Raw genomic sequence first — 144,179 nt, 5'->3', positions numbered from 1 at the left:
CTTATCCGGAGAAAAAACTGAGTATGGGTCGAACCACTGAATCGGAACAGATTTTCGATCTTGATGACCTCCATACAATATTTTAAGATCCTACAAAAGAATCGTATCCATAATTATGCCCTATAGCCACCCTGCGGGCCGTTCGAAATTTTGCCAGTATTGCCATACGGGTATGTTCGCTGATCCGGAGAAAAAACTGAGTATGGGACGAACCACGGAATCGGATCAGAAATTCGGTCCTGGTGACCTCTATACAATATTTTATGATCCTACGAAAGAATCGGATCCACAATTATGCCCTATAGCCACCCCGCGGCCCGTTCGAAACTTTGCCAGTATTGCCAAAAGGGTATGTTCACTGATCCGGAGAAAAAACTGAGTATGGGTCGAACCACTGAATCGGATCAGAAATTCGGTCTTGGTGACCTCTATGCAATATTTTATGATCTTACGAAAGAATCGGATCCACAATTATGCCCTGTAGCCACCCCGCGGCCCTTTCAAAATTTTGACAGTATTGCCATAGGGGTATGTTCACTGATCCGGAGAAAAAACTGAGTATGGGTAGAACCACGGAATCGGATCAGAAATTCGGTCTTGGTGACCTCTATACATTATTTTATAATCCTACGAAAGAATCGGATCCACAATTATGCCCTATAGCCACCCCGCGGCCCGTTCGAAATTTTGCCAGTATTGCCAAAGGGGTATGTTCACTGATCCGGAGAAAAAACTGAGTATGGGTCGAACCACTGAATCGGAACAGATTTTCGATCTTGATGACCTCCATACAATATTTTATGATCCTACAAAAGAATCGTATCCATAATTATGCCCTATAGCCACCCTGCGGGCCGTTCGAAATTTTGCCAGTATTGCCTTACGGGTATGTTCGCTGATCCGGAGAAAAAACTGAGTATGGGTCGAACCACGGAATCGGATCAGAAATTCGGTCTTGGTGACCTCTATACAATATTTTATGATCCTACGAAAGAATCGGATCCACAATTATGCCATGTAGCCACCCCGCGGCCCTTTCAAAATTTTGCCAGTATTGCCATAGGGGTATGTTCACTGATCCGGAGAAAAAACTGAGTATGGGTAGAGCCACTGAATCGGATCAGATTTTCGATGTTAATGACTTCTATACAATATTTTATGATCCTACAAAAGAATCGTATCCATAATTATGCTTTATAGCCACCCTGCGGGCCGTTCGAAATTTTGCCAGTATTGCCAAATGGGTATGTTCGCTGATCCGGAGAAAAAACTGAGTATGGGTCGAACCACGGAATCGGATCAGAAATTCGGTCTTGGTGACCTCTATACAATATTTTATGATCCTACGAAAGAATCGGATCCACAATTATGCCCTATAGCCACCTCGCGGCCCGTTCGAAATTTTGCCAGTATTGCCAAAGGGGTATGTTCGCTGATCCGGAGAAAAAACTGAGTATGGGTCGAACCACGGAATCGGATCAGAAATTCGGTCTTGGTGACCTCAATACAATATTTTATGATCCTACGAAAGAATCGGATCCACAATTATGCCCTATAGCCACCCCGCGGCCCGATCAAAATTTTGCCAGTATTGCCATAGGGGTATGTTCACTGATCCGGAGAAAAAACTGAGTATGGGTCGAACCACGGAATCGGATCAGAAATTCGGTCTTGGTGACCTCTATACATTATTTTATGATCCTACGAAAGAATCGGATCCACAATTATGCCCAATAGCAACCCCGCGGCCCGTTCGAAATTTTGCCAGTATTGCCGAAGGGGTATGTTCACTGATCTGGAGAAAAAACTGAGTATGGATCGAACCACTGAATCGGATCAGATTTTCGATCTTGATGACCTCCATAAAATATTTTATGATCTTACGAAAGAATCGTATCCATAATTATGCCCTATAGCCACCCTGCGGGCCGTTCGAAATTTTGCCAGTATTGCCAAAGGGGTATGTTCGCTGATCCGGAGAAAAAACTGAGTATGGGTCGAACCACTCAATCGGATCAGATTTTCGATATTGATGACCTCCATACAATATTTTATGATCCTACAAAAGAATCGTATCCATAATTATGTCCTATAGCCACCATGCGGGCCGTTCGAAATTTTGCCATGTATTGCCAAAGGGGTATGTTCGCTGATCCGGAGAAAAAACTGAGTATGGGTCGAACCACGGAATCGGATCAGAAATTCGGTCTTGGTGTCCTCTATACAATATTTTATGATCTTACGAAAGAATCGGATCCACAATTATGCCCAATAGCCACCCCGCGGACCGTTCGAAATTTTTCCAGTATTGCCAAAGGGGTATGTTCACTGATCCGGAGAAAAAACTGAGTATGGGTCGAACCACTGAATCGGAACAGAAATTCGGTCTTGGTGACCTCAATACAATATTTTATGATCCTACGAAAGAATCGGATCCACAATTATGCTCTATAGCCACCCCGCGGCCCGATCAAAATTTTGCCAGTATTGCCATAGGGGTATGTTCACTGATCCGGAGAAAAAACTGAGTATGGGTCGAACCACGGAATCGGATCAGAAATTCGGTCTTGGTGACCTCTATACATTATTTTATGATCCTACGAAAGAATCGGATCCACAATTATGCCCAATAGCAACCCCGCGGCCCGTTCGAAATTTTGCCAGTATTGCCGAAGGGGTATGTTCACTGATCTGGAGAAAAAACTGAGTATGGATCGAACCACTGAATCGGATCAGATTTTCGATCTTGATGACCTCCATAAAATATTTTATGATCTTACGAAAGAATCGTATCCATAATTATGCCCTATAGCCACCCTGCGGGCCGTTCGAAATTTTGCCAGTATTGCCAAAGGGGTATGTTCACTGATCCGGAGAAAAAACTGAGTATGGGTCGAACCACGGAATCGGATCAGAAATTCGGTCTTGGTGACCTCTATACAATATTTTATGATCCTACGAAAGAATCGGATCCACAATTATGCCATGTAGCCACCCCGCGGCCCTTTCAAAATTTTGCCAGTATTGCCATAGGGGTATGTTCACTGATCCGGAGAAAAAACTGAGTATGGGTAGAGCCACTGAATCGGATCATATTTTCGATATTGATGACTTCTATACAATATTTTATGATCCTAAAAAAGAATCGTATCCATAATTATGCTTTATAGCCACCCTGCGGGCCGTTCGAAATTTTGCCAGTATTGCCAAATGGGTATGTTCGCTGATCCGGAGAAAAAACTGAGTATGGGTCGAACCACGGAATCGGATCAGAAATTCGGTCTTGGTGACCTCTATATAATATTTTATGATCCTACGAAAGAATCGGATCCACAATTATGCCCTATAGCCACCTCGCGGCCCGTTCGAAATTTTGCCAGTATTGCCAAAGGGGTATGTTCGCTGATCCGGAGAAAAAACTGAGTATGGGTCGAACCACGGAATCGGATCAGAAATTCGGTCTTGGTGACCTCAATACAATATTTTATGATCCTACGAAAGAATCGGATCCACAATTATGCCCTATAGCCACCCCGCGGCCCGATCAAAATTTTGCCAGTATTGCCATAGGGGTATGTTCACTGATCCGGAGAAAAAACTGAGTATGGGTCGAACCACGGAATCGGATCAGAAATTCGGTCTTGGTGACCTCTATACAATATTTTATGATCCTACGAAAGAATCGGATCCACAATTATGCCATGTAGCCACCCCGCGGCCCTTTCAAAATTTTGCAAGTATTGCCATAGGGGTATGTTCACTGATCCGGAGAAAAAACTGAGTATGGGTAGAGCCACTGAATCGGATCAGATTTTCGATATTGATGACTTCTATACAATATTTTATGATCCTACAAAAGAATCGTATCCATAATTATGCTTTATAGCCACCCTGCGGGCCGTTCGAAATTTTGCCAGTATTGCCAAATGGGTATGTTCGCTGATCCGGAGAAAAAACTGAGTATGGGTCGAACCACGGAATCGGATCAGAAATTCGGTCTTGGTGACCTCTATACAATATTTTATGATCCTACGAAAGAATCGGATCCACAATTATGCCCTATAGCCACCTCGCGGCCCGTTCGAAATTTTGCAAGTATTGCCAAAGGGGTATGTTCGCTGATCCGGAGAAAAAACTGAGTATGGGTCGAACCACGGAATCGGATCAGAAATTCGGTCTTGGTGACCTCAATACAATATTTTATGATCCTACGAAAGAATCGGATCCACAATTATGCCCTATAGCCACCCCGCGGCCCGATCAAAATTTTGCCTGTATTGCCATAGGGTTATGTTCACTGATCCGGAGAAAAAACTGAGTATTGGTCGAACCACGGAATCGGATCAGAAATTCGGTCTTGGTGACCTCTATACATTATTTTATGATCCTACGAAAGAATCGGATCCACAATTATGCCCTATAGCCACCCCGCGGCCCATTCAAAATTTTGCCAGTATTGCCAAAGGGGTATGTTCACTGATCCGGAGAAAAAACTGAGTATGGATCGAACCACTGAATCGGATCAGATTTTCGATCTTGATGACCTCCATAAAATATTTTATGATCTTACGAAAGAATCGTATCCATAATTATGCCCTATAGCCACCCTGCGGGCCGTTCGAAATTTTGCCAGTATTGCCAAAGGGGTATGTTCACTGATCCGGAGAAAAAACTGAGTATGGGTCGAACCACGGAATCGGATCAGAAATTCGGTCTTGGTGACCTCTATACAATATTTTATGATCCTACGAAAGAATCGGATCCACAATTATGCCATGTAGCCACCCCGCGGCCCTTTCAAAATTTTGCCAGTATTGCCATAGGGGTATGTTCACTGATCCGGAGAAAAAACTGAGTATGGGTAGAGCCACTGAATCGGATCAGATTTTCGATATTGATGACTTCTATACAATATTTTATGATCCTAAAAAAGAATCGTATCCATAATTATGCTTTATAGCCACCCTGCGGGCCGTTCGAAATTTTGCCAGTATTGCCAAATGGGTATGTTCGCTGATCCGGAGAAAAAACTGAGTATGGGTCGAACCACGGAATCGGATCAGAAATTCGGTCTTGGTGACCTCTATATAATATTTTATGATCCTACGAAAGAATCGGATCCACAATTATGCCCTATAGCCACCTCGCGGCCCGTTCGAAATTTTGCCAGTATTGCCAAAGGGGTATGTTCGCTGATCCGGAGAAAAAACTGAGTATGGGTCGAACCACGGAATCGGATCAGAAATTCGGTCTTGGTGACCTCAATACAATATTTTATGATCCTACGAAAGAATCGGATCCACAATTATGCCCTATAGCCACCCCGCGGCCCGATCAAAATTTTGCCAGTATTGCCATAGGGGTATGTTCACTGATCCGGAGAAAAAACTGAGTATGGGTCGAACCACGGAATCGGATCAGAAATTCGGTCTTGGTGACCTCTATACAATATTTTATGATCCTACGAAAGAATCGGATCCACAATTATGCCATGTAGCCACCCCGCGGCCCTTTCAAAATTTTGCAAGTATTGCCATAGGGGTATGTTCACTGATCCGGAGAAAAAACTGAGTATGGGTAGAGCCACTGAATCGGATCAGATTTTCGATATTGATGACTTCTATACAATATTTTATGATCCTACAAAAGAATCGTATCCATAATTATGCTTTATAGCCACCCTGCGGGCCGTTCGAAATTTTGCCAGTATTGCCAAATGGGTATGTTCGCTGATCCGGAGAAAAAACTGAGTATGGGTCGAACCACGGAATCGGATCAGAAATTCGGTCTTGGTGACCTCTATACAATATTTTATGATCCTACGAAAGAATCGGATCCACAATTATGCCCTATAGCCACCTCGCGGCCCGTTCGAAATTTTGCAAGTATTGCCAAAGGGGTATGTTCGCTGATCCGGAGAAAAAACTGAGTATGGGTCGAACCACGGAATCGGATCAGAAATTCGGTCTTGGTGACCTCAATACAATATTTTATGATCCTACGAAAGAATCGGATCCACAATTATGCCCTATAGCCACCCCGCGGCCCGATCAAAATTTTGCCTGTATTGCCATAGGGTTATGTTCACTGATCCGGAGAAAAAACTGAGTATTGGTCGAACCACGGAATCGGATCAGAAATTCGGTCTTGGTGACCTCTATACATTATTTTATGATCCTACGAAAGAATCGGATCCACAATTATGCCCTATAGCCACCCCGCGGCCCATTCAAAATTTTGCCAGTATTGCCAAAGGGGTATGTTCACTGATCCGGAGAAAAAACTGAGTATGGGTCGAACCACTGAATCGGATCAGATTTTCGATATTGATGACTTCTATACAATATTTTATGATCCTACAAAAGAATCGTATCCATAATTATGCTTTATAGCCACCCTGCGGGCCGTTCGAAATTTTGCCAGTATTGCCAAAGGGGTATGTTCGCTGATCCGGAGAAAAAACTGAGTATGGGTCGAACCACTGAATCGGATCAGATTTTCGATATTGATGACCTCCATACAATATTTTATGATCCTACAAAAGAATCGGATCCACAATTATGCCCAATAGCCACCCCGCGGCCCGTTCGAAATTTTTCCAGTATTGCCAAAGGGGTATGTTCACTGATCCGGAGAAAAAACTGAGTATGGGTCGAACCACTGAATCGGAACAGAAATTCGGTCTTGGTGACCTCAATACAATATTTTATGATCCTACGAAAGAATCGGATCCACAATTATGCCCTATAGCCACCCCGCGGCCCGATCAAAATTTTGCCAGTATTGCCATAGGGGTATGTTCACTGATCCGGAGAAAAAACTGAGTATGGGTCGAACCACGGAATCGGATCAGAAATTCGGTCTTGGTGACCTCTATACATTATTTTATGATCCTACGAAAGAATCGGATCCACAATTATGCCCAATAGCAACCCCGCGGCCCGTTCGAAATTTAGCCAGTATTGCCGAAGGGGTATGTTCACTGATCTGGAGAAAAAACTGAGTATGGATCGAACCACTGAATCGGATCAGATTTTCGATCTTGATGACCTCCATAAAATATTTTATGATCTTACGAAAGAATCGTATCCATAATTATGCCCTATAGCCACCCTGCGGGCCGTTCGAAATTTTGCCAGTATTGCCAAAGGGGTATGTTCACTGATCCGGAGAAAAAACTGAGTATGGGTCGAACCACGGAATCGGATCAGAAATTCGGTCTTGGTGACCTCTATACAATATTTCATGATCCTACGAAAGAATCGGATCCACAATTATGCCATGTAGCCACCCCGCGGCCCTTTCAAAATTTTGCCAGTATTGCCATAGGGGTATGTTCACTGATCCGGAGAAAAAACTGAGTATGGGTAGAGCCACTGAATCGGATCAGATTTTCGATGTTAATGACTTCTATACTATATTTTATGATCCTACAAAAGAATCGTATCCATAATTATGCTTTATAGCCACCCTGCGGGCCGTTCGAAATTTTGCCAGTATTGCCAAATGGGTATGTTCGCTGATCCGGAGAAAAAACTGAGTATGGGTCGAACCACGGAATCGGATCAGAAATTCGGTCTTGGTGACCTCTATACAATATTTTATGATCCTACGAAAGAATCGGATCCACAATTATGCCCAATAGCCACCCCGCGGCCCGTTCGAAATTTTTCCAGTATTGCCAAAGGGGTATGTTCACTGATCCGGAGAAAAAACTGAGTATGGGTCGAACCACTGAATCGGAACAGAAATTCGGTCTTGGTGACCTCAATACAATATTTTATGATCCTACGAAAGAATCGGATCCACAATTATGCCCTATAGCCACCCCGCGGCCCGATCAAAATTTTGCCAGTATTGCCATAGGGGTATGTTCACTGATCCGGAGAAAAAACTGAGTATGGGTCGAACCACGGAATCGGATCAGAAATTCGGTCTTGGTGACCTCTATACATTATTTTATGATCCTACGAAAGAATCGGATCCACAATTATGCCCAATAGCAACCCCGCGGCCCGTTCGAAATTTTGCCAGTATTGCCGAAGGGGTATGTTCACTGATCTGGAGAAAAAACTGAGTATGGATAGAACCACTGAATCGGATCAGATTTTCGATCTTGATGACCTCCATAAAATATTTTATGATCCTACGAAAGAATCGTATCCATAATTATGCCCTATAGCCACCCTGCGGGCCGTTCGAAATTTTGCCAATATTGCCAAAGGGGTATGTTCACTGATCCGGAGAAAAAACTGAGTATGGGTCGAACCACGGAATCGGATCAGAAATTCGGTCTTGGTGACCTCCATACAATATTTTATGATCCTACGAAAGAATCGGATCCACAATTATGCCCTATGGCCACCCTGCGGGCCGTTCGAAATTTTGCCAGTATTGCCAAAGGGGTATGTTCACTGATCCGGAGAAAAAACTGAGTATGGATCGAACCACTGAATCGGATCAGATTTTCGATCTTGATGACCTCCATAAAATATTTTATGATCTTACGAAAGAATCGTATCCATAATTATGCCCTATAGCCACCCTGCGGGCCGTTCGAAATTTTGTCAGTATTGCCAAAGGGGTATGTTCACTGATCCGGAGAAAAAACTAAGTATGGGTCGAACCACGGAATCGGATCAGAAATTTGGTCTTGGTGACCTCCGTACAATATTTTATGATCCTACGAAAGAATCGGATCCACAATTATGCCCTATGGCCACCCTGCGGGCCGTTCGAAATTTTGCCTGTATTGCCAAAGGGGTATGTTCACTGATCCGGAGAAAAAACTGAGTATGGGTCGAACCACTGAATCGGATCATATTTTCGATATTGATGACCTCCATACAATATTTTATGATCCTACGAAAGAATCGTATCCATAATTATGCCCTATAGCCACCCTGCGGGCCGTTCGAAATTTTTCCAGTATTGCCAAAGGGGTCTGTTCACTGATCCGGAGAAAAAAATGAGTATGGGTCGAACCACTGAATCGGAACAGATTTTCGATCTTGATGACCTCCATACAATATTTTATGATCCTACAAAAGAATCGTATCCATAATTATGCCCTATAAACACCCTGCGGGCCGTTCGAAATTTGGCCAGTATTGCCAAAGGGGTATGTTCACTGATCCGGAGAAAAAACTGAGTATGGGTCGAACCACGGAATCGGATCAGAAATTCGGTCTTGGTGACCTTTACACATTATTTTATGATCCTACGAAAGAATCGGATCCACAATTATGCCCTATAGCCACCCCGCGGCCTGTTCGAAATTTTGCCAGTATTGCCGAAGGGGTATGTTCACTCATCTGGAGTAAAAACTGAGTATGGGTCGAACCACTGAATTGGATCAGATTTTCGATATTGATGACCTCCATACAATATTTTATGATCCTACGAAATAATCGTATCCATAATTATGCCCTATAGCCACCCTGCGGGCCGTTCGAAATTTTGCCAGTATTGCCAAAGGGGTATGTTCGCTGATCCGGAGAAAAAACTGAGTATGGGTCGAACCACTGAATCGGATCATAAATTCGGTCTTGGTGACCTCTATGCAATATTTTATGATCCTACGAAAGAATTGGATCCACAATTATGCCCTATAGCCACCCCGCGGCCTGTTCGAAATTTTGCCAGTATTGCCAAAGGGGTCTGTTCACTGATCCGGAGAAAAAAATGAGTATGGGTCGAACCACTGAATCGGAACAGATTTTCGATCTTGATGACCTCCATACAATATTTTATGATCCTACAAAAGAATCGTATCCATAATTATGCCCTATAGCCACCCTGCGGGCCGTTCGAAATTTTGCCAGTATTGCCTTACGGGTATGTTCGCTGATCCGGAGAAAAAACTGAGTATGGGTCGAACCACGGAATCGGATCAGAAATTCGGTCTTGGTGACCTCTATACAATATTTTATGATCCTACGAAAGAATCGGATCCACAATTATGCCCAATAGCCACCCCGCGGCCCGTTCGAAATTTTTCCAGTATTGCCAAAGGGGTATGTTCACTGATCCGGAGAAAAAACTGAGTATGGGTCGAACCACTGAATCGGAACAGAAATTCGGTCTTGGTGACCTCAATACAATATTTTATGATCCTACGAAAGAATCGGATCCACAATTATGCCCTATAGCCACCCCGCGGCCCGATCAAAATTTTGCCAGTATTGCCATAGGGGTATGTTCACTGATCCGGAGAAAAAACTGAGTATGGGTCGAACCACGGAATCGGATCAGAAATTCGGTCTTGGTGACCTCTATACATTATTTTATGATCCTACGAAAGAATCGGATCCACAATTATGCCCAATAGCAACCCCGCGGCCCGTTCGAAATTTTGCCAGTATTGCCGAAGGGGTATGTTCACTGATCTGGAGAAAAAACTGAGTATGGATCGAACCACTGAATCGGATCAGATTTTCGATCTTGATGACCTCCATAAAATATTTTATGATCTTACGAAAGAATCGTATCCATAATTATGCCCTATAGCCACCCTGCGGGCCGTTCGAAATTTTGCCAGTATTACCAAAGGGGTATGTTCACTGATCCGGAGAAAAAACTGAGTATGGGTCGATCCACGGAATCGGATCAGAAATTCGGTCTTGGTGACCTCTATACATTATTTTATGATCCTACGAAAGAATCGGATCCACAATTATGACCAATAGCAACCCCGCGGCCCGTTCGAAATTTTGCCAGTATTGCCGAAGGGGTATGTTCACTAATCTGGAGAAAAAACTGAGTATGGATCGAACCACTGAATCGGATCAGATTTTCGATCTTGATGACCTCCATAAAATATTTTATGATCTTACGAAAGAATCGTATCCATAATTATGCCCTATAGCCACCCTGCGGGCCGTTCGAAATTTTGCCAGTATTGCCAAAGGGGTATGTTCACTGATCCGGAGAAAAAACTAAGTATGGGTCGAACCACGGAATCGGATCAGAAATTCGGTCTTGGTGACCTCCATACAATATTTTATGATCCTACGAAAGAATCGGATCCACAATTATGCCCTATGGCCACCCTGCGGGCCGTTCGAAATTTTGCCAGTATTGCCAAAGGGGTATGTTCACTGATCCGGAGAAAAAACTGAGTATGGGTCGAACCACTGAATCGGATCATATTTTCGATATTGATGACCTCCATACAATATTTTATGATCCTACGAAAGAATCGTATCCATAATTATGCCCTATAGCCACCCTGCGGGCCGTTCGAAATTTTTCCAGTATTGCCAAAGGGGTATGTTCACTGATCCGGAGAAAAAACTGAGTATGGGTCGAACCACGGAATCGGATCAGAAATTCGGTCTTGGTGACCTTTACACATTATTTTATGATCCTACGAAAGAATCGGATCCACAATTATGCCCTATAGCCACCCCGCGGCCTGTTCGAAATTTTGCCAGTATTGCCGAAGGGGTATGTTCACTCATCTGGAGTAAAAACTGAGTATGGGTCGAACCACTGAATCGGATCAGATTTTCGATATTGATGACCTCCATACAATATTTTATGATCCTACGAAATAATCGTATCCATAATTATGCCCTATAGCCACCCTGCGGGCCGTTCGAAATTTTGCCAGTATTGCCAAAGGGGTATGTTCGCTGATCCGGAGAAAAAACTGAGTATGGGTCGAACCACTGAATCGGATCAGAAATACGGTCTTGGTGACCTCTATGCAATATTTTATGATCCTACGAAAGAATCGGATCCACAATTATGCCCTATAGCCACCCCGCGGCCCGTTCGAAATTTTGCCAGTATTGCCAAAGGGGTATGTTCACTGATCCGGAAAGAAAACTGAGTATGGGTCGAACCACGGAATCGGATCAGAAATTCGGTCTTGGTGACCTCCATACAATATTTTATGATCCTACGAAAGAATCGGATCCACAATTATGCCCTATGGCCACCCTGCGGGCCGTTCGAAATTTTGCCAGTATTGCCAAAGGAGTATATTCACTGATCCGGAGAAAAAACTGAGTATGGGTCGAACCACTGAATCGGATCATATTTTCGATATTGATGACCTCCATACAATATTTTATGATCCTACGAAAGAATCGTATCCATAATTATGCCCTATAGCCACCCTGCGGGCCGTTCGAAATTTTTCCAATATTGCCAAAGGGGACTGTTCACTGATCCGGAGAAAAAAATGAGTATGGGTCGAACCACTGAATCGGAACAGATTTTCGATCTTGATAACCTCCATACAATATTTTATGATCCTACAAAAGAATCGTATCCATAATTATGCCCTATAAACACCCTGCGGGCCGTTCGAAATTTTGCCAGTATTGCCAAAGGGGTATGTTCACTGATCCGGAGAAAAAACTGAGTATGGGTCGAACCACTGAATCGGATCAGATTATTGATCTTGATGACCTCCATAAAATATTTTATGATCCTACGAAAGAATCGGATCCACAATTATGCCCTATAGACACCCCGCGGCCCGTTCGAAATTTTGCCAGTATTGCCAAAGGGGTATGTTCACTGATCCGGAGAAAAAACTGAGTATGGGTCGAACCACTGAATCGGAACAGATTTTCGATCTTGATGACCTCCATACAATATTTTATGATCCTACAAAAGAATCGTATCCATAATTATGCCCTATAGCCACCCTGCGGGCCGTTCGAAATTTTGCCAGTATTGCCATACGGGTATGTCCGCTGATCCGGAGAAAAAACTGAGTATGGGTCGAACCACGGAATCGGATCAGAAATTCGGTCTTGGTGACCTCTATACAATATTTTATGATCCTACAAAAGAATCGGATCCACAATTATGCCATGTAGCCACCCCGCGGCCCTTTCAAAATTTTGCCAGTATTGCCATAGGGGTATGTTCACTGATCCGGAGAAAAAACTGAGTATGGGTAGAACCACTGAATCGGATCAGATTTTCGATATTGATGACTTCTATACAATATTTTATGATCCTACAAAAGAATCGTATCCATAATTATGCTTTATAGCCACCCTGCGGGCCGTTCGAAATTTTGCCAGTATTGCCAAATGGGTATGTTCGCTGATCCGGAGAAAAAACTGAGTATGGGTCGAACCACGGAATCGGATCAGAAATTCGGTCTTGGTGACCTCTATACAATATTTTATAATCCTACGAAAGAATCGGATCCACAATTATGCCCTATAGCCACCTCGCGGCCCGTTCGAAATTTTGCCAGTATTGCCAAAGGGGTATGTTCGCTGATCCGGAGAAAAAACTGAGTATGGGTCGAACCACGGAATCGGATCAGAAATTCGGTCTTGGTGACCTCAATACAATATTTTATGATCCTACGAAAGAATCGGATCCACAATTATGCCCTATAGCCACCCCGTGGCTCGATCAAAATTTTGCCAGTATTGCCATAGGGTTATGTTCACTGATCCGGAGAAAAAACTGAGTATGGGTCGAACCACGGAATCGGATCAGAAATTCGGTCTTGGTGACCTCTATACATTATTTTATGATCCTACGAAAGAATCGGATCCACAATTATGCCCTATAGCCACCCCGCGGCCCATTCAAAATTTTGCCATTATTGCCAAAGGGGTATGTTCACTGATCCGGAGAAAAAACTGAGTATGGGTCGAACCACTGAATCGGATCAGATTTTCGATATTGATGACTTCTATACAATATTTTATGATCCTACAAAAGAATCGTATCCATAATTATGCTTTATAGCCACCCTGCGGGCCGTTCGAAATTTTGCCAGTATTGCCAAAGGGGTATGTTCGCTGATCCGGAGAAAAAACTGAGTATGGGTCGAACCATTGAATCGGATCAGATTTTCGATATTGATGACCTCCATACAATATTTTATGATCCTACAAAAGAATCGTATCCATAATTATGTCCTATAGCCACCCTGCGGGCCGTTCGAAATTTTGCCAGTATTGCCAAAGGGGTATGTTCGCTGATCCGGAGAAAAAACTGAGTATGGGTCGAACCACGGAATCGGATCAGAAATTCGGTCTTGGTGACCTCTATACAATATTTTATGATCCTACGAAAGAATCGGATCCACAATTATGCCCAATAGCCACCCCGCGGCCCGTTCGAAATTTTTCCAGTATTGCCAAAGGGGTATGTTCACTGATCCGGAGAAAAAACTGAGTATGGGTCGAACCACTGAATCGGAACAGAAATTCGGTCTTAGTGACCTCAATACAATATTTTATGATCCTACGAAAGAATCGGATCCACAATTATGCCCTATAGCCACCCCGCGGCCCGATCAAAATTTTGCCAGTATTGCCATAGGGGTATGTTCACTGATCCGGAGAAAAAACTGAGTATGGGTCGAACCACGGAATCGGATCAGAAATTCGGTCTTGGTGACCTCTATACATTATTTTATGATCCTACGAAAGAATCGGATCCACAATTATGCCCAATAGCAACCCCGCGGCCCGTTCGAAATTTTGCCTGTATTGCCGAAGGGGTATGTTCACTGATCTGGAGAAAAAACTGAGTATGGATCGAACCACTGAATCGGATCAGATTTTCGATCTTGATGACCTCCATAAAATATTTTATGATCCTACGAAAGAATCGTATCCATAATTATGCCCTTTAGCCACCCTGCGGGCCGTTCGAAATTTTGCCAATATTGCCAAAGGGGTATGTTCACTGATCCGGAGAAAAAACTGAGTATGGGTCGAACCACGGAATCGGATCAGAAATTCGGTCTTGGTGACCTCCATACAATATTTTATGATCCTACGAAAGAATCGGATCCACAAATATGCCCTATGGCCACCCTGCGGGCCGTTCGAAATTTTGCCTGTATTGCCAAAGGGGTATGTTCACTGATCCGGAGAAAAAACTGAGTATGGGTCGAACCACTGAATCGGATCATATTTTCGATATTGATGACCTCCATACAATATTTTATGATCCTACGAAAGAATCGTATCCATAATTATGCCCTATAGCCACCCTGCGGGCCGTTCGAAATTTTTCCAGTATTGCCAAAGGGGTCTGTTCACTGATCCGGAGAAAAAAATGAGTATGGGTCGAACCACTGAATCGGAACAGATTTTCGATCTTGATGACCTCAATACAATATTTTATGATCCTACAAAAGAATCGTATCCAAAATTATACCCTATAAACACCCTGCGGGCCGTTCGAAATTTTGCCAGTATTGCCAAAGGGGTATGTTCACTGATCCGGAGAAAAAACTGAGTATGGGTCGAACCACGGAATCGGATCAGAAATTCGGTCTTGGTGACCTTTACACATTATTTTATGATCCTACGAAAGAATCGGATCCACAATTATGCCCTATAGCCACCCCGCGGCCCGTTCGAAATTTTGCCAGTATTGCCGAAGGGGTATGTTCACTCATCTGGAGTAAAAACTGAGTATGGGTCGAACCACTGAATCGGATCAGATTTTCGATATTGATGACCTCCATACAATATTTTATGATCCTACGAAAGAATCGTATCCATAATTATGCCCTATAGCCACCCTGCGGGCCGTTCGAAATTTTGCCAGTATTGCCAAAGGGGTATGTTCGCTGATCCGGAGAAAAAACTGAGTATGGGTCGAACCACTGAATCGGATCAGAAATTCGGTCTTGGTGACATCTATGCAATATTTTATGATCCTACGAAAGAATCGGATCCACAATTATGCCCTATAACCACCCCGCGGCCCGTTCGAAATTTTGCCAGTATTGCCAAAGGGGTATGTTCACTGATCCGGAAAGAAAACTGAATATGGGTCGAACCACGGAATCGGATCAGAAATTCGGTCTTGGTGACCTCCATACAATATTTTATGATCCTACGAAAGAATCGGATCCACAATTATGCCCTATGGCCACCCTGCGGGCCGTTCGAAATTTTGCAAGTATTGCCAAAGGGGTATGTTCACTGATCCGGAGAAAAAACTGAGTATGGGTCGAACCACTGAATCGGATCATATTTTCGATATTGATGACCTCCATACAATATTTTATGATCCTACGAAAGAATCGTATCCATAATTATGCCCTATAGCCACCCTGCGGGCCTTTCGAAATTTTTCCAGTATTGCCAAAGGGGTCTGTTCACTGATCCGGAGAAAAAAATGAGTATGGGTCGAACCACTGAATCGGAACAGATTTTCGATCTTGATGACCTCCATACAATATTTTATGATCCTACAAAAGAGTCGTATCCATAATTATGCCCTATAAACACCCTGCGGGCCGTTCGAAATTTTGCCAGTATTGCCAAAGGGGTATGTTCACTGATCCGGAGAAAAAACTGAGTATGGGTCGAACCACGGAATCGGATCAGAAATTCGGTCTTGGTGACCTTTACACATTATTTTATGATCCTACGAAAGAATCGGATCCACAATTATGCCCTATAGCCACCCCGCGGCCCGTTCGAAATTTTGCCAGTATTGCCGAAGGGGTATGTTCACTCATCTGGAGTAAAAACTGAGTATGGGTCGAACCACTGAATCGGATCAGATTTTCGATATTGATGACCTCCATACAATATTTTATGATCCTACGAAAGAATCGTATCCATAATTATGCCCTATAGCCACCCTGCGGGCCGTTCGAAATTTTGCCAGTATTGCCAAAGGGCTATGTTCGCTGATCCGGAGAAAAAACTGAGTATGGGTCGAACCACTGAATCGGATCAGAAATTCGGTCTTGGTGACCTCTATGCAATATTTTATGATCCTACGAAAGAATCGGATCCACAATTATGCCCTATAGCCACCCCGCGGCCCGTTCGAAATTTTGCCAGTATTGCCAAAGGGGTATGTTCACTGATCCGGAAAGAAAACTGAGTATGGGTCGAACCACGGAATCGGATCAGAAATTCGGTCTTGGTGACCTCAATACAATATTTTATGATCCTACGAAAGAATCGGATCCACAATTATGCCCTATAGCCACCTCGCGGCCCGTTCGAAATTTTGCCAGTATTGCCAAAGGGGTATGTTCACTGATCCGGAGAAAAAACTGAGTATGGGTCGAACCACTGAATCGGATCATATTTTCGATATTGATGACCTCCATACAATATTTTATGATCCTACGAAAGAATCGTATCCATAATTATGCCCTATAGCCACCCTGCGGGCCGTTCGAAATTTTTCCAGTATTGCCAAAGGGGTCTGTTCACTGATCCGGAGAAAAAAATGAGTATGGGTCGAACCACTGAATCGGAACAGATTTTCGATCTTGATGACCTCCATACAATATTTTATGATCCTACAAAAGAGTCGTATCCATAATTATGCCCTATAAACACCCTGCGGGCCGTTCGAAATTTTGCCAGTATTGCCAAAGGGGTATGTTCACTGATCCGGAGAAAAAACTGAGTATGGGTCGAACCACGGAATCGGATCAGAAATTCGGTCTTGGTGACCTTTACACATTATTTTATGATCCTACGAAAGAATCGGATCCACAGTTATGCCCTATAGCCACCCCGCGGCCCGTTCGAAATTTTGCCAGTATTGCCGAAGGGGTATGTTCACTCATCTGGAGTAAAAACTGAGTATGGGTCGAACCACTGAATCGGATCAGATTTTCGATATTGATGACCTCCATACAATATTTTATGATCCTACGAAAGAATCGTATCCATAATTATGCCCTATAGCCACCCTGCGGGCCGTTCGAAATTTTGCCAGTATTGCCAAAGGGGTATGTTCGCTGATCCGGAGAAAAAACTGAGTATGGGTCGAACCACTGAATCGGATCAGAAATTCGGTCTTGGTGACCTCTATGCAATATTTTATGATCCTACGAAAGAATCGGATCCACAATTATGCCCTATAGCCACCCCGCGGCCCGTTCGAAATTTTGCCAGTATTGCCAAAGGGGTATGTTCACTGATCCGGAAAGAAAACTGAGTATGGGTCGAACCACGGAATCGGATCAGAAATTCGGTCTTGGTGACCTCAATACAATATTTTATGATCCTACGAAAGAATCGGATCCACAATTATGCCCTATAGCCACCTCGCGGCCCGTTCTAAATTTTGCCAGTATTGCCAAAGGGGTATGTTCACTGATCCGGAGAAAAAACTGAGGATGGGTCGAACCACTGAATCGGATCAGAAATTCGGTCTTGGTGACCTCCATACAATATTTTATGATCCTACGAAAGAATCGGATCCACAATTATACCCAATAGCAACCCCGCGGCCCGTTCGAAATTTTGCCAGTATTGCCGAAGGGGTATGTTCACTGATCTGGAGAAAAAACTGAGTATGGGTCGAACCACTGAATCGGATCAGATTTTCGATCTTGATGACCTCCATAAAATATTTTATGATCCTACGAAAGAATCGTATCCATAATTATGCCCTATAGCCACCCTGCGGGCCGTTCGAAATTTTGCCTGTATTGCCAAAGGGGTCTGTTCACTGATCCGGAGAAAAAACTGAGTATGGGTCGAACCACTGAATCGGAACAGATTTTCGATCTTGATGACCTCCATACAATATTTTATGATCCTACAAAAGAATCGTATCCATAATTATGCCCTATAGCCACCCTGCGGGCCGTTCGAAATTTTGCCAGTATTGCCATACGGGTATGTTCGCTGATCCGGAGAAAAAACTGAGTATGGGTCGAACCACGGAATCGGATCAGAAATTCGGTCTTGGTGATCTCTATACAATATTTTATGATCCTACGAAAGAATCGGATCCACAATTATGCCCTATAGCCACCCCGCGGCCCGTTCGAAACTTTGCCAGTATTGCCAAAAGGGTATGTTCACTGATCCGGAGAAAAAACTGAGTATGGGTCGAACCACTGAATCGGATCAGAAATTCGGTCTTGGTGACCTCTATGCAATATTTTATGATCCTACGAAAGAATCGGATCCACAATTATGCCCTGTAGCCACCCCGCGGCCCTTTCAAAATTTTGCCAGTATTGCCATAGGGGTATGTTCACTGATCCGGAGAAAAAACTGAGTACGGGTAGAACCACGGAATCGGATCAGAAATTCGGTCTTGGTGACCTCTATACATTTTTTTATGATCCTACGAAAGAATCGGATCCACAATTATGCCCTATAGCCACCCCGCGGCCCGTTCGAAATTTTGCCAGTATTGCCAAAGGGGTATGTTCACTGATCCGGAGAAAAAACTGAGTATGGGTCGAACCACTGAATCGGAACAAATTTTCGATCTTGATGACCTCCATACAATATTTTATGATCCTACAAAAGAAACGTATCCATAATTATGCCCTATAGCCACCCTGCGGGTTGTTCGAAATTTTGCCAGTATTGCCATACGGGTATGTTCGCTGATCCGGAGAAAAAACTGAGTATGGGTCGAACCACGGAATCGGATCAGAAATTCGGTCTTGGTGACCTCTATACAATATTTTATGATCCTACGAAAGAATCGGATCCACAATTATGCCATGTAGCCACCCCGCGGCCCTTTCAAAATTTTGCCAGTATTGCCATAGGGGTATGTTCACTGATCCGGAGAAAAAACTGAGTATGGGTCGAACCACTGAATCGGATCAGATTTTCGATCTTGATGACCTCTATACAATATTTTATGGTCCTACGAAAGAATTGGATCCATAATTATGCCCTATAGCAACCCCCCGGGCCATTCGAATTTTTGCCAGTATTGCCAAAGGGGTGGGTATGTTCGCTGATCCGGAGAAAAAACTGAGTATGGGTCGAACCACGGAATCGGATCAGAAATTCGGTCTTGGTGACCTTTACACATTATTTTATGATCCTACGAAAGAATCGGATCCACAATTATGCCCTATAGCCACCCCGCGGCCCGTTCGAAATTTTGCCAGTATTGCCGAAGGGGTATGTTCACTCATCTGGAGTAAAAACTGAGTATGGGTCGAACCACTGAATCGGATCAGATTTTCGATATTGATGACCTCCATACAATATTTTATGATCCTACGAAAGAATCGTATCCATAATTATGCCCTATAGCCACCCTGCGGGCCGTTCGAAATTTTGCCAGTATTGCCAAAGGGCTATGTTCGCTGATCCGGAGAAAAAACTGAGTATGGGTCGAACCACTGAATCGGATCAGAAATTCGGTCTTGGTGACCTCTATGCAATATTTTATGATCCTACGAAAGAATCGGATCCACAATTATGCCCTATAGCCACCCCGCGGCCCGTTCGAAATTTTGCCAGTATTGCCAAAGGGGTATGTTCACTGATCCGGAAAGAAAACTGAGTATGGGTCGAACCACGGAATCGGATCAGAAATTCGGTCTTGGTGACCTCAATACAATATTTTATGATCCTACGAAAGAATCGGATCCACAATTATGCCCTATAGCCACCTCGCGGCCCGTTCGAAATTTTGCCAGTATTGCCAAAGGGGTATGTTCACTGATCCGGAGAAAAAACTGAGTATGGGTCGAACCACTGAATCGGATCATATTTTCGATATTGATGACCTCCATACAATATTTTATGATCCTACGAAAGAATCGTATCCATAATTATGCCCTATAGCCACCCTGCGGGCCGTTCGAAATTTTTCCAGTATTGCCAAAGGGGTCTGTTCACTGATCCGGAGAAAAAAATGAGTATGGGTCGAACCACTGAATCGGAACAGATTTTCGATCTTGATGACCTCCATACAATATTTTATGATCCTACAAAAGAGTCGTATCCATAATTATGCCCTATAAACACCCTGCGGGCCGTTCGAAATTTTGCCAGTTTTGCCAAAGGGGTATGTTCACTGATCCGGAGAAAAAACTGAGTATGGGTCGAACCACGGAATCGGATCAGAAATTCGGTCTTGGTGACCTTTACACATTATTTTATGATCCTACGAAAGAATCGGATCCACAGTTATGCCCTATAGCCACCCCGCGGCCCGTTCGAAATTTTGCCAGTATTGCCGAAGGGGTATGTTCACTCATCTGGAGTAAAAACTGAGTATGGGTCGAACCACTGAATCGGATCAGATTTTCGATATTGATGACCTCCATACAATATTTTATGATCCTACGAAAGAATCGTATCCATAATTATGCCCTATAGCCACCCTGCGGGCCGTTCGAAATTTTGCCAGTATTGCCAAAGGGGTATGTTCGCTGATCCGGAGAAAAAACTGAGTATGGGTCGAACCACTGAATCGGATCAGAAATTCGGTCTTGGTGACCTCTATGCAATATTTTATGATCCTACGAAAGAATCGGATCCACAATTATGCCCTATAGCCACCCCGCGGCCCGTTCGAAATTTTGCCAGTATTGCCAAAGGGGTATGTTCACTGATCCGGAAAGAAAACTGAGTATGGGTCGAACCACGGAATCGGATCAGAAATTCGGTCTTGGTGACCTCAATACAATATTTTATGATCCTACGAAAGAATCGGATCCACAATTATGCCCTATAGCCACCTCGCGGCCCGTTCTAAATTTTGCCAGTATTGCCAAAGGGGTATGTTCACTGATCCGGAGAAAAAACTGAGGATGGGTCGAACCACTGAATCGGATCAGAAATTCGGTCTTGGTGACCTCCATACAATATTTTATGATCCTACGAAAGAATCGGATCCACAATTATACCCAATAGCAACCCCGCGGCCCGTTCGAAATTTTGCCAGTATTGCCGAAGGGGTATGTTCACTGATCTGGAGAAAAAACTGAGTATGGGTCGAACCACTGAATCGGATCAGATTTTCGATCTTGATGACCTCCATAAAATATTTTATGATCCTACGAAAGAATCGTATCCATAATTATGCCCTATAGCCACCCTGCGGGCCGTTCGAAATTTTGCCTGTATTGCCAAAGGGGTCTGTTCACTGATCCGGAGAAAAAACTGAGTATGGGTCGAACCACTGAATCGGAACAGATTTTCGATCTTGATGACCTCCATACAATATTTTATGATCCTACAAAAGAATCGTATCCATAATTATGCCCTATAGCCACCCTGCGGGCCGTTCGAAATTTTGCCAGTATTGCCATACGGGTATGTTCGCTGATCCGGAGAAAAAACTGAGTATGGGTCGAACCACGGAATCGGATCAGAAATTCGGTCTTGGTGATCTCTATACAATATTTTATGATCCTACGAAAGAATCGGATCCACAATTATGCCCTATAGCCACCCCGCGGCCCGTTCGAAACTTTGCCAGTATTGCCAAAAGGGTATGTTCACTGATCCGGAGAATAAACTGAGTATGGGTCGAACCACTGAATCGGATCAGAAATTCGGTCTTGGTGACCTCTATGCAATATTTTATGATCCTACGAAAGAATCGGATCCACAATTATGCCCTGTAGCCACCCCGCGGCCCTTTCAAAATTTTGCCAGTATTGCCATAGGGGTATGTTCACTGATCCGGAGAAAAAACTGAGTACGGGTAGAACCACGGAATCGGATCAGAAATTCGGTCTTGGTGACCTCTATACATTTTTTTATGATCCTACGAAAGAATCGGATCCACAATTATGCCCTATAGCCACCCCGCGGCCCGTTCGAAATTTTGCCAGTATTGCCAAAGGGGTATGTTCACTGATCCGGAGAAAAAACTGAGTATGGGTCGAACCACTGAATCGGAACAAATTTTCGATCTTGATGACCTCCATACAATATTTTATGATCCTACAAAAGAAACGTATCCATAATTATGCCCTATAGCCACCCTGCGGGTTGTTCGAAATTTTGCCAGTATTGCCATACGGGTATGTTCGCTGATCCGGAGAAAAAACTGAGTATGGGTCGAACCACGGAATCGGATCAGAAATTCGGTCTTGGTGACCTCTATACAATATTTTATGATCCTACGAAAGAATCGGATCCACAATTATGCCATGTAGCCACCCCGCGGCCCTTTCAAAATTTTGCCAGTATTGCCATAGGGGTATGTTCACTGATCCGGAGAAAAAACTGAGTATGGGTCGAACCACTGAATCGGATCAGATTTTCGATCTTGATGACCTCTATACAATATTTTATGGTCCTACGAAAGAATTGGATCCATAATTATGCCCTATAGCAACCCCCCGGGCCATTCGAATTTTTGCCAGTATTGCCAAAGGGGTGGGTATGTTCGCTGATCCGGAGAAAAAACTGAGTATGGGTCGAACCACGGAATCGGAACAGAAATTCGGTCTTGGTGACCTCTATACAATATTTTATGATCCTACGAAAGAATCGGATCCACAATTATGCCCGATTGCCACCCCGCGGCCCGTTCGAAATTTTGCCAGTATCGCCAAAGGGTATGTTCACTGATCCGGAAAAAAAACTGTGTATGGGTCGAACCAAGGGTTTAGGGTTTAGGGTTTAGGGTTTAGGGTTTAGGGTTTAGGGTTTAAGGTCTTGGTGACCTCTATACAATATTTTATGATCCTACGAAAGAATCGGATCCACAATTATGCCCGATTGCCACCCCGCGGCCCGTTCGAAATTTTGCCAGTATCGCCAAAGGGGTATGTTCACTGATCCGGAAAAAAAACTGAGTATGGGTCGAACCACGGAATCGGATCAGAAATTCGGTCTTGGTGAACTCTATACAATATTTTATGATCCTACGAAAGAATCGGATCCACAATTATGCCATGTAGCCACCCCGCGGCCCTTTCAAAATTTTGCCAGTATTGCCATAGGGGTATGTTCACTGATCCGGAGAAAAAACTGAGTATGGGTCGAACCACTGAATCGGATCAGATTTTCGATCTTGATGACCTCTATACAATATTTTATGGTCCTACGAAAGAATTGGATCCATAATTATGCCCTATAGCAACCCCCCGGGCCGTTCGAATTTTTGCCAGTATTGCCAAAGGGGTGGGTATGTTCGCTGATCCGGAGAAAAAACTGAGTATGGGTCGAACCACGGAATCGGAACAGAAATTCGGTCTTGGTGACCTCTATACAATATTTTATGATCCTACGAAAGAATCGGATCCACAATTATGCCCGAGTGCCACCCCGCGGCCCGTTCGAAATTTTGCCAGTATCGCCAAAGGGGTATGTTCACTGATTCCGAAAAAAAACTGAGTATGGGTCGAACCAAGGGTTTAGGGTTTAGGGTTTAGGGTTTAGGGTTTAGGGTTTAAGGTCTTGGTGACCTCTATACAATATTTTATGATCCTACGAAAGAATCGGATCCACAATTATGCCCGATTGCCACCCCGCGGCCCGTTCGAAATTTTGCCAGTATCGCCAAAGGGGTATGTTCACTGATCCAGAAAAAAAACTGAGTATGGGTCGAACCACTGAATCGGATCAGAAATTCGGTCTTGGTGACCTCAATACAATATTTTATGATCCTACGAAAGAATCGGATCCACAATTATGCCCTATAGCCACCTCGCGGCCCGTTCGAAATTTTGCCAGTATTGCCAAAGGGGTATGTTCACTGATCCGGAGAAAAAACTGAGTATGGGTCGAACCACTGAATCGGATCAGATTTTCGATCTTGATGACCTCCATAAAATATTTTATGATCCTACGAAAGAATCGTATCCATAATTATGCCCTATAGCCACCCTGCGGGCCGTTCGAAATTTTGCCTTTATTGCCAAAGGGGTCTGTTCACTGATCCGGAGAAAAAACTGAGTATGGGTCGAACCACTGAATCGGATCAGATTTTCGATCTTGATGACCTCCATACTATATTTATGATCCTACGAAAGAATCGTATCCATAATTATGCCCTATAGCAACCCTGCGGGCCGTTCGAAATTTTGCCAGTATTGCCAAAGGGGTATGTTCAATGATCCGGTGAAAAAACTGAGTATGGGTCGAACCACTGAATCAGATCAGAAATTCGGTCTTGATGACCTCCATACAATATTTTATGATCCTACGAAATAATCGTATCCATAATTATGCCCTATGGCCACCCCGCGGCCCGTTCGAAACTTTGCCAGTATTGCCAAAAGGGTATGTTCACTGATCCGGAGAAAAAACTGAGTATGGGTCGAACCACTGAATCGGATCAGAAATTCGGTCTTGGTGACCTCTATGCAATATTTTATGATCCTACGAAAGAATCGGATCCACAATTATGCCCTGTAGCCACCCCGCGGCCCTTTCAAAATTTTGCCAGTATTGCCATAGGGGTATGTTCACTGATCCGGAGAAAAAACTGAGTATGGGTAGAACCACGGAATCGGATCAGAAATTCGGTCTTGGTGACCTCTATACATTATTTTATGATCCTACGAAAGAATCGGATCCACAATTATGCCCTATAGCCACCCCGCGGCCCGTTCGAAATTTTGCCAGTATTGCCAAAGGGGTATGTTCACTGATCCGGAGAAAAAACTGAGTATGGGTCGAACCACTGAATCGGAACAGATTTTCGATCTTGATGACCTCCATACAATATTTTATGATCCTACAAAAGAATCGTATCCATAATTATGCCCTATAGCCACCCTGCGGGCCGTTCGAAATTTTGCCAGTATTGCCATACGGGTATGTTCGCTGATCCGGAGAAAAAACTGAGTATGGGTCGAACCACGGAATCGGATCAGAAATTCGGTCTTGGTGACCTCTATACAATATTTTATGATCCTACGAAAGAATCGGATCCACAATTATGCTATGTAGCCACCCCGCGGCCCTTTCAAAATTTTGCCAGTATTGCCATTGGGGAATGTTCACTGATCCGGAGAAAAAACTGAGTATGTGTCGAACCACTGAATCGGATCAGATTTTCGATCTTGATGACCTCTATACAATATTTTATGGTCCTACGAAAGAATTGGATCCATAATTATGCCCTATAGCAACCCCCCTGGCCGTTCGAATTTTTGCCAGTATTGCCAAAGGGGTATGTTCACTGATCCGGTGAAAAAACTGAGTATGGGTCGAACCACTGAATCAGATCAGAAATACGATCTTGATGACCTCCATACAAAATTTTATGATCCTACGAAAGAATCGTATCTATAATTATGCCCTATAGCCACCCTGCGGGCCGTTCGAAAATTTGCCAGTATTGCCAAAGGGGTATGTTCACTGATCCGGAGAAAAAACTGAGTATGGGTCGAACCACTGAATCGGAACAGATTTTCGATCTTGATGACCTCCATACAATATTTTATGATCCTACCAAAGAATCGTATCCATAATTATGCCCTATAGCCACCCCGCGGGCCGTTCGAAATTTTGCACGTATTGCCAAAGGGGTATAATCTCTGATCCGAAGAAAAAACTGAGTATGGGTCGAACACTGAATCGGATCAGAAATTCGGTCTTGGTGACCTCTATACAATATTTTATGATCCTACAAAAGAATCGGATCCACAATTATGCCCTATAGCCACCCCGCGGCCCGTTCGAAATTTTGCCAGTATTGCCAAAGGGGTATGTTCACTGATCCGGAGAAAAAACTGAGTATGTGTCGAACCACTGAATCGGAACAGATTTTCGATCTTGATGACCTCCATACAATATTTTATGGTCCTACGAAACAATCGTATCCATAATTATGCCCTATAGCCACCCTGCGGGCCGTTCGAAATTTTGCCAGTATTGCCAAAGTGGTATGTTCACTGATCCGGAGAAAAAACTGAGTATGGGTCGAACCACTGAATCGGATCAGATTTTCGATCTTGATGACTTCCATACTATATTTATGATCCTACGATAGAATCGTATCCATAATTATGCCCTATAGCCACCCTGCGGGCCGTTCGAATTTTTTCCAGTATTGCCAAAGGGGTATGTTCACTGATCCGGTGAAAAAACTGAGTATGGGTCGAACCACTGAATTAGATCAGAAATTCGGTCTTGATGACCTCCATACAATATTTTATGATCCTACGAAATAATCGTATCCATAATTATGCCCTATGGCCACCCTGCGGGCCGTTCGAAATTTTGCCAGTGTTGCCAAAGGGGTATGTTCACTGATCCGGAGAAAAAACTGAGTATGGGTCGAACCACTGAATCGGATCAGATTTTCGATCTTGATGACCTCTATACAATATTTTATGATCCTACGAAAGAATTGGATCCATAATTATGCCATATAGCAACCCCCCGGGCCGTTCGAATTTTTGCCAGTATTGCCAAAGGGGTATGTTCACTGATCCGGTGAAAAAACTGAGTATGGGTCGAACCACTGAATCAGATCAGAAATTAGGTCTTAATGACCTCCATACAATATTTTATGATCCTACGAAATAATCGTATCCATAATTATGCCCTATGGCCACCCTGCGGGCCGTTCGAAATTTTGCCAGTGTTGCCAAAGGGGTATGTTCACTGATCCGGAGACAAAACTGAGTATGGGTCGAACCACTGAATCGGATCAGATTTTCGATCTTGATGACCTCTATACAATATTTTATGATCCTACGAAAGAATTGGATCCATAATTATGCCCTATAGCAACCCCCCGGGCCGTTCGAAATTTTGCCAGTATTGCCAAAGGGGTATGTTCACTGATCCGGAGAAAAAACTGAGTATGGGTCGAACCATTGAATCGGATCAGATTTTCGATCTAGATGACCTCCATACTATATTTATGATCCTACGATAGAATCGTATCCATAATTATGCCCAATAGCCACCCTGCGGGCCGTTCGAAATTTTGCCAGTATTGCCAAAGGGGTATGTTCAATGATCCGGAGAAAAAAACTGATTATGGGTCGAACCACTGAATCGGATCAGAAATTCGGTCTTGGTGACCTCCATACAATATTTTATGATCCTACGAAATAATCGTATCCATAATTATGCCCTATGGCCACCCTGCGGGCCGTTCGAAATTTTGCCTGTGTTGCCAAAGGGGTATGTTCACTGATCCGGAGAAAAAACTGAGTATGGGTCGAACCACTGAATCGGATCAGATTTTCGATCTTGATGACCTCTATACAATATTTTATGGTCCTACGAAAGAATTGGATCCATAATTATGCCCTATAGCAACCCCCCGGGCCGTTCGAATTTTTGCCAGTATTGCCAAAGGGGTATGTTCACTGATCCGGTGAAAAAACTGAGTATGGGTCGAACCACTGAATCAGATCAGAAATACGATCTTGATGACCTCCATACAATATTTTATGATCCTACGAAAGAATCGTATCTATAATTATGCCCTATAGCCACCCTGCGGGCCGTTCGAAAATTTGCCTGTATTGCCAAAGGTGTATGTTCACTGATCCGGAGAAAAAACTGAGTATGGGTCGAACCACTGAATCGGAACAGTTTTTCGATCTTGATGACCTCCATACAATATTTTATGATCCTACCAAAGAATCGTATCCATAATTATGCCCTATAGCCACCCCGCGGGCCGTTCGAAATTTTTCACGTATTGCCAAAGGGGTATAATCTCTGATCCGAAGAAAAAACTGAGTATGGGTCGAACACTGAATCGGATCAGAAATTCGGTCTTGGTGACCTCTATACAATATTTTATGATCCTACGAAAGAATCGGATCCACAATTATGCCCTATAGCCACCCCGCGGCCCGTTCGAAATTTTGCCAGTATTGCCAAAGGGGTATGTTCACTGATCCGGAGAAAAAACTGAGTATGTGTCGAACCACTGAATCGGAACAGATTTTCGATCTTGATAACCTCCATACAATATTTTATGGTCCTACGAAACAATCGTATCCATAATTATGCCCTATAGCCACCCTGCGGGCCGTTCGAAATTTTGCCAGTATTGCCAAAGTGGTATGTTCACTGATCCGGAGAAAAAACTGAGTATGGGTCGAACCACTGAATCGGATCAGATTTTCGATCTTGATGACCTCCATACAATATTTATGATCCTACGATAGAATCGTATCCATAATTATGCCCTATAGCCACCATGCGGGCCGTTCGAATTTTTTCCAGTATTGCCAAAGGGGTATGTTCACTGATCCGGTGAAAAAACTGAGTATGGGTCGAACCACTGAATCAGATCAGAAATTCGGTCTTGATGACCTCCATAAAATATTTTATGATCCTACGAAATAATCGTATCCATAATTATGCCCTATGGCCACCCTGCGGGCCGTTCGAAATTTTGCCAGTGTTGCCAAAGAGGTATGTTCACTGATCCGGAGAAAAAACTGAGTATGGGTCGATCCACTGAATCGGATCAGATTTTCGATCTTGATGACCTCTATACAATATTTTATGATCCTACGAAAGAATTGGATCCATAATTATGCCATATAGCAACCCCCCGGGCCGTTCGAATTTTTGCCAGTATTGCCAAAGGGGTATGTTCACTGATCCGGTGAAAAAACTGAGTATGGGTCGAACCACTGAATCAGATCAGAAATACGATCTTGATGACCTCCATACAATATTTTATGATCATACGAAAGAATCGTATCTATAATTATGCCCAATAGCCACCCTGCGGGCCGTTCGAAATTTTGCCAGTATTGCCAAAGGGGTATGTTCACTGATCCGGAGAAAAAACTGATTATGGGTCGAACCACTGAATCGGATCAGAAATTCGGTCTTGGTGACCTCTATACAATATTTTATGATCCTACGAAAGAATCTGATCCACAATTATGCCCTATAGCCACCCCGCGGACCGTTCGAAATTTTGCCAGTATTGCCAAAGGGGTATGTTCACTGATCCGGAGAAAAAACTGAGTATGGGTCGAACCACTGAATCGGAACAGATTTTTTATCTTGATGACCTCCATACAATATTTTATGGTCCTACGAAAGAATCGTATCCATAATTATGCCATATAGCCACCTCGCGGGCCGTTCGAAATTTTGCCTGTATTGCCAAAGGGGTATGTTCACTGATCCGGAGAAAAAACTGAGTATGGGTCGAACCACTGAATCGGATCAGATTTTCGATCTTGATGACCTCCATGCAATATTTTATGATCCTACGAAAGAATCGTATCTGTAATTATGCCCTATAGCCACACTGGGGGCCGTTCGAAATTTTGCCAGTATTGCCAAAGGGGTATGTTCACTGATCCGGTGAAAAAACTGAGTATGGGTCGAACAACTGAATCGGATCAGATATTCGGTCTTGGTGACCTCTATACAATATTTTATGATCCTACGAAAGAATCGGATCCATAATTATGCCCTATAGCCACCCCGCGGGCCGTTCGAAATTTTTCACGTATTGCCAAAGGGGTATAATCTCTGATCCGAAGAAAAAACTGAGTATGGGTCGAACACTGAATCGGATCAGAAATTCGGTCTTGGTGACCTCTATACAATATTTTATGATCCTACGAAAGAATCGGATCCACAATTATGCCCTATAGCCACCCCGCGGCCCGTTCGAAATTTTGCCAGTATTGCCAAAGGGGTATGTTCACTGATCCGGAGAAAAAACTGAGTATGTGTCGAACCACTGAATCGGAACAGATTTTCGATCTTGATGACCTCCATACAATATTTTATGGTCCTACGAAACAATCGTATCCATAATTATGCCCTATAGCCACCCTGCGGGCCGTTCGAAATTTTGCCAGTATTGCCAAAGTGGTATGTTCACTGATCCGGAGAAAAAACTGAGTATGGGTCGAACCACTGAATCGGATCAGATTTTCGATCTTGATGACCTCCATACTATATTTATGATCCTACGATAGAATCGTATCCATAATTATGCCCTATAGCCACCATGCGGGCCGTTCGAATTTTTTCCAGTATTGCCAAAGGGGTATGTTCACTGATCCGGTGAAAAAACTGAGTATGTGTCGAACCACTGAATCAGATCAGAAATTCGGTCTTGATGACCTCCATACAATATTTTATGATCCTACGAAATAATCGTATCCATAATTATGCCCTATGGCCACCCTGCGGGCCGTTCGAAATTTTGCCAGTGTTGCCAAAGGGGTATGTTCACTGATCCGGAGAAAAAACTGAGTATGGGTCGAACCACTGAATCGGATCAGATTTTCGATCTTGATGACCTCTATACAATATTTTATGATCCTACGAAAGAATTGGATCCATAATTATGCCATATAGCAACCCCCCGGGCCGTTCGAATTTTTGCCAGTATTGCCAAAGGGGTATGTTCACTGATCCGGTGAAAAAACTGAGTATGGGTCGAACCACTGAATAAGATCAGAAATACGATCTTGATGACCTCCATACAATATTTTATGATCATACGAAAGAATCGTATCTATAATTATGCCCAATAGCCACCCTGCGGGCCGTTCGAAATTTTGCCAGTATTGCCAAAGGGGTATGTTCACTGATCCGGAGAAAAAACTGATTATGGGTCGAACCACTGAATCGGATCAGAAATTCGGTCTTGGTGACCTCTATACAATATTTTATGATCCTACGAAAGAATCTGATCCACAATTATGCCCTATAGCCACCCCGCGGACCGTTCGAAATTTTGCCAGTATTGCCAAAGGGGTATGTTCACTGATCCGGAGAAAAAACTGAGTATGGGTCGAACCACTGAATCGGAACAGATTTTCGATCTTGATGACCTCTATACCATATTTTATGATCCTACGAAAGAATTGGATCCATAATTATGCCATATAGCAACCCCCCGGGCCGTTCGAATTTTTGCCAGTATTGCCAAAGGGGTATGTTCACTGATCCGGTGAAAAAATTGAGTATGGGTCGAACCACTGAATCGGATCAGATTTTCGATCTTGATGACCTCCATGCAATATTTTATGATCCTACGAAAGAATCGTATCTGTAATTATGCCCTATAGCCACACTGGGGGCCGTTCGAAATTTTGCCAGTATTGCCAAAGGGGTATGTTCACTGATCCGGTGAAAAAACTGAGTATGGGTCGAACAACTGAATCGGATCAGATATTCGGTCTTGGTGACCGCTATACAATATTTTATGATCCTACGAAAGAATCGGATCCATAATTATGCCCTATAGCCACCCCGCGGGCCGTTCGAAATTTTTCACGTATTGCCAAAGGGGTATAATCTCTGATCCGAAGAAAAAACTGAGTATGGGTCGAACACTGAATCGGATCAGAAATTCGGTCTTGGTGACCTCTATACAATATTTTATGATCCTACGAAAGAATCGGATCCACAATTATGCCCTATAGCCACCCCGCGGCCCGTTCGAAATTTTGCCAGTATTGCCAAAGGGGTATGTTCACTGATCCGGAGAAAAAACTGAGTATGTGTCGAACCACTGAATCGGAACAGATTTTCGATCTTGATGACCTCCATACAATATTTTATGGTCCTACGAAACAATCGTATCCATAATTATGCCCTATAGCCACCCTGCGGGCCGTTCGAAATTTTGCCAGTATTGCCAAAGTGGTATGTTCACTGATCCGGAGAAAAAACTGAGTATGGGTCGAACCACTGAATCGGATCAGATTTTCGATCTTGATGACCTCCATACTATATTTATGATCCTACGATAGAATCGTATCTATAATTATGCCCTATAGCCACCCTGCGGGCCGTTCGAATTTTTTCCAGTATTGCCAAAGGGGTATGTTCACTGATCCGGTGAAAAAACTGAGTATGGGTCGAACCACTGAATCAGATCAGAAATTCGGTCTTGATGACCTCCATACAATATTTTATGATCCTACGAAATAATCGTGTCCATAATTATGCCCTATGGCCACCCTGCGGGCCGTTCGAAATTTTGCCAGTGTTGCCAAAGGGGTATGTTCACTGATCCGGAGAAAAAACTGAGTATGGGTCGAACCACTGAATCGGATCAGATTTTCGATCTTGATGACCTCTATACAATATTTTATGATCCTACGAAAGAATTGGATCCATAATTATGCCATATAGCAACCCCCCGGGCCGTTCGAATTTTTGCCAGTATTGCCAAAGGGGTATGTTCACTGATCCGGTGAAAAAACTGAGTATGGGTCGAACCACTGAATCAGATCAGAAATTCGGTCTTGATGACCTCCATACAATATTTTATGATCCTACGAAATAATCGTATCCATAATTATGCCCTATGGCCACCCTGCGGGCCGTTCGAAATTTTGCTTGTATTGCCAAAGGGGTATGTTCACTGATCCGGAGAAAAAACTGAATATGGGTCGAACCACTGAATCGGATCAGATTTTCGATCTTGATGACCTCTATACAATATTTTATGATCTTACGAAAGAATTGGATCCATAATTATGCCCTATAGCAACCCCCCGGGCCGTTCGAAATTTTGCCAGTATTGCCAAAGGGGTATGTTCACTGATCCGGAGAAAAAACTGAGTATGGGTCGAACCATTAAATCGGATCAGATTTTCGATCTTGATGACCTCCATACTATATTTATGATCCTACGATAGTATCGTATCCATAATTATGCCCAATAGCCACCCTGCGGGCCGTTCGAAATTTTGCCAGTATTGCCAAAGGGGTATGTTCACTGATCCGGAGAAAAAAACTGATTATGGGTCGAACCACTGAATCGGATCAGAAATTCGGTCTTGGTGACCTCCATACAATATTTTATGATCCTACGAAATAATCGTATCCATAATTATGCCCTATGGCCACCCTGCGGGCCGTTCGAAATTTTGCCAGTGTTGCCAAAGGGGTATGTTCACTGATCCGGAGAAAAAACTGAGTATGGGTCGAACCACTGAATCGGATCAGATTTTCGATCTTGATGACCTCTATACAATATTTTATGGTCCTACGAAAGAATTGGATCCATAATTATGCCCTATAGCAACCCCCCGGGCCGTTCGAATTTTTGCCAGTATTGCCAAAGGGGTATGTTCACTGATCCGGTGAAAAAACTGAGTATGGGTCGAACCACTGAATCAGATCAGAAATACGATCTTGATGACCTCCATACAATATTTTATGATCCTACGAAAGAATCGTATCTATAATTATGCCCTATAGCCACCCTGCGGGCCGTTCGAAAATTTGCCAGTATTGCCAAAGGGGTATGTTCACTGATCCGGAGAAAAAACTGAGTATGGGTCGAACCACTGAATCGGAACAGATTTTCGATCTTGATGACCTCCATACAATATTTTATGATCCAACCAAAGAATCGTATCCATAATTTTTTCCCTATAGCCACCCCGCGGGCCGTTCGAAATTTTACACGTATTGCCAAAGGGGTATAATCTCTGATCCGAAGAAAAAACTGAGTATGGGTCGAACACTGAATCGGATCAGAAATTCGGTCTTGGTGACATCTATACAATATTTTATGATCCTACGAAAGAATCGGATCCACAATTATGCCCTATAGCCACCCCGCGGCCCGTTCGAAATTTTGCCAGTATTGCCAAAGGGGTATGTTCACTGATCCGGAGAAAAAACTGAGTATGTGTCGAACCACTGAATCGGAACAGATTTTCGATCTTGATGACCTCCATACAATATTTTATGGTCCTACGAAACAATCGTATCCATAATTATGCCCTATAGCCACCCTGCGGGCCGTTCGAAATTTTGCCAGTATTGCCAAAGTGGTATGTTCACTGATCCGGAGAAAAAACTGAGTATGGGTCGAACCACTGAATCGGATCAGATTTTCGATCTTGTGACCTCCATACTATATTTATGATCCTACGATGGAATCGTATCCATAATTATGCCCTATAGCCACCATGCGGGCCGTTCGAATTTTTTCCTGTATTGCCAAAGGGGTATGTTCACTGATCCGGTGAAAAAACTGAGTATGGGTCGAACCACTTAATCAGATCAGAAATTCGGTCTTGATGACCTCCATACAATATTTTATGATCCTACGAAATAATCGTATCCATAATTATGCCCTATGGCCACCCTGCGGGCCGTTCGAAATTTTGCCAGTGTTGCCAAAGGGGTATGTTCGCTGATCCGGAGAAAAAACTGAGTATGGGTCGAACCACTGAATCAGATCAGAAATACGATCTTGATGACCTCCATACAATATTTTATGATCATACGAAAGAATCGTATCTATAATTATGCCCAATAGCCACCCTGCGGGCCGTTCGAAATTTTGCCTGTATTGCCAAAGGGGTATGTTCACTGATCCGGAGAAAAAACTGATTATGGGTCGAACCACTGAATCGGATCAGAAATTCGGTCTTGGTGACCTCTATACAATATTTTATGATCCTACGAAAGAATCTGATCCACAATTATGCCCTATAGCCACCCCGCGGACCGTTCGAAATTTTGCCAGTATTGCCAAAGGGGTATGTTCACTGATCCGGAGAAAAAACTGAGTATGGGTCGAACCACTGAATCGGAACAGATTTTTTATCTTGATGACCTCCATACAATATTTTATGGTCCTACGAAAGAATCGTATCCATAATTATGCCATATAGCCACCTCGCGGGCCGTTCGAAATTTTGCCAGTATTGCCAAAGGGGTATGTTGACTGATCAGGAAAAAAAACTGAGTATGGATCGAACCACTGAATAGGATCAGAAATTCGGTCTTGATGACCTCCATGCAATATTTTATGATCCTACGAAAGAATCGTATCTGTAATTATGCCCTATAGCCACACTGGGGGCCGTTCGAAATTTTGCCTGTATTGCCAAAGGGGTATGTTCACTGATCCGGTGAAAAAACTGAGTATGGGTCGAACAACTGAATCGGATCAGATATTCGGTCTTGGTGACCTCTATACAATATTTTATGATCCTACGAAAGAATCGGATCCATAATTATGCCCTATAGCCACCCCGCGGGCCGTTCGAAATTTTTCACGTATTGCCAAAGGGGTATAATCTCTGATCCGAAGAAAAAACTGAGTATGGGTCAAACACTGAATCGGATCAGAAATTCGGTCTTGGTGACCTCTATACAATATTTTATGATCCTACGAAAGAATCGGATCCACAATTATGCCCTATAGCCACCCCGCGGCCTGTTCGAAATTTTGCCAGTGTTGCCAAAGGGGTATGTTCACTGATCCGGAGAAAAAACTGAGTATGTGTCGAACCACTGAATCGGAACAGATTTTCGATCTTGATGACCTCCATACAATATTTTATGGTCCTACGAAACAATCGTATCCATAATTATGCCCTATAGCCACCCTGCGGGCCGTTCGAAATTTTGCCAGTATTGCCAAAGTGGTATGTTCACTGATCCGGAGAAAAAACTGAGTATGGGTCGAACCACTGAATCGGATCAGATTTTCGATCTTGATGACCTCCATACTATATTTATGATCCTACGATAGAATCGTATCCATAATTATGCCCTATAGCCACCATGCGGGCCGTTCGAATTTTTTCCAGTATTGCCAAAGGGTTATGTTCACTGATCCGGTGAAAAAACTGAGTATGGGTCGAACCACTGAATCAGATCAGAAATTCGGTCTTGATGACCTCCATACAATATTTTATGATCCTACGAAATAATCGTATCCATAATTATGCCCTATGGCCACCCTGCGGGCCGTTCGAAATTTTGCCAGTGTTGCCAAAGGGGTATGTTCACTGATCCGGAGAAAAAACTGAGTATGGGTCGAACCACTGAATCGGATCTGATTTTCGATCTTGATGACCTCTATACAATATATTATGATCCTACGAAAGAATTGGATCCATAATTATGCCATATAGCAACCCCCCGGGCCGTTTGAATTTTTGCCAGTATTGCCAAAGGGGTATGTTCACCGATCCGGTGAAAAAACTGAGTATGGGTCGAACCACTGAATCAGATCAGAAATACGATCTTGATGACCTCCATACAATATTTTATGATCATACGAAAGAATCGTATCTATAATTATGCCCAATAGCCACCCTGCGGGCCGTTCGAAATTTTGCCAGTATTGCCAAAGGGGTATGTTCACTGATCCGGAGAAAAAACTGATTATGGGTCGAACCACTGAATCTGATCAGAAATTCGGTCATGGTGACCTCTATACAATATTTTATGATCCTACGAAAGAATCTGATCCACAATTATGCCCTATAGCCACCCCGCGGACCGTTCGAAATTTTGCCGGTATTGCCAAAGGGGTATGTTCACTGATCCGGAGAAAAAACTTAGTATGGGTCGAACCACTGAATCGGAACAGATTTTTTATCTTGATGACCTCCATACAATATTTTATGGTCCTACGAAAGAATCGTATCCATAATTATGCCATATAGCCACCTCGCGGGCCGTTCGAAATTTTGCCCGTATTGCCAAAGGGGTATGTTCACTGATCCGGTGAAAAAACTGAGTATGGATCGAACACTGAATCGGATCAGAAATTCGGTCTTGGTGACCTCTATACAATATTTTATGATCCTACGAAAGAATCGGATCCACAATTATGCCCTATAGCCACCCCGCGGCCCGTTCGAAATTTTGCCAGTATTGCCAAAGGGGTATGTTCACTGATCCGGAGAAAAAACTGAGTATGTGTCGAACCACTGAATCGGAACAGATTTTCGATCTTGATGACCTCCATACAATATTTTATGGTCCTACGAAACAATCGTATCCATAATTATGCCCTATACCCACCCTGCGGGCCGTTCGAAATTTTGCCAGTATTGCCAAAGTGGTATGTTCACTGATCCGGAGAAAAAACTGAGTATGGGTCGAACCACTGAATCGGATCAGATTTTCGATCTTGATGACCTCCATACTATATTTATGATCCTACGATAGAATCGTATCCATAATTATGCCCTATAGCCACCATGCGGGCCGTTCGACTTTTTTCCAGTATTGCCAAAGGGGTATGTTCACTGATCCGGTGAAAAAACTGAGTATGGGTCGAACCACTGAATCAGATCAGAAATTCGGTCTTGATGACCTCCATACAATATTTTATGATCCTACGAAATAATCGTATCCATAATTATGCCATATGGCCACCCTGCGGGCCGTTCGAAATTTTGCCAGTGTTGCCAAAGGGGTATGTTCACTGATCCGTAGAAAAAACTGAGTATGGGTCGAACCACTGAATCGGATCAGATTTTCGATCTTGATGACCTCTATACAATATTTTATGATCCTACGAAAGAATTGGATCCATAATTATGCCATATAGCAACCCCCCGGGCCGTTCGAATTTTTGCCAGTATTGCCAAATGGGTATGTTCACTGATCCGGTGAAAAAACTGAGTATGGGTCGAACCACTGAATCAGATCAGAAATACGATCTTGATGACCTCCATACAATATTTTATGATCATACGAAAGAATCGTATCTATAATTATGCCCAATAACCGCCCTGCGGGCCGTTCGAAATTTTGCCAGTATTGCCAAAGGGGTATGTTCACTGATCCGGAGAAAAAACTGATTATGGGTCGAACCACTGAATCGGATCAGAAATTCGGTCTTGGTGACCTCTATACAAAATTTTATGATCCTACGAAAGAATCTGATCCACAATTATGCCCTATAGCCACCCCGCGGACCGTTCGAAATTTTGCCAGTATTGCCAAAGGGGTATGTTCACTGATCCGGAGAAAAAACTGAGTATGGGTCGAACCACTGAATCGGAACAGATTTTTTATCTTGATGACATCCATACAATATTTTATGGTCCTACGAAAGAATCGTATCCATAATTATGCCATATAGCCACCTCGCGGGCCGTTCGAAATTTTGCCAGTATTGCCAAAGGGGTATGTTCACTGATCCGGAGAAAAAACTGAGTATGGGTCGAACCACTGAATCGGATCAGATTTTCGATCTTGATGACCTCCATACAATATTTTTTGATCCTACGAAAGAATCGTATCTGTAATTATGCCCTATAGCCACCCTGGGGGCCGTTCGAAATTTTGCCAGTATTGCCAAAGGGGTATGTTCACTGATCCGGTGAAAAAACTGAGTATGGGTCGAACCACTGAATCGGATCAGATATTCGGTCTTGGTGACCTCTATACAATATTTTATGATCCTACGAAAGAATCGGATCCACAATTATGCCCTATAGCCACCGCGCGGCCCGTTCGAAATTTTGCCAGTATTGCCAAAGGAGTATGTTCACTGATCCGGAGAAAAAACTGAGTATGGGTCGAACCACTGAATCGGATCAGATTTTCGATCTTGATGACCTCCATACTATATTTATGATCCTACGAAAGAATCGTATCCATAATTATGCCCTATAGCCACCCTGCGGGCCGTTCGAAATTTTGCCAGTATTGCCAAAGGGGTATGTTCACTGATCCGGAGAAAAAACTGAGTATGGGTCGAACCACTGAATCGGATCAGAAATTCGGTCTTGGTGACCTCCATACTATATTTATGATCCTACGAAAGAATCGTATCCTTAATTATGCCCTATAGCCAACCTGCGGGCCGTTCGAAATTTTGCCAATATTGCCAAAGGGGTATGTTCACTAATCCGGAGAAAAAATTGAGTATAGGTCGAACCACTGAATCGGATCAGAAATTCGGTCTTGGTGACCTCTATACAATATTTTATGATCCGACGAAAGAATCGTATCCATAATTATGTCCTATATCCAACCTGCGGGCCGTTCGAAATTTTGCCAGTATTGCCAAAGGGGTATGTTAACTGATCCGGAGAAAAAACTGAGTATGGGTCGAACCACTGAATCGGAACAGATTTTGGATCTTGATGACCTCCATACAATATTTTATGGTCCTACGAAAGAATCGTATCCATAATTATGCCCTATAGCCACCCCGCGGGCCGTTCGAAATTTTGCCCGTATTGCCAACGGGATATGTTCACTGATCCGGAGAAAAAACTGAGTATGGGTCGAACCACTGAATCGGATCAGAAATTCGGTCTTGGTGACCTCTTTACAATATTTTATAATCCTACGAAAGAATCGTATCCATAATTATGCCCTATAGCCAACCTGCGGGCCGCTCGAAATTTTGCCAGTATTGCCAAAGGGGTACGTTCACTGATCCGGAGAAAAAACTGAGTATGGGTCGAACCACTGAATCGGATCAGATTATTGATCTTGATGACCTCCATAAAATATTTTATGATCCTACGAAAGAATTGGATCCATAATTATGCCCTATAGCCAACCTGCGGGCCGTTCGAAATTTTGCCAGTATTGCCAAAGGGGTATGTTCACTGATCCGGTGAAAAAACTGAGTATGGGTCGAACCACTGAATCGGATCAGATATTCGGTCTTGGTGACCTCTATACAATATTTTATGATCCTACGAAAGAATCGGATCAACAATTATGCCCTATAGCCACCGCGCGGCCCGTTCGAAATTTTGCCACTATTGCCAAAGGGGTATGTTCACTGATCCGGAGAAAAAACTGAGTATGAGTCGAACCACTGAATCGGATCAGATTTTCGATCTTGATGACCTCCATACTATATTTATGATCCTACGAAAGAATCGTATCCATAATTATGCCCTATAGCCACCCTGCGGGCCGTTCGAAATTTTGCCAGTATTGCCTAAGGGGTATGTTCACTGATCCGGAGAAAAAACTGAGTATGGGACGAACCACTGAATTGGATCAGAAATTCGGTCTTGGTGACCTCCATACTATATTTATGATCCTACGAAAGAATCGTATCCTTAATTATGCCCTATAGCCAACCTGCGGGCCGTTCGAAATTTTGCCAGTATTGCCAAAGGGGTATGTTCACTGATCCGGAAAAAAACTGAGTATAGGTCGAACCACTGAATCGGATCAGAAATTCGGTCTTGGTGACCTCTATACAATATTTTATGACCGACGAAAGAATCGTATCCATAATTATGTCCTATATCCAACCTGCGGGCCGTTCGAAATTTTGCCAGTATTGCCAAAGGGGTATGTTAACTGATCCGGAGAAAAAACTGAGTATGGGTCGAACCACTGAATCGGAACAGATTTTTGATCTTGATGACCTCCATACAATATTTTATGGTCCTACGAAAGAATCGTATCCATAATTATGCCCTATAGCCACCCCGCGGGCCGTTCGAAATTTTGCCCGTATTGCCAATGGGATATGTTCACTGATCCGGAGAAAAAACTGAGTATGGGTCGAAGCACTGAATCGGATCAGAAATTCGGTCTTGGTGACCTCCATACTATATTTTATGATCCTACGAAAGAATCGTATCCATAATTATGCCCTATAGCCAACCTGCGGGTCCGCTCGAAATTTTGCCTGTATTGCCAAAGGGGTATGTTCACTGATCCGGAGAAAAAACTGAGTATGGGTCGAACCACTGAATCGGATCAGATTTTTGACCTTGATGACCTCCATACAATATTTTATGATCCTACGAAAGAATTGGATCCATAATTATGCCCTATAGCCACCCTGCGGGCCGTTCGAAATTTTGCCAGTATTGCGAAATGGGTATGTTCACTGATCCGGAGAAAAAACTGAGTATGGGTCGAACCACTGAATCTTATCAGAAATTCGGTCTTGATGACCTCTGTACAATATTTTATGATTCGACGAAAGAATCGTATCCATAATTATGCCCTATAGCCAACCTGCGGGCCGTTCGAAATTTTGCCAGTATTGCCAAAGGGGTATGTTCATTGATCCGAAGAAAAAACTGAGTATGGGTCGAACCACTGAATCGGATCAGAAATTCGGTCTTGGTGACCTCCATACTATATTTTATGATCCTACGAAAGAATCGTATCCATAATTATGCCCTATAGCCACCCTGCGGGCCGTTCGAAATTTTGCCAGTGTTGCCAAAGGGGTATGTTCACTGATCCGGAGAAAAAACTGAGTATGGGTCGAACCACTGAATCGGATCAGATTTTCGATCTTGATGACCTCCATACAATATTTTATGATCCTACGATAGAATCGTATCCGTAATTATGCCCTATAGCCACCCTGCGGGCCGTTCGAAATTTTGCCAGTATTGCCAAAGGGGTATGTTCACTGATCAGGTGAAAAAACTGAGTATGGGTCGAACCACTGAATCGGATCAGATATTCGGTCTTGGTGACCTCTATACAATATTTTATGATCCTACGAAAGAATCAGATCCACAATTATGCCCTATAGCCACCGCGCGGCCCGTTCGAAATTTTGCCAGTATTGCCAAAGAGGTATGTTCACTGATCCGGAGAAAAAACTGAGTATGGGTCGAACCACTGAATCGGATCAGATTTTCGATCTTGATGACCTCCATACTATATTTATGATCCTATGAAAGAATCGTATCCATAATTATGCCCTAAAGCCACCCTGCGGGCCGTTCGAAATTTTGCCAGTATTGCCAAAGAGGTATGTTCACTGATCCGGAGAAAAAACTGAGTATGGGTCGAACCACTGAATCGGAACAGATTTTCGATCTTGATGACCTCCATACAATATTTTATGATCCTACGAAAGAATCGTATCCATAATTATGCTCTATAGCCACCCCGCGGGCCGTTCGAAATTTTGGCACGTATTGCCAAAGGGGTATGTTCACTGATCCGAAGAAAAAACTGAGTATGGGTCGAACCACTGAATCGGATCAGAAATTCGGTCTTGGTGACCTCTATACAATATTTTATGTTCCTACGAAAGAATCGGATCCACAATTATGCCCTATAGCCACCCCGCGGCCTCGTTCGAAATTTTGCCAGTATTGCCAAAGGGGTATGTTCACTGATCCGGAGAAAAAACTGAGTATGGGTCGAACCACTGAATCGGATCAGAAATTCGGTCTTGGTGACCTCTATACAATATTTTATGATCCTACGAAAGAATCGTATCCATAATTATGCAAATGGTGCTATAACATCAACTAAATCATTTGCTGGCAGAGAGAAATATGGAACCTGTGTTTTACTTCAGTTTAACAGTTTCATGACAACAAAATGTTAATGGCACTAATAAATGAAATAGAAGCAGCATATATATGGTAATAGTAATAGGGTTGATGGAGGGTCGGTGGTACCTTTGAACACAAACAACAGCTTCAACCATGCCTGATTTTAACATTTCAATAGCAATAGTTGTGACTATCCCAGTCCACTGAGCTCCTAAACAAGTTGAACAGCATCATGATGATGATAACATAATGAGAAATTGAAAGTTAGTTAGTTGGTACCTTGAAGAGGGTTAATCTTGCGAGCATAGAGAAGGTCCTCGTGGACCCCGAAGTATGTTTCATCTAAGGAATCAAGGTTTCGGGCTCTACCATGAACCACTTGCTCTAGACCCTAAGAACAAAACAGAAACAGAATTGTTAAATAATAATAAGAATAATAAGGTTTAAATAAAGTGAGTGAGTGAGTGACTTGAATCCTGGACATTCCATCTCCTAGGAAAGCACAGGCATTGTTGACATGAGCAATGTAGTAAGTATCACACAGCCCACACTTGCTGCAAAACAAACACACACACACACTAATAAACAAACAAACCCTAATAATAAAAAGTAGGAGGTGCCTGCCTGCAGTGGTCTTTGGCTGGATAGGTGCCTCCGGGAGGTATGGGTTTAGAGCGCTGCCTCCAGTCTCTCTTAATTGCTTCTTCACAACATTTGCATCTATTAATTAATAATAAGAATGAATGAACTAATTAGGTTAGGTTAAACACCAACAACAAAGAACAGAAGAAGCTTTAACTTTAGATGATGATGAAGAAGAAGAAGAAGAAGAGGAAGAAGAAACAGCACTAAGAATGGATAGTGTTGGTTGGAACAAGGCACCCATAGCCATTGACACAAACAATTATTAATTCATTCATTTTCCGCCACATATGTATATATTCTACCAAATACCCTATTAGCAATAGACTAGTCAACTACTAATACTTCCTTACTCAGCAGTAAGTAGTGGTATGGTATAGATACGATTCCATATTCACAACGCAAGTATTGATATGTGTCTAATATGAGATTATTATTATTATTATTATGTCTTTGTTGCCCAACTCAAAACATGCCCTCCTTTACTTATGTCCAACTCAAACTTGACCCTGGTTCCAGTTATCCATCTGTCGAGTAATCTTGAATTTCATGATTACCCCATGTTATCTATCTAGATTGATTGATTGATTAAAGCCCATTAAGAATTAGATGAAAAGTAGATTGTTCATTAAGATGGAGATGAGATATTTGCCATATGTACGTGTCTCCTGTCCCATCAGCACTTGCAAATGGATTTTGGATGTGTGGTGTTAAAACCAAGTGGGAATGAAAAGGTAACAAACACCATGTTGTATTATATATGATGATATGATTTCAAGATCAAAAAAGGAATTAGGTGATCATATCTATATCTATCTAATTAAATAGTTTATCGATATGTTGGCCAACTTGGTAAAGTGCTTCGCATTTACAATTATATATTCCCACTCCAACCTTTTTTTCTTTTTAAGTGTGTTGTAATTATTATATCATATCATGCTTTACAAACTTATTAATTACTTTCATTTCATGTTAATACGAGACATGCATGTCCTCCTAAATTTAAAATATAGCATGCATACACTAAATTAATAAAACAAATGTGTATGAAAGCCTTCACCGTTCTTATCAAAAGTTATGCATATATATATATATATATATATATATATATATATATATTATATTATATATATATATATAATTAGAACAAACATGCACCCATACTAATTTCCATTGTTAAAAATAAAACAATCTATGTAACGTGGGATCGATGTTAGAAAATATTTACTTATATTTCTATTTTATGGAAAAGGTTGGTTGATTATGATTAGTTTGTTTAGTTAGTATAAAAAAAACTTTATGAATATGATTTTTGGTTTATTTAAAGTGTTTGATCATTTTTAATTTAATATATTTAATGTTAGTTAGTACAAAAGAATCATTCCTCACCGATCCTTCTTGTTATAGCTAATATTATATTAATGATATGATAAAAAATCTCATTTTTAACATCTTTTTTCTAACCCACTTGATATTTTAAATTCTCTTGTTTGCTAGTATCAAAAGGTGAAGATATTAATCATTCAAAAGGGTGTACAAAGGAGACTTAGTGCTGAAATCCACCAAATGATAATAAGTTTTCTTGTTTCTTTGGCACATTTTATTATTATTATTATGGGTTCAAGTAAATTTAAATTAAAAAGGAGATTAAGGGTTTATTTAACATGTGATAATGGAAGTTAAATTGGAAATAAATAATCTCAACTTTTGTGTATTGGTTTATTATAATCTCAGCTTTAAAAATCATTTTCAGCGCTTCCAACTTTTAACTATTTTTGTCTCAATCGACCTCTTTTAAAAAAAAAATTAACATCATTATGTTTTTTTCCAAATTTCAAACCGATGTTTTGGAGCTTTGATCGAAAGAACGATACGAGTCGACCGATGTAAAACCTATCTCGAAACGGCAATCCAAGAGACGTAACAATGTTTCAATTAGGGTGTTTGAATTTCCAAAACAAAAATAAAGTCATTTGAATACCGTTTCGAAATAAGTTTTAATGTCTGTTTTTTTTTTGTTCGGTTTAATGGTTATATTCCTTCTTTAGGTTATAATTAGTGTAAAAATGTGTGAAAAATATTCTATGGCTCTACTCTGTAGCACATGAAGAAACGTACACCATCTAACATTCACTATCAACAACCTGGCTAGCTTGCTTTTTATCATGAGCACTCACACCAGACAATGACATTCATTCTTTCTTTCTTTCTTTCAGGATTAGTACTATTTCATCAACAGTTGTAATAACTTAAATTATATCAAATCACTCGCTCGATCAGGATACTTAGTACCACACTTTTATTATAACGTACGGACTGGTTTAACTCTAAACATACCATACCATACCATACTATATATTACCCGCAAAAATAATACGAAACCTTATGAGCAACTTAACTACACCCATAGCAAAATCTTGTTTTCTTGGCCATGAAAAATCCTTAACCCAGTTAAACTCGTCGTTGCTGAAATAGAACCCGTCTTCCTTAACCAACCATGAGCATTTCTAAGACTTCCACACCTTGGTCTATCAAAAGCTTCAAACTTTTTCTAGTTCCGGCCCACTTCATGGTGCACGAGTAGGCCGGGTTGGGCCTCCAGATACTCAGGCTGGTGTCCCAAGCGTAGTCCTCACCTTCTTGAAGAGCTCGACCGCCTATATCACACCGTCTTGTGAGGCACACCAGATGACAAGAGGGAGAGACGAATTGTTGCTGAAACCGTTCACAACACGAATTTGGTATGTGATACCATGGATGGATAAGTATTCCGGGTGGTGCATCAAAGCTATGTATGAAACCAACAAGAGAAGCAGAAATATTTGCCATTTTTTCATTTGGAATATTGATTTTTTAATCTAAGGAGATTACATATGAATAATGAGGAGAGTTGTAGTTATGAAAGGAGGTGGAATTTGGCATGGGCTATATATAGGAATATATAGCATGTCAAAGCGATAACATAATAGTTAAAATTATATATAAAAAGGCAATCACCACTTTGGTTCAAATCCCAGGGAGGGGTCCTAAGGTTCAAATCCCGGATTATGTGTGTGCTTTAAATAAAATATGGGTAGCACCATTGTATGGGAGATTCGAAATTGGGCAACAGGGAACTGGGAAGGCCTAATTTTTTTTTACTAATTATATTACGGGTATACTATGTACTAGGGGGTCCACTTGTTTTTATTCGCATAGGACCACGCATTCTCATTAACGCTCCTAATTATGTGTGATATGGGTGATCAGTGAAGCTACATGTAAGGGAATTGATGATGGAGTTGGCTGGAATCTCTAGAGGGGTGATGGTCAATACTCAATATGGAAGGAGAGGCTAAGGGAGGGATTTCTATATTTTTATAAATTTTTGCTGGCATCAACAACTTTACAAATTAAACTAAGTTTGCAACTATCACAACTTGCGTTCAGTTATTATGGGTTAGTTTGTTATGATACCGACACTGAATTGAAAAATTAATTCGTCAAGGTAAAAGAGGTAGCGACACCCATATAGCTTATAATAAAACAAATTTATCCAATCTGTAAAATACGGAAACGAGTCGACACAAATTGAGTTGGTTTCGGATACGTTCGTTACGGTGACGAAACTAAAACAAAAAAAAGAAAATTTTACAAAATCAAAACAAAAATTGGATGGCAGGACACAAGCCGCCATGTGGACCAACAAGTGTCTTATAGCACCAACCCATTGATTTTTATGTTATATATAATGTGATGTGTAACATAAAATTTTCATGTGCTATCAAATCATGAGAAAGGATTAAGATTAGGATAGTAATAGTAAGTAACGTTTTACTCATGAAAATTTCTTGTCCTATCATCTTAGAGTTGAGTTGATAAAATATGATAGTGGGTGACTGGCCTAGGTGGGTTAAATAACGAAAAAGAAAGAAATATCCAAGTTATCTTTATTTATTTTGATAATAATAAATAGAAAATAGAAAAGAAAGCAATATTTGTAAAGAAAGAAAGATAAGCATACCCTCAGAGAATATTCTGTTTTAGTTAAGCTCAGCCATGAGTTATGTCATCTTTTAATCCGTACGCCAACCAACTCTATAACTCTATGTTTTGTCATTTGTCATCTGTGACTTGTGTCAAAACTACACAATACTAAATAGTGAATATTTGACCACATCAAATCTACTTTTTTTGTTATAATATATATCTAGTCTAGTTATATTTTTAAATGTATATAAGAACGATTAATGTAGATACATACAATAATAATATAGCAATCTAAGATGTTCATGAATTTGAATGCACAACCTGTTTGAGCCGTTTGTCAAGTACCCATTAGACCCAAATAAACAAACTCTCTCTCGATTTACCTTTGTTTCAGTGGCGTCTGTGATATATTTTTTGGGTTCTATTTAAGTAAATGAGAAAGATATAAAAAGACAAGTACTGATCGTCTAATACTATACAAGATTTGATTACTAGAGAAGCAAGTCATTCATTCATTATAAGATGGATAGAAACTTACTCAATGCTTGCAGCCATGTGTACAACAGCCTCTTCAAGCTGGGAAAACTGAGTTAAAAAGTCACCGTTAATATCTGAATAATCTAATCGATTTTGCTTCCATAAAGTAATCCCATTAGCAATTACCCTCAACCCATTCTGCACCAACGAAACGCCTCACTTATTCCATCTGGAAACTTTCTTTTCTTATTAACCCGTGTTACTTCATCTACCTCCATGCCATCATTATCATTGTTTATCATCTTTACCACAATGTCTTTTAAAATCAAACCTTCTTTCACAAGAAACGCAGCTCGTTTTCACAACAGGGCTAGATTTCACATTAGCCGCTTCCTTGTCAAGAAAACCCTTAAACTCGGACATAAACCTTTCCTCATTTGCATCTTTACCAGACTCTAGATCAAACGACAGTGCTGCATCTTCTGGAACGAATCTCCATAGTTCGTTACAACTAGTACGCGCAGAAAAATACCCAAATGCTGTAATTGCTAAATGGGCTAAAGCCCAGTGGCGTTCTTGTAATAACATGTGAAATAACTCCCACGCAGCTGAAACCTTTGAATTATTATCACTTTCACCAAATTCCATGTCACCAAGTCCTGCCACAAAAGCAGCTAGATTTGGTTTGCATTTTGTCAACTCCGTACCAGAATTTGAGATAAAAAGATTCTGAAGGTCTAACATAAGTTTTCCCATTTCATCACATGAATATAAATGCTTCATGCTAGATATAATCCCTAAAATTTCACTCAGAAGCTTAAGATACTTGTCCTTTGAATTGTCACTAGTAATGCTGTATCTATTGATTGTGGCGGTTGATAGCTTTATTGTTTTCATTCCTGTGTCTGAAATGTTCACTTGCCTATACACCACAAGAGAAAAGAAAAAGAAATATAATATTAAAAGGTAATCAAGAGTAACAGATATCATAAATAAGAATAGCATTGCTATGATACTATTGTTAAAAAGAGCTCATTGCATTAAAGGGTAACCAACCTTCAATATTTTTGCCTATTTGGGTTGGTGAGAGTTGACAAAAATGATCATTTCCAAATGCCACATGGAAAATATAGATATGTGAAGGGAAAAAAAAAACTATTTACATGTTGCAAAACATGATCTCATTTTCTAAGTTAGATTTAAAAATAATCATTAATGTCACATCAGATGCCACATGGCATATACATAAACTAAAATGCCATATAAGCTGTCACATCAGTACTTTAAGCTATGAAAATGTGCCAAAATTTAGTGATACTTACAGAGATTGAAGAGCAGCAGATAATGCAAAAACTGGTGCACCAAACATGCCATTTCCGCCTTTCCTTGATGGTTCATCATCAAACGCATCCAAGAAGCAAAAATAATCAGTCACTAATCTTTGTTTGGCAACACTTCTGACCTTATCGGAAAGAAAATTTAAAGGGAATCCTTCCATGAGCAATGCTATGTACATAGCAGATGATAACTTTGATAAATCATTGCTGATGATGAAGTTAAAAACCACATCTGCCATTGACTGTGAACCATTTTTAAGAATCACGCAGATTGATTTAGCAAGTTTACGAAGAACACTATCAGGATATAAAATTGAATCCGAAGAAGCTGTAGCTTTAAATACTGTGCAGAGTTTAAAGATGATGTCATTCCCCATGTCAGACTCAGCATGTCGAATTAAAAAGCACCAAAGTTCCATAATAATCTCCAACAAAGATGATGTGGATGGAAGAGATTTTCAACCAAAAACGACTCGATTTCTCCCCAAATTGAAGTTGACGAGACTACAAGCATAAAAGTCTTTAATGCATGAATAACAGAAGAAAACATACTCTCGTGACCAGATTTATGCAATAAAGGCACTGGAAAAGCAAGAATAGATGAATAAACATTTTCCTCAATTAAAATATTCAATAACCAATTCAGTTTTTTAGCAATCTCAAGCCTCACATCATCTTCCAGATCAGGACCACTTCTCAGAAGATTAACATATAAAGAAAGTTGACCAAGTAGCAACGTTTTTGACCCACATGACGAAGAAAAGATCTCACTAGCTGATTTTTCATCTAAATTTGAAATGGAGATATCACTAAATAGCCAATCAAGCATTTGGCATTTATGATTGTGTTCCAGTTGAGCTGAACTTAACAAGGAATTGAGAAGATGGATTGATGTTGGTTCTAAAAGTTCCGCCAAAGTGTCACTTGCCGATGTAAGATACTTTTGCTGACCCAAAAAGATTCGAAATGTTAAGACTATAAGAATGCAAAGTGTAATATCTTCAAAAACTGAAAATGCTTGAGATGGGTAGTGTGAGATTATTCTGGCAGCATTTATCAAGTAAAATTTAACAGGAACGAATATCCTTCTCGCTTCATCCATAGAGACTGATTCTGTCAATGTTGGCCATGTTTGTCCTGAACAACTCAAAGATCCTTTGGCCAATGAAATAAGAGACAGAATAATCTCCGATATATTCATTTTTACTGCTAGGCTCCCTTTGTATTGTTGAAGCAAAGTAACGACTCCTTTCCATGATAAATTCAGCACACCGACTAGATCTCCCCCAGCATTAGCAGCGATGATTCCCACATTAACCAAATTTTCAACTGCACATTTTGCTATATTGATAATGTGATTCACATCATCTTTTTCAGTTGTAGCATCATAATCCGCATCCACATTGTTGCAATATGCATTGCATAGACTTATGACAGCTTCAAGAGCCATTTGTGACGCCTTTAATACTTCTGAGCCAAATGTAAGAATTTTCTGTCATAAATAACAGACAGTTTCAGCTCCATATAATTATCACTAAACTTTACGAGGCAAATTTTGTTGCAGGGATATGAGTATGAGGATAAGAATGTGATAAGAACCGAGAATCTGAGATAGTAAAATTAAAATAGTAGGCATGATTTGAGATACGTGGATCTCCGATTATAAAAGTAACAAGACCTAATTTGATAAATAAAACACTGACATCCCTAACCTTAAGCTCTATGATACTTAAAAACAAACAAGGTAAAACCGTTCGATGATTAGCTCCTCCAATTCTGGTAACAGACTAGGGCAGCATACGTAACTGCCCTATTTGAGTCAGATGGGTTGACCAAAGTTCACCAGATCTGTGGGTACGTATCAGAATGTGGTATAAGTAGCAGGTTTGTATAACTCTAACAAGTTCAGTGACTTTAATATGTCAACGTTCGATTGAGAGACTTATTTAAGCAAAATGAAAAACGTATTGGTGTATTATGGTATTAACCCTACAACTATACGGTAAAACATCACCTATATAACCCTTTTGACTTTGTTTAGAGTGTTCATAATAATAGTCAACACTGGAAAAAAAAGTAACGAGGTGTCATCTTGGTTTTCCTCTTTTTACATCTTACTGACCGTATCCCCAGTCCCATACCCTTGGTCAAAACATCAATACATAGAAGATAGAAGCACCCGTACTTTGTAATACAGAATATTCCCAATAATACACACACAGCATGCATGTATTATAACATAACTATGACTTACACAAGTGAATAAGTAAAAATGGGAAAGTAGTCACCTTACTCTCTAATATTGAGTCTTTTGTCAGATTTAAGAGCTCCATAATGAATGTTTCGATTAAGGACATTAGATCCTTTCCTGTTGAAACTGGAAGTTTTGCCAAAGCTTTTAAAACAGCAACTGAACGGCTTAACATGTCCAAAAGAACCTGAAAACATACATCGATTTCTTTAAATAACTTTTACAGCATTAAGGTCATAGAAAGGTATAAAAATTAACTAGAACTTGGTCAAGAACAAATTGACCTGGAAAAAGAGGCTGTAATGTTCTTCTTCTTGAGAATCATCGTTTGACATGAGTGTCATCTTCATATGTTTCCTACACCATATGGTTGCCTTGTATACAGTTAAAAATGCAAATTATTAGTATACAAAATAAACTGACAAATTGGTATATAAAATAACTAGATGAATGAAAAGAAAAAAAAGGTAAAGTGTACCTTGGTTCCTAAAGCAAGCAATTGAGTAAGGCTTATGGATATATCTGATTCTAGGTATGTAGCAGCCACTTGCAATATGGTTTTGTTAAGCATGCACTGAGATACATCCAAACAGGTGAAGTCTTCCCATAATGTCTAGCATAAAGTTAAGATAACGATTTAGAAAAACAGAGAAATAAAATATATAACTATTAAAGTTTAACACTAGTTGTTATGAATAATAGAATACAATAAGCAGCTTGCTACATATCTATGGTAAAGGCTTGAGGAATTTGTATAACTATGAGTATGATTATGATTATAAAGGAAGGATATAATAATAAATACCGTTAAAGATTGGAGAAGAGAAAGGGTTTGATTAAGATCATGAGTAAGATCTAAGTCTCCAAGCTGAGAAATGAGTTGAGCACGGGTCTCGACCACCTGTAAGCAGCAGCCCAATTGAAGAAAGAGTAAGAGTAGAAAACAGTGCAGTTAAAGCACCTCTAACAGTATTAATTAATTAATTAGAGAAAAATGTAGTCCTAGGGCAAACTCACAGTCACAGGAAGAGTAGAATTGAATTGAATTTGTTTATACGTACATATTCAAACAAGCAGGAGAATGAAATGAATCAGTCACATCCTAATTAATTAATTCAGGATTATAATAGTGATACATACATGTATTTGAACAAACTAGCTGCAATTAATCGAAGAAAATGAAACCCTAGCCTAGCTCAAATTATGCAGAATAAATTAGTTAAGAGGAAGAAATAGAAATGAAAGAAAGCATACATACATACATACATCTGAAAGTTTAATGGAGTGGAGCAAGCTCACGACTTCGTTTTCCGAAGCCTTTCTCTTCATTCTCGTCTCCTCAATTTCACTCACTCGCTTTCCCGCCTCCCTCCAATAGTTATTTCTTTACAGTTTAATGGAAGTGAGATTAGTTTCAAACTAAGTCTATTCGTTAAACCCAGCAGCGTGTTCTTCACGTAGGAGCCAGTTTTGTCTTTTTTCCCAAAATACACCCCAGCCCCTCGCGTGAAAGACTGAGGTTTATTTGGGAAGAAAAAGAACAAAATTGCCCCTCACGTGAAAACACACTGATGGGTTTGACGACCAGACTTAACGGGATTAGTGAATTCGGATTTAATTGCAAGTGAAATAAATCACATGAACGAAAATCGTAAAATTGAAACTATTGGACTAAAACCGCATATTTGAACAAACAACATGGACAAAAACCGCATAACTCTTATATTTGTAGTTTACAGCTTTTGCACATTTGATCCTCATGGTTCAATAATTACTAAGTTAATCCCAATGGTTGGAAAAACGTTCACAAATCCATGTTCCTTAACAGTTAACTTCTTTAAATTTTCCAGTTAAGTTCAAATAAAATTATTAAACTACCATTCCAATTAAAAAAATTCCATAAACTTAAATATTAAAAGAATAGTGGCTCCCATCCTTTCTCTGTCTCACAAAACAAACCCACCACCGCCATCATGAAATCGTACTACTTCTATCACTACCTTTAAAACCAATCACACTAGCATTCAACCATTCACAACTAGAATTACAATTCGAAATAAAAGTTAACCAAAGTCTACAAAAAAACCACACGTGAAATCAGAAACTTGACGATCGAACTTAAATAGGCATACATTCACCTTTAACTATTTCCTTATATGTGACGTACAACAGTATCATCAACGGTGTTGTAGTTGAGCAGTGACAGATTAGGGTTTCAACGTTAGATACTAAGGACCATCGATGTTATGAAACGTAACTCTCAAGCCCATTTGTGGGCATTTTTCAACCAACTGTGTAATTAACAAATCATAAGGACCAAAAGTGTAAAACCGTAAATCACATAGACCAAGCATGCGGTTACCTCTTTATTTTGTGTATGTATGTAGTTTGGAAGTTTGATTTTCTGTCCAACTTTTTTGCTAGTAAATTGCGTTCAACCCTTTTAAATTTTACTTTAAGCTTTATTAACCTCCATTTTCATCCGTAACAATCAAAATCTCATAGTGACAGTAGTTATTATAATGAAAATTTAATCAAGTAATTATATCATTAAAATATGATAATATAATAGTTATAATAAACATTAGCTGATACATTCTCGACAAGCAACATTTTTTTTACAAAATGGGTGTTTAGATAATATATAAGATAATAAAACCATCGTAATTTATAAGGTGGTGTCTGCTATTAATAAACTGGATTCAACAAAAATAATTACAAAGACGTACAATCTAATCAAGAGTTAGATTTTAATGTTATAACACTATAGTTAAAGTATAAACATTTTAGGTTAAGAATAAAAGAAAACAATAGCAATTATCTAAAAGCAAAATTATTATTTCATGCATTTATCCATGGTTAAAAGAAAAACATATGCGTGTGACATACAAGCAACGTGCATTTTAACGAAACAAATGGTAATGAAAAGATACAAGCAAAGTGAGCCCCAGAAATAAACGGTTACAAAAATATCTAAAATGAAATATATCGATTCATGACCGACCGTTTAAGTGTATACTGCCTAGATATGGTTGGTTCAAAAATGAAAGAGTGTCAAATAGATCCGTCGGATGTCAGTTCTAATTTGTTGGACCCGACAGTTTATAAAGTGGTCATTTTGAGTATTTTTGGTTTGAGAGGGTTGGTCAAGAAATGTTGTTGATAATAAAAGAGTTATTTTGGTCATTATCCCTTAAATAAAACATGTAATTAACCATTAGACCTTCCGTTTTGGGAGACATAGGGGGTGGCGTGTGGACGGTATAGGCGGCAAACACTGCCGAGGGGTGGTATAGGGGTTGGTCGGTATGGAGGGGAAAGTGGTGGGGCCATGTGTTTTTCACTCTATCCCTCTCTCACAAACGCATGCATGCATGCATACATACATACATACACACACATACATACACACACACACATAGACATACATACATACATACATACATGGTAAAGAGACTTTAAACCACAATATGACGTTATAGAGAGGGGTTTCAAAGCCTCGTTTCCTACGTAACGATGACGAAGCCCCTCCACAGTGAAGAGTGTTATAGAAACATATGTTCCTCTTTAATGCAAGGCCGATAAGAGAATGTAGGGATAATGCTCCCAACTTAATAACATACAGCAGTATGAAAGAAAACAAATACAATGTGAAAGAAAATTACTATGTACTATATATGAAATAAGGAAACTGTGAAGAAATTGTACAAGCAGAGATTATGAGGTCGCATCTTATGCACAACTTCCCTAAATCAGATTATTTGTCTCTGTAGGTCTCGAAACCGGATCCGACAACGAACGGCTTTGTTCTTGATAAGTGCTCGAGACGGGTGCGGTAAATCAAACGACAGAACAAGAAATATAAAGATAATATGAAGTGTATGAACGATCTCGTTATCGGTTAAAAGGTTAATAGATTAAACGAACCGACCCCATCCAAGGTGAGCTCCCCTTGAGTGGGTGATTTCACCTTACAAACACACACATAAATGACAAACAAGGACATATTTATAGCAAAACAAAAGGCATTCTAGAAGCTTTCTTCTTAAACTTGAACGCGTGTCGAAGCTCTCGTCTCGTGTCCGGATTTCTCGCCAACATTAATTATTAACTTGACCGTAAATATATATATAACGGGTTTCGTACTTTGATATCGCAAGTCACATTTTTGGCCTTACCCCCTTGACTTGTGATCTCAAAATATCATCTAACTGTGTCTCGCATCTTCACATATCACCCGATAAACCGAACCTTATTCGTTTCAATTCACCCCCTCAAGGTATGGCCCACCTAATTCATTCATGAAGAAGTTCCCGCTTCTTTATCTATCTCGGATTTTAAGCAATATAGGTTGAGAAGAGCTCGAATATCCACAAATCGATTTCGGATTCAACGATCAAATGAACAAAACTTATTATTTCGTTTGAAGTTCACCTTTCGGATCCAACTTCTCGAACGCCTTAGAAATAACTAGCTTTGAACACGGTCCAATAATGACGAAAACCCGAACAAATTTGACTTTTTTTAGTTGGTCAACCCCGAAAAATAATACTTTCTCGACCTAAAAACATGAATCTTGTACACACTTTCCAATAATTTCAGCAGCTCGCAACATCTTAAAACAATCTGGCCCATGTCAATGATCTTGTTCTAATATGCAGCCCAATGTAAATTATAAACAAGCCCAAGAACATAATCTGCCCAAATCTAAAATGAACCCAACAGCCCAGAAAATGCTGGCCCATAGCAGATTTATCCAGCTCATAAACAACTAACCAAAAAAATAATTCATGATAGCTTAAAAAAAAACTCACAAACCCTAGAGCAGATAGCCGCCAACCCCAACAACATTAATCTGCCGGAAAATTCCTTTCACCGGAAAAACCGCCGGCGATATCACTGCTGCCAGCCACAACACCGGAACATCCATCTTCCAAAACCAGTCCTTGGTCACCGTTCAACACGTCACCAGTGTACCCACCGGAAAATCGTAACCGGCCAGTTACTCTCCAACCACCACCGGAAAAGTGTATCAACGGTGAGTGCCCACCGCCTCTACATGTACTCTCTCCGTCTTCCGCCATTTGCCGCTGCCACCTTCATAACCACCGTAAACACGGGAACCCAATTTCCGGCCACCAAAATCACCTCCCCGATCCCCGGTCGTCGGATTCTTCCGCCGTCAACCGTTACCGTGTACCCCAAAGCTGGAAAACCGAATTCCGGCCACCGTTCGCTACTGGCTTCTGGTGAACCCGTTGTAAACACCTGTAACCGCCGCCACACATACCACCTGTAACCGTTCGCTACTGGCTCAGTTTTTTTAATCACCGAAATACCCACCTCCTTTGAACAAACAGAGATAAACGACACTCGTGTCGGAGTTTGATGTACATCTTCAATCTCTACAATCTTCGCCGGGAAGGACCGTAGGGTCGCCGGATTTTCGGCGTATGACGGAACGATTCCTGAAACGCCCGGATATGGCACTTGTAGATCCCGAACATCCGGAAGAAGCATCAAACACGCTTATTTCCCACTTTATTTCCAGATCTAGAAACTTTATTTTCAAATTTCACCGGGTCTTTAACGTCTCGGTTCGGGTAATCGCGGAAATAGAATCCGAATATCAAGAACAAAGTTGAATCATAAGATTCGACCCGCTCTGATACCAATTGTAGGTCCCGAAACCGGATCCGACAACGAACGGCTTTGTTCTTGATAAGTGCTCGAGACGGGTGCGGTAAATCAAACGACATAACAAGAAATATAAAGTATATGAACGATCTTGTTATCGGTTAATAGATTAAACAAACCGACCCCATCCAAGGTGAGCCCCCCCTTGGGTGGGTGATTTCACCTTACAAACACACACATAAATGACAAACAAGGACATATTTATAGCAAAACAAAAGGCATTCTAGAAGCTTTCTTCTTAAACTTGAACGCGTGTCGAAGCTCTCGTCTCTTGTTCGGATTTCTCGCCAACATTAATTATTAACTTGACCCTAAATATATATATAACGGGTTTCGTACTTTGATATCGCAAGTCACATTTTTGGCCTTATAGTCTTCACTAAAAATATGTTTGTTCCACATGCAATCGTTCTATCGATCATGACCATCGAGTCTGATTCGCACCTAACAAGAGCATGTATTTTTTTGTCGGATATTGTAACGTGTTTTTTTTATCACGATTCAATGATTTCGAGACATACAAAGTTTAAAAAACTTGTTTGAGCTATCACATGAGTTTAATTCTCAACCTAAAACAATATATCCTTAGGAATTTAACTAATAACACATATGAGTTAAATTGTATCAAACGTCTTTAATGATAAATTAATCAGTTTAATGACAATTAAATTGGTTGCAATTTATTAATGACACTGCTACCCATCGGTAGTAACCATGAGAAACCAAGTTGTTATTCTAAATATCAACCAATTTATTAATGACACTGCTACCCATCGGTAGTAACTATGAGAAACCAAGTTGTTATTCTAAATATCAAATCATAAAACAATAGTACAAAATTTCAAATAAAAATCAATCATATGCCAATTAAGTCATTTCATCAATAACATTTTAATGGATGCATTTTGGATTCTAAACATCAAACCACATAGCACGTGCTACTATCTTGAACACTATAATCATAAAATATATATAAATCATCCTAGAGACTTAGCGATGCAACCCTCTCTAAACGATTTCAGCAACAACAAACACGAGTGGTTTCACACGATTAAAATTCCTCTACTGTTTCTCCTAGGGCAAGTGAATTCAAGTATCTATCTATCAGTCACATATTATCATTCGAGATATAAAGAGAAAGTGAAAACATTTGTTTGTAACATGGTATTAGGATTTCAAGATTGTACTTTAATCTTATAAAAATTGTTTTTGAGAGGGGCCATTGACCAAGAGTCTTGAATTATGAAAAGTTGACACCATTTTATATATGACTATGGGTGAGTATTTGGTGTTGGTTACCCTCAATATAGGTCTTTTCTTTCCACAATTTAATGCCCATTCATGAAGGAGAGATCTCAAAACCATCTAGGAGGAAGATGGTTCACGTGGTTATCCTTATGGTTTGTTGGCACAAGTATATGCTAATCCTTAATCTGATACAAGACCTGATGGAGCTAGAACATTTTTAACTCGATCGTCCATGTTTTGAAATACCGAGAGGGTGTTGACTGGTCAATTCGTTTAAAACTCGTTAAAGGGCAAAACAGTCAATAAGTTTGTCTAATCGTTTTCTCATATTTCTGGTCGGATTCAACGTTCGGTCCAGAAGACTTTTATTCTCGTAACAAAATTTTAAGGCTACTGACCAAAACTCAATTTCCGAATCGTTGTTCGGATTCTGGTCAGTACCGACTCGTTTAAATCTTAAATTTAACATAACTGGAGTTCTAAACATCCGTTTAGATTGATTTCAGCGGAAGCGAGTTCGTTTTTACTTATATTATCATATATCAAAGTTTCAAGTTCTGATTGTTTATCTCGTTTGACGCATTAGTGGATGACTCACTTAATCTTTAACTCGTTTATTGTAATTGTATTCACTTGCCTTTAGTCTAAGGTGAGCTTGATCATTCCCCTCTATTTTACTGTTTTAAAACGTTTTTGGGACATATACGTACTTATTCATATTTTATATCATATATTATACACAAACTCACAAACATAATCATTGTGTGTATATCAATTAAATGTTATATGCTAATTGCTACTTGTTTAATTGTTTACTTTATCGCATTCGGAGAGGTCCAACATATTCTCATTATAATATGATCACACGACCGTCATAGTAGCCTGAGCCCGATTCGCTTGGCGAAGGTAAACCGACAATCTCAGTCATTGTAACCAATGCCCGATTCGCTTGGCAACGATTTAATGGCACAATAGCATGTCTATGGTTTGTATGGTTCGATTGATTACAACCCACATATATTTGTTTGCGCATTTAACATTTATCATATATTATATACATATTATTGTTAGTGTTGAAATTGGTGATCATCTCACTCAACATGTGTTGTTGACAAACTCTGTTATTTTCTACACATATGCAGGTTGCTTTGAATTGAAGTTTGACGTGAAAAGAACACCTAGACAAGACCTTAGGATTTAATGAAGACAATCATTATTTAAGTTTATCTCGGATTATATTTACTTATTTGAATTGTTTGTCATATTTGTAAAATTGTGTGTACTCTTTGAAATAAAATAATTAAATAGATGTCATTTATATTCATGATGGTATCTTCGAGTTGTGAACAATCATGCTCACGCCCCGGCATTTCCGTCTTAGGTTTGGGTATGATAACTGGTAACACAAAAAGTAATTTACTTTTTATGTTTTCTAGGATGCACTCGATAAACCATCCATATAAGTGAAAAAAAGGGTTCTTATTAAAAACATTTTGGTCGAGCATCCGTGCGACGACCTACATAAACCCTTTGGAGTAACAACGCTCGTACAAAAATGGAAAACTAATATTCATCCGTCCAAAAATTGCTTAACAATCTTCATGCTAGGCAACACCACCTGTTTCTCCCAAATATCTTCCACCTTTGCTCTATCACTATTCTCCGCGATAGCCGCTCTGAACGCTTCTGTTGCATCGATTCTCTTTACATCCCACCCGAACTCCCTAAGTCGTAGGATCTTAGTCACTTGTTTTTTCGAAAGCTGATGCGTGTTTTTCTTAATCCTTCCCACGGCCTCATTGTACGCTTCCTTCTGCCCCTCGGAACCAATGCAGTCACTTGAAAACTTCTTAAAATAGGCCTCGAACTCAGGTACTCCGATTGACTGGCCTAAACCAGACCCTTTCACGTTCTTATGTTCCCCCGAGCTAAAGAACTCTCGTAACTCCTCGAACATACCCGACTCCAGCATTTCTTCTACCCGCTTTGATAGATACTTGTTCAAAACAGGTAAGTGTACGTCGATCCATATGAAACAACAAGCGTAACGTAACTCCAAAGTACTCGGATCCATTCCATGCACGTTGAAGAAGACATCCGAATTCGGGTCGTAGTGATTTGCAACAAGTGAGTAAATCAACGAACTTGACCCTCCGACAACAACAGGTAATCCATGACGGGATTTGATTTCAGAGATGATTTCGGATGCAACTTTTCGGAAATCCGAAGCAGTGAACACGAACTTCGTTGGGTCAATACCTCCAAGAAGGTGATGTGGAACACCGAATTGGTCTTGCATTGTGACTTTGTTGGTGGTAATATCAAGTCCGTTGTATACTTGCATCTTATCACAGTTGATAATCTCAGAGTTGTCAAAAAATCGACTGGCTAGATCGATTGAGAGACGCGATTTTCCAGTGCCGGTTGACCCCATAATTACGACAATTTTTTGCTTATTTTGACGTTCCATCTTCAACGTGACTGTGATATTGATCACGAAGAGAAGAGAACGTTGGGTGTTGGTTTTATGGTTTATTGTTGAAGGTGTGCTTTTATAGCACTTAAAATACAAACGTTTTGTATATGAAATCTTTAGCATTAAATGCTAGTTAATTATGTTCCTCATTTAACGTTACAAATATAAATGATTTTTTTATAAAAGTTCCTTTAAAATCAAATACAATTATCTTAGTTAGTTAAGTTAATTACATTGATATCATTTAATTGTTATTTAATGTCAGAAAAATAGTTAATATTTGAAATGCATATCATACACTTTTTTAACTAAAAGTTAATATCATATATGATAAATTGTCTTAGATAATTATGTTTTTGTATTCATTTAAGTTGATTATATTCCTCATTTGTTATTTAATGTTTAAGTATTAATGAATTTTATAGAGTTTCATTAAAATCAAATATAGTTATTTATCTTGGTTAGTTAAGCTTTTGTGTGTTTGATATTTAATGTTTGAATAATAATTAGTTTTTGTTGTAAAATAAACAACAATCATATTCCCGCAAACTCTCATCCATAACAAAGCTATTTATAGAGTTTTAGGATGGTGAGACATAGGCTAGTATAACTTTTGAAAAATGATATCATATATTTGTTAACTAGAAATATAATATCATATATAATAAATTGTCTTAAGTAATTTTGTTTAATATGTGTGATTTTTTATATATACATATTTAGGAGATGGTTTATGCAAGAAATAATATTATTATGAGAAATGCGATAAGTAGATCTTAGCAATTGATTATTGTAATCAATTATCCGAAATAGAAATGGCAAACTTATAATTAACAAGAATATTATTGACCATTATTTTAATGTAAATGATAGTTGTGCCTTATATGTTTTTTAAAGTCAAAATGGAATCATTAGCGTTTAATTAATATTTATTACCAATTAACTCAAAGTTAGAAAATCAATTTGTTCAGATTTTATTTTCATTAATTTATTTTTAATAAAAAGTATTATAAATTAAATACAATAATATTTTCTTTATAATTCATCAAATGATTTGTGTATCTAGTCTACATAGATTCATGTATTGCCTACACAAATTCATATACTGTGTTAGTGGCATTACGAATTATGTGCATATGGAAATGTTACAAATGTAGGTTATTGATATTTTTGCCATGTATAATATTTAGTTTTATGTGCAAAATAAAAAAAATAGTTCTTTTGTTATGTGTATGTTTATATACATGTAATGTGTAGATGGTATTACAAATTGCCTATGCAGATTGTTAATTCTGTGTAGGTGTGTAAATTTCCTATATATATTGTTAGTTTCTTTCATTTTCATCAGCTCGTAACTAAAACTAACATATAACTCATATTCGCATGCACAAATTGTTAGTTCATTTTGTTTCCACTTACACATAACTCATATTTGCTTAAACATAAAATATTATTAAAAAAATTAAAATAATAATAAAAAAAGATTTGTAACTTTTCAATAAAAGATAGATTAAAAAATAATCAGATAAAATACAAAATATGATTTGGATAAATATCGATTTAGATAATAAAAAAAAGTGTGACTTGGATTAAAAAAAACATGATCAATAAAATAACGACAATTTGGATATATACCGAATAGAAGAAAATTACATAATTATGCTATGATGTAATTACATAATTACTCTACTTGATTCTCACGTTTAGCACGTTAATTTAATTTGTATGTTAACTTTCCCTATATATATATATATATATATATATATATATATATATATATATACTAGCTTTAGAACCCGTATGATACATATGATACCTAAAAAAATGCAATTAGGTTATAGAAATTAAAGATTTAAATATAAAAAATAACCTATATTTTATAAAATTAAATTATTTTATAAATTCAAATTATATTTTTAAATGGAATATTCATAAGATTACATGGTGTATTCTCTTGCAATTTCTTTATAATCACGAAAAAGATACATCTGGTGATTTTATAAGTTGAAATTATACTTTTTAATAGAGTATCAAATTCTAATAAAAGATAATAAGATATTTCATTACGATTGATGTAAAAAAGAATATCATATATAAAATTAACATAATAAAAATGCTTTTATATTACAATTTCAAAAGAGATTAATGAAAACTTCATGGTTTCAAGAAGATTGAATGAATATATGATAATATAATTGCTCTTCATTCATAATTTATTCGTGTCTTTATATATCTTAAACTTATAAATATTTTTCATTGAATTTTACAACATTCATCTCATACACTCAAAAGTGCATATAAATTGATTTAATAAAAAAAATATAATTTTGATTTCATCAAAGATATGAGTATTTTTATTTTATTAACATAATTATTAGTATATTTTTAATTCCTATAATTTAGATAATTAGTTATTTGGTTAAATAATGAATTGATATGGTTTGATTAAATGACATAAATATGTTTTCACTAATCATAGAAGAATAATTTAAACGAAAAAGTTAGACTAGGAATGAATCTTCAAGTGGCACGTGCTCCAAGTTATTTTTTTTATTAGAATATATATATATATATATATATATATATATATATATAGGTAGAGTATCAAGAGAAAACTCATCTTTAGAGATAAAACTTAAAAACTCTTATAAAATTATTTTAATTAAAAATAAAAAATATTTTCAAAATTCTGTTTTTGCCATTATTCTTATAATTTCTTACCCTTTGCTCGAAAAATATAAAAAAAATAAAAAAATAGAAAAAACCGCTGTAATGCACATACGTATTACTGTGCGATACCGTTGTATTACACATGTGTATTACTGTATATTTTTAAGTTTAATAGTATTTAATGGCATATATTCAATTTTTGTGTATTGTATATGTGTAGTAGTGTTGTATTATATGGGAAAAATATAATAATAAAATAAAAGTCGATGTAGTGCACATATGCGTTAATGTTGTATTACACATACGTACTAATGTGTATTTGATGTGCGTATTAGTCTTACATTACATATATACAACAGTGTGTATCAAATATGTGCAATAGTGTTGTATTCTATGCAATACAACACCTTTGCATATATGTAATGTACACTATTACACATGCGCACTACACCGACGAGATTACTGACAAGGTTTTTTTTTTTTGGAACTAATAACAACATATAAGAATAATGGAAAAAAAAGAAACTTAAAAATTTTTTTTAAAAGAAAGTTAAAAATAGTTTTTTAGGAGTTTTTAAGTTTTCTCTATAAGATGAGTTTTCACTTGATCTTACCCCTATATTTATATATATATATATATATATTAATGTTTATAAAATTTTCTAAACAATTAAAATATGGGTAAAGTTAAAATACAAAAGGGTAAAAAAATGAGAAGTGTGAGAAGGATTTGTGGCCATAAAAAATCCCTAAAAAATTCAAAAAAAAATAATAAAAAATATAACTCAAAATATAAATAAAAAACAAAAAAAAAATTAAAAACCAAAATGTTTTCTCCGTCGTTCTCGTTCAAAAAAAATGAAAAGACATAATGCCAAGAAAAAAGACACAGTGATGAAAATTAACAAAATACACAATTATAAATAATAAAAGACACAATAAATCACAAAATATAACACAATAAATTACAAAATATAACACAATATTGAGTAATATAACACAATATCAAGGAAAAATAAGACATAATCAATGACGAAAATAAACAAAAAACACATTTATAAATAAAAGACATAATAATCATTTTTTCTCAAAATTGTGTCTTTTTTTAGCACGAGAAAGACGGGAGAAACATTATTGTTTTTTTTACTTTTTTATTATTTTTTAAATTTTGAGTTATGATATTATATTTTATTTTTTATTATTTTTTAAGGATTTTTTTTGTGGCCACAAATCCTTCTCATTTTTTGTTTCCCTTTGTAGGATCACCCGACCCTTAAAGTATAATTAATTATCCAGATTGACTTATTTGTGATTTTGTTTATTTGTTTTTTTAAGGTTAATTGAAGTTTTGGCCCATGTGTTGATCATTTTCTTACAATCAAAAGTCCCAAAGTTAGTGTTTATGTTGTTTATGTGAAAAAACCATGATATACTTGCAATTTTCGATCTTATGGTTATTAAATATAAGCAAATTAAACCCTCGTTCTGTTAAAAGATTTCCCTTCAAATAAAATAATTAATAAAACCGTGCCCCGTGGGTTTTGAACCCGGGTCTAACCATATCAAGTACAACAAACGCAACCAACTGGAATAAAATGATTATTGATCAACGTTTAATTCTATTTGTTCAAATACATATAAGGCTCCTAATCCACCATCTCCCAAAATCAAAAGTCGGGTGGTCGTGAAGGGGTTCTGGTGGTTGTGAAGGTGGCGTCATGGATTTGCAACTCCTTTCTCCGTTCATACAATCCCCATCTTCAAGCTCTAAGTCACCAAGCCATCTGGTAATGGCAGTGCTAATATCAATATCTATTTCTCCGGTGACCAAACCGATCATGTGATTCCTCATGAACCAAATTATCTTCCAGCGTACGTAGTGGGGTCAAAACTGCAATGAACTCTTCTATTTGTATCACTTTTCTTACCAACATTTTATTTTACACTAATCATTTCTTTTACACATGAAATCCGCTTACCTTTGCATTTGCAAGGACTAGATGGGCGTCTGAACGATGCGACGGGTAATCATGTAACATGTGCTTTAAAAAAACTATAGCAATACCATGCTCAAATCAAAGAGAATATAAGCTCACTTTTATGGTGACATCTCTAGGTCGCTTGGCAAATCTCACTCTTTTTCTAAGAAATTTATTGAATTCTTTAACCGTCATAGCATATTCATTTTCATAGCATATTCTTTAACAAAGATAAACTCTATATCAAGATAGAGTTCCCAACTTAATACAATAATAGAATAGTGATAGAGAATGAAGCGTAAATTTAAACTAAAATTGTTTTGTTTTGTTCTCACACATAAATTTATGATGGGCTAATTTCCAAGGACGAACAAAATTTACTGGTCACTAAACTTTAACATTGTTATAGTACATATGAAGATATCTCAATTTCACATGAATCTTTTTCATAAGACATGTGTAACTATCTATGCATCACACTAGTGACTAAACTCTATGTAATTAAGTTACACATTAGTATTTAATAAACAAGTTATAGCAAGACCAAAATTCATAATACTAGGCAATGCATGGAGTTAGAAGAAATAGTTTCTACGATTTTTGTCAGGAACATCAACAACAGCATAGCACGTATATGTGTTTATAGAATTTTGACCATCAAATCTTTTGCAGCATTATTATTATTATTATTATTATTATTATTATTATTATTATTATTATTATTATTATTATTATTATTTTGTCTTTTTGAATGTGAAGCCATTGACATTAGTTGTAGCTTGTTTGTTATCTCTGTGAATGTGGGCCTGTCTGCTGGATCATGTGACCAGCATTCCTCCATTAAACCTTTCCATCTCTCGTCGCATTGCTCCGGGATAGTAGGCCGCAACATATTGCTCACAATCCCCCCTTAAAACACACACATATATATATGCATTTCATTCATATTCTATTTTAAAAAAATACACTCTTTAAGGAAACTATTATTACCTATGATGGCACCATAATGCAAATCTGCATAAGGCTCTTCTTCAGTCAAAATTTCCCACATTGCAATCCCAAATGAGAATACATCTACCTGCCACAAACCACAAATTAAATAACTAAAACCAATAGCAGCAGCTAGCTTCTATTTATAATTACAATTTTGTCCTTACTTTTTCAGAAACCCGAGTACTGCTACCATTTAGAAGCTCTGGAGCCATCCATGGAAGTGTTCCCCTTACACCACCGGAAACAAATGTGTTTCGTTTAATTCTTGATAAACCAAAATCACCAACCTAACAATCCAAGTCCCAGTCAGTATATGGTAACAATCCTTTTTTGTTTTATAGTCTTTGAGAAAAACAATATATATAATAACATAAATCTTTACCTTGCATATAGGTCTATGAGGATCTCCAAGACTCACAAGCAAGTTTTCACATTTCAGATCAAAATGAATAATTTTCTTCAAATGCAGGTACTCCATGCCAATTGCAGCATCTTGTGCAATAATCAGCTTCTTCCGCCAATCAAGCGCTCTACAACAACAACATATATATATATATATATATATATATATTCTTTATATAAGTTTAATTATATATTTCAATCAAAAAGCAACGGTCACCTGTTGTTTTTTAACAGAACATGCTTAAGTGACCCGTTAGTCATGTACTCGGTAACAGTAGATAATGTACCCCCGGGCCCATCTGGCACCACACCATATAATGCCACCACATTTGGGTGATGAAGATTTGACAGCATTTGGGCTTCCCTCCAAAAGTCTTTGGTCTGTCAAAGAAAAAAATCATGTGTAAGTCTTCTTATACTATTCTCACAAATAGAAACAATTAATTACCAAGCGTTCTTGTTCCGATGATTTCCCTGCAAAACAGCTTTTTCTTATCCTCTTGATAGCAACATCCGTTCCCCTCCATTTCCCGTGATAAACAGTTCCAAACGTACCCGATCCTAGCTCACGAAGTTCTTCAAGGTCACCATTTTTTATTATCTGCACAGTTTATCTTGGTCATATTAACAAATTGTAGTTGTAACAATAATAATAATAATAATAATAATAATAATTACCCGCAGACCATGTATCCCTGCTTCCACTTCAGCTATTACCTTACTACTAACAAGCTCAACATTCAGTCTATTCTCATGCACAACATCCTAAAAAAGGCGAAACAAAATTAATTTTAGGAAACAAATATTAACTGATAAACACGAGCATTCATAACTAAATTACCGCATTGGCAAACTGGGAAGTGACTGCAGAATTCGGTTCTTCTAGTATGCATGGCACCACTTTCGTTGATGAAGGGATGCCAGGTGGCAGATTATTAGTTACATCTTCAACCAAAACAGAAAATCTGGCAAATCACAGTTTGAGTTATGTGATAGGCTTTTGCCACCAAGACTAACTTCGAAGCTCTCAATACGAGAAACATCGCTACTAACTGGAGAGAAAATGTTATAATTTAGAATTTCTAAGTCATTGCTACAATGATTTCTCCCATTCAAGTTTGAGCTTAGCATGTCATTGTCCTGAGATGTAATATGCTGCAATCTTGAAGACATATCAGACATTAAATCACTGCTTGGTGTCCTACTAATAGAATGATTAATATTATCTAAAATAGTAGCTTGTGATTTGGCATATTGAGTTTCTAGTGCCCCCCTTGAATCAGAGCCAAAGTTTAAATTCTGCGGCTCGGTCCACGTTATCATGTCCTCTTCCCATGCAATGTACTGCTTGCTAAAATCCGAATGATCTCCACATCCAAATTGTCCTGAATACCTGCCTAATTGTTGTCCATTTTCATACGTGGGTTGGTTCACTTGCTCTACCATTCGAGTTGGCGCTGACTGTACATTCGGCGTCATTCTACCTCCTTCAAGGTTGTCTTTACTAGAACTCTTACTAAGGCTTGGCCTTGTCATGCCATTTACCGAAATTACATACTCGTAGTCACTCTCGCTTTGCGCAACGGATCTTGAATCATAAGAAGAGGGGCCCTCGGGCTCGTTTAAAGACGCGAGAAATATTCTTAACCTTTGAGAAGACTTCTCCAGCTCATCGTATTCCTCAATCATATGCTGCAAATCCTCATTGGAACACACGGATATAAGCAGTGACGGATTTAGAATTTTTTTTTATCTGGTTCGCTATTTTAAGATGCTCTAAATATATAAGAACGCGTATAAAAAAATTGGGTCGGGTTGACGATTCGGATTGGTTTAACGGTTCGGGTCAAGAAAGATTAATCATATAATAAAAAACGATATAATAACTAAAAAACATCATCATTAGAAACTAAAAAAACACGGGACTTAAAAACGATAATCTTTCGAAATAAAAAAAAAACTAACCTTATAGTTGTTCTTTACGAGTTTTCATCTTTTGAAAGCGTTGCATTACATCTTCGATCGAAACTTGTAGTAAAAACTCTCTTTCAATGTAGCAAATGCAAGAATCATTCATGTACCCGTCACCCATCCTATTACGTAGTTCCGTCTTCACATGCTTCATTGAAGAAAAACTTCTTTCAACACTAGCCGTTGCAACCGGTAGAACTAGTGACAATTTTATTAAACGATAAACCAACGGATAATCAATGTGTTTTCTTGTTTCCACCATCATTTTTGCAAGATCACTTACCCCTTTAAGATTGTCAAACCTCGAATCTTCTTTCACATTAGCAATGTAGTGGCCAAGTTAGCAAAATCTCGTTGCGGGAAATTATGCCCAATATGTTGACATGGCCCTCTTAGCAAATATGTTCTTCTAATTTCATCTTTTTGATTAGGATGATATGATGAAATCGGCTTTCGATCTGAAGGATCCCATGGAAGATCATCCAATTCGACTCTTGCCAGATTATTACTACTAGATGGTGAAGGGTCTCGTGGCCTTCTCGATAAAAAACGGTCCATAATCTATCAAATTTAAGTTCTGTAAAAGCAAAAATAAAATTCAAAGCCCTAAAAAACTAACATCTTTTTTGAACACTCAATCATCAAAAGTCTCATTCTAACGAACTACAAAAGGGGCGGGATTCGGGAACGCACCTGAACGCGGAGGCCGGACTGCCGGAGGGTATCGGACTATCGGTGAGACGGCGACGGCGAGTTTCTGGTGTGACTGTGTGACTGTGAGTGTCGGAGTCGTCACCGTCGGCGAACGCGGAGGCCGGAGGATGTGTATTGTGGATTTAGGGTTTTTAATTTGTGGGAGCTACAGATGGAATTGGAGATTTGGAGGTGGTCGGCGTCTGTCTGTGTGACTGTGAGGTGGTCGGCGTCTCGGCGAGTTTCTTTCTCTACGGTAGAGGTGGACAGACAGACAGTGAGGGAAATTGGGGGTGTTTAGGGTTTTTAAGAAAGGTTTACAAGGGTAATAGAGCACAAAAGAAAAAGGCAAAAAAAAATAAGGTTGTGTCTTGTGTGAGACTCGAACCCGGGTCTGCACTCAAACACAATGCACGCCTTGCCACTAAGCCAGTATATGTTTTATGTATATATTTGAAACGAATTATATATATGGTTCAGCCCAGAAACACATGGTTCGCTAAAAAAGTCGCTATTAAATGCTCCACTACGGTTCGAAAAACACCTGGTTCGCTTGACCCGGTACTCACATGAATAAATCCGTCCCTGGATATAAGCGCATCAAGATCTTCGTCGGGAAGCTGGTACTTGATTATATGAGGTTGGTTCCATATGGAAAATGTTTCTTTATGAGTTGTTGATAACTAAGGTTTTTGTTAATAGATATAATCCTGGTCTCACCTCCCACATACCTAAGCTTCCCATCACTTGGCCTTGGCAATATCTTCCCACCAAAACTGCATAAAAATTTTAATTTCCCCGAAAAAGAGTTATTTCTATTATAACACGGGTATGGTTGATGATGGCCATGATCATTATATGTGTTTTTCTCCACCTCTGTTGGAACATATTCTGAAGCACTAGCATTCTCATACGCATGATATTGCTGATTCTGGTCTGTTCTTGCGGTTGTGTCGTGAAATGATTCGTCGGTGGTTTGGCGCTCTAATCGTTCACGGAGAAATTCAGGGGAAAACTCTTCACCTGTCTGAACGGAAACATTGCGTATGCAAGAGTATACATCTATGACGTTATTCGCATGAGAACTACCTGGTGTCATAATTATTATTGTCTCAATGCAGCATATAAACAGAATGTTTGGTTCATGAGCCAGGGTGGTTTAATTATTAATTAATTATTGAAGCCATAATTTGCAGATTCATCTCTATGCAAATCCTGCATTAAATGATGAAGATCATTTGGGCCTAGCAACAAAAATACCTGCCAAATATTCATAAAGGAGGAGGGGCAGCCAATGCCATTGTTGATGTTTAGAGGCTGGCTACAATCAAGAGACAACAAAAATCTAATCCAGATTTTATGTTTAGGAAGTCAATTGGTGTCGTTTTCTATTTTATTTTTGACCATCAAATAAATGTACCTACACTTTTTTATACTTTCATTTTAAACCATGAACCAGATATCCATCCACCAATTGTTTATCAACTATTTTTAAATTAATAGCTCATCCTTCCATGTGACCCAGGCACGATTTCTACCCCCAGCATTTAGTTTCGGTCGCACCGGGTGATGAGGCAAAACATGCATCTGCAAATCTAACAGAGGTTTTCGCTTGGGTGGGCTTTGGGAGCTGTGGTTTCACGGTCGGGCAGGTTGCTCTAAAAGCTGCTTCATGCAAAGTGACTAAACTTGGGAAAGTTTGTATTGACAACCAACATGTATCTATACCTTTTGCATTTGACACTTTTGGTTTCCTCGCACCCAAAGTTATGGAGCTACTTAGCCAAGTCCCACGGGTCATGCATAGTTGAAAATGTGATTTCCTCGCACACAATTTGTTGCCCATTTTCCTTCTGTCTTGATATAAACACTATATTTTATCCTAATATGATTAGTTGAAAATGTGATTTTTTTTAATTAACATTAAACATTTATAAGCGTTCGTCTTGATGAGACCTTCGCAACAAGTTACAATATGTCCAAAACTGAGTTTGGGAAGATGAAATATTGATGCTCAAAATAGCGAGTTTGATATCGGATATTAAAGAAATAAATTGATAAAGAAAATCCCACATCGGCGAGTGAACAAAAATTAAAGTGGTATATAAGAATCTCATTAACGTCACGCTAGTCTCTCCTCTTCTAGTGGTGTTAGCTTCCAAACATGCGACTTCCAAACCACATGCAGTTAATCTTTGAAAAACTAAACTAAACTAATATTGCTAGAAAAAGAGACTTTTTAGTTTTCAAAACATGTTCAAAAATTTTGGAAATACATTTACCATATGTTATGTTTAACCTTGCAATTGTAATAGTTTAAACCCATAATATCATTTTTGGATGGATAACAGGGTAACCACTAGGTCATAGGTAATCACTATATGACTAAAAAAAAGAGGATTGCATTTCAAGGTTTTCTAAAATAAGGAATAATTTAAAATACATATGTTTTTATTAGTAGATATAGTATTTTCTTTAAAAAGTTATTAATTATTAAAAATAGAGGTGTATTTAATAGGACAGAGAGACAGGAAAATAATGATAAGATATAAGGAGGAGACACTTGCAATGAGAAATTTTATTATGCTATATTAGATTTTTAAAGTTTTACAAATTTTAATATATACATTCTAGCATTTCATGCATTCAATTTAAGTAATAGTTTTTTTTTTCAATAGGAAAAAATATCTTTGTAACACTAATTAGTATACATTATTTATTAATTAATGCATATCTAATGCATATCTATATTTTTTTTTACAGCAAATTTTATTTCCACCTAAAATCCTTCCAAATCTTGCACTTGCAAGGATTTCAACCCACCACCTCCATTTTTAAGGGTGGACATCATAACACTAGACCATTTAGATCATGGGTAACAATTCATATTTAATAACAATAATAATGTCCAAATATAATTAGTGTTTAAGGTACCAACAAGCTTTAGCTCAACTAGTATCACAGGGGAAGTGAAGATTTGGGCTGAAGAGTGGAGACTGCAGGTCTCAAGTTGGAATCCGATCCGGGTTTCACATTAGTGGCCTTCGAGTTTGAGTTTTCCCCGAAACAAAAGATATGATCACAGGCGTATGAGGTTATCTTTTGCCATTCGGTCGTTGCCCGTTCAAAAAAAAATGTTTTTAAGGCAAGCTGAGCTAGATTTAACTCTTATGAACCCGCCGTAAAGCGCGGGTCACCCACTAGTTTGATGTGTGTATAGACAGACTGCTTTTTTAACAAGTAAAATAAAAACGAAGTTGAGCTTTGCATAACAAGTTTCTGAACACAAGTCAGAACAAACATACAAGAATAGCAAAAGATATAAAAGAAAAGAGTACAGCTTCTCAAATGCACAAACACAGATTCCTGCATTACCACCAAATATTATTACACCAAGATTAGCTTCCAGTAATAGTAATGGTCATCATCCCCTTTCTTGGTTATTTATACTGCCAACAACAAAACCCATTGACCATCAGTTCAAGCACGGGCCAATGCAACCTGCATATAATACTTTCATTAACAAGTATTGTAGCAATATCACATTGATTAAGTAAACCACGTTACCTCATGTATTAATATCCTTACTGCACTTTAAATTTGTTCACCTAAGAGTCTGTTTGAATCCTAAACAATCCGAGAAAGTTCATACTTTTGCAATTAAGGTTGCATATAAGTTCAACGTAATCATTACAACTATTAGCAACTACATATGTCCATGTAACATTATAACTATTCAACCACACCCTTGAATAAAATGCAAATTTGTATTCCTCTCATTTTGTCAAGTTAGAAGCACATTAAATGGCCCAATTGCATGTTAACATTGCAAGAACTTGAGTCTATTCAGAAGTCAAAACATGTAATCTGCATGCAAACTTCTAACAGTAAACGGGACTTCCAGGTAAGAAAAAAGTAGACAGCATCCAAATAACTACAGCTAAGACAAAAGTGAAAGAAGAGCAAAGTTCACCTATCTCCAAGGTCTGTTGGGGGCATCGGGTGAAACCAAACTCTCAACAACGGTACATGCTTCGAGACATTCATCAACGTTCTGAATCACCGAGGATGAACTATTCTTGGAATCATACACAATCAACTTCGACCCGAACAGCAACAACATCTTCCCATCTTTTGAAATAACAAAAGGCACAGAAAACTGATCCCTCCCAGGATCCGTCAAGTACGGGATGGACACCAACTTAGTCCAAGAGTCTCTCACCCCATAAACCTTCATCACCCACAACTCCGCTCGACTACCACGATAATTACAAAGCACACACAAACTTTCCCCTAACGCCCCCAACGTCAAATCCTTATCACCTTCACCATACACAGGCTGCAATACTTCACCATACGTCTCGCTCGCTAGATCCAAAGAAACAACCATCCACGAATACGTCGACCCGAAGTCCTTACTAGCCGCCCAATGCAACGCCCCATTCGCAAATTTACCAGAATCATCCAACGGAATCCCATGTGGAAAGGCACCAATCTTCTTCCAATTCCCACGCTTCAGCGAGTACACCCTAACCGTAGTACAATACTTGGCCCTGTCTTTAAACACGCACGAAATCTCAACCACCTTATAATCACCACCCGCCTCTTCATACCCAAACCCGTACAACACATAACACCCCGGCTGCGCCTTCCGTCCACAATACAGCAACCGACTCGACCTCCTAGTGCTCGGGTTCCATATAAACAAAGCATCTTCCTCAATAGCTACACAGACCAGCCCGTTACACGAACCGACAACCCAAACAGACTTCCTAGGGTGCTTCATCGGATAATCAAGCTCGACGGAATTAACGGAACCAACAGGATACAAGAGATGATAAAGGTTACAGCTTTTGAGGTTAATTTTCGGCACGGTGCTGTAAATGAGCCGATGGTGTGCATAAAGGCTGTTGCTTTTTGATAAATTGAGATGGGATTTGACGAAATGAGGATCGGAGATTAAGGAGTACCATGATTTGCAAACGGAGGTGCAACGCAAGAGCGATTCGACCGGGAGTCTTGAGAGGATTTCGACCACGATCTCCTGCAGAAGCGTAGGATCGTCAGTCGTCTTTTGTTGCTTCTGATTGCTGCTGCTGCTGCTGCTGCTGCTGCTTTCAATTGACATCACCATGATTTCTAGGGTTCTGATTTCATTTCATTTGGGGGAAAATATATATATGATCAGTAGTTACTTGCTATATATTTCTTTCTTCTTCTGTAGATTTACAATTAACCCCTTGTATTTCTCTACTTTTCATCAAACTTAACTTGAATCTCTTTCATGTTAAAAGGTTATGGGGTTAATGATGTAATTGAATGAAAGTTGAGGGGTTACTATATGTAAACATGTGTGTGGGTTAATTATAGAATTTAAGGATTATCATATGCAAAGATCTTGTGGTTAATTCTTTAACTAAATGAAACTTAAGGGGTACACTGTGTAAATAGTTTAGGCCGAATTCCAAAACAACACTTATAATATGCACTAGAATATAAGGCCATGTGTAGTGGGGTGATGGCCAACACAAGTGGTACCCCACTAACGCCTAAACACCACTATGGATGTTGCCCACAAAAGTCTTTTTGCCTCTGAACGTTTTATCCACGACGGCGATTAACGCGCAAAGAAGGTAAGCCCCACCATTTATTCAACCAACCTCAATCACCCACATCACCACATCATATGGGCTGATTCAGCCATTCTTCACAATCCGGCTTGAATACTAAACACCTCATGATTTACTACAATGAGTTGATTACGAAAATTGTCACTATGATTTAATAAAAGTAACATACTTGAGATCAAACTTTAAAAGTTCCATATTTTTAGATATATGATTTTAATTTTATAAGATGCTTGAGTTGTAACACTAACTCCCATAAAGAAAGTGGTTAAGATTGCATAAAGTAACTATTTTACTCTTTTAACAGACTACATGAACACCAGTTATGTAATTTGTCAAAAAATTTCGCTAACCCATTTGACACGTGATAATTGTGTATGGGCTACACATGTTGAAGCATGTCCGGGCTAGAGTCCAAACTTTTGGACACGATTAACTAATTGGCCAAATTTGGGTTGGGTCCGTATTCAGGTCAGCCTGAAACCTGACATGAGCTACCACCCCACCCCTAGCAACCTATGAAACCTTAACACGCCAACCTTTACAGAATCAAAAACCATCAAGGTTAATTCATTTGTTACAAATTAAGTAGCAACTAGTCTTGGGCAGATCAATTTTAATTTTATAAAATGATATGGAACATACATCATTTGTCGATGCTGCTATCGGATTGGATTTCGATACGCATTCTTTGTGTGAAAATTTCTTCAATTGCATCCACAAATGTAGAAAGGTTCTGGCATACTTGTACGTCTAAGGAATTCACCCTTTCCTGAAAGAACAAAGATTATTAGCCAGCTAAAGTTTATATTCTGTTATAAAAGTTTTAACTTTGAAACCAAGATATGATACTTCAAATATGTTAAAGCAAAACACACCCAGCATCACAATGATGGCATTTTAACACTTCTGTCCTGTTTAGGTTTATAAATACCTACTAACTAATGCACTATTACTCCGTTAGAGAGAGTTTATAACCCGTTTTTAGATGAGTAGGCTGAAATTACCATCTCGACTATCAGATAATTCCTAATAAACATGACGAGATATGCATAGCTAACCTCAACTTTGCAAAGAAAGCTGAAAGTAACCTCCTTTGAAGATTGACTTGAAGCCTTTAAGGATAGTAGCTTTAAGGGAGAACTGGTAATTGGCCACCCTGGTGATGCTTTTATACAAGCTTCAACTCCATCCACCAGATGAGCTATTATTATCTCATCTTTGTCAACATACTCAATGAAGTGTCTATATTCAAACCAACACATTTAAGTGGCCAACTTTACCGAAAAAAATATAAATAAAGTAATAAACTAGTAAAACAAGTATATAACAAATAAAGACCAATGATCAGCAAAAAAACTGTGGAGCTTTATTGAGTTTGCACATAAATCTCTGGACTTTATTTTTGAATAATAAAGTTCGTAGACTTTTAAATCTTGACCAGAGCCCTAACAATCTTTAGACTTAATCGTGCAAAAAACACCTTTTGTTTCAAGTCTTAAAAAGTTTCAAGAATTTAGTTACGCAAAAGTACAAACTTTATGTCCATAAAACAAGGCAGGGAAGTTTTAAAAGTCGAGAAATGTAAAACTAAATTCTAGGGCCTTATTTGAGAATTCAACAAAAGTCCACAGGATTGTTTCAACAATTTTCCTAAAACGAACAACGAGTTTCCCCAGAAAGCTCACCTTGACTTGCTTGCAGCTTTAACCAAAGATTTCCTCAAGGTTCTTAAAACAATTTTCTCTTGAACTCTTTGTACAAACCATTCTAATGAGGTCTTCTCAGGCATTGGAAGAAGAGAAATGCGGTGCCTGTAACCGTAAGAATAAAATATCATATGTAGAGTGTAGAAATGGCAAAAAAGCTGCATCATATGTAGAGTGTAGAAATGGCAAAAAGGAGATGAAGACTGAAGGTGTGATTGGGTAACAGGTAAAATGGAATTGGGTCAAAACAGGTCATCTCTCTATGTGGGCCAAGCTACCAATGGTGTTTTGTCCTCTCTATAATTTATGTATGAAGTTAGTGTCCTAGATTAGATTACAAAACCATGCCAGTAAAAAAGTACAACTTCTGTTAAGTAAACCCATTTAAAACAGTGTCAGGATGGCGAGTTTTAGCACAATTAACCAATTCCATTCTCAGTTAAAAGCATGCACCAATATACTACATTACTAGCCGAATTGACGCATTCCTGTCCATATAGGTTGACACTGCCAGGCTGCCAGCTTGAATCAAAACAGGTATCTTTTATGTGGGGGTCATGTCATGCCAACCCACCAACACTTTTCCGTCCTTACGTTTTATGTTACGCAAGTTAATGTATTATATATGATCAAAAACTACAATACTGGATATCTAAAATAACACTATGTTTTCTGTTACATAAAAACGATTGGGACATAGTAAGCATTTGAACAAACATTACACAACAATTAGCCCGTCTTTGCTATTAGCTAAGAATATTGAATTTTACTTGTTACCCATAAATGCCATCCGAATTATACAAATGGTTCTCACCTCTGGCATAAGTATGATAACATTTAAAGCAAAGTGCTGCTATGGCTGCTAAAAGAAAGTATTTCCTTATGTGGCAATGTTTGTTAGACGAGCATCTATTTTTAGTATTTTCAACATGATTAAGATCCACATAAGCAGTGTGTCTAATACATATGATACGATCATCATCATAACTTGACATGCAAACTAAAATCAAAAGTAAAAGTTGAAGTAACTTACGCAATTGACTGCGCAGCATCAGTAATTTCAGCAATATACACATCATTTGGAAAAATCTAAACAATGTAGTGTCATAAGTTAGAACCATAAAATGGTATATAAGAATTAACATTAGCAATTTTGAAAAAGTCTGTAAAGCACCATTTCACTTATTAATACACAAACAATAATACCTCAGCATTCTTTAGTTCCAATGTGCCATCCAAAAGTTCTACAGCCAACTCATGATTCTGCTCAGCCATTTCTACTTCAGGAACATATGTTTTTATACACAAACTGATTCGGTTTCCATCATATTCAATGACTTCAAGTCCGGTCAACGCGTACTCCATCTTTACAAACCTTTCAAATCTGCGTGTTTTAGGTAAAGAATATAATTAATAGCAGTCAAAGAACAGTCAAACCACTTGCAACTCCAAGTATCCTCGCAGTACCTTTTTCTAGTGTAGTCAAGGTTTTCCAAAGATGCTAGAATTCCTTTTCCCTTCTCAATCTGGCCATTGAGCTCTAAAATCTTTAGAGAGAAAAAGAAAAGAAACCATTGAATAAACCGATCAGTAATTATATAGAAAAAAGCATAAGCAATACAAGCTACATAAAACATATCTTATCATGGCTATTGCATGCCAAAAGGTCACATTGTCAAACCTTAAACTTGGAAGCGTCATGTGCACCCTCAGATTCTAGTTGATATTCTTCATCGTTTGTAAGGCCCTTGAACATAAGATTTCACACAAAGAATAGCGTCAGGTTATTGATCTGTTCTGTAAGGGAAATGAAGTCAGATAGTAAAGAGATGAGTTGGTGACAACTTACTTGTGACTGAATGAACTCTAGTGAAGCCTTTTGTTCCTCAATTTTGCTCTGTAATCGAATAAAATCTGCAATCCAAATGCATTATTATAAAGTCAAAACTACATTCAATGCATCCTTAATATACTTTCTCACCTTCAAAGTAACCTGCGGTAAGATTTCCAACTTCATCAGAAAGCTTGGCATTTTCGGCCTCTAGAGAGGAAAGCTCCCCTTTCAGATTCTCCAAATACGTGTCTACGTAAACAAATGTCAAATGATTCAATTGATAATAAACTTACGTTATTTAACCATAGCGAACGCGATTGGTTAAATAGTACCACATATTCCTTGTGAGGATTCAAATAACACACACTCTAGCCTGAGCTAAAGAAAAGATAATTAAAATCAAGCTGATCCTTTTTTATTTCATTTTCAATGATTGTATCAGTTGGTAGGGGAAGTTTGTTTATGTTTGTTCATTTAATAAAGAACAAACACGAACACTAGCACGCCATGTTCGTTCAATTGTGTACGTGAACGTTAATGTTTGTCTGTTGATGTTTGTCCATTAAAGATTTCTGATATATTTGAATGACTTTTGTAATCTCATCATATAGGTTTAAGCAAAAGAGTTAACTATAAAGCATTAAAATATATGAGTATTATTATTATGTGACCAATCTATATGTAAATTAAAATATGAATATGAGGTTAAAAAACAGCAACAAAAACTTGGTAGCCATACCGAGCTGGCCATTCTGGGTAAGCCAAATCAAGTAAAACATTGTTTGTGTAATGAGCAACCACAAGCAAGAATTTATCGTTCGGTTAGGCATTGGTGAAGCGTTAGGTTGTGGGATAAAAGGCTAGCTCCTTGTTGGGTAAAGAAAAGAGAGATAATACCATACCTTTATCCTGGGGTTGTAAGGAAGAGACATCCGAGTATTCTCCAATAATCTGACTAAATTGACCCTAAATAAAATTAAGGTAAATGATAATGATAATAAATAGGTTGAAGCAGCAATTAGGCGGCAAGTGACCTGAAGCTGTAATACGCAGTCTCTGAGCAGATCCGAAGCTATCAAATTCGGAGCACAACAACTACTACTGCTTCCAATTTCAGTAAGTTGTTCGATTAGACTGCAAATGAATAATAAGAAATGAGTGTGGTAGGGTTTGGTCTGTGAAATACATACATACCTCTGAATCCGCAACGGTGGTGGTGGTGGTGGATCTCCCATTGTTTGTTGTCAATTTTCTTTTCGCATTGATTTCATTTGATATTTGAGGTCTAAAAATCTCCCGCCTTGTGGTTTAGTTTCGGAGCTCTAAATTCTAATTGGTATTTCAATCCACTCACACATCAACACATGATGATGATAATAATAATAATAATAATAATAATAATAATTTATAAAGAAAGGAACAAAGTTTTTAGTTTTTGGTACATATGTCTTTGAATTTTGCATAAAATATAAGTAATGAATCGAATATTTCGCTACCAATACCAATACCAAATATTATGAATTTACGGGATCGGTACCGGTATCATCTCGAGGTCATCCCTTTTTATAACCATCAAAGAACAAACAAATATATTAAAAATTAAAATAAAAAAAAAGTTATCATCAACAAAATAATATATGGTCGTTTATACTGTGGTGTAGTGATAGATAACTTGGAGGCGCTCAACAGCTCTGTACGTCTGAGTTGGACCAGCTGGCAGTGGTCTTTTGTCATTGAGTGAGTGCATGTACAATTTTTTGTTTGTTGATCAATCGTAACAAAAAAAATTTGTTATCAACAAAACTAAATATGAAACTTTAAATTATGATTGTAATATTGTTTTAAGGTTGTTAATTTTTTTAACGTGTTGAAAAGGTTGCTTCTTGTTGCCCACTAAATAATGCTGTCAAACAATGATCGGAAATATACTTATAACGCATTAGATATACGTACATATGCACTAGATCATCATCATCATCATCGTACTCAGTACATATGCACTAGATGTGTGTATATATAGTGTCGTAACAAAAACAAAGATAATAAACCACGAGAAAGCATCCACAATCTTCCTAAGAAAACATACAGTCTAAATAAACAATCCATTTTATCGAATGCACACCATTCAAGTCATCATTTGTCCTTCACTACTTACTCCCTCATGATTGTAAGTAACCAATCAAAGTTGATGCTTGACATATATCACCAGGCTCTTGTTGAATTCCTTGAAACTTGAGGTACACCTACACCACCAAGAAGATGATCCGTGACATGAAGCTTTCTAAATCACCATTCTTTCTAGTAGCTTTTGCATAATCCATTTTGTTAGTTGGAAAACGTTGATACAAAATCCGAAGACATGATAGCAGGAAGCAACATGTAAATACAGTTTACCAAATAGATTTGATATAGGCATGTCTTATGAAATTTGTATGACATATATATCATTTTGCAACAAGTGTGTGACGTTTACAGAAAGCCATTTGCAAGACTATATCAAAAGAGTGCTTCGCTTCCATACACGAATCCTTGATCAAAGGCTAGAACTATTATTGTGGTGGATGATCATGTTAGCTTCAGTATAAGATGTATTTTCATTTTCAAGCTGACATTATAGCATGTGAAGTTTTACTCGCACAAAGTTATATCAACTCATGCATTTTTTCTTTGTTGTGGATGCGAGCAATGTAATGTTCATTTGAATTGATACGTATTCAACACGTGATTGAAGAGTCCAGACATATGGTTTACCACAAAATAAATAAATAACTCCTCTTTCAGTGACACACACCAATATTAATGACATTTAGCTTATGTGCTTTAATGGTAGTATTCTAGGGACAACTTTTGTATGTTTGATGTTTTATTTTTGGTATTATAATGCATGAAATCATTTGTTGTTCTTCATGATAGTGAAAATGAGGGTTAGATTGATTGTATAATATCGTTTGGATAGATGGTTGGATTTAGATCAAGGAAGGACTAAAGCTACAGTTATGTGAATGATCTTTCAATCATCGATTCCTCCATCTTGAAGCAACATGTGATTGTTTGCATGCGAATGGCAAGATATTTTATGGCAAGACAATAGCTTGACAGATGACCATTAGTCTTACATATTCATCTAGAGGGTTGATGGAATTGGTGTTGAATTGCGAAAATATGAGGTTAAATGATGCTTACCTATTGATATGCACCAATACCATCTCAATACTTTTCAAGCATAGTGCTTCATCTTTGTGACTTTGATGAGTATTTGTTTGAAACATGGAAAAGAGAATTAAACGTAAAGTGAAAAAATAGATATAATTTTCATTAAAAAATGTAATGGTTTAATATATGTATATATATATATATATATATATATTCTAAACAATGACTTTCTATTTGTGTTTAAGCCACAACACTCTTCAATATGAAGAGCCACATTGCTCCACTTCTGACATAATGTCGCATACGTTGGCTTTAAAGTTTGGTTTGGACTCCTCTTTAGGAAACAATACCGTCGGCTGCGCGTACCGCTCACGTGAAAACACATTTACAATTTACTTTAGTTTAAAAAAATAAAGTGAAACGAAAGAATGAATTTGATCGGTTGAATGAGTGATGGTTTTGGTGATACTGATGTGGTAACTAGCGATAAGAACTGGTCAACCTTATTGACTTTGGTAGTGACGACTATTAATCGGCAACCGATAGATCATCAATCAATCGGTCACAGACTAGACCAGACCAGACCAGACCAATCTCCTCCTGTACAGCTACTAACATAGCATAACATGCGACCTCTTCTTCTTCTTGTTTTGCTGCTGCTGGTTACGGCGTTGACTACTGTAACCGGCGAGTATTTTAAGCCGTTCAATGTCAGCTACGATCACAGAGCCCTAATAATCGACGGACAACGGAGAATGCTTGTTTCCGCCGGAATTCACTATCCCAGGGCCACACCACACGTATCTATCTATCATTTTTATTTTACAATTCACAACTATTAATTGCTTCCTGTTATTATTATTATTGGAATATAAACAAATAATTGATTTCTAGTTATCATCTACTAGATTGTGCAGTGTAAAATTCATACATACGAGTCCAAATAACTTAAAAAATACACAAGCCTCGGCTCGGTTCAGGCTTTTTATCGATCCAAGCTCAAGTAGGTCACCTGGCTCGGCTCGTTTGCACTCCAATAGACACAAACTATATTGATACCATAAACACTTTTAACATGGAAACAATAATTTGCATCTGAGCATTACCAAGCTCAAGTAGGTCACCTGGCTCGGCTCGTTTGCACTCCAATAGACACAAACTATATTGATACCATAAACACTTTTAACATGGAAACAATAATTTGCATCTGAGCATTACGACCACTTTTTACCAAGCATGTATTGGAATAATGGATGCTGTTCATAAGATGATAGTATTTTCCATGTGTGCCTTATCAATTTTAGATGTGGCCTGATTTGATTGCCAAGAGCAAAGAAGGTGGAGCTGATGTCATTCAAACTTATGTATTTTGGAGTGGCCATGAGCCAGTTAGAGGACAGGTTTGCAACTTACTTTATTTAACTGTATTTGCCATTTCTGTTCATGTATTCTCTTATTATTTCTTTTATCACTCTGCTGCTGCTGCTGCTTTCAGTATAATTTCGAGGGCAGATATGATCTCGTGAAGTTTGTAAAATTGGTGGGAGCCAGTGGGCTTTATCTTCATCTCCGAATCGGTCCATATGTTTGCGCAGAGTGGAACTTTGGGTCTCAACTTTTCTCCTTTTCTATTTAGATGTGAATGCCATTTGTTTTTGTAACTTTAGGAGGAAAACTGTTGATATACTTGGCGAATAAGCATTAATTAAAATACATTATAATATTAAATTCATGACAATGCAGTGGTTTCCCTGTGTGGCTTCGTGATATTCCTGGAATTGTATTCCGTACAGACAATGAACCGTTCAAGGTACAACTGGACCAGATAATTCTGTTTCTTCTGTGAAATACAGTTTTTTTAACTATATGTTTCTTTTATATAGCTTTTTTCCTTAATTCAATCTGCATTATAAAGTGGTATCTCAAAGAAGGTGTGCTGTTTGTTGTGTTACATTCATAATGATATTGTCTCTAAAAACAACCATAATTGGAAGAACAGCACCATTTGAGATAATGGACTGCCTTTGTGAGGGCTATTATTATATTTTTGTGCTATGGATTGCCACTGATAATGACTATACACCGTTTTATTGCAGGAAGAGATGAAACGTTTTGTTAAAAAGATAGTAGATGTGATGCGAGAGGAATCTCTCTTTTCTTGGCAAGGTGGCCCAATCATCATGCTACAGGTTGTTTTAAGTTTAGGGATAATCTATTATATGCCACCTAAATATTAAAAAGGACACTCAAATTTCAGAACAACGTAACATGCCACGCCACCTAAATATCAGTTTGGTTTGTTTTCACCAACTCTAGCTAAAAACATTGCAAAAAATAGTTTTGAATTTTGTGTACTTTCTAGAGTTGTAGACTGACAGAACTCTCCTAAATTCTCCTTGATTGTTTTTTCTAATCTGTGTAGATTTGAGTAAATTTTGTTACATTTTTGTCATCATACAACTCTAAATATAGCTGAAGTTTTAAAGCTAGGGGCAGTTTTGTCATTATACAATTTCAACATGTTTTTTGCTGGATTTGGAACAAACAAGAAAAAGTTGATGCTTAGTGCCCTATAAAACCTTTTGATACTTGTGTGGCCTTAGTGAAATCCTTTGAATACTTGGTAGTTGGGTGGCCTTTTATCATTACATTAGCTAGATGGTATAAGTTGTCTTAGAATGGTATGTGTTTTTTTTCTTTTTTTTTTTGTAGTTGTTTGTCATTGGGTTTTCATGACTTGAGTTTTTGTATCAGATTGAAAATGAGTATGGAGATGTCGAAGGCTCTTATGGCCAAAAAGGAAAGGACTACGTAAAATGGGCTGCAAAAATGGCTGTTGGACTTGGAGCTGGTGTCCCATGGGTTATGTGCAAGCAAACTGATGCTCCAGAATACATTGTACCTTTCTCCTCTGTTGACTTTACTTTCACAGAACGCCGTTCAGAGTTAGAAGTGGCAGCATCGACCCGTTCACATATGAATGGGTTGTTTTCTTTTTATGTCTAACAGGTCAAATGGGTAAATAAAGATGCAGCTTAATAAATAAAATGGGAAGGTTCAAACTAGACGAAGTGTCCTAAAGTATATATTTAATGGATAATATATCCAAGAAAATTAGATTTTTCATTGAAATGTGTTACTTTTGGAATCATAATTTATACACTAGTTATTTATAAGAGATCTTAGTTTTTGACAAAACGTGTATTGGGTCAAACTAAAATGATCCGTTTCAACCCCATAAAATTACCCCCTTTTGCTGCCTCTACTCAGACAGAATCTAAGTTGACAACCTGATTTTGTTTAGAGTTTAGACATGGGTTTTTAGTTATTGCAAATGGATATTGTTAACTCATTTATTTGGTTTGGGTTTCTAAATGTCTCCCCACTCTCTCCTGCAGATAGATGCCTGCAACGGATACTATTGCGATGGTTTTAAACCTAACTCCAACAAAAAGCCAGTACTTTGGACAGAAAATTGGGACGGATGGTATGCAAATCTCAACATATTTTTATATGCTTTCTCAAAATTCGAACATTTGAAAATTTTAAGCTTTAGGCATATGAATAAATAATCATTTTTGAAACAATTCGTTTATGCATCTTTTTCGTCATTTATTTGCAAGGTACACAACTTGGGGAGGAAGACTTCCACATAGGCCTGTGGAGGACCTTGCATTTGCAGTTGCCCGGTTTTATCAACGGGGAGGAAGCTTTCAGAATTATTATATGGTAACCTAAGCTACACTAAGTTGACATTCTACCAAAATAAATAATAAATAGCTTATCAAAGTTTTCAGTTTTACCATATCTTCTTACTACTGGAATGCTTAATTTCTGTGATTGGTGAAATAAAATTCATTTATTTACATCATTACATGCATCATTTCAATATAAATAGTATCTATATATCTTCTTATAACTATTTATCTGTAATAAAACTAACTAGTTCTTGAAGAGTTGTAATGTGTTTCATGAGTCAGTTTTTTGGCGGGACAAATTTTGGACGCACTTCTGGAGGGCCTAATTATGTGACTAGTTATGATTATGATGCTCCAATTGATGAATATGGTATGATCAATGCCTGTGTGTGTGCGAACGTATTGAACTTTTTACTGCTCATTGCATGGGTGTTGTTGGGTATTTTTGGCTATAAACTGAGAACCTTGATAATGAATACAATCTGATTAGGTCTTCTGAGCCAGCCTAAATGGGGGCATTTAAAGGAACTGCATGCTGCTATAAAGCTTTGTGAGCCTGCGCTAGTTGCTGCTGAGTCAGCTCAGTATATAAAATTAGGATCTATGCAGGAGGTTTGTGCAAGCCCTCAGCATTTACATTAATAAGCATGTATTGGTTAAACTACAGGTGGCAATTTCGACCCATTTGGTGGGCCAGTTCAGGTTATGTTTTATCTTAAATGGGTCAAGGACAAAATCGAAACAGTTAGCTTATATGAAACACATCCTTAGGTAGTTGGGTTCAAAAGTCATTCAAACTTCATTTTTAATGCATAAACCTTCCTAAATCATTTTGTTAAAAAAGTTGATTGCTATTGAAATACCACAATGTATTTAATCATATTTAACACTCCAATTATAATATAAATTTAATTAGTTCTGGACAAAATGTTTTCTTAAACCAACCTATTATGACTGATACCAAAGTTACTTGGTCTGACCTGTATCCAGTCTGCCCGTTTTACCACCTTTAGGTACTACCGAGTCACATGGTACCTCATTTAATTGATTGAAATGCATCTTGCAAAAATAGGCATACACAACCAATATTATCATTTTATTTTGGCACAGGCACATGTGTACCGTGGTGGTAATACAAGTATTTGCTCAGCTTTCCTTGCAAATATTGATGAACATAAATCAAGCACTGTACAATTTCTTGGTCAATCATACACTTTGCCACCATGGTCTGTGAGTGTATTACCAGACTGCAAGAACACCGTATTCAACACTGCAAAGGTTTGATTTCTGTAATTATGCACAAGCTTTGTTTCAATCTTCGATTTCTTTCTATTTTCCTTTGGTAGCTAATAGTGTGGGGTGCTTCGATTTGAGGGTATGGGCTTGATTGTGTTTAAGCCACCTTATATTTGCTGACTTGTATCATAAATCCTCATTGCCATGTCAGCATGTCTTTTAAAAAATGTATTTTTTTAATGGAACAGGTTAGGACACAAACGTCCATTAAAGTTGTAGATTTTGAGGCTACATCATCTGCAAAAAGTTCTGGTCCTGAGCACTTAATGATTCAGAAGCAAGTACCCCTCGTCTCTGAATCGTGGATGACACTTAAGGAGCCCATTGGTGTATGGGGTAATGATAATTTCACTGTTCAAGGCGTCTTGGAGCATCTAAATGTAACAAAAGACCAAACAGATTATTTATGGTATATCACCAGGTACACCATGTCATAATTATATTGTCATGGTTCCCTTATGTTTTGATAAATGATAAATTCTCCTAAAAATGCGCCTACAAGTGGAAATAGGAGGATTTGCAGGCACATTTTTTTGGAGGATGTATCATTTCACCTATGTTTTTATGTTCAAGAAATTATAAAATTCAAATAGAGCCTTGTTTGTATCTTCATTTGGGATGTTACAATGGATGTGTAACAAAATGCAGAGTATATGTTTCTGATGAGGACATTGCACACTGGAAAGAAAACAAAATTTCTCCTTTACTCAAAATTGATAGCATGCGTGATGTTGTTCTTATCTTCATCAATGAACAGCTTATAGGTAGTTTGCCATATTTCTTTTAATTTGTAGATCATATAATTACTAATTTATAAATTTAGTGCTAATGTGTTACATGTGTATTGAAATTAAGGAAGTGCAAAGGGTGACTGGGTTGAGGTTGTTCAACAAGTTCAACTAAAGCAAGGATACAATGACTTGATGTTAATTTCAGAGACAGTTGGTTTGCAGGTAAGTAAAACTTGCACCATATGCATTTATAAGCACCTCTACCATTAGTGTTCTAAGCTGAGAAAGACTCGTTTCTTTTATTGAGTGTTGATTTCTATTGCTTGTTTGTAGTATAGACTATAGACTATGAAACCAGGTTATTTGATTTCTAATGGAGGTGTTATAATTTCCTCAGAACTATGGTGCATTTATTGAGAAAGATGGAGCGGGATTTAAGGGTAATATTACTCTAACGGGATTCAAGAATGGGGATGTTAATCTCACATATTCACCATGGACTTATCAGGTACTTTTCTGATCTAATGCTTCTCAGCATTTTATTTTCATTATTGTTTGTTATTGAGGATTTGATGATCTGTAGTCTAAACATGAATCTTGTGATGGTCAGAGTTCGAAAATTTATCTACTAAAGTGCAAAATTTTCAACCTTCATTTCAAGTTTTTAATAACTACAGTGCACCGTGGCACCCTGTATAGTAAACTAAAGCAGTCTATCAAAAACTAAGATGCTATGTTTTTGTGATCTGTGGTGATCAAAGATTATTCTTCATAACCAAATTGCTATCTTTTATTTTACCATAGGTTGGGCTTAAAGGTGAATTCCAGAAATTATATGCTGCTGACAATGATGAAAGTTCGGATTGGACTAATTTGACACATGAGGAAGTTCCATCAATTCTTTCATGGTACAAGGTACAAGAGTTCTATTGAATTTATTTTCAAGATGTCAAATATTTTCTTTTGCTCATCAAGGTTGTGCCTGCTAAATAATTTTACAAGCTATGATAAATTTACTTCACACACCACCAAGTCACTATACCTTAAAGAAATCAAGTTAAATTTTATCCGGCTTTGGCATGGTTGATGGCAGACATATTTTGATTCCCCGGGTGGGAAAGATCCAGTGGTTCTTGATATGAGCAGTATGGGTAAAGGTCAAGCTTGGGTCAACGGACACCATATAGGAAGATACTGGACTCTCGTTGCCCCAGAAGATGGATGCCAAGAAACTTGTGATTATCAGGGAGCTTATAATTCAGATAAATGCCAAACAAATTGTGGAAAACCTACTCAGATCTGGTAGTTTCAAAACCGGAAATCATTGTAAAACTGACTGCGGATCTGACATAGCGGTTTTGATGAAACAGGTACCATGTACCAAGATCATGGTTGAATCCATCGGACAATCTGCTTGTTCTATTTGAGGAGACAGGAGGGAACCCATTTGAAATTTCTGTCAAGACGGTATCTGTTGGAGCCGTCTGTGCGCGCGTGTCTGAGGATTATTATCCACCTGTCGAAACATGGTCCCACTTAAAAGGAGAGACAGAACCAATAATGGAATTGCAGTGTGAAGACGGTTGTATAATTGCATCCATAGAGTTTGCCAGCTATGGAACCCCCCAAGGTACCTGCCAAGCATTTTCAGTAGGCAACTGCCATGCACCAACTTCATCTTCTGTCTTATCCAAGGTAAGATAAGACGCGCACGCACACATACTGTACATATAATAATATACATACATACATTCATGCATGGAGTAATTAAATTATGAATTGTTGACAGGCGTGTGAAGGAAAAAATAGCTGCAAAATAGAAGTGTCTAATTCTGTATTTGGAGACCCGTGTCCCTGGACTGTGAAAACGTTGGCTGTTGAGGCAAGATGTGAACCATTATCGTCATCATGGTACGCTGGATTATCAGAAATGTGAGTGCACGAAACAAGAAACATCAAAGCGCGCTCGGTCTTCAATGGTACTAAATTTCTACTAATTCTTGTACAATGTCATTTATTCAGTACATTCATTTAATCAAGTGTTGGGTTTTGTACATATGTATAATTATTATAAAAACTTTTGACTGTTACATCTTGTTTGCTCTTTGGAAGAGGTTTGTCTAGAACTTATTATTGTCATAAAATAATACCAAATTGAAAGAATGGAAAGTGGCTTGGTATAATTTGGAATCATGTGTATAGTTATATTATATTTAATATGTTTATATATTTTATCATCTTGCCATCTATTTAATCATCAGCCATTGAAATAAGTATGGCGCCTAAACCTATTATGGAGCTAACCTGTTTCAACCTGCACACATTAAATCCGTTTTTTTTTAGTTTGGTTTAACCCCAAACCCATTTTAACCCGTTGGACAACAGAAATAGCACATTTGGCAACTCATAGTTAGGACTGTTTGATGGTCATAACTAAAAAATAAAACCTGATTTTCCATGCAAACTTCTCGCACACAATCTCATGTGAAATAAAAAGATGCTACATTACTCGTCCATATATTCACACTATGATCCCTTAATTTCCCAAAAATACCGCTAAAACAAGGGACCGAGAGTTAAAACGCAAGATAGAAAAAAACAAGGTCTTACATCTGTTGATAGAACAAGATGTAGGCCTCACATCTTAACACTTCCTCCAAAGAAACCTCGCGAACATAAGCATCACTGGCATTATACCATAACTTACCTCCTTCGCCTCCTCCTCGTACATATGCTACGTAATGGCCGCCCCTCATTGTCCCCATATGCTCCACCACCCCTATTAATCTGTACTTGTATCTCCCTTCATCTTTGCACCTGCAAAGTCATCCAACAAACAATCATATAGCTAGCAATGTAGAGGTATCAACTAAAAACTATTTATACCTAGGATCCATGTAAGCCTCAAGATCAATGATCTCTTGGAAATCAACATGTCCGTTTAATTTCCTCAAACGCCCACGAGCATCTTGACTTGACCTTTTCAAGTGAATTGTTAAAATTGGCGGGGCACTATTAATAAGTATCCTCTTGGATGCATCTCTTGCCACCTTAACGCTGTTAGGTACCACATCATTATCATCCTCAACCACCTTGTAACCATTGTTCCTAACTCCTCCATCTTCAGATATCTCACCGAGCCCGTTTACAAGACAAGCATCCGTATCTTGTATAGTACAACTCTCTTACCATTTACCATACTACCATTTTCTTCTAGATTGCAATCACTTTTGCCATCATGCAACTCATTAGAGACGGAACACTCAACGCTGGAATCAGATGAGATACTTAAAGTTCCATTTTTGGGCCCGTTGGTAACTGATTCTTGAAGTGTTTCCTTCGGTTTCATCCTGTGTTCTACCGAAGCTTTTGAACATTGCTCACAATGCCATGCATGTTCAGTTCTGGTGAGAATTTCTGACGACGTGAAGTGAGCTAAACATTTATCCACAGAAACCGGAGAATCAGAATTGTCCACCTCTTCAGAATCAGAATAAAAATCATAACCATTGTTATGTGTGAACATAGTTCCATCTCCTGTAACACGAGTTGAAATCAGGTCCAAAGTGGGCCCATAAACAACATCAGGTTCATCAAATATGCTCCGAAACACATCAAAACCATTAAAGGTTGAGCTGATTTTTTCATCAGGAAGCAATAAAACTTCTGATTCTTGAACTAACCGCGGCTCGTCATCCCAAGAAACATCATTATCAATACCAAGATTTTGAACTACTGATAGGTTTTCATTTTGTGATGTTGTGTTGTGATCATTTGTTACAGAAATTGGTTCAAGACCGTACAACCACGAATCGTTTGCCTGCTCAGCAACGTCAGTGGCCACATCATTACCAATACCAGAATTTTGAGTTACAGGTGGCTTTTCATTGTGTGATGTTGTGTTGTGATCACTTGATGAAGAAACTGGTTCAAGATCGTTTTCCAGCTTAGCGTAGTCAGCGACCACATCATTATCATTATCATCCCATACACATGTGTCATAATCACTCGTTGGCTTCACAAAATCCAGCAATGAAGAAAAATCAAATGAATTCACAATATTGCCACTGCTATTCAACATAGTGTTTGGTTCAACATAATTCACTAGTGCCAAATTCTCGTCTGATTCCTTAAGTTTAACCTCGGATAACTTGTCATTTCCATTATAAATCTTCAGCCCAAAATTCATGTGTCTTTTAAAGGGGTGCCTTAGTTTCTTTGATGGCGTACGTTTAGATGCAGATTTCTTGGTCGGTAATGGTAATGAGAGATCTAGATACGGTTCATATACTACAGAAGTGTGCCCACACTCCAAACAACAAACACTGCTAGAAGTTTGTCCACCAAACATAGTATCTATAATACCAGAATTTTCATTACACAATCCATCAAGCAAAAACCGAAGCAACTCGTGACTATCCTGCTGCTGATACCCCTGAAACTGAGGAGCCACAGCACAAACAGAGTTAAAAAGGGCTCGAAGGTTGACCACATTTCTGAAGCCCGTTGACCAACTAGTCAAGAAAAAGTTCCTTTAAAGAAGCTGAAAGCGTTTCCTGGATTCATCCGACCTCAAATAATGATCGCGCAACGTATCCATTGCTAGAAGATTTTGCAATATTGGATTGAAGAAACAAGTGTTACCTAAATTAAGCAAACCCTTAACCATATATCCACCACCACCACCACCACCACCACCATTTTCTGAAGATTTGACATCCTCATATGTTAGAGTAAGACTGCCACTTCCAGATTTTTGTTTTTTGAATAGTTTAATAACATCTAACAAAATATCTTTCTGTTCTAAAGCATGAAGTGGAATGAGTGTATTACAAGTGAAGCACCAGCAAAGACCAGGGTTAGCTAACTGGAGGGCCAATGGATGACGGTTGTGTCTGGCATGGCGAGGGGCGTGAGAATGCGGTGTTGTAGGAAAGCTGATCCCACCACATGTACACTGCCCACATGCCAGACACACCCAAATTAATTTTTTCTTCTTGACTTTGAGTTTGAGCTTACCACCCCTTGTATCAAGCACTAGTTTCCTACAATCATCACATTGAAGCGACTCGCTTGACGACGACACTATCTTTGAATACAACTCTTCGAAACGAATGCCGTCGTTAAGATGAGAACATAGTACTGTTGCTGCTGCCTCTTTCCCCATTAATATATGTATATAAGTCAATCCCTACCTGCAAGCAAAGTAAGTCATCATCCAGTTGAAAGATTAACTACTTAAAAACTAATAATAATAATAATAATAATAATAATAATAATAATAATAATAATAATAATCAACAAAGTATAATAATAAGTAAGCAACACAGACATACAAAGAGTAAAACCAATACATGAATTTAAGCGGGAGCCTTGTATGGGAAGCACGTGTAATGAGTCTTTTGGACTTGTATACACACACACACACGTGCGCTACACAGCCGAGCTGTTGCCTAAGCTTTTGGTTGTTTAAGGTACTAACTACACGAGCTTGAGCGGCTTATTTAAAGTTTTTTGTAAAAACACATATATATGTATGTATGTTAATTAACAAATGAAAACAACTCATGGTAAGTAAAAACACCCACCCGTAAGTTGATGACATGAAGTAAGTACTATATATTGTAATTATTATTTATATTAAGTGTACGTGATGATCCATATATATATATATATATATATATATATATATAATCCGAACTTTAAAAAAAACACATTACATTAATGTTTATTATATATTTATTTTAGATTATATCTATCAGTCGTAAGAAGAAGAAGAAGAAGAAGACACATAACAAATAATATTGTAGGTCACTTATGTTGTTTACAGCAATTAACCAGTAGATAATTAGATATGCATACAAATTATAAAATAAGCTTCTACTTACGATCGACTTGACTTCCAGACGAGAGCCTTCTCTTTTCTTTCTTTCTTTTTTCTTTGAGGCGGTATTTCATATATCTATTACATGAGCTTGACCCCAACTACACTAGGCTTGGGCCTGAGACGTTTCTTTTTATTTTTTTTTTTAAGATTTAGTTTCGCTTGTTTATTATTTATTTCTTAAACTCATTTATATATAATTTTTTTATTTTTTTATATATTTTAAGAAAAACCTAGCTTATGTCAGGCTGCGAATTCATGTGGTAACTTAAACATACAAGTCTAAGAAAGGTAAACCGTAATAATATATAAGGCTCAGGCTCGAACTCAATAACTAAACAAGCTTTATTTTACTTGTAATATTATATATTGCATATTTCTAATTTTTTTTAGAACTACGACTTTCTTGTGTTTTTTTTTTTTGCACACCGCGCTTCCCAAATTGGACAGCCCCGTTGTATATTACACATTTTCAACTAACCTAAGATTTTTAACCGAAAACTTTCAAGATCTTTTAACTTAGAAAATATTAATAAATAAATCTATACATGATGCATATGAAAATAAAATGAAAAACATAAAAAATATATATATACAATTTTTATTAATTGCTTTGGTTATTAATTCTAACTAAATGTAATACCTTATTAGGGTTATAACTACCTCAATGTAGCTAGCTTTTAGTTTAATCTGTTGTAACGTAAAGCTATCATTAGTTATGTGACTCGACCCGACCTAAATAAAAAAATTTGAACACCAATTTAAGAGGCATTTTGCATTAAAAAAAATGGTTAGCTGAGATGGAATTCCTATACATGTTGAATTATGTTATGTGAGCTTGGTTGGCTAGGATTTCAATGAATAACATAGGACTTTATTATAAGTAGGATGTGTAGAGCGGAGGACTGTAGTAGGTAACAAAATAAGCTCACAGCTTATCCTTAGGTCGCTGGTTCGAATCCGGCAGGTCGGATTTTTTTTCATTTAATTTCTTAAAACTCATTTGTAAAATAAATGACATCTAATTTCAGGTTATAACCATACATTGTTTTAAATTGCCAAAATCATGCAAATCTTGTTGTTGGTCTCTTAAGTAACTACATTTAAATGTAAAACAGTGTTACCGGCTCCAATGGAATTTACACGCTGGATCATACAACAGTAGAAGCAAATCTATAGAGAACTAATGCAATATACAATCAATCACTGAGCGCCATGAGAACATAGTTTGTTGGCTACATAAAACCAGAACCAAAGCGACCTCAATCCCTTTGTGTATTTTTAAGTTATGTGTGATTTAATGCATTTCCCCTTGCTTTACACCTTAGCTCGCCTGTTTTCCAATGATGTTGCCATAATTTCTTTTCCACCACACACAACTTTGTATGTATAATTTTCTTAATAACAACGTTTTGTACCCTTCTTGCGAGATGTCAATCATTTACATATATATAGACACCTCACAATCGTTGAATATGAACCAACCATATTATACTGGTGTATAACTTAATAGCTAAGCTTAACCATTTCTCTAAGTTTTCTTTTTATTTTTAAATTAGATGATTATGAACGAAAGATCTCATGTTAATACAAGACACCTTTTTTTTCTTCTTTCTAAATACAAAGAATGCAAGTAAATACGGACAGTGAAACAAAACTCAACCTCACCATAAAGGAATGCTGCAAACTTTCTTCAGGCTAGTCTTGAAAATGAATTCCTGAACTTATGTTATAACTGATAATATCATATCCACTTGAGCATTACCCTTCTGAGATTCATATGGACTAATCTTTTTCACTGTCTGCAAGAAAACGAATCTGCTCAAGAGATTTTTCTGGGCAACTCTTGGCTTTATGCCTTCAACTCTTGTTTTGAACACCAAAGTTCTAATACATGAACCTGAAAAGGCTGCATTTACAATATGTAATTTAGGGTGTTAAAATGTGCTCTAAAATAACTACTGTGACTTGAAATTGAAATAATCAGTTTCGACTGTGCAGAAAAATCACGGTAATAGCAGAAAATGATTTACTGATTATTATGATAAGAATTTTCATGGTAATGCACTACATTAACAAATTTTAGTTTTCTACACTTTTAAACAATACAAAAAGGACACTTTGTTTTACAAAAAGGACACTTTGTTTTTGGTAATTCTAGTTAGTTAACATAGATATAAATGAATAATTCTATAGTTCTAGTTATGAAGTTGCTTGCAGTATAGCCATATATTCAATGCTATGAAAAATAATATTGTAACATAACAAAACCCTACTGCACATAAAAGATGGCATTTGATACTAACATTGCTACCAATAATCTTGACATGAGCAACTCCCATTTTTAAAATGATGAAACCGCTTTGTATCCCGTACTACAATATCCTTCTTGGTCATTTTGCTAGCATACTTCATTAAAGAATGACAGTCCTCACAAATTTTTAAATTTTTCACAATCCTAATAACCTTCAAATCATCACCAGAAATTAGGGCGAAAGCAAGCGCCAATTTCTCACTATGACTTCCCAAAGATTCTTCATTTTCTTCTTCTTCAATATTATGAAGCACCCACTCAGTTTCAGGCATGTAACCAAACTCTCTTGCATTTTTAGTAATTTCATCTAATTTCAAATGTATTTCATCTGAACGATAATGAAAATGATCGCCAGCTACAAAGCTAGTGACTTGACCATGTATTTCAATATAACTGCACCCGAAATCTTTAGCTACACTTTTATCTTTCATTTTGGTCCTCACCCTTTCTACATCTTGCCACTTGCCTGCAGCAGCATAAACATTTGAAAGAAACACATAACCGCCAGGATGTTTAGGCTCTAGTTCTAGAAGCTTCTTGGATGCATATTCTGCCATTTGAACGTTCTTGTGCGCGCGACAAGCTCTAAATAGCGACCCCCAAATGATAAAATCAGGATCTATTGGCATGTTTTTGATGAATCTTAAAGCTTGATTTAAGCGACCAGCCCTACCATAAAGATCAACAATTACTACATAATGTTTCATGGTGGGTTCAATCGAATAATCATGCGTCATTTTGTCAAAAAAATGAACACCCTGGTCAACATTCCCAGCATGCAAACAGGCGGTTATAATGGCAAGAAAGACCACCCCATCTGGCTTTATTCCTGCAGACAAAAAGACGACTTTAACATGTTTCTACAAACCATTAAAAAATACCTTATCCTTATAACATTAGTATCAATACGATAAATCTGGAAATAAAAGTTAACCTTGTACCGCAGACATCATTTTGTTGAAACAATCAAGAGCCTTGTCAAGATATCCATTAACGGCACAACCCCATATCATAACACTCCAAGTCTGAAGGTCTTTCTCTCGTGCCACATCAAACACCCGAATTGCATTCTCAACGGACCCACATTTTGCATACATGTCCACCAGCGCAGCCATAACACCTTTCCTCAAAGCAAACCCATTCCTCAAAATATACTCATGTATCCTCGTCCCAGTCTCAAGAGCTCCCGCTTTCGCACAAGCCAAAATCACACAACCAATAGTCTGATCATTCGGTCTCACACCCTGTTCCAACATCTCACCAAACATCGATAATGCCTTCTCATGCCCGTTTTGCGAGAACCCATTTATCATCGTAATCCAAAAAACCACATCCTTCTCCTCTGCATACCCCCAAATCTCCATAGCCCAGTCAATCTCACCGGCTTTCATCAACCCGTTAATCAAAGTACTCCAAGTCGACCCGTATTTCTCAACCGGCATTGCCTCAAACAATTCCATAGCCTTCCGCCATTTCCCAGCTCTAGAATACCCATTAATCAAAACATTCCATAGCAACGTACTTCTAGCCTCATCGCCTCATTGAGAACTTTCATCAAACACCTGGCGTGCACACTCCAATAACCCGACTTTCGCATACATATCCACCAAATAAAGCAACACGACCCGATCGCGCAGTAAACCCACCTTCAAAACGTTACCATGAAGCTCCATACCAACCCACCCTTCTTGTAAACTCCCTATAGACTTCAAAACAAACGGGAAAGTTAAATAATTGGGCCTAACATTGGACCTCAACATGACAAAAAAATACGAGATTGAGCTCATGTAGTAGCAATTATCGGCAAGTGCACGGATTAGTGAGTTGAAAACGTATAAATTAGGGTTCTTGAAGTGGCGGAATATGGAGAGAACGTGGTTGATGAAGGTGGGTTTGAAGGAGTATGATGAGATGTGTTGGGTGATGATTCTTGGGTTAGAGAACTGGTGGTGGGTGATGATCTGGGCGTGGATTTGGTGGAGGTGTTTGAGGGTTTTGGAGGAGTGGATTAGAGAGATGAATTGCATGGTTTTGGTTTTGGTTTTGGTTTTGGCGGGAGATGGTTTGGTGGTGTTTGAGAAGAGTTTATGGAGTGATGATGATTTCATTGTTTAGTGGCTGCAGCCAAATGGTAGGGTTTATTGATGCTTTAGACCATTTATTATAAAATGTGATTACATATTCTTCGATCAATCGATAGTCCTAACTTTACTCTTAGTTTTGGATTAATCGGTTAATGGTTAGATCCGGCTAAAATCTGAATTAATTATACTTAATCGGTTTTTTCTAATGAAACTCTGGCCAAAATCGGCGACGTCCGACGAGATTTTGGCCTAAATCAACGGTTATGGCAAGATTACAACAAAAATCAGGGGTTGATAAAAGTGCAATCAATGGTACTTCAGATATTAGCCAAAAGCTTGAACTTCATTACTTGTCAAATGGCTATAAATACACAAACAAAACGGTACAAAACTGAACATGAGAAAAAGCAGGAAACAAATTAAACAAACTTTGAACTAGAAATATGCAAAGACTAAGTGGCCCATGTGCTTGGACTTATTCAAAACATCCCATGCAACTATTTTCTCCACATGCAAAGTTAATATCCAACAGGGGTTTCCGGCAAGATTCTAGCCAATTTTTTGGCCGAAATGTGTTTGTGTGTGTATAAAATTGAAAATTACATATAAAAATGCTTGTGTGTGTATACAAAACTGAAAATTATACATTAAAGTCTGATTCGATTAATCGCTAGTCCTCACCCCACCGCCTGACTGATGACTAGCGGGTTTTACAACATTGGTCTTAAGGTTAAAACATAGATAGGGTTTTAACGGTTTGGACGAAAGTGTCATAAGTGATCAAACCTAATAGATAAAAATGTCACTTTACTCTTAAGTCTATAACCAAACCACAAATAAAAAAGTTATTAAACATATTTGTTTGATCTTAAATATTAAGTTTTTAAAAAGTTTAAGGCAGATTTTAAGATGCTATGATAATAGATCCTATAGTGAAAGTATATCATATACACTTGAATCAAGCAAATGTCCCCTTTGAAGGAATTTGGTTAAAGTCTTGTAAAGGAGTGTCCTATAGAAACTGTTTCTCTAGTATGCAAGTATCGGTACAATACTACATTTTATCCTCAACACGAGAATCATTTTGTCATTACAATCACCTTATTTACGAAGCCCCAAATATTCAATCCCAATGTTAAAATTCATGGTTCGATTTTGTTTTCGTTTTATTACATGAACAACCCGAAGATGCAATGGTCCTCTAGAAAAAGTTTGTTCGTTTTAGTTATGGACTTGTAATCGAGGTTGTCTTTCTCTTTCAATCATGTTTAAAAGATGGTCGAATTGCCATCAATCTAGTAGCGAATAAGTTTAACACGTTGGTGAAATCCACTTTTCTAAGCAATGTACTATTAGAATGACAAAGTATTGTTTTAAATAAAAATAACTGACTTTTTGTTGATTTATATTTTAAATTTAACCATGTTATATCAAAATAGACTATGTTATTACTTTTTAGCAAAAAGTTCAAATTTTAACCATTAAGGATATATTTTATCTTGTTTCCCATGTTTTGTACTATCCATGAGATAGATTCCCCTCATTAAATTTAATGGAGATATTCATTCATTTGCATTCATGGACTTGATGAAGACCACTACGTTCTCGGAGGTCGAAAACTAACTAAAATGCTAAGGTCTTTTTTTTATTTTCTTTTTGCGTATAGTGCTAGAGTGTATACAAAAATTATAGAATGTAGATGATATTCAGTGATAATGGATATGAAGCAATCATTCTTGCTTTGGTCCGTTAATAAATTACTAATTCTAAAAAAACTTTACTTTTAAAATCTCATAATGCATAACTCCTATTTAAAATAGAGGCCCTATTAAAGTGGAGGCCTAAAACCATTACCTCGTTTAACTTACCCACGAGACGGCCCTGGATGAAGATGTGGTGTTTGACCATTGCCTCCCAACTCTGGATATAAAAACCTAAGGCATGTGGTACATCTCGATCATCAAAGAGGTGATCCTAAAAGGTTACCAGAAATTTGAGCAGGTCGGTATTAATGAGTGTAAAGGTGACGATATGATATTACAACTTTCATGTCATATTCGCATCTTTAAACATAGACTCACTTAAATTGTTTGTATTTTGTCACGCAATCATGGCCGGCCTTTCTAACATATGTAAAACTCTACATTTTTTTTAATAGTGTTTGGATCCACCGCCAATACTTGAGTGAGCCTTCCTGAGACGGGATGTCAACCGTCCATACTAATTTTGACGCTCCAGGCCTGACTCACTCAAGAACACTATCAAGGAGGAAGCCCACCACTGTGAAAAAACCCCTTTGAGCCAAGTTTCAAACCTGAGACCTTTAGAATCCCAAGCCTTAACCATCACCCCCATGCCATTGAACCAGAAGGCCAATTATTTACAAAATTAAATGTATATTATTTAATATTGGTAACATGACAAATGACATTCAAATTCTTTGTCATGGATAATTTCACTTTAACAAAGAAGTAACTACGCATCCTAACTTTTATTTTTTCAGTTTCTTCATTTATTTGGAGTGGTTCAGTAATTTGTTTAAAGGCTTTCTATTATCCAATGATTCCATTGGTTTTTTATTCTCCATGTTCATGCATTGTTTATTTGTCTTTAACCTTCAAGTATTCATACAAAGAACATGAAGAACACAACGAACACAAATAAATTATAAATACAAAGAATACATTAAAACATTATCAACATGATAAACAACCAGATAATAATAAAAATAAACAAATAGTTCTTTGTATTGTAGATCCTCTATATCCAATAAACATATTTGTAAAATCTAAACAAATACAATAAACGTGTTTACACATGACTCAAGTTAAAATAAAGTTATTTATAGATCTAGAAAAGATAAATTATCTCACAAACAAATAATAATAATAATAATAATAATAATAATAATAATAATAATAATAATAATAATAATAATAATAATACACCACTTTGTTACTTTCTTAATTTATTTTATTATAAATACATTTTATCGTCTTTTCGTAGTTTCCAACACACGTTATCCTATAAAATTATCACAATTATCCAACTAAGTAGTTTGAAAGCATTTGAAAGTCATTATCCACTAACCCATTCAAATATTTTGCCAAAAAAGAAAAGCACATCAATAATTCGAGTGTGTTTGGATATTATTTTAAATCAATGAATACATTCTTTTAGCCTTGCACAACCTGTCTGGTCGAGTTGAGCTAAAAATTTTATCAAGACACCACCAATATACTATACGGACCATAATATTTTATATAGCTTGTATAATGTACTTAGACATCATATGATATGCATGACTCATGCGCCTTGTATGACGAGTGTTGATGTACACAAAGGTGAATATCCGTTTCGGGTTAATTGGTTTGCATTACTCGGGCTTAATGTTTGAAAGTCTACCTAAAACCCGACATTAATAACAACCAATTACGGGTAACATGTTTGTTCAGGTCGGGTTTCAGGTTTTTAACGAATTACAAAACAAGCTTGATATGTAAAATAGAATATTTTATCCAACCATCATTTTTGACTTGTGAGAGCTACTAGTTATGTTATCTTCAATTCAACCTTGTACAACTTAAAAGTCATCATCTTTATATGATGTGAGTAGTTATCACATTATTCATTGAAAGTGATGCATTAGTTAAACAATACATCATTTTAAACATTTATGATAATAAAATATCTGTTAATATAGTTCCAGGCTATACAACAAAAAGATCAGAATGGACTATGACGTATGAACTTTGATCGGGTTCGGTATTCAAATTATGGGTTAGTCGGTTCGGTCTTCAGGTTTAAGACCTTTGAAAGTCTTATCGAAACACATCTATAATAACGACCAATTTAATCAGTTTTAGAGGTGCACAAAACACTTAAACCTGAAACCGGACCCGAAAAAAAACCATGAATTGGATTTTTTTTTTTATACTGTAATTTTTACTACTCGACCCTACCCATAAGGTATGAACAGGGTATGCATTTCAGTAAAATACTCGTATCCGAAACCAGACCCGATTTGTACTCGGTAATACCCGAAAACCGGATTTATACACCTCTAGACTTTTGGGGTATGCGTAAAATAGATGGGCCTAGGGTAAGTCTGTTTTTAGTAACACCCAAAAATATATAAACTTTTGTAACCCATACTTGTTGTGTCACATCACACAACAAAACAAAACAAAACACAACTCAAACAAGAAGCAACATATAAATTTCAAGCATCAACCACCGGTTTCCGCCACGCCACCGTTATCGGTTGCTTTACAGGAACCACCCGGTTGCTGCACCCAAATCAAAGAAAGTGTCATTTAGTGCAACTTACAAAGATTCCAATAATATTCCACAGCATATCCCCTTGATCCATTCTTAAATTAAAACACTAGCTTTCACTCAACCCTTTAATCAAAATGGCATTCAGGATTGATTTAGAAACTGTGATCTTAATTGGGTATTGTTATTTTTCAATAATATTTGTGGGCTTTGTTTCTGGTGGTGAGATTGTAAAAGGTGACGGTGGGATTCCGACCACCCTTGATGGGCCTTTTACGCCGGTCACCGTCCCCCTGGACCAGAGTTTTCGTGGGAATGCCGTCGATTTGCCCTCCGAAGACCCGCGGGTCCAACCACCTGTTAACGAGCTTGAACCGGAGCAGATTTCGGTTTCGCTTTCCTCCAATTATGATTCTGTTTGGATTTCTTGGATTAGTGGTAAAAAACTTTCCTTTTATTCTATTTACGGGCTAGCGGCACAGCTTGTTGCTTGGTTATGATTCTGTTTGGATTTCTTGGATTACGAGTAAAAATATTCCCTTTTTTGTTTACGGGCTAACGGGAGCTTGTTGCCGGTTTTGATGTAAAAAAATGTATGCTTTAAAGAAGTCTTGAAATTTCAAGAAAATATTTAGTTTCAAGTTTACTGCATTAAAAAATCATGATTCTGACTCTGTTTGGATTTATTGGACTACTTATTGCCTTTTATTTCAAGAAAATCTTAAATTACAAGATTACTACATTAAAATCAGTATCAGGGTTTAAGCAAGACTAGCTAATTGCTTGTAAGATACAAATCATAAAAAATTGATCCTAGCTATAATATTTGTTTTTTTATGCCTAATGTGTATTTCATGTATGTGACTAGTGGTCCTAGAGTTTGAAATTTGGGTCTTTTGTTGAAAAATGCAGGTGAGTTTCAAATTGGGAACAATATAAAGCCACTTAATCCTGATAGTGTAGCTAGTGTGGTAGAATATGGGAAAGACAAATATTTAAAAAAACAAACACAAAAAGCAGAGGGTTACTCTCTCATTTACGACCAGCTTTACCCATTTGAAGGCCTTCAAAACTACACTTCTGGAATCATCCACCATGTTCAACTTACAGGTTAGATCCTAAAAATTATATCTTTTTTAATTTTCAAGAAAGTTTGAAATCTTGGTTCCAAAAATTTGATCCTTTTCATATGAAAATTTTCAAGAAAGTTTGAAACTTGGTGTGTGAATCTTGCAGGATTGTCTCCGGATACCGCTTATTATTACCGGTGCGGAGACCCTTTGATTGGAGCAATGAGTGATGTTTTTCGGTTCAAAACTATGCCTGTTTCTAGCAGTAAAAATTACCCAAAAATAGGCATTGTTGGTGATCTTGGGCTTACTTACAATTCAACATCAACAGTGAGCCATTTGATGAAGAACAACCCTGATCTTATGCTACTTGTTGGAGACGCAACTTATGCTAACTTGTATCTAACCGATGGCACTGGTTCTGATTGTTATTCGTGTTCGTTTGCAAATACTCCAATTCATGAGACTTATCAACCGCGCTGGGATTACTGGGGAAGGTAAAAGTTTACATCTTTATCAAAATTTTGATTCTTGTAACATTCCAGATTTTGGTCTTTTGTATGCTTTTGTTCTTGAAGATATTAATTAACAATTTGGAGTGAAAAATGTCAGGTATATGCAGAGATTAACGTCTAAGGTGCCAATAATGGCAATACAGGGTAACCATGAAATCGAAGAGCAAGTTGACGGCATAACATTTGCATCTTACAATGCACGGTTCGCGTTTCCATCTATAGAAAGTGGCTCAAAATCCACCATGTATTACTCTTTCAATGCAGGAGGCATACATTTCCTGATGCTTGGCGGTTACTCTGCTTATAATAAATCATGTAAAAATTCAATCTTTATTACCTGTGTTGACCTTTGACTTTTAACTAATATATTGACTTGTGTAATTGTTTCATATAGCCGAACAATTCAAGTGGTTGCAGAGGGATTTGGCTAAAGTTGACCGCAAAGTGACACCATGGCTTGTTGGTGTTTGGCATCCACCATGGTACAACTCCTACGTTTCTCATTATAAAGAAGTCGAATGCATGAGGGTAGCCATGGAAGAAATGCTGTATAATGCTGGTGTCGATATCATTTTCAATGGACATGTAAGTGTTTTAAGCCACCATGGGTCAATTCGAGCTGCTTTTAATTTCAAACGGGTCAAATGGGTAAAAATAAAAAAGATTTAACTAACAAGGAACTGGTCAAACATATGAAAATAATTAAATGGATTTATTCTGGTTAGCCCGACCTGAACCGACTCATACCAAAAATGGAAGTAGAGTGTTTAACTATTTGGTTGTTATATATTTTCAGGTTCATGCTTATGAGAGATCAAACCGAGTATATAACTACACGTTGGACCCTTGCGGTCCAGTGCACATAACAGTAGGGGATGGCGGTAACCGAGAAAAGATGGCAGTTAAACACGCTGATGAACCAGGTAACTGCCCGGAACCATCTTCCACACCAGATTCATTCATGGGTGGTTTTTGTGCCTCCAACTTCACATCAGGCCCCGCAGCTGGGAACTTCTGTTGGGACTGCCAGCCCGAATACAGCGCTTACAGAGAAAGCAGCTTCGGGCATGGTATTCTAGAGGTCAAGAACGAAACACATGCTTTATGGACATGGCACCGGAATCAGGATATGTATAATGTGGCTGGGGATCAAATATTCATTGTTCGGGAACCTCATCGGTGTCATGTTAAACCTCCGGTTATGCATTGGGATCAGTGAAATGAAACTAGGTTCCAGAACAGATTTGTATAGCTTATACAGGTCGATTGTATGCATGCGGTAGGGCCAAAAAGATAAAGCTCGATCCATGATTCGTTCGTTGTTTGTTGTAATGCATTTAATCAAATATCAATGAATGTAGCAAGTATTCAACTCCTAAACATTAGATAATCATAAGTAAAAGTAGATTACCCAAACACTGTAAGTTAATTTAAGGTTGCAAATTTAAATGGTGTTACTAAATAATAATCTAGCCTATGTATACAAAATTGTTATCAATTCCAAGATGAATAATGTGTTGATATGCAAGATTTTTGAAAACGGGGATGCCCGGAAACCTTTTGAAACTGGCGGAGTGTCTAACGTGGGTACCGTGCCATTACCAATCGGCGTAAGCCCTCCTCCGAGCGGTGGTGGCCGAGTACCGCCCGAAACTGGAGTCGTAACTGGTGTTGTTGTCCCACCTGCAGTGCTGAAATTGCACAAACAGTGATGTTCAATTAGTTTATTTTGTTATGAATTAACAACATAAACCAATAAAAGAAGAACCGAACCTGAGCTCGACTAGTTTTGACTTATGAGAGCTCAAGCTTGGTTCATTTATACTTATTAATTAGTTTATAAACGTTTGTAACTCTTTTTTGTATAGCCTAAGCTCGGCTTGAGCTCGTGCAGTACCTTAAACAAGCTTGGCTCGAGCATGGTTGTGTAGTATAGGGGTGAGCATGAACCGGGTCTTACCCGTAAAACCCGGAGACCCGTCAAACCCAAACCGACCACACCCGCTTAGAATACCATATGGTCAGTTCCCGAGTGCTACAACTATCACAAACCGGGGTCCAGATTGGGTCCGGGTTTGCAAGAACGGCTTAGAAACTGCATAAATTGGTTCTGCGACCCGAGGCCCCCCTAGGAACCGAGTATTAACAATAGGGTCGGCTCCCAGGTATATTCTTTACCATTAACCAGGTCCGGGTTGGTTTTGGCAGGCAAGACCTGTACGTTTGATCACCCCTAGATGATATTAATACATAAAAATCAAAAAAATGTGAAACTTAAAAATAAATAACTAAATGAGCTTTATTTAGGCCAAGCCCGAGCGAGTTCAAAAAAGCTCAGCTTGTTTAAAGCTTTTTATCCCGACCTATAAACAATGGTGCATTGTGAATACATACATGTAACATACCTGGGAGACGGTGGATAAACACAAGATCCATAACTGGGATCGGTTTTGGCAATGGTGGCGGTGCCGGAGAAGTCACAGGATCCAGGAGCCATGAACCTACGCATGTAATAACTATTGTATGCATATGATGCATGTGCTTGAATGGTGTTGGGCAGGAAACACAGACCGGATGGCTGCAAGGGTGTGCAGTCTGCTCCTGCACTGCACGCGTAGTCTAACGCTGTTTGTAACGCCTCCCTTGAGGCGTCACTTCGGGCCACGCACCACGTGGCCATCGTGCCTTGAACAAGTAGCAGTAGCAGTAGCAGTAGCAGCACCTCCATGAGCATGAATGTTCTCATTTGGTATGGTATGGTCAATTGAGTGAGGGTGACAAAAGAAATATGTGTGTGTTGGTAAAGCTACAAAGTAAGTAAAGAGTAAGAGAAGAATATTATTATTATTATTATATTAATTATTTATTAGTTATTATTGTGTTATGCTACAACTATCATTATAAGATCAGTCTTGTGTGTGTCTTGCCTTGCCTTTATTAAATATGTACTTAACTATTTTAATAAAACAAAAATAATAAAGGTTAAATTATCTTCAATCAAATCACTTGTAGAACTATATATATATATATATATCTTGGCTGCTTAAAATTCATTTTTGCAAAACCTTTCAAGTGTTAACTAATAATATACAAAAGATGGTGTAACATAATAAAACCCACTGTTTTTGACGGACTAGAGAGTCGTCGTCGTCTTCTTCAGAAATCATCATCACAACTAGAGGTAGGTAGGTTAGCAGGCATTCTTCTCTTCTCTTCTTATTCACCTAAACCTAATTTCATCACATACCTACATTATGCCTTTGCTTCAACGACTTCATACATTGTATCATGGATATTTTTCACAAACCCCTACATCGGAACATTAGCTGCTGCAAGGTATAAATAAGATTACTGAACCTAGATAGATGTAGAATTAGGTCACACTCTCATCCTTCAACTCACTGCATATCCAAACACTCTCTCAACTAGATATTAGTCTACACTTCACAACGGCTTTCTTTCATCATTTCTTGTTTGGGTTATATTCCCACATAATAAAATAACGGACTTGTTTGATATACTAATTTATTCTCCTCATTGGTAGATCACTCTTAATAAGTCTGCAAGGTCTTTATGCCATCTATTTATCATTAAGAAGAGGTCATATGTGCTGGTTTATACCTCAAATTAAGTCACTCTTCAAATGTCACTCCTTAGCAGTTAGCAAATTATAGTGTGGGCTTTTTCAGGAAGGAAGGCTTACATGTCACATTTGGAAAAAATATACAAGCAGAATGATGTTTCTTGGTTTACTCCCGTAGAGCTGTTCAAGGTACAAACTTGTTTGTTTAACAATTTTGGTACAATGCATTGATGTGTAGTTTGGTAATTCACAACTCTTTCTTTTGACTATCTTACTGAATTTTATCTTTTGCTTGTAGCCTTGGTATGCCCACGCGATTGCTGAAGCAATTTTGCAAACAACTAATCTTTCTTTTCCACTTAAGGTGAGTTGTATATATTTGAAAGATAAACTTTTGGCATTATGTATAATTCATCAGCTTTCTTGTTCTGTTTTCTTGAATAAGATAAAGAACAAGAAAATAACTAAGTTTCTATCTGTGGTTCTTTCAGATCTATGAAATTGGAGGTGGATCTGGAACTTGTGCGAAGGGCATATTGGATTACATAATGTTGAATGCTCCTACACGAGTTTACAATAGCATGTCATACACGTATGTATTCGGTTTTTCTTTAAAATTTGCATGTACTAATCTGTAACGTATTTTGACTTAACTACTAATGTTTAATATTATTCAGTTTCAAGTTAATCTTGTTTTATTATTGTTTTGTGAAGAACTATTATTTTTGTGCAGTTCAGTAGAAATTAGTTCTTCATTAGCCAAGAAACAGATGGAAACAGTTGGAGAAGTTAGCAGTCACTTGTCAAAATTCAAAGTAGAATGTCGTGATGCTGCTGATCGTACTGGATGGGGTATATTCTACTACCACCTTTTTTGCACCCACTTTTTTTACAATTATGTATTCTCGATTAAATATATGTTTCTTTAATGAAACTTTGAGAAAGTTCTGTTTTGCTGGTATATGGTGCAGCTGGACTTTCTCTTGTCTGAGTATCCATGAACATGTTGGGATTAATAGTTTTACTCTTAAAACAGGGGATGCAGAGCAACAACCGTGCTGGGTTATAATGCTAGAGGTACTTTTTAATGTATTTCGCTTATTAATATTGCAGTTTTCTTAAAAAGATGCGGATTAATGTACACTAGCTTTCTTTTATGCTAGAGGTGGCCAATGGGTTGGGTCATGGGTGACCAGAAAAACTTATGTCCAATATATTTTGATATGTAATGGCAAATATGATTATAAAAAGTTACATTATTTCAGTAATAATCAAGTCTTTTTAATGAGATGATTATGAGGTGTTACGCATTAAAATTATGTTTTTGTGACTTTCAACCCTTTCGACCATCTTTAAGTTATTTTTTATGTTACAATTTTGACCCATTAGAGATTAAAAAATTAATCCAAATCAGCACAATTATAAGTAAATGTTCGAAAGCATCACCTCTATGTCATGCTTTTGTCACCTCATTGCAAATTTGCATGGTTACTTATTTCTCTTTGATTACTAGGTTCTTGATAATCTTCCACACGATCTTATTTATTCAGAAAATCAAGTTTCACCATGGATGGAAGTTTGGGTAGAAAAGCAACAAGACAGGTGAATGGAGTCGGTTGTTAAATTTACTTTTGTAATATGAAATATGATATGCATACATTATCCTTTTCGTCGAATTTTAATACTTTGGAAATGGCCACAAATAAGTTTATGTAAAAGTTTCATGCTAAGTTTCTTGTTTATTTATTATTTATATCAAAATCAATTAAATAGATCAATTTGACTTTTTAATGTTTTTGTTTCATCTTTATTGGAGTGGAGTTTAGACAATTGACAAAAGGTCAGAACTTTTCTCTTGGTCAAACACAGGTCTGGATTGTCCGAGCTGTATAAAACGATGCAAGATCCTCTAATCAAAAGTTGCTTGAATATTCTAAATGTGGATAAAGATTATAGGCCCCTAGAAACTCCAGAGCCTTCATTGCCAAGCAACGTTTGGGCTAAAATATTTCCCAAACCTAGAAGACGTTGGCTACCAACCGGGTGTTTGGTAAGGATCTGTTTTCATTTTCAAATTGGGCAACTATTATGGTTATATTTCTTAACTTTTAGAAGTTAATGATAAGGTCTCTGTGGCTCATAATTAACATAAATGTACTTTTTTGCATGATTATATCCCTAGAATTTTCAAATCTTAAGTAAAAGATTTTTCTTTTTTGCATGATTATGGCTACACATTATTAAAAGGGACAAATTCGTAGACATCCTCTTAATAGTTCGATATTTCGTATACACCCTTCTTAATTTTGTAATATCATATTTTCCCTTTCTATAGTAAATAAAATAAAGCCAGCTACTTGGAACAACATGCTTCTCTAGATTAATGAAGTGAACACTACGCTATTGAGTATTGACATGATTTACAGTAAATATGATATTTCGTGTTTCTAATATGAGTATGCTGTCATGAAATTTGGATGTATAGATATATAATTAATTCTTAGTAAAAAAAACTATCCTTCAATTTTAAAGTGGAGGGAGTTAATCTTGTAAAAATAAAGTCAGGAGGTTTATTTGCGCATTCAGTGAAAGGGTATGGGGTACCGTCTTTTTGACAATTTGTATTTGTAGTAATGTTGCTTCATGTGATATATAGAAACTTCTACAAGCATTACATGGAGCCCTGCCAAAGATGTCAATGATCGCTTCTGATTTCAGTTACCTTTCTGATGTTAAAGTACCTGGTGACAGAGCTCCATTGGTTTCTACCAAGGTACCATAGTTCATTAGTTTTCACCAAATTTATAATATTAAACACATTGAATAAAAGGCTATGAATGCTGATAGAGATCTTATTGTTTTATACTTAATAGTCGTTTGTAATTGTAGGAGGGGGTAAGTGTAATTTCTATTTCTATAAGTAAGGACCAATAGTCATTTAGAAAGGTCAAGAAAGATAATGAATATTTTGTTAGGCTCATTGCAATTAGCATGAGAGGGGCATAGCCCGGGACCACTTCGGTGGTTAGTTATCATTGTAGATCCTTTGAGATCATCTTCTCATATTTCCTAATTCAATTTCATATTCAGTTTTACGCTCTGTTTGCGGTGCGCGCATATAATGTATATATGTGTGAACCCTCGGGTGGGCAAAAGTGAAATTGCACTAATTTTGACGTTATTTTACTAATATCGTGAAAATAACGTTAAAAGTGATGGAAGGTTAATCAGGCATCATGTGGTGGCGTTGATAGCCGAAAGACAAGGTACATGCACCAATTTACCGGCATGCCGATGGTTGAGTGTTATGTGCCTTATGTCCAAGGCTTGATGCAAAACTACTTTCGAGCCGGGGGTCTCACTGGAAGCAGCCTCTCTATTCCTACGGGGTAGAGGTAAGGCTGTCTACATCTTACCCTCCTCAGACCCTACGATAGCTCTGCTATTGGTGGGATATACTGAGTACGATGATGATGATATGATGAATTTCATATTCAGTTTCTATCAAATGCTGTAGAATATAATCCGCATTCATAAAAATTTGATGTTTCTTATAGGCTCATCACACGAATCGGTTAAGTTTGCCCAAAAGTTTTGGTTTTCTTTGAATAGTTAATTTGTCAAATATGATTGATAGTATTACACTATTAGAACAATGCTTGAGGATGCTTGTGGCATTAACCGGATGAACCCACACTTAACTCTTAAGTAAATGGGCCGTATTTGATTTTAAGTTTTTCAAGATGATATTACATATCATGTTTCTAGTATTTGATCATCTTGCCCGTTGTCTGCAGAAAGATGGAAGCAGTTCAGATCACAGCAGTTATCTGGATGCCAAGGTATTGTTTGCTATTCGTGTTCTTTAAATCCTCATGCAACTGTTAATTCGATAAAGATTTTTGGAAACCTATTAATTATGTACCAAATGCCTGAAATGCCCTTTAAATGGACAAAACCAATGCATTTCTCTGCATGCCATATGAATCTGTTTGTGATTTGATTAAAAAAAACATTATGAGTACACAAATAACGTAGATCAACATTTTGGCTGGCTGATGTTGTCTCTATCGTCTTTTCCAGGGTGATGCAGACATATTTTTCCCAACAGATTTTTGGCTTTTAGAGCGTATCGACCATTACAGTTCTGGTGGTTAAAATCACGAATTGAGCATTTTGATAGGTCCTCCAAACAAGGAAAGAAAAGGCGCACCATAACGGTATGTTCAAATATTTTATCTGGCATTATCTACTAGAAGTGCAAAGTGGGTCAAAACAGGTTCGTGTTGAAACGGGCCAATTTTTCAGTACACGCTCAAATTGGGTTGGGTTAGCTAGACCTGCTGAAACCTTTTTATCCAATTTTGGTACGGGCTGATTGCGTGAAATAGAATCAAATTTTACACTGCTTGTTCAAATTGTTGGTCATTCTTTTGTTGATTTTTAAAGTTTTTGCTGATGTGGCATCTTATTTTTATTTTAGTGTATATGTATATGGCACACGCGATGAGACTTTTTAATTGTATTCATGGCATCTTATTTTCATTTTGGATAAAAAAGTTTATAGAAAAGGTTATTTGTAAACTCGTTAAATAAATTACTTTTTAATTTTTTTCACACCAACAGTTTTTGCATTCATGGCATCTGATGTCATCAACCAGTCCCACATCAGCAATTTATATGATCAGTTTTTGTGTGATTATATATGCAGCTTGATACGTCGGTGTTTATGGAAGAATTTGGTCTGCCCGCAAAGACAAAGACCAAAGACGGATACAACCCTCTTCTTGATGACTTCAAAAATACTAAATTTTACCTTAGTGTTCCAACACACAATACCAAATAAAATATTCAACACTAGGAGAAATGATGACTTTGTGTACTGAATAGTCTGAATTACAGATGCGCCATAATATCTCGGCTAATGATTGATACCTAAACTTAGAGATACCCTGTTGTATCCTGGAGATTGAATACATGATTTATGCGTTGCACAGTTGTTATCTGGTATTTCAAGTTCAAATTTAATTGGTCATCAGGCTTTCAGAGTGCTGTTTGCATGTTGAATTATAGTATACCCTTGCTCGTCCTCATTTCCTACCGCGCTTTTGCTGACATTTTCTTATCTTGGCAAACTCCAAACTGTTCATGTTTCAACTTTCAACCAAAAAAATAACCTTGTGATTTTCATGATCATTTTAGAATAATTGGACTATAGGTTAAAGAAGGAATAGAACAAACTTAGTGTTGACAATTACAATGTGTATTTAACAGCACCGATCTTGTGTACATATATCCACTAATTATCATTAAAGGTGTCGAAATTACTACATCAACATTGATTAACAAGTGACAACGATAGTTTATCAAACAGTGGTGTGACTTGAAGTCACAGAATTTGTTCTCCAGTCATTTCGAATTCAGCAGGACAACTCCAGCTTGTTGTAAAACCTCCGGTAGCAAAGGAACAAAAGAATACCATGTTAGAAATCCTAATTGATCGGTTAAGGTAAAATGAACTTTATTAATTAGAGTTTATTTGTTATATGTTTATCATGGGTAAGTAAATGTGATATTTACATGGTAGTTCAATGTACTAGTTATTAGGATTTATACTTAGAATGGGGATTTAAGTTGAGGGTGCATAAATAGACATTTATTGACTTTATTGTGTCGGTTTTCAAATTACTAAAAACACAACATTTGGTACTTTACAAGTTTGCGTGGGAGACATTAGCGGCACTCGACCTTCTTTATGTAGTAAATTGACGGTTACTTGTCAGAAAAACCAAACGTAGTGACAATCTGATTCATGTACTTAGTAAAAGAAACAAATACAACAGTCCTGATCAAACTAACCAAACACATCATGTCTTATGAATCAAAATAAAGCTAACCTTAAATCACTTCCAATGTTCTCAACCGAGTCAACCACACAAAACTGACTAGAACCGGGATCATCATGAGCTGTATTCAAACGGCTGGGGTGGCTGGGGCTCATCATCCACAGCCATGGCTGCGGTAGACCCGGGTTGTGCGGCTGCAGTTGCACCGGTGGTGGCTGATGTGGGTGCATCAGTTAGAGCCAAGACTTCTGGCTCTGTTGGGCGGAGGTCTTTTAAGAGAACAAAACCAGATGAGGCTGCCTTCACGGGTGCGTATCTACTATCTTCTAGAAATTTGATGAATTTCTCTTGGGCGGGGACCACTCTAGCTGGGTTGGTCAAAATCTCGAATGTTGGTTCCGGTTCAGCCTTTTTCTCCTTCTCGGCAGCCGGACCGTCCACCTGTCAGATGCATAAATAACCAAGTATGCTGAATTATAACAAAAACTGAAGGTGTTGGCAGGACCCCCAATCTGGCCCATTTTGACTCGGCCCATGATCTGCCCATTTTGACCCTTGCTAAAAACTAAATTGACCAAATGAACTATACCTGCATTGATTCAGCATCCTCGGGACCAGACGCCTTTCCTTTGCCAGCGCTGGATGAGTCAGCAGCACCAGATAACTTTTCAGCATTAGCCTTTTCGGCTTCCTTTTTGGTAGCTCGAGCCTTGGCTCGTGCTGACGTGGACAAAACAGCTGTCGGGAGTTTCACCGCAGACATGGCAGTGGGTACTGTTGTTGGGCGAGGGTATTCAAACAATGATGGTTTGGCATGTGATAAAAAGTCAAACTTCGGTATTTTTAAGTCATAGTTAAGACCAATTAAAGCTGTTGGAGAGAAAGCTAAGCTAATGAAGTATATAAGTGGATACCAGTACCAAAACTGGCTGAAAACAGTAAGCCCGATAACCGCGGTCATTTTGTCATGTTTTGTTTTGGAAAGTAATTTGATGGTTACATTGCTTCCACCGGCATCAAGAATTCCCGAAGCTAAAATAGCTCCCATTTTGCTCATCGTGTCTTCATGTTTATCCAGAATAATCTTTTCCAACTGTCGTCTGTTAATATATAAGAGCACGCCAAGGGTTAGTCAGAAAAACAAAAAATACACTAATAGTAAATGTGACAATTTATACCTAAAGGCCCGGACACGAGAGTCACTAGCTTCACTGACTTGTATCGTTACCATGGCCATTGCAATTAAAGCACCTTGGCGGACAAAATCAGTTACATCTGATGTCAGTGGTTCTAACAAAGATATGGCCTCACTTAGCCCAGTACCAGCACATGAAATGCCTACAGCCATGGCTGCACCATACCGCACATGAGGGTTGTACAACTCAGAGAGTAACGCTACAGTGCGAGGTGTCTAAAGTAAACCATTTAAAGAAAACAAATAACAAATGAAGTAAGTTCCACAGGAACAACCAAAGCGATAAACAATGTTTAGCAGACTAGTACTAACCTGTTCCGGGTCAGAATATAGAACAAATCCAAGGGCTAAAACAGCTGTCTTCCTGACATCATCGCTTACATCAGACACAGCAAAGTGGAGTAATTGGCGGATTGCCTTATTATTTGACGTTCCACTGTATGCCAAGGCTATTGCATACATTCCGCCATAACAGATTATCGAATCCTGATCCAAAGTCATCTGTTCAATTAAAGTATCTGCTTCTTCTTCTCTTCCATAAACCGTGAGAGCAATACCTAATGCTAACCCCCTACGCAACATAATTTTATAAGAATCAATTTATATGTGGACTTGCCACCCCTTATTGAGCGACTTATTATAAGAATCAATCTAAAAGCCATTTCTCTATTCACCTTATGATTTTTTCATGTTGTGTCTCATGAGCATAGCCCAGCAAATCTGATGATGCCTTCCCATCTGCCGTCCCCACCATTAACAAACCCACACTAATACCAGCAGCTTCACCCGCAACAGCACTGTCAGTGTAGAGGACACTTTTTATCTCTTCAAGTATATCCTCGTCAGCAGTCCCTAGAGACGCCAGCCCAAGACCTAAGCATGCACCATGTTGAACGACCTGTACCAACCAACACGCAGTATAAATATACAGTATACACACAGACTCGGAATCAAACGAGAATCTAGACATGCATAAGGCAAGCTGGTTCACTAATGTTTTAGCATTGATTCACAAGTTTATAAATCTGCTCAAATGCTTAAAATTGTGAATCAAAGGTAAAAAAATGAATCAGTTTGCTCCTCAAGTTTCTCACAAATATTTAATTTCTCATTTCACACACACACACACACACAGAAATATAATTAAATACACGAGTATATGAAAAAAATTGGGATTTAATGAAAGAAGCAGGCAAGCACCTCGACATTAGTATTCTGTAGGCTTTCCCTTAAGAACTGCTTGATGCCTTCTCCATGGTTTGCATGAATTAAACCTAAAGCATAGAGAGCCCCGCCTTCAGAATATGGACTACCGCCACCACCAGACCCACTTTGAGGAAGATAAGGAGCCATTAATGATCTTCCCTGCTGGAGGTGACCATGATGAATAACACCTAGCCCAGCTGTTGCACTGAACTTAGCCCAGTTTGTGGCTCTGCTCAGCCAATCCTGAAAACAAATGCAGGTAACAGGATTTAAAAGTGCTAGGAAACTTGATAATAAAAAAGGATAAAAAAATAATATCGTATAAAAGCATATTTACCAGATTCTTCCTCAGGAATGCATCCACGGTTGTTCCAGCATGCATAAGAGCATTTGCGTATATTATTGCACTGTGGCAAACACTATTTCTCATTTCGATCGATTGCTTTATTGTCTTGAGAATAAGTAGATCCGACCTATTTGACACAGAACATTTATACTACTTACAACACAAAATAAATCAAGATAGAAAAAAAGAGGTGTCAATTTCAACCCATTTACTCATGAATGGGCCAATTCACATTATGTTTTGTTTCTAGCAGGTCAAACAGACTATGTAGAAACAAACAGGTTAAGCTGAAACAGTTCAAAAAAGTCTGAAGTCTGTAGCCATCCAGAGGGTAAATTTCATACATAAAACCTCCTGGCAATTTTATTCATAATAGTGCATTACTATGAAAATAAAATTATCTTTGCAGTTGACAGTCACTAATTGTAAATAAATTAAATAAGGTTTTTGGTCAACCTAAACCTCCAAAAAACCACGCCTTGGCATGCTACCCAACCCATCCTACCTACCCATCTTGCCTCCACCAGAAAAAAAAAATAGATCTAGAACATATCACAAAAAAGTTCCTCACTTGTTATAACTAAATTTCTCGAAACAATATAATCTTTCTAACCGTATCTAAAACAAATCATAACAAACAAAAAAAATGCAAATGATGCAGACGTAGAGGCGTATTCAATGGCTTAATATGCAGATTATTTCTATTCAAATGATTTGATCAGCAAGCTTAAAGCTTTACAACTTTTTATCAAAACATAATCAACTAGACACAAACAACTCGAGAACCCTAACTTATACTAAACAAGGAGATAAACTAAGAAACAAAATCAACACAAAAAGATAGGAAATTAGTTAACCAAATATAATATAAAAAATTATGATATAAGAAAATTTAAATATTTCAATTTATCCGAATCTTGATTCCATTCACATCCTAACCCATTTAATCAGACTTGCCGATGCTCTTGCATCAGAAAGTTTGGACAAAAAGTGTTTCAGGCCAACCCCCAATGCGACCGAAACCCAAAAACTACCCATTTTGACATGTTACTTACATTACTGCCCTAACAATCCATTTTGCCACCTCCGAATGACATAACAGATATAAAATAACACCCCAAATAAGAAAAGATTGCTCACTTGTTATGACTGTATAAAAACTGAAGAGTCAGCTGAACTGAAGTTTCCCCAGACAAAATTCCTTCATTTTAGTCAACCTTTCAGCATAGGTCACTTCTGCTGGATCAGACTCAGACACTGAAGCAATAAGTGGTTGGGTTTCATCAGCCATTTGAGTGTCCTCTGATACAGCTGGGTTTGGCTCAGTGACAGCTGGCTGTTCAGGTTTCAATTTGGGACTTGATAACCGGTCTCTTACACCCGATAGAAAAGCTTGGTGTTCATTTTCAATTAGATCAAAAGCAATTTGGAATGCCATCAATGCATCATCTTTGTTCTCAGATCTTAAAAGCTTTTCTAATATCGTTGCAACACCTTCGGGTTGATCAAGAAGCATAAGACACTGGCAAATGTTTAAGTAATCTGGGGATGCTAGATCTTGATATACCTTGACAAGAAGAAGAAGTACCTACCCATTTTCCACGTGGGTCAGTAAAGCAAAATATTCAACTTATGTTTCAAATGTAAAATAATTATGCATTAAGTACATAAGATAAGTAAGAAATGTTATTCAAATTACCTCACGACGATATTCTCTCCTGTTGACAAAAGCATGAGATACATTCATGCAATATGCCAAAGTTGCATGAACATTATCACTGTTTGTAATTGCTTCCTTAAGTTTATCCAACCTTCTGCATTCAATTGACATTCCTATTGCTTGTTGATATTTTCCATCAGTTATACACCTTAAAGATTACAGATACAAGAATAAGACAAGAGTAATAACCCATCAAATTGGACCAACAAAAAAAACATACTTATCAAGCATTCTCTCAACTATTGCTTCTAGCCTAGGGTCCACATCAGCAGATTTTGCCTTTGATTCTGCTGCCTTCATTCTCAAAGTTGCATACTCGTCGATAGCTTTGGCTGAAAAATAGAACAGTACATGAAACATTATTAGTCCAAAATTCAGAAAATATCTGTTTTGTAACTATCAACAGTATAAAGTCAAAACAAATATGATAAAATTTTAAAGAAAACTGCATTTGTGAAGGACTTTCTAAGAAGAGTATGAACATAATCTGAATCCTCAGAAACATCAAATAGACTGCCAGCTCCAAGAGCATATGACAATGAGTCATTAAGCTCACCCAAGTAATAGAAAACCTGCACAAGTTAAGGAATGAGCTGCTTTGGCATGTAAAAGAGTACAGACATGAAAATAGCATGTCCTGCTGAGTGCTGACAATTATAGTTTGTTAACTGGCTACTGATAGCTGTTTTAACTTAAAAAATTAATATTGCAAGAAATCAACAAAAACCCATGCATCAAATTTGTTAAGAAAAAAGGTACCTTCGAAACAAGTAAAGCAGCCAACTGCCTTTGATCAAAGTCTTCATCTTCATATAGAGACTCTCTGGGTTAACGAAAAAAATGCGTCAGTGAATCGATTGGCAAATACCTCATTGACCACAAAAGATTCAACAAAACTCTTGATACATATTTATATAAAAGTGAAGAAAAGCTAATTAACGACAAATTAAAGGCAACAAAAGTAGATAGATAATGAGAAACTTGTATGTGATACAATAACATAAGGCCAGGCCTGTAAAACAAGTACCACTCGGAAACCTAATTAATTAAGGAGTGAATAAGAAAAGTAATGAGGATAATTACATGATTGGGACGGTGGTAGAGATCTCAGGCCAGAAGTGATCGACGAAGGCGTTGAGATTGGAGAGAGCGTGAAGCTTCAGAGACGGATGCGGCTCGTTAAGCATCGCCAACAGACCACCGGCTGAGCTCACCATAGTCACCGCTGCTGCAGCCATACCGATCCACTTCCAATTGATTGATTGATTGATTTCAAATCACTAATAATAATAATAATAATTAGGGTTCGTTCCTTCGGTTTCTTTGGGAAGAAGAAAGCAAGCAAGGTACTATTGCAGGCTCATCTAACCTCCTAATCATTTTACTCCTGAGCTTTTGTTTTTTCCAACTTTAACCCGTTTTCCAACTATTATTGTAAATATCGTTATTCACTAGTCGGACGGGGATTAACATCGGAATTAATCGAATTAGATTTCCATGTCTAATTTCAGTTTTATATGTACACATATTTTTATATGTAATTTTCAATTTTATATATACATAAACACATTTTGACTAGAAATTGATTGGAATCTCGCTGAAAACCGTTGATTTTGGCTAGAATTTCACTAGGACCCGTCATTTTCGTCAGAACCTCGTCGGAAAAGGGCGATTAATCATGACTTTGGCCAGATTTTACCATTGCCCGATTAGCCCAAAATTAATCGGTGGGATGAGGAATGGCGATTAATCGGGGATTAACCAGCGCATATCGAGATTTTACAACACTGCCTATATCCATTTGGTTTCGTCGCACTGTATAGTTATATTAAAATTAATTACCATAAACTTATACATGATTTCACTCGTATCTTATCTTAAAAAATTGTTTTGTAATTTTTAAATCTTTGTTACTAACTACTTAATATTTCTTTTCCTTAACTCGTGGAATACTCAGGTTTCTAGTCTATTGAACAAAAAAAAAACACTAGATGAATCTTTGGTATGTTTTCTTACCCAATAATTACATGTTTGAGTAACTCCATCCTCCTAGCTAATCCTCGCAAAATTGGTATTGGTAATGGGTTTGATTTTGAATAACTGTTCCCTCGTGCCTAATCCTTGCAAAGCATGTGTGTTGGTAACCGGCTTAGTTAAAAGGGATACGTCCAAAATCATATTGAGTTGGAACGTGTAGCTTTAGAAAAAAAAAACAAAAAGAAAAGAATTAATATGATTTAGGCATAGCTAAAATAAACGAAACTACGTGAACTACATATTTTTTTATTGATTTTTTATTTATCTTTTTTATTTCTAAGTTTATAAAAATATTTATTGGTTAGCAGTCATTTTATCTATTTTTCTTATAGCTTTTAGTGAGTTGATATCAACAGCCTAAGTGGACAAAAAGTTAATCAAGACTCAAGAGCTCTCTCCTCAAGGCCCAAGTGATAAAGCCCAAGTTCTATTCAGATTTCATGTAAGGAAAACCAAAGGCCCTTCAAGTAACACATGTGATTTAGCCCACAAATAAAACCAAGGTCCTACAAGTAAAGCCCAAACTCTATTCAGATTTAATAGAAAAACTAAATAAAAAAATAAGTGTACTGTTTATGACAACGAATATTTAACTACCGTTACTAAGTTACTGACCACATAGTATATGATAATGTGTCAAGCCTTTGTGATTCATCGACTTATGAACATGTATATATATAGTCTTGTTGGACATGTTAATTAGATTACAAATTGCCACTATTTGGACATAACCAAATTATCTAAATTGATATGCATAATCTATTTATTGGAAATGTTAAGGGTTATTTTTTATAACGTTTGCCTAATTGTTTTAAAAACAAAAAGGACATGTACGAAAAAGTAATAATTTATTTTACACTCTGTTGATTGATAGAGATATACTACTGATTATTTATCAACTTTAATGCACTTGTTGAACATATACTATATAAAAAGATGCATTCATGTATAGAATCAAAACTCAATCAATAGTACATTTGTATATAGACATAACCAACAAATAAAAAATTCATTCATCCCTTTCAAACACTTGCTTTATTATTTGCCTACAAACCAAAAGAAACAACCAAGAACTTGAACATGAAGGCTTTCGATTTAAGCGATGTTTCTCTACACAACAACACGAAAGATTGTTGGATCGTTATAAACGCAAGGGTAAGAAACAACCGCACCAATCTTTATATCCCATGATCATGCTCTTTACTTTTTCGTAGGATAGAGTTGACTAGTTTGATATAGGTGTATGATGTTACAAAATTCTTGACTGATCACCCGGGTGGAGATAATGTGTTGTTAGATGTGGCAGGTATTGTATCGAAACTAGCTAAATAAATGCGCGTTCTTTTAAAAAAAATTTATCCATGTTAAACATAAACTTAAATTGTTCTAGGCAAGGATGCAAGTGAAGAGTTTGAGGGCACGGGACATGGAAGTGCTGCAAGATTAATGTTAGATGAATATTATGTAGGAGAGGCCGGTCTTGTAACACCATTTAACGGTCTTTCTACAGCCACAAACCTTAAAGCACAAACTCGTGCCAAACAACAGATAATCATGGAAGAAAACATGCGAACATGGTTAGGCTTTATAATGAAATCGGTCGGGCTACTTCTTCCCTTAGCGACGTTGGGCGGTGTTATCGGTTTTATGTTGTATAAGTGACACTGAAAATCTGGTTTTTCTTTAAAGTGATATGTATAGTCATTTTGTGTTTATTTGGATTAAATGGTATTCAACCACTATGTTGTTGTACATATATGTTGTGTATGAGTATGACTAACAACATGAATAAGAACTTAAGAAGTGGCAAGAGCACTACAAAGAAAGTGTATAAGTCAGGAGGGTATATTGGTAATTTGGAATGGGTGAGTAATGTGAAGATTAAACCACTAGTGGGAGGCAATAGATCATGGTTAATCTTTCCAGTTTCCACTAAACTGAGTGAAATACAATATCAAGAAAGACATTACTTTTATTAATGTCAAAAGGGATTTCAAATTCAAAGGAAAATGGCAAACAAAATGTTATGCTTGTAACATCCAATAAACTTAACTTTGCACCTACTATATCATGTGGAGACTGGTTAGCTACACGGTTTTGACGAAAATTCTGCACCGAACCGCTAACCATGGTTTCGAAAACAATAAGCCAAACAGCTTGGACTAGTGGTTTTACCGATTTGACGGTTTAACGATTCAGTATTGTCAGTTTGGATCGTTCTTTTTTTCTTCATGAAATTACAATTTATAACTTTGTATTAATAATATTAAAATGATAAAAATGATTCATAGTATAATTATAATGCATATTTCAAAGATGAAGAAAATGTATAAATAAATGTTTAAATGGCTGGTTCAGTTTACATAATATGTTTCAAGTTTCAAACCAAACCATTAAAACATCAAACCGTGAAAACCAAAGCACGAACTGATCTCAAACTGACCAACTTGCTTCGGTTTGGACAGTTCTGTAACTTTTAACTGTTTTGAACCCGCCTAATTATACAGCATGCTACTTTTGATTCATATAACTGATTAAAACATCAAAATTAATTTTGAATACATGAGGTAATATGCAAACAAGCATGCAACCAGTGAATAGATAACAAAAACAATTAAGAAAAGGTACAGACTGACAATAATGGAGAAAACAAGATTCTTCTCCACCAAAAAAGCTACCCCACCACCATCACCAATTCTCATAAGCTGCTAAAAAGACAAGGCAGGTCACAAATAGCCAGAAACACTGCACACAATTGGCACCATCATGTCCATTTTTGAAACATAAAGATTCATTGTGTTTTGTGTTTTTGTAAGCACATGCATTTAATGATACAAATCTACCATAACATGATAAAAGATTGAAAGGAAAGGTCAATTTATATCAGGAAAAAAAAGGATCTATCAAAGTTTCCATCAGTACAAAATATAGACAATCACAAGGACTACAAATTATCCTAAAGTCATTGGATCCCCTTTGAAAAACACCACACCATCATCTTCTCTTCCCTTGTTACTGTTAGAAGCTCTTTTTTCTTATGTTACAGATCTTCTAATCTCCATTCTGCACTAGGGTTTTTGACGGGTCCCGCTTTTTTCTTTACAAACAAAATACGAATAAACGGGAGTTTAAGAATTACTCTACTGTCACTTGCATAAACACTAAAACCTAAAATCTACGCCTACGCATATCTTCAGCTATGCTAATCTTGAGTCCAACTAAATAACAGAAACCGAACTACGGTTAATTAACACTTCTTGGTAGCATCAAGTTTCATCCATTCATAACGCCCATGAAGGGGTTTGTCATTCACAGGATCAAAGTTGTACCTACAAAATAAATGGGAATAAATAAATAAAAGATAATGGATCGATCTCGGTAATATTTGGTTTCTTAACGGGTCAAAAGGATTAACTCAAAAAAAAAAAAGAAGTTTTTTAGCGTAACGTATACTTGTTGTGTCCCTATTGTGCTTTTTATATACTCGAGTCCTTAAAAGATGGCTTTTTAGATGATAACAAACAAGACAAAAACTTTTACAGTAAGCCCACATAATGACTCCATCAAGACAAAACCATCTTTTATGCCAACCCATTTTTGAGTTTTTGACCCGTTACCCAATCCATCGAAGCCCATTTTGCGACTCTAACAAGAAATAAATATATACTTTTCAATAAAGAGTTGTTGCTGCTGCTTTTCTGGGCCCATGAAAAACTCATCCACTTCACTAGTTGACGGGATGGGCTTCGGTGTTGTGTTTAGTACTCTGTAATCGATTTCAGTAGGTCTCGTTGACTTTGTTGAAGAACCTGGAGTATTGATATTATTGGGATTTCTGATCAAACTGCACGGTGTGGTCTCCCGAGTAGTCCTGTTTATAAAAATGCAGCCGAGTTTTAAATAATATGTCATCTCACAAGTACTAGTCATTTAAGGAGTTCAACGAACAAATAGCTAAAAAGGGTAATTTAAATTTTTTTCTTAATCATGAAATTACAATTCCAAAAGAAAAAGAAAAATGGTAACTTGCTGAGTCAATCCAGCTACAAGTCTTGTATTGTTTGACTTAAAACAGATAGTCAGAAGGCAGAACCATTGAAGACAAAGTTAATTTTAACATGTAATCATACAAAACAAGAATAGTGCATGCAGACAATAACAATCCAAGCGCAAATAGTTGGTACAATGTTTTCTTCTTTAGAGAAACAAATATCACAAGAAAAGAATAAAATTCTGAAAACAACAATTTCCAAAGAGGTTTTTGTAAACATTATAGAGACCACAGTAAATAAATTCACTAGATCAAATGATATAAACAAATTAACAGTGGAATAAACCATCAATAATCATAATCACAAAGCTATAATATTATAAAAGACACCAATGAATAGAGTCAAAATAATTAATGAGAACTTATAAATTATAATGGTGTTAGTACATGCACATATAAGTTTTCAAAGTAAGACAAACCATAATTTTCACAATGACAATAACGTAGCGCAAATCAAGATTATTTTCTTTAATTCATGCTGCATGCAATCCTAACATGACTTCTTGTTAATCAACATAAGTAAGCACTGAACACACAAAGATCATATTATTCAACATTAACTTCATATATCAAGAAAGACAGTTCCATAACAAGAAAGCTCACAGAGGAACAGTAAAAAATATCAGAAACTTGCAACCCCTAAATTCATGCTAAGTATCTGAATTATGGAGTAATAATTGAAGCACTCAATGAACACAGAAAGCAGAGTTGATATATCAAGAAAACAGAAGCTTTTCCAAACATGGAGAAAATAATAAAGAAAAAAAAAAGATAATTTTTAATTACTTCACTTTCTTTTCCTTAAAACAGTCTCTGGAAAACAAGCAGAGTGTGACAGGAAACTGAAAAGCCCTTTTTATAAATGACTTCACTAAATAAACATGATATATTTTGATCAAGAAAGCCTAATTTATGCATTCCCATTGAACAAAAGAAATACTTCAGGACTGTCAGTAATAAAATTAAATTAAATGAAATAAAAAATATATATTTTCTTTTTATGATTAAAGAAACTCCCTTGGGGCATGGAGAAGAAAACTGATTAAAGATCTGCAATCTGGCAGAAGATATAGAAAAACAAGGAAGCCCCACCTGCCTCTTATTAATAACAAATTTCAGAGAAGCAAAAATAAATTAAAAAAACACTAATTCATATAACTTCAATTAATAATATTTTAAAAATATATACATTAATTTCACACTAATCAAAATGAATTTTCAGGAAAAAATATACCTTCCTCTTATTAACAAATTTCAGGGAAAAAAACCCTAATTCATGAAATTCAATTAAGGAAGAAAAAAATATTATCTTTGAAAAATAATTATATTAATTTCAAACTAATCAAAATGAATTTTTCAAAAAGCTATTTTTTTAATACCTTCCTCCTAATTCATATAATTTCATTTAAGGAAGAAAATAATAATATTTTCAAAAATAATAATCATATTAATAATTTCACACTAATCAAAATGAATTTTCAGGAAAAATAAGATCAACAAATAAAAAAAAATCTAATTAAGAAAAAAAATAATATTTAAAAAAAAAACAATTATATTAATTTCAAAGTAATCAATCAAAATGAATTTTTGTTTATAATACCTTCCTCTGGCTTCAATCTCCAATGAGTTTTCCCCAATAGAAGCTTCAGAATTGACAGAGTCAACCTTCAACGTTGACGAATTAACGAGTCGTAATTTTCTAGGGTTTAATTTACCACAGCTCTTCTTTGGTGAGATTGAAATCGGCTTGACGAGCCGACGGCTACGGAGTTGAATGTAAGAACCAGCTGATTTACGGAGAGCTAGGGTTTTAGCACGAGTAAGAACGCCAGGAGGTTCGGTTAACTTGGTTTTGGACTTCCAGTTCCTCCTACTGATGTACTTGCCCATTGTTTGCTCGGAGTTGGTGGTTTGCTCCGACGAGACGACGGCGACTCAGTGAGTTGGTTGGAGCGTAGAGAGAGCCGTTTGCTGTTGAATGACAACGAGAATGAGAGAGATTATTATTATTATTATTAGTTAAATATTTAAAGGGTATTTATTATTGGAATTTGGAACCGGGTTTTATCACCAACGTTGGACGGGTGTGTTATTTAAAACTGAAGATGACATTTAATGGCTCCGAATGTCTGGTTTAGGTCTGCTAGCGGAGTACCAAACTAATTATATGTTTGTTGGTTGTTCAGAAAGGAAAAAATTTAGGTGAAGAAACACTAACCGGACCCCGGGCGGATTACGGGTAACCTGGGGGTAAGATAGATGTTTCCCACGAGGGGTTAGACCCTTTGAAGATGGTTCTTCTGATAACCTGCAAAACAGACACCGTGAGCTCGTCACTGAGAAGGGGGGGTTCCTCCTTGTGACCACCCTCCGGCGTGAGAATCAGACTAGATTGCTCTTTAAATATAAAAGTATATTAAGAGATTGCTAGAGCAGATATCAGGTATAATATGATGATAATGTGATAAGATATAATAATACAAGATAAGATGAGATGGTCATACCATTTGTGGTATTTATAGCCGAAGGTAGGTTTCCAAGGAGGTATGGCCGGCTGCAACAGTGTTCCTGTTTCACCAACAGTAGCCTACGCACGTGCCCTGCTGGTAGTTGGTGGGTAGGTAGCGGCTGATAGTGACCAGGCCTGCTGTATACTATTCTTTTTCCACCAACTGTCAGCTACGCACGTGGTATGACAAGAGTTGGTGAGTAGGCAGCGGCTAATAGTGACATACAGTGTAGGAGCATGCTGCTCGCCATACTGTTGTCTATAAGCTGTCGTATCTTTAATCAGATCTTTTTCCCATACCTCGTCAGGTACAGTACAGAAGATCTTCCTGTATCGTACGGACTGGCTTATTTGGGCGGGAGTATTCCCCCTCCCGCCCTTGTGCGGGATTGTTCCCGGCTTCGCTCATTCCTTCAGGTGACACTGAACGATTGAGAGCTAAGTGCCTTGTGCGTGTAGCCTTGCTGCGCGGGTGGCCTTCCCTAATGGCTTGTATCCGAGGCTGCGGGGACAGGCGGAGTCCTTCACCATTGGGAGGCATTTCCTGCGGGACCAGCTTGCGTACTGCGCGTAAGGACGTCACGTCTCTGAGCATGGTTGGTCCTGCGGATCCAGTTGGTTTCTGCGCAGACGTCCCTGTTTAAGGTGAGTCTTGCGGCTCCGAATGTCTGGTTTAGGTCTGCTAGCGGAGTACCAAACTAATTATATGTTTGTTGGTCGTTCAGAAAGGAAAAAATTTAGGCTTTTTCTAACAAGAAATATTTAAATGAAGACAACTGGTATGAACAGTTTTTAGTTTGTGACTTGTATGTTTAAACTACGGCCAGAGCGACTCAACATTGAATCAATAAAAACTTGAAACAAACCTTATTGGATTCGAGCTTGAACCCTGTATGAAAAAATCGTTTAGGTTCTTGGAGACTTAATAAGCCTTGTGTATTTTTAAGTTTATAAACCTTTTGGGCTTCTAAGAATTAATTTCACACTGTAGATCCGAGCTTTAACTTGTAGATCCGAGCTTTAACTTGTTTGAGGTACTATAACCCGAGCTAAGGCTCGTCTAAGGTTTTCTTTCTTTTTTTTTAAATATAAATAAGTATAATGTATAAATCAACTAATAAATAATAAACGAGGTTGAAAAACCAACTCACGAGTCACAAGCCAAACTCGAGCATTAGAAAAAGAATTCGAAACAAACCAAGCGCAAACTCTTGTAATTCAAAACAAGCCAAACTTGAACCTAGTCAAGCTTGAACTTGGCTCGTTTGCAGCCGAAGTTTAAAATGACATTAAATAAATCAGATTCTATATTGAAAACATTTTGTCATAGCATCAAGACTAATTATTAATTACTACAACTTTAAAGAGCAAAACTACATTCAAACACTTTTTTTCTAGCTAATTGGCTACTTTTAGTCCATGGTTTTTCGTAACCTTTTCTGAACGAGCACCCATAGTCCATACATTAGCTTAATCAGTGTACTTGAACTTTAAGTCGTATGTTTTAAAATGCCGGTTGGGGGTATAGTGTCGTAATATATGGTAAACATGCAAATATTTTTTCATGTTTAGTGAAACATCACGGAAGTATACTTTTACACCTTATGCGTAAAATGAGAGAATGATAATCTTATTTTATACCACTTATCTTGTAAATATAAGTATTGGAGGTGCCTAACACTTTTTTATTATTGATATCCTCGTATCGCGTATGGAATATACGTAAATTTCAAGGTGTTTCATACGTTAGTTTGTTCACTAAACATGTAACGTTATTGTCAAGACTCGAGAGGTATGATAGCAAACACATATGCAATCCACAAAAATGTGCGAGTAAAAACACACTATGTCATACAGAAAAAGAGCAACATTAAATATGAGTTTTTAGAAAGCAATAATTGAAAATTATTTAAATTACATGCTTTAGTATATGTTAAATTTCATGGTTAATAAATAAAGCAGTCAATTTGTAATGCATTGTTCATTTTGTCTAAACAATTTATTATTTTACTTACACATGTTTTGTGAAATTGAATTTACATAATTAAATATGTAATATATTATTATAATACTATAAAAATAAAATTGTGAGAGCACCAAAACCTCATTTTTGTTCATATCATCCTAAAACTTTTACAATGAATTATTATATTCATCAGTCTCATCCCTAAACTATTTTTAATGAAATAATCATAATAAACAAAAATTGATACAAAAATATAAAAGTAATAGGTACAAATTTTTGATACACAAGAGTCTAACGAAAAACTGAATGATAATAAAAGAAATCGGGTATTTTTTTTTTAATTTAAAAACATCAAAAACTTTTTTCTAAAAATTTACCTCATTACAAGTTTTTAATAGATACACTCTTCTTCCACAAGGTCAAGAGACGGGGCTCATGAAGTAAGTGCCGTTTGGCTTAGTTTTTCTGAGTGATGCCACATCATTTGAGCGGTGCTACCTTTCGTCTAGTATGCGTTTGTTTATTTATAACATTCATTTGTACACGTTTAATTTAGTTGCTTTTTTAACAAACAAACATAATTAAAAATTTTGTCTACTTAAGTATTCATCTCTATTAAATTAGTTAGAAATTAAACGAACACCCGAATGAATATATATTTGGGTACTAAACATCCGATAAAACATTTATATTATAGTGCTTGTTACAACCCTACACTTTGTCTTTACTCTTTAGATCACCACCGAATATTCCTTTTGGATATATGTTTCAACAGAGAATATCTTTGACATAATACTTTTTATTTATTTATTTTTATGTTTGGTATTTGTCCAATATATTAATTTACAACATAACATGATTAAACCTGTGAGGCTGTGATTATATTTATGGATGGACATGGGCCAACCTATTGAGAGGGTAATTATCCAATGAATTTGGGTTTAACTATACAAGCAATGTTACCGGTGGCGCTATTACACATTATCAACTAATTATAAACGCACTTGTATTATTAAAAACCATTATCATTTTATATTATTTATTGTACATTTTATATGTGATAAGATTGCAAGTAAAATACTCTACTATTATAAACAATTGGGCTGAAATGGTCACTATGGTCTATTGGGCTTCGAGTATTGAGATGGACTTAAAATAGGCTGGGCAAGAAATGAGGCCTGCTTGGCCGATGAATGAAATCATTTCATGGTTCTAAATTCAACCTTTGCAAACCAAACCAATGTGCACTGCGGTCTAGTTCCCGATTCATACACCCGGCCCGGTTTATCATCAATCAATATGTGCAATAAAGTGGATGTTAAAACGCATCAAATACAAGTTATTAGTAGGAGTGTAAGTGTAAGATGAGGGTAAACATGTTTTCTACCGATAAAGATAGAGAGACAACCCGGCTTCAAAAACATTTCTTGACATGTAATTTACATAGAATAAGATAACCATAAAGTGTGACCTAAAGTATAATCTTATAGAAAAATAGGGTAGAATTCCACTATTTTAATTGACGTGATTTAATTATTAAGTAACTAGAGAAGAGCATTATTATTATTATTATAAGCAAGACAATTACTAAAATCCATGGCTTCCACACCAATAATTCTTCACCTTCCACTTTCACATCATACTTCATATGCCACTTATACTTTAAACCGAATAACCATAATTTTATTATTTTAAACTTGTTATTACTATATCTTACTCCGAAGACAAACATGTAACTTTAAATGCATAAAAAATAGCAATCATGAATCTATTTATTGAAACTTGTTTTCTTTTAAAATAACTAAAAGATTATCACAACCAAACATACCATTAAAGTCATCTACTTCAAAAAAAAATGTAAAAATTAAGTAGGTGTTTAAATTAATCACCAAACACCACCATAAAATCACAAGATTCTGCTACATTTCATAAAATAACAAAACCAATACTTTCTATTAAGTTCATCATCATCATGCATCACACAATTAGCTACTATTCCCCAGAGTCGATCGGTAAACATCTTAGATGATCATCGACGTTAAAAAGAAAAAAAGTTCACTAGAGTCAGTCACCTGTTGGAATCTGGGTTTGCACCACTAGGAACCTCATGAGCATCTACAAGAAACTTTCCATGATCAACGGTGGAGAAGCTTGTTGCAACGGCGGACGTTTTAGGCGGGGTTGAACCATCCACTTGATGTGTGGCATGAAACCCTAGTGGGTGTGCAAAGAGAAGGAGGACACATATAAAGAGAGCAACTTCAAGTCTACTAGTACTTACATCTGCCATCAAAGCTGAAATTTGAAGATTTGAAACCACCACCTTTTAGTGTTTGAAATGCAAAAATGTGTGCTAGTTTTAGTATTTGGATAAATTCATTGATTCAGTTGTGTACTACAAAAGAAAACAACATTTGTCATTACTCATCATGTTTTAAGTTATACAAGATTCTCCTTTTAATTTTACATGCTTTAGTTACAATAAATTGATAAAAGGCCCTCCAAGTTTATAGCATGTCTTTTATATAAACAACCAACAACTATATGCAGTAAAATCCCACCGATAATAGTATAGATCGACAATAGGATGGTGGGATGTATGCAAATATTTAGATGTCTATTTAGAAAAGTATATACGAAATACTTAGAAGTTTCGCATGTAATATAGAAAACATAAAAAAAACAACACTAAACATATAATATTAGTTAGCTATTAGCAATATACGTTTTTTTATACTTCTAACATATCTATTAATGTCATATATGTATGTAACTTAGGCCTCTTTATTTATAACGTGTAATGTGTTTCATATCTAACTTTTAATAGCATAATCGCGTTAGCTGTTAATCATATATAATGAACTTTTATAAACAAATCTAACAATATCATTTTACCCATGATTCTTTATATTTTTAACTTCTAAAACTTATCCAAAACTATCATGACTCAATGTTGTGAAACCGTTGTGACTTCATTATAGTACCATTAGGAGTTTCGAAGAGGCATCACCTATTTACGATATGAGGCAACACTTAAGACAAGATCAAGGGGTTGGTCTTTTGTGGGGCCAAAGGGTAATGTCCCTGGCTAGGATCACACTGAAATAAAGCAGTGAGTTGCTAACTTGGTTACGGTAATGAAGTTGAAGGTTGGTACGGAGTTGATTAGTTTGGTTACATCACCACATTGTGTATTATTATTATTATTATTATTATTATTATTATTATTATTATTATTATTATTATTATTATTATTATTATTATTATGAATTTGTACATGAGCAAGAAGCAGCTTTTTCTTTGCTTTATATGCTTATAGTAAAATAATGATCAGCTTTTTGAAGCTTCGTATTGCTTGTCCACTTCTCCTGTTTAATTGTATCTTGATTCTTTTGTCACTAAATGATCTCAACGAGCGAGACATAGTTTGTGCTGAATGAGAGATCAACCAGATATAATGTTAATTTTATTGTGGATATCGAATAATTTTCAATACATGACAACTTAATATAGCTCTTAACACACGCATATATATAAAGTATTTGAGGAATAAACACAAAGTATTGGATAGATGGTTCAGACACTTGTTTTGCTAAAGTCGAATGGCTTCGGCTAAAACATGTTAACTTGCTGGTCAAGTTGTGATAGTCTATAGTTAGTTTAATATATCTTCATCTTCTAACATTCTTTGATGCAATCAACGCAGTTGCATATATGTTGTCTCAGATCTTCTAGAATGTCGGACATCATCTTTAAGCCACATCAGCTAGTGAAGGACTGCATCTCGTGACACTTAATATAATTTAATGTTTGTCTAACCCAGTTAAATGCTTGAACAATTTTTTATTGACATGACTATATAATCTACTTCATTTCAATACGACAGAGAACCTAATAAGAACTACGATAAAGCATTGGTATCGAAAGAAGCACATTAATAATTTCAAGCCAAACTCGAACTCTCAAAAGTCAAAACAAGTCATGCTCGGGTACTATTAATAATCCAGATTAATATTCATTAATTCAATTGATTTGAATTAATGGCAAGCTTATTTTATGCCTTGACATCCGATGACATCTTTGGAATTATTATTAGTTATTGAAGTATTTATTGTATACAAATATGTTCCTTGATAACATTGTATTGTTAATATATATTGTAATCTTGCTAGTAAATAAAATAACTCTTTTGATATTCTAATTACTATTCCATTATCAAAATGGTATCAGAGTTCTCGATTCACAAATTCATCAATGACATCTAAATTTTCCCCCTAGTACCCTTTACCACACAGCCGCTACCACATTCCTTTTCCTCCACAATCTAGTTTCACAAACTCTAAGTTCATCATGCTTAACACAAACACAAATCCATCATCTAATGGTAACCATCCTTTTTTTGGCAAATGCCAATGGTGTCACACTAAAGGGCATACCCTCACCACTTGCCCAATCTTCAAGAAATTAATGCCACATGTTACTGTACCTCCCTTTATTCACAACCCCACCACCAAAGTAACACCCCAGGTCAACATGATGACCATGCAAACCAACCCCACTACAAAATGGTTAATGGATAGTGGAGCTACACATCATGTTACCAATGACTTAAACATGCTGGCCAACCATGTGCCATACGATGGCACCGATGAAATTATAATTGGTGACGGTTCATATCTTCAAATTACTCATATTGGTTCTCTTCTTATTCACACACAAACCACTATTCTCGTACTAAAAAATGTTCTTTGTGTTCCAACCATGTCTAGAAATATTATTTTAATATCTCGTCTATGTTATGATAATCATGTTCTAATCCAATTCTTTCAATGTACTTTTCTTATCAAAAACCCAAGTTCCAATCTCCTACTCCATAAAGGACAAGCTAGCCATGAGATTTATGAACTTACTTCTACATCCTCCCATCCTCCGTCTACATTTACAATTCAAAAGAGTACTTTAAAGTTTTGGCACCATAGATTGGGGCATCCAAACACAATCAATTTTAAAATTTTTGTCTTCCTTTGTCAATTGTATTTCACACTCAAATAATAATTGTAACTCTTGTCACATAAACAAGAGTCACAAATTACCCTTTCATAAATCTACTTTATCTTCCAGTGCACCTTTACAACTAATATTTTCCGATGTTTGGTCTTCACCAATTACTTCAATCGATGGTTATAAATACTATATTGTCTTTGCAGACCATTTCACAAAATACATATGGTTATATCCAATCAAAAATAAATCCAATTCTTTATCTATATTCATTCATTTTCAAAACCTTGTTGAAAACTATTTCCAAACAACCATTAAACAATTATTCTCTGACAATGGCAGCGAATACATTAAACTTTCTTCTCACCTTCAATCTCGAGGCATCTCTCACCTCACCTCACCACCACATACACCTGAGCATAATGGATATGTTGAACGACATCATTGTCATATCATTGAAACCGGCTTATCCCTACTTACACATGCCAAAATACCCACTACTTATTGGCCCTTTGCCATAACAACTGCCGCTTATCTTATTAATCGGTTACCTACACCTACTCTCCAAAACATGTCACCATATCACAAGTTATTCAACAAACAACCAAATTATGAAAAATTAAAAAGTTTTGGTTGTCTTTGTTTTCCTTGGTTAAGAACATACTCGCCTCATAAATTAAATCCAAAGTCCAAACCTTGTATTTTTGTAGGCTACTCCCCTTCTCAAAGGGCATACTATGCACTAGATCCTACTTCTAATAAAATACATACTTCTAGACATGTCAAGTTTATTGAAAATCATTTTCCATATGAAGACCTAACAAGTACTCAAGTCTCACCACCAAATACTCTAGCATGGCTTCCTCTCACTATACACAAATAATCTTCACACAAACTCCTTCTCAACCTATAACTTCTTCTACTGTTAACGTTCACCCAAATACATCTTCCACTCCTTCCTCTGGCCCATCTATCCATTCTACACCCACTACTACCTCTAGCCCATCAACCAACATGCCCACACCTAATCCCTCACCTACTTTCGTTTCCCAAACACTCACCCAAGTCCAAATTATTACACCCCCACCACCTGCTTCTGAAAATAATACCCAAAACCTACCATCCCTTACTTCAGAAAATACTACCCAAAATTTACCACCTTCCGCTTCCGAACCACAAAACCAACCTTGTATCCGCAAACCAAATCCCAAATATCATAATCATAATTTTCAGTTATACACTGTAAGGCCCCGTTTCCGGTAACCCTACTTTGGCGTTGGATTTACTCATAACACAGTTCTAAAATCAGAGTTAATTAAAACTTTTGCGGAATAATTAAACATTCACCATCACATTACAAAAAAAACAATAATTCTTGTCTTAAACAAAAGTTGAATTATCTTAACATAACACCACATTTCATAACACTTCTATTCCAAGATGCCAGTCTTCCAGTCCCTGCCACGTGTCATCCTTAAGCCAGCTCCTTCAAACTATTTACCTGCGTGCATACTAAAAGTCAGCTACGCTGAGTGAGTTCAGAGTTAAGCAGATAACATACATTTCATTCTCATTCTTTACATTCTTACTTCCATACATTCTTACTTTTACTTACCTTCATTATTGTACACATACATAACCTTTCTACGTTTTTAAAGAGCCTTTCGCCCTATAACCTTCGCATATATTATTAGGGTATGCAACCCTTCATTCTTCGCCTATATTATTAGGGTAGGAAACCCTTAATTCTTCGCCTATATTATTATTAGGGTAGGCAACCCTTAATTCTTCGCCTATATTATTAGGGCAGGTAACCCTTAATTTTTCAGCTCTACATATCATACGTACCATTCTTACACTACACACATATCGTACATACCTTTCTTACATTAGCCATATCTGTTCTCATATACCTCTTCACACATACGTTAAACTCTTTCTACACTAATTAGGTATATTTATAAATATTCATACGACATACGCTTACCACTTAAGGTAAGTGTATTAACTAATCACATTGAGTATGCACACAGCCCAAAAAAAACACAGAAATGGGGCTAGAAACTCACCTGGAGTCGGTTCTCGCGCCGTTAATGGTAACGCCATTCTTTAGTTGTGTATGACTAACTGTACAATACATTACACGTGTCAATTATCTATTTCCACTACTTCCTACATTTAAGTTTATGAACCCTTAACTAACGGGGGCCCGAGGCAGCGCCCCTGGTAGCGGGGTCTAGGGGCGGCAGCCCCTAGCAGGGTCCAAGGGGCAGAGCCCCTGGCTGGGGTTGAGCTGCCAGGTCAGCTCGGAAAAAATTTTATTTTCCATACAGTCCTTTAACAAAAATGCATCAGAAAAATGGATCGGGTCACAGCTTAAACAACTTCGCATGGGAGCGTTTCGCTTCGCATGGGAACGCTTCGCTTCGCATGGGAGCGTTTCGCTTCGCATGAAACCGTTTCGCTTCGCATGACTGTGCGATGTGAAATTACCTTTTTCGCTTCGCATGGTCATGCGATGCGAAATCGCCTCTTCGCTTCGCATGGCTTCTGCGATACGAAATTCTTCTTTTTCTTCGTTTATACCATTTAATGGTCATTTCACTTCGTGACTCTTCCTTAGGACCCGATCTTACCCTTTTTAAGGGTTTTGAGTTGTATCAACTTTGTATACTTGCGTTTTATAAGACCCAAACATCACATTTTTTTACCATATAACACTCTCGTAGGCTTATAACTTATCAAGTTCATGTTTTTCTTCCATCTTACACCCCGATCTATCCTTCTATCGGTTTGCATGTCAAGACTAACAGTAAAAACTTAACCTTTTAAACCAAAACTCACCTTTTTGCTTCGGGTTTGGTTCGGATCGTAGATCTGGACGTGTTCTTGCTATTCGAAGGCACTTGAACACCAAAATCTTCCTTACTCTTACTTGGATCCGAATCCGAAATGCTAGAGAGAAAGTGTGTGTATTTTCTAGTGTGTGTGTGTTGTGTAAAGAGAATGGGTGAAGGATGGGGGATGGCCTTATATAGGGGGCCATGGGCCCCACCATCCACCTCCATTCCAATCTTATCCAAAATACAAGCACACACGCAACCAAACTAACGACACATCGATAATAGTAAAACTTCTCGTTATTTATTATTCTCAAAATACGGATGTTACATACACCGCAATAAATGGTCCAATTACCGAACCTTCGACCATAACACCAGCTCTAAAACACCCTCTTTGGAGAAATTCAATGTCCAAAGAATATGATGCCTTAATGAAAAATAATACTTGGACCCTTGTTCCATCCGATCATGCTTCCAATCTTGTGGGATCTAAATGGGCGTTTCGTACGAAGTACAAACCTGATGGTTCAGTCGACCGACTAAAGGATCGTTTAGTTGCTAAAGGTTTTCATCAACGGCCTGGCATTGACTATGCCGAAACCTTTAGCCCGGTTGTCAAACCGCCACACTACGTCTAATCCTCTCCTTAGCCGTATCACAAAATTGGAATCTTCATCAACTTGACATCAATAACGCTTTTCTACAAGGCACTTTAACGGAAATTGTTTACATGGCTCAACCACCCGGCTTTATAAACCCATCATTTTCGTCTCACATTTGCAAGCTAAATAAAGCTATCTATGGTCTTCGTCAAGCATCACGGGCTTGGTACGAAGAACTAAAATCTCATCATACCCTCAACGGTTTTCAGCCGACCATATCCGATTCTTCCTTATTCATACATACTTCCAGCTCTTCCCCATCTATATTCTTGTCTATATTGATAATATTATCATCACTGGACCTAACTCTCAGACTATCAACACATTCATCTCCTCCCTTGCAAACAAATTCTCATTAAAGGATCTAGGAAATCTATCCTACTTTCTTGGTGTGGAAGTCATTCCGCATTCCTCTGGTCTATTATTGTCTCAAACCAAATATATCCAAGATATTCTCCAACATGCCAATATGAGTGATTGTAAGCCCATGCCTACAGCAATTACATGCTCCGAGTCCATCACCTTACATGGAGGCACCCATATCTCCTCACCGAGCCTTAGTTGGTGCCTTACAATACCTATCCCTCACACGACCCGATGTTGCCTTTACAGTTAACAAGTTTCCCAATTTATGCATGCTCCTACCACTGTTCATTGGAATGCCTTTAAACGTCTACTTCGATATCTTCTTGGGTCCATAAATAAAGGTATTTTACTTCGTTATAAGTCTCCATTGCAACTGCATGTTTTTACCGATGCAGATTGGGCAAAAGACAAAGATAGTTATCGAAGCACCACGGGTTATATTTTTTATCTAGGGTCCAATCCAATCGCGTGGAGCTCTAAACGTCAACCTACCATAGCCCGATCAACAACATAGGCTGAGGTTCGCGCCGTAGCTTCATCAACAACTGAAATACTTTGGGTTAACTCCCTACTACATGAGCTTGGTTTCACCTCTATCACCATTCCAACAATTTTTTGTGACAATTTAAGTGCCACAAAATATTTAGTCAACCCCGTCTTCCACTCACGTATGAAACATCTAGCACTAGACTTCCACTTCATTCGGAAAAAAGTACACGATCACTCCATTCGAGTTACACACATTGCCGGAGATGATCAGTTGGTGGATGTTCTCACAAAACCCACTCCACGATCAAGATTTAATCTTCTTATTTTCAAGATTGGACTCACTACTAGACTATCGATCTTGCAGGGGCATATTAACAATCCAAATTTAATCTTCATTAATTCAATTGATTTGAATTAATGACAAGCTTATTTTATGCCTTGACATCCAATGACATCTAATATTTATTGTATACAAATTCTGTTTTTTGATTTGTGCATTGTATTGCTAATATATATATTGTAATCTTGCTAGTGAATAAAATAAGGTAGCGTTTGGTACGCAGGAATGACAATAGGAATGGAATGATTCATTACGTAGGAATGAAAAAAGTGGTGTTTGGTTGTTCAATGAAATAGAATCATCCATTACACATGGAATCTCATTCCATCAAATCCATTCATTCTCACCTCCCTTCTTTTTTTTCATTTCATTCCTCCTTCACCCTACTTTCTCAACAACACCATCACCTAACAACCACCACCACCATTACCATCGGCACCACCACCAACTCCGCTGACACCACCATCGCCACCGCCACCACCATTTTTATCGCCGGAGCTACCACCATCGTCATTGTAGGTTTTTTTTTTTTGGTTTAAAAAGTATTCACTTTTTTGAGATAGAAGTATTTTTATTATTTCTATAATTTTTTTAGATACAAAACAATAAAAACTAATAAATAATTTCATTCATATAGGTTAACCAAACAAGAAAAATAAATGGTAATGATCCATTTCATTTCTCGTTAGCCTCATGACTTCAATCCAAAATATCTAAAAAAGAAACGAATATCTCCCTCCATTTTGATTCTCCGTTCGTCTTATCTTCATCATCATCATCATCATCATCATCATCATCATGTCTTCTTGTTCTTGTTGTTCTTCTTCGCTTCCCCTAAGCTTCAATCCTCTTCCTTCACGCCACAAATCATCATCAGAATTCAATCTTATTAATAATAATATCTTAACCTTCACCAAACGCACATCTAAATCTCACATTTGCTTCACCTTCAGCAAAAGCAACAGCTCGGAGTACGAACGCGAAGAGATCCGGTGGCTCCGCGAAGAGCAACGCTGGTTACGGGAGGAGCAACGGTGGATTCGCGAGCAGCACCGGCGGGAGGCCGAGAAGGAGAGACTATTGAATGAAATCAAAGCTCTCAAACTTCAAATTGAAGAACTAAGACGTGAAGGTGATAGTAATAACAATAATAATATTAATAATTCTGTTACCAAGTTGTTACGTGTGTTGAAGAAGGAGGTGAGTCAGATTGCTGAGACAGGAACTAGTGCCGTGCCATTGGTTGTGGAGGCGGTTGAGGACGTTGCCGAAGAGGCGGTGGTGAAGGAGGTGGTTAGAGTTGAGGAGGATAAGGAGGTGAAGGATGAGGAGGTGATGATTAAGAGGATAACGTTGAGAGCGGGATCGGAAGGCGATCAGGTTCAAATGTTGCAGGTAGTTTGCTTGCTTTCATTTGGTATCATCTTATTGTTACTGTGTTTTCAATTTGTAGCAAACCTGTTTTGATAGAGTGGATAGGCAGTTTTTAGTGTTTGAATACAAGCCCTGCTTATGATTGAAGGTGAATTAAGAAATTTGGGAGTGGCTTATTCACAAACTAATAATATGCACATTTATTGGAACCTGTAGTATTTAGGGGTTTAGTAGCGAGTCCACGGGTCTCGTTTATCTGTATATAAGTAAGCGTATGCTGTAACTCTCTATTGAATGGAAGTCAAGAAATCTTTTACCGTCTTACAAAATTAGCAGACTTATGAAAATCTTAGCTACCAGTTGTTAAACCAAACACAAGTCCGAACACTATCTCCAGTATTGCATTTTGTTACAGCTACTTGTTTGCTTTGAAAACCAGAATTTGTTAAACACCGGACAGTTGATTATCTAACTTTGTACAACTTATGCACATTCAAACACTATATTTTGCAGCTCGATTATCTGACTATTCCATACTTTTGAACTGATTATCTTATTCTAATTTTTCAAGTTGCAATAAAAGTAAACATTCATATGCTGCTCTTAGTAAAACATTTCAAACTGATCTGCTTGTTATGCTATCCTTTTAGTGGGATTCTTATTCAAACTTTAACGTTTGGATGCCCGTACTCTATTCTAATACCCGAGATAACTGTTAATCTGTTGATTGTAGGAGGCATTACTAAAATTAGGATTTTATTGTGGTGAGGAAGACGAGGAGTTTGCTAGCTTCTCAAGTGGCACAGAGAGAGCTGTAAAAACATGGCAGGTGAGCTACTAGTTCCATTTTCTTATCAAATACAATGCTGTTACTTTCTATTAGTGCATTCATTTATTTGTGTGATTTGTGCTTGCAAGTCTTCCATAGGTATGCCTGAAACTGGAATAATGACAGCAGAGCTTCTAGAAAGATTATTTATAGACCAACAAGGCAAGTCTTCTGCCATCAAGGTAAGAGGAAAACTTGAAAGTTGATAGCGCCACCTCCAACAAATACAATAAACGCTGATTTAATGTTTTCGTTGTTCTAGAAGGGTTCAAATGGAGTTGCTGCAACACAAACGCCAGAAATTCCTTTGAGAGTTGTGAAAGAACCTGACCCGAACGAGCATAGAGTCTTTCTTCTTGGAGAAAACAGATGGGAAGACTCTTCCAGGCTCAAAAACAGAAGTAGTCAAAGTCAACCTAATAGCAAAGGTATTGTGAAGACAAAGTGCATTACATGTCGTGGGGAAGGCCTGCTATTGTGCTTAGGTACGGTTTCTTATTCCCAAAACAACCTTTTTTGAATAAAGATACATGTAGAATGTGATAGAGCCACAGGTTAGTAAACCCCAAATAACCAGATACCAAAACCATAATAATTGCTTTAAATGCGCATCCAAACACTTGCTAACTAATGTGAATGATCATTTCATTTGTATATTATAGTTATAACCACCTAACAAGTTATTTTGTTGCAGAATGTGATGGAACGGGTGAGCCAAACATAGAGCCGCAGGTTAGTATATACTTTGATTGCTTCACTTTCTTTTCTAATAAATTATATTATAGACAAACTGTACGAAATCGAAACAACCTTGAACAAAAATTAGCTTTTTAGCAACCAACCTCATGTTAATAAATTTTACCTATAAAAAAAGGCCCTATCCACATGTTTTTTAAAAATTATCATTAAATGTTATATCAGTAGTTGTATCATATATACACTAAAATATCTAAGATGACCTATGCTACAATCATTTTACAAGTTTTCCAAAATCAATTTTAAAATACAAGTTGACACCTACTAATGTTGGTGGTTAAACTTGGGGAAAATGTGAAGTTGGTTTCTATTTATACAATTAGCCTATAAATTATTAGCAAAATTTTCACAGGTCATAATGTTGCGTTTTGGTGCAGTTTTTGGAATGGATAGGCGAAGACACAAAATGTGCGTATTGCGAAGGCGATGGTCATACGATTTGTGACGCGTGCCAAGGAACAGGAGTTGGTGCTGCATAACATAATCCCTGCATGCATCATATCAGATTTTGTTTGTATCATAAATGTAAGTAGAAACAACATAACCACCAAAATCTGTAGATGAGCTCAAATCACTATCATATATATTTTTGTCACACTTTTAGCTAATCTATTCATATAACTTGGGTCAACAAACAACCATGTACTTTCGTTAACCTTCAGCGAATAGAAATTACTATCGCCAACTTGCTAGCTCTATTCCAATTAGAATATAAGTGTATTTTTACGGTTTCCACACTGTAAAAAATGGTGTCATCGGTTGTTGCTCATGAGCTCATATAAATGCTAGAATGCATATTGGTTTGCACTTAGAAATTGAAGACTTTTAACAGCATGACTTCATAATTTTCTAAAGTTGTAAGTTCAATTGACAGTTTTGTATGTAATATGATGTCTCGAGTTGTGCATATTGATAAGTTTTAGTTAAATCAGTTGCTCAGTTATCCAACAAAACAAAACCGAATTAGCTAAAACCGAAATAAGGAAAACCAATCGGTTAAAAGACCTAACAACCAAAAATATTGATTTTCAATAACCAAATATATTGATTTTTTATAACCAAAACCAAAATAATGTTAACTTACTGATACATCAATACTTCCTACTATGCATTCCCGAAGAAAGTCAGATTGTAATTCTTTTTGTAATTATCGGCGTCGCCATTGTCCAAGAATGAATCAGAACTTATGAAAGTACAAAATGTCCTCTTTTACATACATGCACCCGACCAATCTATTCTCTTACACGAGCTTTTGATTAGTTTGGTTAGCCACATGAATCACAAACAAGACAAGTATAGTATACTATGGCGTGTCAACATGTGCAATTAAACACAGCGCCGCTCAAACACTTAGCTTTGTGCACTATCTTTTTAACGCCACCCGTCTCACTCTGGTAATCCAAAGGTGACTCATGAACTCTATCCATCATGTTAATTTCAGGTGCATGTAAAACCACCTTCGCAGGAGATAAAGCCCATTGCATACCCCATATCGAAAGCGGTCTCATGTATACAAGCGACCGAAAGTGCCCATCCATCGTCCACCCCTCTGGAGTCTGAAATGCGTATCTGCAAACATAATAATAACAATAAGATATATCTTCTTATACTTCATTAACCATTTAAGGAGGGATGTAAGAAACATAATAATAACAATAAGATATATCTTCTTATACTTCATTAACCATTTAAGGAGGGATGTAAACAAAACGAATGTTCCGTGAACTGTTCGATGGTAGGTTCGTATATGTTCGTTCGTTTAATAAATAAGCGAGCATCATTTCGTTCGATTAACTGAACAAACACGAACACAAGCCATGTTCCTTCGATAGGGTGTTCGTTTATGTTCGTGTTAGTTTTAGTTAATGTTTGTTTATGTTTGTTCATTAAAAGTTCTATATAATACCATCAATGACTCCTAATCTTATCATATAGATTTAAGTAAGTTATTAAATATAAAACACACACACACACATAATATACACACACGAGTATTGTGTGATTAATTTATATGTAAATTAACATATGAATATGAATGTTTAGAAAGACAGCAACACTGAACCGTTGACACAATAATTCTTGGTTAGGCAAAGAAAATAAGAAATTTTTATGTTCATTTGTGTTCCTGAACCGTTCAGGAACAAGAAATTTCGGTTACGTGTCTGTAAACTGTCCATTTGTCTGATAAAAGTTTAACGGACGAACATGAACAAGGCCTTGTTTGGTTCGGTCCGGTTCGCTTACAGCCCTACATTAAAGGATTCAAGAAACTTATTCAACAAACTTACCCGAACCCATCTTCTGACCAGCCAGCTGTAAATATACCTTCAGCAGTTGAAAACCCCTGTTCCTCCATACCCGCATGAATCATAGTGGCTGCAAGCCCGTAGGTAACCCCAGCCCACACTTCTCGAGACTGCATACATGTTTCATCCACTTTTCCATTAGGATGCATGCCATTCACCGCACCCATCCTACCCCCACCCACTTTCATAACATTAAAATCATAAATCTTCTGCAAAGTGCTTTTGATTTTAAATTCATCAAACAAATTTGGTAAACCCGATGAAGCCATATACCATTGACCCGCTAATTGATCCGCTTGAATCGATTTACTATTGCCACTTGACCCGCTATCATAGTTAAAGTAGGATCCGTTCCATAGCTTTGATACGAATGCGGTTTTCGCTTTGATGAATTTTCGTTTATACCCTTCAGCGGTGGTTGAATCGCCTAGCTGTGCAGCCATGGCGGCAGTTGCTTGGAGTGCCGCCAGCCATAAACAACCACAATAAGCACTAACACCATGTACGGTCCACGCGTCATATGTTTGGTCAGGGAAACCATCGTTTTCAATTAGACCGTCAGAGTCTCGGTCAAACTGGTCCATGTAGGCCATGGCAGCACAGACAGCGGGCCATACTTCAGCTGCAAACGATAAATCACCGGTTGCAGCGAAATCTCGGTAAACTTGGAGAACAAATTTAGGGTTTAAATCTTTCCATTTGCTAGTATCATGTATGTTATATGCATTCATTTCATGCCATGGATCATGAGTTCCAAGATCATGTGGGACCGCACCTTTGACTTTTCGAATCCCGCATTTTCCATCTGCTAGAAATTTGACTTTTCTTTGGTCTTCAAACAAAACGGCTCTTGTGAATTCCCGTTGAATACTGAGTTCGATCTTTGGGAAGAGTTCAAGAAGAGCAAAAGATGCATAGAAATGAACATCATATGTACACCACATGATGTATTCTACGCCTTCCAGATATAGAAAGCTACCGACATCTTCATTGTCATTGGACGAATTCAGACGGCGTTTTTTGTCTTCCTCCTCGAGCTCATCTTCACTAGAAGTTGTAACCGAATTTTCCTCGTCATATGTGAAGCCATTACCGTTGATGTCGTTATCACCATCTGTG

The 144,179-nt window shown here is 37.6% G+C and overlaps 8 protein-coding genes, 2 long non-coding RNA genes and 8 pseudogenes across 14 annotated transcripts in view; 5 read left to right on the top strand and 13 right to left on the bottom strand.

The window, feature by feature from the left end:
- Positions 1 to 42,758: 42,758 nt before the first annotated feature.
- Positions 42,759 to 43,196, bottom strand: LOC143584110 (uncharacterized). Its single transcript, XR_013144297.1, has 3 exons — positions 43,107 to 43,196; positions 42,917 to 43,028; positions 42,759 to 42,848 (listed from the first exon to the last, which is right to left on the bottom strand). It is a non-coding gene; the product is annotated as an uncharacterized LOC143584110 (long non-coding RNA).
- Positions 43,197 to 49,459: 6,263 nt separating this feature from the next.
- On the bottom strand, positions 49,460 to 51,685 carry LOC143584122 (uncharacterized). Its single transcript, XM_077066239.1, has 3 exons — positions 51,598 to 51,685; positions 51,351 to 51,500; positions 49,460 to 50,554 (listed from the first exon to the last, which is right to left on the bottom strand). Exons 1-3 carry the CDS (start codon positions 51,661 to 51,663, stop codon positions 49,460 to 49,462), a joined length of 1,311 nt encoding a protein of 436 aa, XP_076922354.1. The 5' UTR covers positions 51,664 to 51,685.
- Positions 51,686 to 59,828: 8,143 nt separating this feature from the next.
- On the bottom strand, positions 59,829 to 60,728 carry LOC143584121 (adenylate isopentenyltransferase pseudogene; annotated as a pseudogene).
- A 5,295-nt stretch (positions 60,729 to 66,023) lies between these two features.
- LOC143584120 (uncharacterized) lies at positions 66,024 to 70,541 on the bottom strand (annotated as a pseudogene).
- Positions 70,542 to 72,863: 2,322 nt separating this feature from the next.
- Positions 72,864 to 74,576, bottom strand: LOC143584118 (F-box/kelch-repeat protein At3g23880-like). The gene is made up of 2 exons (XM_077066238.1): positions 73,416 to 74,576; positions 72,864 to 72,943 (listed from the first exon to the last, which is right to left on the bottom strand). The coding sequence occupies exon 1, from the start codon at positions 74,574 to 74,576 to the stop codon at positions 73,416 to 73,418; it is 1,161 nt and encodes a 386-aa protein (XP_076922353.1). The 3' UTR covers positions 72,864 to 72,943.
- A 1,113-nt stretch (positions 74,577 to 75,689) lies between these two features.
- On the bottom strand, positions 75,690 to 78,534 carry LOC143584117 (uncharacterized). The gene is made up of 7 exons (XM_077066237.1): positions 78,460 to 78,534; positions 78,246 to 78,325; positions 77,985 to 78,162; positions 77,812 to 77,867; positions 76,758 to 76,883; positions 76,131 to 76,314; positions 75,690 to 75,841 (listed from the first exon to the last, which is right to left on the bottom strand). Exons 1-7 carry the CDS (start codon positions 78,532 to 78,534, stop codon positions 75,716 to 75,718), a joined length of 825 nt encoding a protein of 274 aa, XP_076922352.1. The 3' UTR covers positions 75,690 to 75,715.
- Positions 78,535 to 78,595: 61 nt separating this feature from the next.
- LOC143584105 (uncharacterized) lies at positions 78,596 to 79,679 on the bottom strand. Its single transcript, XR_013144294.1, has 4 exons — positions 79,647 to 79,679; positions 79,515 to 79,578; positions 78,760 to 78,861; positions 78,596 to 78,692 (listed from the first exon to the last, which is right to left on the bottom strand). It is a non-coding gene; the product is annotated as an uncharacterized LOC143584105 (long non-coding RNA).
- Positions 79,680 to 82,423: 2,744 nt separating this feature from the next.
- LOC143584104 (beta-galactosidase 9-like) lies at positions 82,424 to 89,462 on the top strand. Its single transcript, XM_077066232.1, has 19 exons — positions 82,424 to 82,565; positions 83,070 to 83,165; positions 83,261 to 83,373; positions 83,509 to 83,575; positions 83,862 to 83,954; positions 84,520 to 84,663; positions 85,164 to 85,252; positions 85,389 to 85,494; positions 85,746 to 85,833; positions 85,954 to 86,075; positions 86,574 to 86,741; positions 86,948 to 87,180; positions 87,408 to 87,523; positions 87,615 to 87,712; positions 87,888 to 87,998; positions 88,295 to 88,405; positions 88,584 to 88,792; positions 88,861 to 89,185; positions 89,280 to 89,462. Exons 1-19 carry the CDS (start codon positions 82,521 to 82,523, stop codon positions 89,424 to 89,426), a joined length of 2,481 nt encoding a protein of 826 aa, XP_076922347.1. The 5' UTR covers positions 82,424 to 82,520; the 3' UTR covers positions 89,427 to 89,462.
- Positions 89,463 to 90,096: 634 nt separating this feature from the next.
- On the bottom strand, positions 90,097 to 92,657 carry LOC143584116 (ubiquitin carboxyl-terminal hydrolase 2-like; annotated as a pseudogene).
- Positions 92,658 to 95,684: 3,027 nt separating this feature from the next.
- Positions 95,685 to 97,796, bottom strand: LOC143584115 (pentatricopeptide repeat-containing protein At1g04840 pseudogene; annotated as a pseudogene).
- Positions 97,797 to 102,187: 4,391 nt separating this feature from the next.
- On the top strand, positions 102,188 to 104,915 carry LOC143584103 (purple acid phosphatase 15-like). Its single transcript, XM_077066231.1, has 6 exons — positions 102,188 to 102,488; positions 102,963 to 103,160; positions 103,287 to 103,617; positions 103,733 to 103,950; positions 104,030 to 104,220; positions 104,432 to 104,915. The coding sequence occupies exons 1-6, from the start codon at positions 102,188 to 102,190 to the stop codon at positions 104,852 to 104,854; spliced, it is 1,662 nt and encodes a 553-aa protein (XP_076922346.1). The 3' UTR covers positions 104,855 to 104,915.
- Positions 104,916 to 105,104: 189 nt separating this feature from the next.
- LOC143584114 (PLASMODESMATA CALLOSE-BINDING PROTEIN 2 pseudogene) lies at positions 105,105 to 106,315 on the bottom strand (annotated as a pseudogene).
- A 108-nt stretch (positions 106,316 to 106,423) lies between these two features.
- On the top strand, positions 106,424 to 112,076 carry LOC143584113 (protein arginine methyltransferase NDUFAF7 homolog, mitochondrial-like; annotated as a pseudogene). The gene is made up of 12 exons (XR_013144299.1): positions 106,424 to 106,448; positions 107,325 to 107,407; positions 107,517 to 107,582; positions 107,710 to 107,810; positions 107,952 to 108,070; positions 108,255 to 108,295; positions 108,732 to 108,820; positions 109,088 to 109,268; positions 109,875 to 109,991; positions 111,016 to 111,060; positions 111,302 to 111,438; positions 111,930 to 112,076. The product of XR_013144299.1 is annotated as a protein arginine methyltransferase NDUFAF7 homolog, mitochondrial-like (transcript).
- Positions 112,077 to 113,114: 1,038 nt separating this feature from the next.
- LOC143584102 (26S proteasome non-ATPase regulatory subunit 1 homolog A-like) lies at positions 113,115 to 118,805 on the bottom strand (annotated as a pseudogene). Its single transcript, XR_013144293.1, has 13 exons — positions 118,615 to 118,805; positions 118,291 to 118,354; positions 117,997 to 118,103; positions 117,752 to 117,862; positions 117,511 to 117,679; positions 116,952 to 117,399; positions 115,803 to 115,938; positions 115,460 to 115,708; positions 114,934 to 115,157; positions 114,572 to 114,830; positions 114,243 to 114,475; positions 113,654 to 114,164; positions 113,115 to 113,505 (listed from the first exon to the last, which is right to left on the bottom strand). The product of XR_013144293.1 is annotated as a 26S proteasome non-ATPase regulatory subunit 1 homolog A-like (transcript).
- Positions 118,806 to 120,577: 1,772 nt separating this feature from the next.
- Positions 120,578 to 121,230, top strand: LOC143584112 (cytochrome b5 pseudogene; annotated as a pseudogene). The gene is made up of 3 exons (XR_013144298.1): positions 120,578 to 120,723; positions 120,808 to 120,874; positions 120,959 to 121,230. The product of XR_013144298.1 is annotated as a cytochrome b5 pseudogene (transcript).
- Positions 121,231 to 122,170: 940 nt separating this feature from the next.
- LOC143584108 (cyclin-dependent kinase inhibitor 4-like) lies at positions 122,171 to 125,509 on the bottom strand. 2 transcript variants are annotated; one of them, XR_013144296.1, is made up of 4 exons: positions 125,220 to 125,509; positions 123,236 to 123,439; positions 122,754 to 122,897; positions 122,171 to 122,665 (listed from the first exon to the last, which is right to left on the bottom strand). XR_013144296.1 is itself a non-coding variant. In XM_077066234.1 (3 exons), exons 1-3 carry the CDS (start codon positions 125,507 to 125,509, stop codon positions 122,816 to 122,818), a joined length of 576 nt encoding a protein of 191 aa, XP_076922349.1. In that variant the 3' UTR covers positions 122,175 to 122,815. The 2 variants fall into 2 exon arrangements, 1 of the variants encoding a protein (XP_076922349.1); XM_077066234.1 differs by having other exon boundaries at positions 122,175 to 122,897.
- A 13,084-nt stretch (positions 125,510 to 138,593) lies between these two features.
- On the top strand, positions 138,594 to 141,254 carry LOC143584111 (protein disulfide isomerase pTAC5, chloroplastic-like). Its single transcript, XM_077066235.1, has 6 exons — positions 138,594 to 139,190; positions 139,903 to 139,998; positions 140,088 to 140,180; positions 140,261 to 140,483; positions 140,693 to 140,730; positions 141,132 to 141,254. The coding sequence occupies exons 1-6, from the start codon at positions 138,594 to 138,596 to the stop codon at positions 141,231 to 141,233; spliced, it is 1,149 nt and encodes a 382-aa protein (XP_076922350.1). The 3' UTR covers positions 141,234 to 141,254.
- Positions 141,255 to 142,067: 813 nt separating this feature from the next.
- The window catches only part of LOC143584101 (uncharacterized), a 5,871-nt gene continuing 3,759 nt past the window's right edge, over positions 142,068 to 144,179 (bottom strand). The window contains exons 17-18 of the mRNA XM_077066229.1: positions 143,043 to 144,179; positions 142,068 to 142,323 (exon numbers count right to left, since the gene is read on the bottom strand). The exon at positions 143,043 to 144,179 is cut by the window's right edge and continues 64 nt beyond it. Coding sequence (XP_076922344.1) covers positions 142,068 to 142,323; positions 143,043 to 144,179 — 1,393 coding nt within the window. The remainder of the gene's footprint in view (positions 142,324 to 143,042) is intronic.

This window comes from Bidens hawaiensis, unplaced genomic scaffold (assembly GCF_021521415.1).
Source record: "Bidens hawaiensis isolate Kalapana, Puna unplaced genomic scaffold, B.hawaiensis_p1.1 tig00032812_1, whole genome shotgun sequence".
NCBI lineage: Eukaryota > Viridiplantae > Streptophyta > Magnoliopsida > Asterales > Asteraceae > Bidens > Bidens hawaiensis.
Note: the sequence above shows the minus strand (reverse complement) of the source record. Positions and strands in the feature narration are given on the sequence as shown.

Excerpts from the sequence above, each read along its gene's own strand:
- LOC143584122 (XM_077066239.1), bottom strand. The coding sequence starts at position 51,663 with ATGAAGATGACACTCATGTCAAACGATGATTCTCAAGAAGAAGAACAT. Across the intron at positions 51,501-51,597 it reads ATTACAGCCTCTTTTTCCAG|GTTCTTTTGGACATGTTAAG; the intron begins GTCAATTTGTTC and ends GTATGTTTTCAG. Across the intron at positions 50,555-51,350 it reads ACTCAATATTAGAGAGTAAG|AAAATTCTTACATTTGGCTC; the intron begins GTGACTACTTTC and ends TATTTATGACAG.
- LOC143584118 (XM_077066238.1), bottom strand. The coding sequence starts at position 74,576 with ATGGTGATGTCAATTGAAAGCAGCAGCAGCAGCAGCAGCAGCAGCAAT.
- LOC143584117 (XM_077066237.1), bottom strand. The coding sequence starts at position 78,534 with ATGTTCAAGGGCCTTACAAACGATGAAGAATATCAACTAGAATCTGAG. Across the intron at positions 76,315-76,757 it reads AAAGCTGCAAGCAAGTCAAG|ACACTTCATTGAGTATGTTG; the intron begins GTGAGCTTTCTG and ends GTTTGAATATAG. Across the intron at positions 75,842-76,130 it reads GCTTTCTTTGCAAAGTTGAG|GAAAGGGTGAATTCCTTAGA; the intron begins GTTAGCTATGCA and ends TTGTTCTTTCAG.
- LOC143584104 (XM_077066232.1), top strand. The coding sequence starts at position 82,521 with ATGCTTGTTTCCGCCGGAATTCACTATCCCAGGGCCACACCACAC. Across the intron at positions 83,576-83,861 it reads CAGACAATGAACCGTTCAAG|GAAGAGATGAAACGTTTTGT; the intron begins GTACAACTGGAC and ends GTTTTATTGCAG. Across the intron at positions 85,495-85,745 it reads GCTTTCAGAATTATTATATG|TTTTTTGGCGGGACAAATTT; the intron begins GTAACCTAAGCT and ends TTCATGAGTCAG.
- LOC143584103 (XM_077066231.1), top strand. The coding sequence starts at position 102,188 with ATGGCATTCAGGATTGATTTAGAAACTGTGATCTTAATTGGGTATTGT. Across the intron at positions 103,951-104,029 it reads CTCTGCTTATAATAAATCAT|CCGAACAATTCAAGTGGTTG; the intron begins GTAAAAATTCAA and ends TGTTTCATATAG. Across the intron at positions 104,221-104,431 it reads ATATCATTTTCAATGGACAT|GTTCATGCTTATGAGAGATC; the intron begins GTAAGTGTTTTA and ends ATATATTTTCAG.
- LOC143584108 (XM_077066234.1), bottom strand. The coding sequence starts at position 125,509 with ATGGGCAAGTACATCAGTAGGAGGAACTGGAAGTCCAAAACCAAGTTA. Across the intron at positions 123,440-125,219 it reads GAGATTGAAGCCAGAGGAAG|GACTACTCGGGAGACCACAC; the intron begins GTATTATAAACA and ends TTTTATAAACAG. Across the intron at positions 122,898-123,235 it reads CAACAACTCTTTATTGAAAA|GTACAACTTTGATCCTGTGA; the intron begins GTATATATTTAT and ends TTTATTTTGTAG.
- LOC143584111 (XM_077066235.1), top strand. The coding sequence starts at position 138,594 with ATGTCTTCTTGTTCTTGTTGTTCTTCTTCGCTTCCCCTAAGCTTCAAT. Across the intron at positions 140,181-140,260 it reads GCAAGTCTTCTGCCATCAAG|AAGGGTTCAAATGGAGTTGC; the intron begins GTAAGAGGAAAA and ends TCGTTGTTCTAG. Across the intron at positions 140,731-141,131 it reads AGCCAAACATAGAGCCGCAG|TTTTTGGAATGGATAGGCGA; the intron begins GTTAGTATATAC and ends GTTTTGGTGCAG.